Source organism: Lycorma delicatula, chromosome 1 (genome assembly GCF_047948215.1).
Source record: "Lycorma delicatula isolate Av1 chromosome 1, ASM4794821v1, whole genome shotgun sequence".
Taxonomy (NCBI): domain Eukaryota; kingdom Metazoa; phylum Arthropoda; class Insecta; order Hemiptera; family Fulgoridae; genus Lycorma; species Lycorma delicatula.
The window spans coordinates 41,887,785-42,031,963 of record NC_134455.1 but is presented as its reverse complement, the minus strand read 5'-3'; the positions used below and the strand labels follow the sequence as shown (position 1 = coordinate 42,031,963).

The window sequence follows — 144,179 nt, the reverse complement described above, 5'->3', positions numbered from 1 at the left end:
AGCGATCGGTCGGCCGGTTTTTCGGAAATTCAAGTACGAAATCCGATTTCACGTTGTCTCAGGCGAAATCCAAACTTACAGCGTTTCCGTATACCCGACATATGCATTATGACGGAGAGAAACCGTTCACGACTAAAAACGAGATTCGCCCAAGATAGGGTCAGGAATGATGAACTAAAAAAGAATTCTCAGCCGGCAAGACAAACAGCCTCGCTCTATCCCTGTCTCTCGCTCTCTCAGAGAGAGAGAGAGAGAGCAAGTGTGTGTGTGTGTGTGTGTGTGTGTGTTGTGTCGTGTGTGTGTTGTGTATGTACACTATATATATATATATATATATACATATATATAGTGTACATATGTACTCTGTTGTCATATTCACTCACTCTCTCTCTCTCTCTCTCTCTCTGTGTTTGTGTGCGCGCGTATTTCTATTGTAAATATGCTTACTGTAAACTTAGTAATCGGGAGTGTGTGCGTTGGTGTGAGGTTGATGGATGTTGCCGGGCTAGACGCACATTCTTACTCTGTTATTATTGGCGCGGAGGGGATAACGTGATGCGCACTGCTGATCTGCGCACCTCGCTGCAGACCGCTTAGCAACAACCGCCTCACCTTGTAATCTCCAGCTGTTCCATTGAAACGGCTTTTCTATAATTACCACCCTTTTCTGTTAATGTAATAAGATTAAATAATATTTAAATTAAATTATCATAATTCCCTATACGTAATCTACAGTATCTTATTATAATAAATAAATAAAAATATACATATAATCCTCATTCATCCTCTGAAGTATTATCTGAACGGTAATTACCGGAGGCTAAAAGACGAAAAAGAAAGTATACATAATAACATATGTTTTGCATCAAAAATTACCGTTTATTATATATAAACTAGGACATCATTAGTCGTAATAAAATATATATGTAAAAGTAATCCGTAAATAAAAAATAGCATTATTTTATGTGAAATTGCAAAACCGGCAAGGAGTTAAGTGTAATCTAAGATACTGAAGAGCGAATGTCTGTTATCATCGGCTTAATTTTTATCGAATTTCCTATTCTGATTAGAAAGGTACTGAAGGAATTTGTGAGGGCGGTGTATAGTAACGCTTTACCGGACTATGACGGATGATAATTAGAGAAAACAAATTTAATTCACACACACACACACACACACACACACACACACACACACACACACACACACACGCACGCACAGTGTTAAGATAGTCGAATTATACTAATAAATTTCATTTTTCTCCCGCGCAACTTATATACAACATTTTTCACCAAGTACAATGTGTAGTTGTTGTAGCCAAATGGTCTAAGGGGTCAGTCAACCCTGTCTCACCGTAACACAGTTCGATTCTTGGTGAACTCTATTTTTTTTCACTTTAAAATCATTTATTTTTTTAATTCAAACCAGCAGCTGCTCATCAGCGGTAACAAACTTTGAATTAATTATTATAAATAATATTTAAAACGAAAATATTACCCAAGTTGACGCCCCTGCGGAATTACAAACTCCCGCCAAGGGAATAGGGAATTTCCAACTGGGATTTCCTAATAAATTACATATTTACATTTTTACGTTTTTAAAAGTACATAAAATTTTTTTTTTTAATTTTATTATTGACTTATTATTTATTGTTATTTTTTTTACAATCAGAGGTTAATAATTATTAATAAATCAATATATTTAAATTGAAAAAAAAGGATGTTTGGCTTTATTTTATAATATTTTATTTTTCTAACGATGATTTGAATCATGAGACCTTGCCGTTGGTGAGGGGGCTTGAGTGCTCAGTGATACAGAGTAGCTGGACCGAAGGTGCAACCATATCGGAGAGGTATCTGTTGAGAGCCAGACTAAGGAATGATTCCTGAAAGAGGGCAGCAGCTCTTTCAGTAGTTGTTAGGGGCGTGAGTCAGGACGACTTAAACGTCCATATCAACATCACTCAGTCCTCTTGAGTACTGCGCAGCTGAAAGCAATGGGAAACTACAGCCGCTTTTTTTCCAAGAAAATGTAACTTTCTGCATTTTCATATGCAATGATGGAGGCGCCTTCCTTAATAAAATATTCCGGAGGTAAACTAGTCCCCCGTTCGGATCTCCGGGTGGGGACTACTAAGGAAGGGGTCACCAGAAAATTAAAAAATAACATTCTACGAGTCGGAGCGTGGAATGTTAGAAGTTTAAAAAAGGTTGGTAGGCTAGAGAATTTAAAAAGGGAAATGGATAGGGTAAACGTGGATATAGTAGGAATTAGTGAGGTTCGGTGGGAAGAGGAAGGCGACTTTTGGTCAGGTGATTTTGGAATAATTAACTCAAAACTTAAAAAGGATAAAATCAAAACTTAAACCGACAACGATTGTTAACGTCTATATGCCTACAAGCGCCCATGATGATAATGAGGTACAGTGTGTATACGAAGAGATTGATGAAGCAATTAAACACGTAAAAGGAGATGAAAATTTAATAATAGTTGGAGATTGGAATGCAAGCATTGGAAAAAGCAAGGAAGGAAATATAGTGGGTGAATACGGGCTGGGCAAAAGGAATGAAAGAGGGGACCGACTAATAGAGTTTTGCACAAAGTATAATTAGCAATTGCCAACACCCGATTTAAAAATCATAATAGAAGAATACACACATGGAAAAAGCAAGGTGATACCGGAAGGTATCAGATAGATTATATCACGGTTAAACAAAGATTTAGAAATCGACTCGTCGATTGCAAAACTTACCCTGGAACAGACATTGATAGCGACCGTAAATTAGTTAAAATGAAATGTAGATTGGGGGTTTAAAAACCTGAAGAAAAGGTGTCAGATGATCAGTGGAATTTAGAGAAGCTTGATGAAGACGGCGGTAAAGATTTTTGAGGAGAATATCGCAAGAGGTCTGAGCAAAAAATTTCGGGTAGAAAATGTAGAAGAAGAATGGAAGAATGTTACAAAGGAAATTCTTAAATCGGCAGAAGCGAACTTAGGCGGAACAAAGAGAACCGGTAGAAAACCTTGGATTTCAGACGATATATTGCAGCTGATGGATGAACGTACAAAATATAAGAACGCTAGTGATGATGAAATTAAAAGGAACTATCGACAATTAACAAATACTATAAACAGGAAGTGCAAACTAGCAAAAGAAGAGTGAATTAAAGAAAAGTGTTCAAAAGTGGAAAGAAAAATGAAAATTCATAAAATAGACAGAGCATACAGGAAAGTTTTGGGGTACATCAATTAAAATCTAATAATGTGTTAAACAAAGATGGTACACCGATATATAATACGAAAGGCATAGTCGATAGGTGGGTGTAATATATTGAAGAGTTATATGGAGGAAATGAATTATATAGGGAGAAGAAGAAGTCGGGAGAAACAATACTGAGATCTGAATTTAAGAGAGCATTAAAAGATTTGAATGGCAGAAAGACTCCTAAAACAGATGGAATTGTGAATTACTGCGCAGTGCAGGCGAGGAAGCGAGTGATAGATTATAAAAACTGGTGTGTAATATTATCGAAAAAAGGGAAATTCCGTCAGACTTCAAAAAGAGTGTTATAGTTATGATACCAAAGAAAGCAGGAGCAGATAAATTTTAAGAATACAGAACAATTAGTTTAACTAGTCACGCATCAAAAATCTTAACTAGAAATCTATACAGAATTGAGTGGAGAGTGGAAGAAGTGTTAGGAGAAGAGCAATTTGGTTTCAGGAAAAGTACAGGGACAAGGGAAGCAATTTTAGCGCTCAGATTAATAGTGGAAGGAAGATTAAAGAAAAAAATCCAAAATACTTGGCATTTATAGACAAGAAAATGCATTCGATAACGTAGACTGGAATAAAATCTTCAGCATTTTAAAAAAAATTAGGGTTCAAATACAGAGATAGAAGAATGATTGCAAACACTTACAGGAACCAAACAGCAACAGTAATAATGGACAGAAGAAAGAAGCCGTAGTAAGAAAGGGAGTCCGACAAAGATGTTCGCTATCCCCGTTACTTTGTAATCTTTACGTGGGACTAGCAGTTAATGATGTTAAAGAACAATTTAGATCCGGAGTAACAGTATAAGGTGAAAAGATAAAGATGCTACAATCTGCTGATGATATACTAATTCTAGCCGAGAGTAAAAAGAATTTATAAGGAACGATGAACGGCATGGATGAAGTCCTACGCAAAAGTCCTGACGATTTAGATGTGATAGCGCGGTGATTCGTGTGTCTGCGTTTAGAGTTTTTCGAGATAGATCGATTTATGTAATAATAAGTGTATTTTGGACAATATTAACGTGTAAAAAAGTACAAAAATTCAATATGTCAGCCTCAGCCCGCGCAAAAGCCAGTCGGAAATATAAATTACGCATATCGTCGGAAAGGTACCGCGCACAGGTACCCCAGTGTCCGGTACTGAGAAAGCTAAACTGTTTCGGGAACGTCGCAAAGCTGACACGGCGCGCTCAGTGAACGACGCCGACGGCGCGAGCACCTCTACCGCTGCTTATTATACGTTATGCTTCTTACTTCTCATATCACACACCGATGTTGAACAAAATTGTCGTCGAATATTAATCGAAATAAATATCGTGTAACATTTAGCGTCTGTTTCATGTTAAAATTCAATTTAGTACGCAATCGATGTCTCCTCGTTTTTGTTTCGATCCGATACACTAAAAGCGACTCGCTGACATACAGACCGACTAATTTATCTGTAGAGTCGGCCAAACGAAGGGACTAAAATTTTCCATCGGAGTCTTTCAGTTTTATTCAAAAGATACGACGGCGGCTCTCCTATCGGTCGGTCTGTAACTCGGAGGAACTTCATCCAAGGTCTGTAATGTTTCACATTAAACCAACAGCCGTACGCCCCGACTCAGCTCCACCCGATTTTTTTTAAAGACTTTATATCTAGGGGTGAGTTTATCCCCTTCCTAAAAAAAAAATATAAAAAATTAGATTTTTTTTTCAAAATCTTTCTTTGGATATTTGACGTACATTACGATGATGATAAAATCTAGCATAACTGACGTAACCGGTGAAATTCGTCGCGTCTCACCGCACTTAAAACATTTTTCACGATTTTCAGCTTAGGAATACATCTTATAAGATATTTTTTATAATAATAATTAAATTACATTATAAATATAACTTTAATTTTTGTACTTTTTTACGCGGTACCGTTACGAGAAAATTAAAATGTAAAAAAGAGAAAAAGTATTTAATAAATAAATAATTTACATTTTATGCCAAACTATAAACTCGGCGTTTGGCAAAGTACAAACTTGTTGCAAACTTTCTCGCGACATTTTTATCGGAATAAAAAACATCATATCGCATATATATATCAGGGAAATTACGAGGGAGCTGGGGAGAAAAAAGTGAATCTGTTAAAATAACGTAGTCCATTATGTCCAAAACAAAAACAAAGAGGTACAATGAAATGTAACGATTGATATTCACATTAATAAATATCATATACATCTTACAATCTTGTTTAATCGGCTGTTATTTAATCCCTCTCAGCTTTCTTGTAAGAATACACTTTTATTACAGTATATTAAAATGATTATACGGCTGTTATAAAAATACTAATAAAAAGAAATTAACTATGAATAATCGTATTAAAAAATTTCTAAAATATTAATCTAAATAAAAAAATTGTTTAATGGAAAACCGAATAGTTAAATCGATTTTTAACGTTTATAACTTATTTTAAGATTATTTCTTATTACAGGTATAAAAAAGTACCCACCGGGTCGGTCTAGTGGTGAACGCGTCTTCCCAAATCAGCTGATTTGGAAGTCGAGAGTTCCAGCGTTCAAGTCCTAGTAAAGCCAGTTATTTTTACACGGATTTGAATACTAGATCGTGGATACCGGTGTTCTTTGGCGGTCGGGTTTCAAAATTAACCACACATCTCAGGAATAGTCGAACTGAGAATGTACAAGACTTACACTTCCTTTACACTCGTACATATCATCCTCATTCATCCTCTGAAGAATTATCTAAACGGTAGTTACCGGAGGCTAAACAGGAAAAAGAAAGAAAGGTAAGAAAAAAGTACGTAAGACCGGTTTAAAACTTATATATTACAGGTAATAAGTTTTCTTATTAAAGGTTTTTAACATTCGTAATTTATTTTAGTTTTATCGTATAATTACTACAAAATTTAGTTTCATTTTCTCTCTTTTTATAGATCGATTGCTACAAAAATATTGTTACAGTACTAAAATTTTGGTCAACGAAGCAAAGAAGTCGGCTTTAAATGTATCATCAGATGTTATGCGACAAGTATACCGTAATTTCTGACTCGTCAGACACAAAATGTACAGAAAACGTTTTACAACTTTAATCGGCGTGATTATACATTTACGCCGATTAAATGTACTTTGCCGCGATTATTAATTACTACTTCTTTGGTTATTATACAGTAATATTTTACAATAAAATTAAAATAAATTACAAACGTTAAAAACTCTTTAACAACTGTAAAAATTAATTTTCTAATTTTATTTAATTTACTCGACCGGTTGTATAAAAAAAAAAAAAAAAAAACTGTAACCGGAAGAGAGACATTAAAGCAATGTATCTATCTCTTTTTATAGTAGACAAAACAATGACAGTTGTCCAGTGTAATATTAAAAACGCCAAGGTTAAAAGTTTCGTATATCACGTACATGTGTATTACGTTTTAATAAATATATCTGTAGAGAGAAAGAGAGTAGGAGTGAGAGCGCTGTTTCTCGACATAAAGGATTTATTACATATAACTAAGAAATTTGTTCTCTTATTTTATTCTTCCCTTTCGGTTTTGTCTATGCGATCTAATTGTGTGTCATTCTGCTTCAATACAAACACACGCACGCGCGTAAGCAAAGCAAATAAAATGTTTAGACAGCAGAGTTTAAAGGAAAGGACTATTATAATAATTTTAATACTATACGAATATAATTTTATAAATGTGTCTTGATTAAATGTTTTTAAAAATTTCGCATTTCCAAGCGTACAACGTAGAAGGGATAAAATATTAAAAACCGCTAATTTTAATTAATTTACTCTTATTATTTTTTATTAACAATATTTATTACGTTTAATTGAGGAAACAAAAACAAGCAAAAGTTATCACCTTGCATTACGGTGCAAATGTGTACGTATATCGGGTTACTTGTTTGCAATAACTCGATTGTTTGTCAACGGAGTTTTAAAAATGGGGTATCATTTTGTTCAAAATAAAATCCTTAATAAATCTTTTAATAATTAAACATTTTATCAAAGAAATAATTACAGACATTGAAGAATAAATAATTAAAATAGCCTCCGTTTTGGAATTTTTGACGTGACGTTTTCAGAATATTTTATTTTTTAGAATAAAAAATTAAGTTTTCTAAATTTAATTAACGCAGGTTTACCGCTCCTGAAAAATAAATTTTTTGTTGAAAATCACAGAATGGCGACCAGAAGGCAAACAAGGCAATATAGGACTTGTGTCGACATGAACGTTTTTGCTCCTTTTGGCTCCACTGAATCGGTTCTGGAGTTGGGCGAATACGTCCCGCAGCACCGTACGTATGATCTAATTATAAATATAATAGAGAGCTGTATATTTGTTATTTCAGTAGCCGATAAAAAATGAACTGACCTGTGCTCATAATTAATTTACGAATTTTTATATTCCACTGAATATTTTACATTCAATTTATACCGACGTGAATACATTTTTCAAATAAAATACATTTAACTAATTATAAAATCGAATTTAAAACTAAAAAAAAATAATAATAATAATTAAAAAACCGGTAAAATAATTAATAATGAATCTTAATTCTAATATATTTAAATTATATGTAATGTTTATAAAATATAATTTGAAGACAAAAATTATAAAAAAAAAACGATATAACAAATAAACCGTTTTTAGAATCATTTACAGAATTGTTGAAAATGAAATAATATATATATATATATATATATATATATATATATATATATTCCGACACATTAGGAAAAAAATAATTACCTACTTTGAAGTAAAATATCAAGGAAATTTTTAAATAAATAGCAAAAAATTAAAATTCTTTACTGTTGCAAAATATAAATAAAAGAAAAAAAAACTAACCACAATTCTATTATATTGACGGCATTTTTTTCGTTAGTTCCCGATAACCGCAAAATTACTGAACCGGAATAAAAAAATTTTACCTTAACTTTCTTATGACACCTGGAAAGTTAACCGCAGTTAAAATCTCATCTATCTCACTACTATGTAAATCGTATAATAAAAAAGCTTATAAATAAAAATGTCGTTGTCTATGTTAATATCGACTTCGTCAGAAAACAATTATGTTTTTTACTAAATTTAATTCATCGTCTATAAAATATTATTTTATATCGATATCATAATATAGGTAAAAATAAATTAATTTAAAATAAAATTATAGGAAATGACGACTGTGACCGTTTACAAATTTACGACTGTACAGAGTAAGACTGAATATTTTTAGTTCCTGAACTAAAAATTTATATCAGGGTAAGCCATACCCGTAATCGGCATAGATTCGACTTTCAATAACGCCTACGTCACAAATAGAAAAAAACTTGTAGGGCTACTAAAATTTAAAATCGCAGGCAACGTAAAATCTACGCAAGAACGTTCTCAAAGACATGAAATGCAACGCGTACGCTCGGCTCAAAATCAAATGCAAGCTTTGAGAAATATATTAAGTTTAAATCGGTTTTTGAGTTCTTGAATAACTTCAACGTCGTTCAGAACGCATTAAAAATTTGAATTCGGGAATCTGAATCTTACCTAACATTTTACTTTATCAGGAAATTTGAACGGCGATAAATCTTGAGATCAACAGCCCACACATAATTACTAAGAAACTATTCCAAATTTTTCAAGTTCTCTACGCATACAAATAAAATTTGAACATGATGAATCTTTTAAAGAAACAGTAATACTTATAAAATATTCTGACGAAGCAGATACGTCCGTGAAAATACTAACACCGAAGAAAAAAAAGTAAATTTGAATACCTTTAACTTCGGAGTCAAGAAATACGAGAAAAAAGTACGGGATGGTGGCTAGCTACTAAAATAATATTACATTTCAGATATATATTTGAATATTTGAGTCGAGCCGATATTTTTCTTTAATATATATATCTCGGTTCAGTTAAACGTATCGCTAATTTTAAAGTTATTTTTGCTGTTGATTTGCAGAAATGGAATTCAGTAACTTTTACAGGCACTTAAATTATGAATTTCTTTTTTCTTTTTCCCTGTTTAGCCTCCGGTAACTACCGTTTAGATAATTCTTCAGATTATGAATGAGGATGATATGCATGAGTGTAAATGAAGTGTAATCTTGTACATTCTCAGTTCGACCGTTCCTGAGATGTGTGGTTAATTGAAACCCAACCGTCAAAGAACACCGGTATCCACGATCTAGTATTCAAATCCGTATATAAGTAACCGCCTTTACCAAGACTTGAACGCTGGAACTCTCGACTTCCACGCCGGTAAGAGTCCGCAGACGACGAAGTCGACGAACTACGTTTACGGTTCTAAACGTGACCTGACCTAAAAGCGAAGTAAAAACGGGGGGGAAAAATTAAAAAATAAGCACGAAAACATTATATTTCAGTTCAATTAGATTTATAACAAAGAATACTTTCAAAATGTACCTCGAATTTTGTCAGACAATTTATTTTTTCATTTGACAACCGCCGCGGGACTCGATATGTCATTTTTTTCATTTTTTAAGGTGACTTTACAATCGCGCCGTTATATAGCAGTACTTGATAGTACTAGATAGCGTACAAAAACTTGACAATGTACTGGAAAAAATAAAATTTAAAAGAAAATATACTACAGCTTGTTTTAATAGTAAATGCTGTTACTTTAATGAAAGTACTGAAGGTGAAACAATTTTTATAATTCTTTAAAAAAAAAGTATAAGTTTACGAGAGATTATACAAATTTTATTAAAAAAGGAAAAATACGGTATGAAGTGTCAAAAAAAAAAATTGGCCGAGAAAATCAATAAATGTATATTGTTCTAGAAAGGCGATCAATTTTAATAATGAACCCGTTAGATAATAATAGTAATTCGTAAAAATAATAAAAGAATAATCTTAACAAAACGCAGTGATATCCCCAAAAAATTACAATTTTATTTGTAAACCGTACGGTAAGAGTCTCGCAGATACCATTTATTCCGCTCAAAAAAGAAAAATTTCTTTAATATAAATAAAACTGTTTTTAACAAAACAATAGCGATATCAAAAAAGGTAAGACGCTACATTTCTATTATCAAAATCTGTTATTAATTTAGAATTTTGTTTTAAAAAAAGTTAAATATTTGTAATAGACGACAGATATACACAATAGATAACAAACAATGTTTAAGCGTTCTATATAATAAGCAAAAAATAGAACAATTTGTTAGAAAACTCTTACCGGCCCGATTTTATTTATTAAACAACGAATAATACATATCACATTTAGAGAAATTATACAATCAATATCGGTATCGTTTTGTTAAAAACAATTTTATTTATATTTCAGAAATTTTTGTTTTTTTAGGCGGAAGAAATGGTATCTGGGAGACTCTTACCGTACGGTTTATAATTTAATTGTTTTTTTTTCGTATTTTGCTTTTACTCAGGTTTCATTAAAACTATTTATTTTTGTATTTTGTTGTACAATTTAATATTTTTATTTTGTACTTTTGTAGGCCTACAAAGCTCAATAGAATATTAGGTTTTTGGAATAGGAAATTAAAAAAAAAAACACTTAACCTATATAAACGAGAAAAAAAATCGTACACACCTCTAATATGAACAGAAATAAACATTTCGTCATAAAAATATTTACTTTAAAACAACAGAAATTTCATTGTCATATGACATTAAAACTCTTACGTAAAATTAATTACGATTAAAATCCTTTACTATCACGAGAACTATGGCTGTCATTTCATCTACATTCGGTATAAAAGGTTGTACGTCACTCAGTTACGACATATTCGTCAAGTGCTGCTCGTGGAGTTTTTCGGCACGATTAATATACTTTTTCCAGCCTCAAACGGTAATATTTTTTTAACGCGTTTAATACCGATTCTTTTACGTCTTTAACCGTAAACCTTTTTACGTTTGATGCCACCTTATCTCTTTCTTTATTTTTCCTGTTTAGCCTCCGGTAACTATTAGATAATACTTCAGAGGGTGATATGTATCAGTGTGAATGAAGTGTAGTCTTGTACATTCTCAGTTCGACTGTTCCTGAGATGTGTGGTTAATTGAAACCCGACCGCCAAAGAACACCGGTATCCACGATCTAGTATTCAAATCCGTGTAAAAATAACTGGCTTTACTAGGACTTGAACGCTGGAACTATCGACTTCGAATTTTGTAATCTTGCCGGTTTTTTCCTAGGTCGATAATAAAAACAACTCGTTAACTAGAAAGCTTGTTTGTAAATCTGAATAAAAAACGGAAAACTCTATAGCATGTGAAATATACTGTATTTAATCAGGATTTGAATCAGGGACGTCCCAGGGTCCTGCCGTGAATATCATCGGTTTGGTATTTGCTTCATGTATTCTGGTCGTGCGATCGTCTAAGGTTTTTACCTTCGATATTTACTTACAATATAAATTACCGATTCTGGGAACCTTAAACGGAAAGTCGACCGTTTTTGCTCAAAAATTACTATCGGCTTCTTTCATCTTCGATTTATTTTATATCGCTTTCTTTCGCATTTAGTCGAACCGGTTAATTTTCAATTCATTTTCTAACACAATTTAAAAACGATATTTTTGGCTTACTTGCTTTCTTATTGTCAATGTTTGTGCCCAGGCCACCTTACATCCTTTCACCGGTTGAAATTTTACTGTCCAAATAATATATATATATATAAAATGAGTGTTTTATTTATTTTTTTATAAAAGTACTGGAGATGGACACTGCATTCTCGTCTCGCTTCTTAACTGTTTTGCAGATTTTCTTTTCGGTCTTTTATTTTAAACCCAAGCTACCTGAGTTTTGTTCAGATTATAAATAATTTTAAATTCTCTATATTTTAACTTTATATTCTTTACAAGTTTTTCAGTCTTCTTCCAAGGGATATTTCCAAATACCTACTTAACAAATTCCATGTACGTTGCTTTACTTATATTTATCCTTCTTTACTAGATAGATTTCAATAATTAAAATCGTCTTTCTCTTTTTTCAAACTAAATAAATTTTCATCAAACATCGCATCGATTGTAAATATTTGACGTCTGCTTTAAGTAAATATAAAGTATAAAATAATAAATATTATCAGAAATGTATACGCGATTTTACGTGAAATAAAAATCATCGCTGAAACAATCATTATCAAGATAATAAGGTGTGAAGTAGTTTCCGGTTGCTTTATCGAATAGAAAAAAAAGCCTTTACCTGCAGTCCTCAGACTCAGACTTTTCGTGTTGTGGCACTTACCACGCTACATGTTCCCCCTTCCGTTATAACTTATCCGAATCGACCTCTAGTAGAGGGAAAAGTCGGTTTTCAAGCGTATCGAGACACGTTGTTCCCACAAAAGTGTTCTCTAAGAAAAAAATATTGACCGTATACCTTTTCCCCCGAAACCGCACAAAAAATATAACTTTGGAAGAGTCTCTCTCATGCTGTCCAAATTCACGCGGCATCTCTCCGTACCCCGTCATTCTAATATCGATCGTAGCGGTTCACCTTCCCGCTTAAATGAAAAGTAGCATCGTCATTAAACACTAAGCGCGTTACAAAATAGTCATCTTCTTCCTCCGCCTTATTAAGGACGAATTCACAAAATTCGGTGTTTTTGGTGTCACCTCCATAAAGAGATTGCGCTAACCGAATCCTGTACGGTTTCGTAAGCAAACGACACACAAAACAAACCGTATAGACTTTCTGAGAACGTTTACTTTTCTACCGGCACGGCGAGTTTATTTTCGGGGGCTGCTTGAGAAAGTCAGACGGATTCGTTCCATATATTGGTCTGACACACGGGTTAGTCCGCTTGATTTCCCTTACGTAGACAACCCGTGTCTTTAAATCGTCTATACGAGCCTAATTCTCTTAGCGGAAGGACGTTCAGCGCCGTACTCGCTATGGAAATCACACCGAACAGTAAATACGAACTCACGCTGTGCGAGAACAAGCGTGATTTCTGTCGTGAAGTCGCCATTTTTTCTAACGTTGAAGCGAACGAAGTTCTGGAGCTACCCGGCGGCAACCTCGTGAAATTCGAGAGTTCCCGCTTTTTGTAACGGTACTTTGCTCGATCAAAACGGACTAAAAGCTAAATAGTTATGAAATTTCAAAATCGGATGATCTTTTAGAAACACGCATATTATTTAACAGAAACTGTACTTACGTAAGAAGATATTAGAGTTATAGAAGCATATTATGTAAAGTTATGTTTGGAGTATGCGTAAGTACGGATGAAACACCGAGACTAAAAAAAAAAAAAAAGCCGCTTAGGAGATTTCAAATGTGAAATTGAAGAAAAAGACAAATTAATAACGAATCTGAAATCTTTAGATCTGCTGTCTGATGAAATAAGATAACAAAATGCGTCTCAAACTTGACTTCCGTAACAGAAAGATAATGAATATCTCAGCTTTTCGTTTGGAAAGTACTGAATTCAAATTCCGGTCAGGATCGATTTTTTTTTCGTATAAAATTTCAATCGTTTATTTTCACGCTTATATAGCTAATTAATTTATCGACTAAAAAAATAATAAAATCTTGAAAGTAGAATCGAGAGTAGTATCGACGTGGTAAATTCACCAGAATAATAAGTACAAAACAAATAGCGCAATAATCTTCTTATCGACATAGGTAACAAATTTTTCAAAATTTGGGAGATATAGGAGACGGGTCTTTTAGTTTAATGAAATATAATCGAAAAAATAATCGGTCACGATTTATTTAATGTAGAAATGAATTTACAAATAATCTACATAGATAATCTATATTATTTAATCTATAGTATTTAATTTCCGATGAAATATAGCATCTTTCATCAGAAATTCCAGTACCTCTGTTTTGACGCGCTTCATTTCATACAGAAGAAATTTATAAATTGAAATCGCTAGAAATTAACTTGAAGTTTTCAATTAGTTATCATTTTTTATTTTAGCTAGTATTTAACGAAGAATTCGCTAATTAACTAAATTACATTAAAGCGGTTGTTTTTGAGAAAAAAATTACAGCATATATTTAGCATAACACCGATTATGTAAAATCAAAGAGTGCGCCTAAGAAGTTCTGTTCCTATCCCGATGTAATTAAGTATAAAGTTGTTTTCGTCTAGACGGTAAAATTATTTCAGACGGTGACAGGACAACAGACCTGTATTAAATCTACAAATATTTTGCACTGATAATGCATTATACAATTAATATCAAGAAAGGTTAAGGATGGAAATACATCGATAAAAAAATAACTCTTATAATACCGGATAAATCAAAGAAAATAGAGGTAAAACTTTAATTAGAGCGACATATAAAATAAAATCGGATGCGGTGAGTCTATATTAGTTCTTAGAAATATTAAATATCTGCATAGATGATCGGTAGATTAAATAAAATTCAAAAAAATAAACAGCTAAAAGGCATTGAGCGCATATTACACAGCTATGAAAAAAACGAATTAAAAAATCATTGAAAACGGAATATTATTTTTTTCTGTAAAAGAGAATATTTTAATTAAATTAACGGGGAAAAAGATTTAACTAGATCTTATTAAGAACAACAGCAGAAAAATAATTAACTCCTTTCTTGTACTCCAAAGAACAAGTAAACTGTTCTATAGCCCGATTCGATAAAATACAGGTAATTTTGTTTTTTTTTCTCTTTAGAATAAGTGACTACCGAATAGTGTGATGTTAAATAAAAATACAAGGATAAATTAGAATTGATCGTACAACGGTAAAGATGTTTGTTACTTACGAGCGCAAAATAAAGAGCACACAGGATACATTTGTTTCTTGAAAGCCTTTCATTTTGATGAAAAAGGAATGAAATAAATTTTAATCGATACATTTAGGTGATTTTTCTTACTCGTCACATTATTTTTTTTACAGAAAATTCTGCGAAGAGGGTTAAAATTAACGATAACATTTGAGGCAGATTATCAATAGGCGGTTAAGAAAAGCAAAAGAACTAAGGGGGTCTCCTACGTTCTATAATTTGGAGTAGGGACTACATTTCTATGGATGTTATAACAGAGAAATAAAGAATATCTGATGTCAGTAATGTGTGACCGTAATCGGTTTTAAGTAATTCCTTTATTATCGTAATAGCTATGACGATTTAACAATAAGTCATAAATCTGCGGTAGAGGGACGGCCGAGAAGGTTAATCTTAACACAAATTTTGAGTTAGGAGATTACCTCCTTTATAACTAATTACCTAAAAGGAGGAGAAAATACACCTCGTATTGTTTGCTTTCATAAGACTATATTTACATTAAATATATTTCCTAGATAGGCTTGACGTTAAGATTAATTATAATTTTTACGTTCGAAGAACCAGACATGGACACTAACATCACAACGCAGTGATGTTTACTAACCCACCGAATCGGTCTAGTGGTGAACGCGTCTTCCTAAATCAGCCGATTTGGAAGTCGAGAGTTCCAGCGTTCAAGTCCTAGTAAAATCAGTTACTTTTATACGGATTTGAATACTAGATCGTGGATACCGGTGTTCTTTTGCGGTTGAATTTCAATTAACCACGCATCTCAGGAACGGTCGAATTGAGACTGTACAAATACCTCATTTACAGATACATATCTCTCTGAAGTAATACCTGGACGGTAATTCCCGGAGGCTAAACAGGAAAAAGAAAGAAAAAGATGGGTTACCCGAAAATGTTCGGTATTTATAACGAATCCTACGATTAGCCGGAGGATGTTGAAATTTTAGATTAGGGCTGTTGTAACATTAATTGTGGACCACACTTTTCGATTGCGATCGAAATTAAAATAATATTTTAATTTATGAAATGTTTGGATCTTAAAGGAAAGGCTCATCGATTCCAATCAAACTTCATACGTTTTTTTTATTTTAATTTTTTATTTATTTTTTTAACTTTCATTTTTTTTAGGTTAAATATATTGCTTTAATATATTAACCCATTATTTAAAAAAAAAAAATTACAATAATAAATACAATAAATTACAATTCAATAATAATATATATATATATATATATATATATGGAAAAAAAAATCAGAAGTTATTAGTGAAATAAAATTTTATGGAATTTTAAAAACGTGTATATCTAATAGATTTGGTGAAGTGTCTGATTATTTAATATTAATTGAAAATTATAATTTATAATCGTATTATTTTTGGATTTTCTACTTTAATTTCTGTTTAATTTTATTTACATTAATTAAAGTTAATTACAGACTGACTGAAAAATAGACCCTCATAAGAACAACAACATATACACTGAGACATGCATGCCCGATCTTTAATAAGGTGCAAAAAATTTGTATCTTTTAGTTCATTACTCTTCTGATATTGTCGCACAATATTCTTGCCAAGTCGGAGCTGATCGTCATTTCGTTTATTTGTTTTTTGTTGGCGATCGTTTAATCGCTCTTTGATTTCATATAATTCGTTATATTATACTTAAAAATTTACGGGCGATGTACTGTATATAGATATTTTGAAATAAAATTAATAGAAAAATGAAGAACGGCAAAGTTAAGATCGTCCAAGGTGAAACGATAATCGACAGAAAAATATCATTATCGGCCATAATGATGTACCGCAACGAAAACTAACAGAAAATTTTGAAGAAATGAAGCTTCAGTACATCGGTAACAAACACGCGGATGAAAAATCGCTCGATCAGGAGAGAGAGTTAATAGATACTAGGTCGATAAGGGGAAAAGCACAGATCAGGAATATTCTAACATCAGGGTATGGAGTAGGGAAAATTAGTAATCTCAGTTAATTTTTAAAATTTCAAAATACGATTTTGAGTTCTAAAAATTCAAAAAATAAACGATATATGGGATGTATCATTGCGCTAAGCTCTTTACAAGATTTACGTTATATAAATATTTTATTTAATTCTTACTTACGGTTCGCGGCTGTTTCTGGATTGCCGGAATATAATAAAAAAAGGTAAAATTAGATTTTATTATTTTTGTATTTGCGAATGTAATTGTATTCGATGCAGAGTGTAATATTTTCTGTTTAGTCTTCTGTTCTTGTAGCGTAAATGTTACTTTTTCTAAATAAGTAGGGCTAAGAGAGTAGGATTATCGACTGTATGAATAATATGTAACTGATATTTTATGCGACTGGAATAGTATCAACAAAAATTAGAATAAGGAAAAACAAGTTTTTTTTGTCTTCAGTCATTTGACTGGTTTGATGCAGTTCTCCAAGATTCCCTATCTAGTCTAGTGCTAACAAAAAGTAATGGAAATATTTATGCTCATTTGAAATAATATCGATCGAGAAATAAATTGTGAAGATTTTATTATTTAATCTAGCGATACAATTAAGAATTGTAAATATGTTTCTTTAGATGTTAATGAAAATTTAATTAAACGGATATAACAGAGATGCAGTATTTTTTGTCAAGTGTGCCGCAAAAGGAAAAAATAAAAATTATTAGATTTTGTGGTCAAGGACACACGTCGCAGACAGCAGTTTTGTCGATTTCGCAATACCGGCTAGAATTTGTCAACAAATGTGAACTTACCAACGAATTACACACGCAAGATTATTGTTAATAATAATATGGGCGGGGAAGACGATGTTACCAATCTATCGAGCATTTGTGTTCGTGAGTACGTAAGCGTCGGTTGTGCAGTGTAAATGTTTTGTTATCGATAAATCATTGCGCTAAGCTCTTTACAAGATTTACGTTATATAAATATTTTATTTAATTCTTACTTACGGTTCGCGGCTGTTTCTGGATTGCCGGAATATAATAAAAAAAGGTAAAATTAGATTTTATTATTTTTGTATTTGCGAATGTAATTGTATTCGATGCAGAGTGTAATATTTTCTGTTTAGTCTTCTGTTCTTGTAGCGTAAATGTTATTTACCGTATTGTTTTCCTTTATTATAGTTGACGCGTAAACTCTTCTTGCGATTCTGGTATATAATTATAAATTTAACAAACTTTAAATAGCGTTTAAGCGATTTATTATGTTTTTCTTTTATCTTACGTAACCGCTACCCGATCAGACCATCAGGAAACGATAACGAAAAGACTTTAAGGAATAGGAACCTATCTCATCGACCCCAATAATAGTAAAATTTTATATAGAAATAACCCACTACTTTACGCAAGAAAGAGTTGCAGGAATCCAGATTTTTAGACGTTAGCGAATTAAATTTTTATAAGGCTCGTATTTATGTATTGTATTGTAATCAGCAGCTCCCGGGTATTTTTGGGTGAAGGAGGAGTTAGTATTTAGCATATGCAAGCGTATTCCTGGAATAGTAGTAATTCTAACAGATATTACGTTAAAGTCTAGGTTTTTTATTTTTATATAATTCTTGCACTAACTACATAGCAGTGACTGAGATGCGCAGAGCAGCATGGCGCATCACGTGTCCCCTCTGCGCCAATAGCAACAGAGTAGGGAAGCGCAGCTGGCCTGGCAGCACACACACACACACACACTTAACGAGAAAGATGGCGTCATCGAAGTAGCTATACGTCATTTATTATAAACATTTAAATGGCTATTAAAAATTAATATTAAAATTAAAAACCGTAAAATTCTACAATAAATCACAGAATCGTCCTAAAATTGATCAAATCACTTGAAAATGTTCACAGAAATATACTCTATGTCCTAATACTAATCGAGTAAATATTTAATTAATAAATATTTAATAAAAACAGAAAACTGAGGGACGCGAAAACACGTGGTTTTAATACGGCCCTCTTACCTAAAATATATCCTTCTTTACACGTGAAAAAGATATTGTTTTAAACGGTTAATTACTTAAGAGTTAAAAACTACATGAAGTTAATAAACGAACCCGTAATTTAAATGTAAATCGGAAAAACAAATAAAATAAATTCGCGTGATGTACACATTATTAAATATATAATCAACTTTTTAATTTAACCCTTAACTGGGCCCGCAAAGGGTAATCTTACCCACGAGTGCGTGGGGTCGCTTTCTTTCATTAATTAAAATTTTATTGGGGGCTATAACTCTGGAACCGATGAAAACAAGTACCGCTTACGATATATCGTAGAAGGCTCTCGATCAGAGCTTATTACTGCAGTTAAGAAAAAGTCCAAAATCCAATTTTTTTAAATATTGGCTTTTTTTTGGACGCTTTTGGTTCATCCGATTGTAATCAAAAGGGGAGGTGCACAACTAGATGTTTTACAACAGTTTTAAATCCAAAATTCCAACATTCTACGGCCAATCGTTTTTGAGCTACGCGAGGTAATTACGTACGCACATACATATGTGCAGACGTCACGCAAAAACAAGTGAAAATGGATATTTCCGTTGAAATCTGAAAACCGAAATTATTCGCGATTACAATACTTCCTTTTACGTAAAAATAAAAGTTGTAAATTATAAGTAAAAAATAACTAAAACACTTTAAGGAATATATCTTATCGATCCTAATAACGGTAAAATTATATAAATAAATAACCCACAGTATGCGATAAAAATCGCGGGCATCCAAAATTATATAATGAACTAAGTTTTGATTAGTCTCGACGCACAGAATTTTATATAAGTTTAAAAACATTAGATTTAGATAAAATTAATTTGTCACCTGTTAAAAAGAAAAAAAAAATTATTACTACTGAAATATCTATTAGAATTTTGTTATCGCTTGTAATTTTAGTAATCGTTAATTGTGTAATGTAATGTAGAATATTTAAATAAAGATCACTCGCTACCAGAAGAACGTTTATATTATTTTTAAAAAAATGTATTTTCAACGGAAAATGTTAATACACTTAAAAAGCGCGTAACATTTTTTAATAATAAATAATAGAATCCGTATTTATAATTTTTCAGATTTTTCTTTCAGCGGTAAATCTATTGGTTCTCTGATGTGTGTAATTTTCACGCGAATAAATAACAACAGACTTCGATTTTTCAAAAGGGGTGAAGAAAGGTAAAAAAAAAAAAAATTGCCCCTGCCTCCGGTTAATTTACTAAAAAAACATAAATAAAAATAATAAATTTAATGAGATACGATGTACTGCCATTTCCAAGATTAAAAGAACCGAGCTAAGTTGAAACATAAAGTTCGATTGTTTTATAAATATTTCCGTTTGATATGCAGATTTCTTTAATTTCTAAGGCGCTATAAACATTTTATAAAAACTCGGAATTCGCAAGCAAAGAAATCTACTTTTTTGCACCGCTCAAATTTATTCGTTATTACGGGCAATTTTTCTTGAAATAGATAAAAAGAAATTACGCCTTCCAAAAATTTACTAAGCATTTTTCAAAAAATAACATTTCAACGGATATAACATTTATTTTATTACGCAAAAATAACAAAAAAACTTAAAATATGAATCCGATTTACCTATCTTAAAATAATAATCGCAATCTTGACGGGTAATTTACAAATAATATCTCATTTTTCATCAAAACTATTACTTACAACCAGCTCGAACAATATTTATCGTTAAAATTACGGCTTGTAAACATTACAATTACTTTGTATTTTAACTTTAACTTCATTGTAATTACGGCAGCTATCCTATTACTTTTGTCCGTAATTCAAACCTAATTTTTTTTTCCGAATTTAGAAATAATTGCAAATAAAATTACTGTTTACTCGCAGACGATAATAAACCGATGAAAACATTACTAATATGACACGATGGTTGATAAATTGAGAAAATGAAGACGGAAATGATCATAATTTTATAAGGAATACGTTACCGTTCGTAATTTCAAAGAAAAATCTGTTGTTTAATTGAAATCCATCCAAATCGTTTTCGGTAAACCGACCGGGTGTTGCGTGCTGAACGGATTTTGATGTCGGTTTTGCTTGCATTGTTTTATAAAGGTGTGATATTTGTTTGATACGTTTACGACCGTCGCCTATCAGTTTTACGTACCTGTAGTTTACAGAAATAAAAACGCCACTAACTCAAAGATGGAAATCTTCTTTTAATTTACGGTTATTATCAAAACGATATCCACCTTTCCTTTTCCTGATTGGAATGAGTTAATCGATCTATGGATGTATTATGGGTTTATTCTACCGAATGTTTTTTAAATCCCGTTAAAAAACGTAATAAATCTTTTAAAATGTTTAAAATTTCTACATCCGTTTATTGAATATAACGGAATAAGTAACGAAACGTTAATTATGTTTTAAGCACGATCTGAAGCAGAGTTCCAAAAATTTTAAGAAACTACGTTAACTGAATAAATTATCGTAAAATACGGTAAAAAATAAGAAATTATGTATTACTCGTATTTTAAAAGTTATTATGCATATAATTTCTTAAAAATATTGTTGCCTTTCTAGTATTATTATGGGGATTAAAAATTCCACAGTAGGAATAAATGTACATTTTTAACGTGGATAACCTATATATATATATATATATATATATATATATATATATATATATATATATATGTCTGATACGAGATAGTAATAGCGTATATAAGTAATTTAAGTGTTTATTGTGGCAATTTTGAAACCGGGATAAACTTGTACATATTTATTATGCAGCATTTATATGCTTTTTATATTTACCAAATGTATAAAAAATATTTTGTTCTTGTGAAATAGTTTTCTCATTTTCGAGGTTTATTTATTAAATCGCTCGCTAATTTACGTAACTTATATTGGATTTTACTATAAGTTTCATTAATTTTTTATACTGTATTCACTTCTCTGTACAGCGTTTAAAAACAGCTGTCAAAAATGGGAAAATAGAATACGGGTAGAGTTGAAATTTAATAAAAATAAAATGTTGATACCAGTATTTTTAATAATATTCATTTTTTTTTCTCTTTCCGCAGGGGGAGGAAAAAGCTCTGCCAGCCGCCGTCAGGCCAGCACTAATGGCAGTGCGGGGTTCTCCCCCGCTAAAAATCCTGCCCCCCTATCCACCAGGGCCCGGATCTAAGCCATATGATATGTACAGTCCCTGCATGATCACACAGGCACTCTACTATCCGAATCCGTATGACCGGAAGGCGTCCCCAGGGGGCGATCGAGGAGCGACGACTCCCGAAAACATCTATGTCCAGACAGGAGCCGGGTAAATTCGTAGCCTGTGTTACCGTGCTTTCGCTCCCCCCAGTTCCTGACGTTGCTTAATAATATTCTCCGTATGTACTGTTTTGATATGGCGTAAACAGTTTAACAAATATGTAACGTTAGAATTATAAGTAAATATGAAAAATTAAGTAATTTCAGCGATTAACATTTCTAGACCGATAACGGAAAAGTCTATTTCGTCGAAATATAGTTCAAATATAATTTAGGCAGACCAACAGGTCCTTTCGCCAACCGCGCGAGAAACCGAAAAAAGGATATTTTTATCCCTTTATAGGGGATTGAATAATACCGGAAAATATGTTCGCTAGGAAACATTTCTGCCCTTTGAATAAAATTTTGAGATATAGGACCTTAAGGTCCACATCTCCTTGCCTCCTACACCTATCGTGACAAATTAATCGCCGTCACGTACAAAAAATCATCGTGCCGATTTCATCCAAATCGGTCCATCCGATCGAGAGATACCCGGTTTCTGGAATTCTTCATCGCTGAAATCGTGTCGTTTGGTTAGAAACAGACATGAACGGTAGCGGTTCGTAGCTAAATTTAACGAAGTTGATTTTCTTAGCCTTTTCAAGGCCGCGGTTAAAGTTTTCTGTAAAATAAAAGAACCGAAAACAAGAATGAATCGATAGCAGAAAGCAGGATAATAATCTAATTCTACACTTTATTACATTCAAGAATACGGCCCACCGTTTCTAAGCATATTACGCTTAAAAGGCCTATTCGGTTTAATCGAATAAATAATAAAATGTCAACAGATAATATTTTTTTAGTAATATTAGGCGATAAAATCTCCGCTTAAAAACACTTTACTCCAACGGCGGTTAATTTCAATTTCTATGTACGCAGAAACAAATTCGTTATTAGTTTTTACTAATTATCTTCTCTTTAGCCCTTCTGATTTGGCGATCAAAGTGCCCTTGCTTTCAGCAGTCTTCTGATCGCTACTGAAAAGACAAATAAACACTTTCGCATTCCTTCCGCAGATGATCGAATTAGAGAAGCGAACGAAAAAGGAAGTTTCCGTAAACACGTGGCGTAAAAGAAAACTATTTTCCGCCGGCACGCCAGGGTGGGCTCTGCGGGAGCGACTGTGTTTTCTCTTCCTGGCAGTTTCCTATGTGCGCATGCGCACAACAGCTAAACACAACGCCGCTGGAACTGTGAAGCGCACAATTCCGTACAAAGATTTTCGTATCTTTTTCATAAACTGGGGGATGGCTACTGACATTAAGCTTAAGGATTATTATATATTGTACAAGTATAAAGAAAGAATTTAAGAAAAAAGGACTCGTTATATTAAATGTTATCGATAATATTAAGCGAAAACAGGTAATGCTGCAGTCCACAGTGCCTATACGCGAGCCGCCGCTGGTCATAAAACACAAAGATTTTCAAAAATCCAGACACGCAAAATTTGAGCCGTATTATTAAGTTTTTATATTTAAAAAAAAAGCCATAAGGAAATTATATTCATTATTTATGAATATTTTCTTAAAAAATAAATCGCAATAGACGTAAGATTTAAATCGTAATGCGTTTCTGAAATACGATAATCACAAGGACAAGAATTTTTTTGTCTTGAAATATCAATTCCCGGGCGTTTAACTTTAATATGACGAGATAGATTACTAGTCGTCGCACCGGCATAAGGTATTGATATACGGCAAAGATTACACAAAGCTTTTCCAGGGCTTGCTTCAGAAATTCAAGTCCAGATGCGACTTCTTTTTCTGCAGCTATAACGTTTATACCTTTAAAAACAAATTATTCTTTTATAAAAATACTTATAAAATATCTACTTATGTACGATTTAAAAAATAGAATACCGATAAATCATTTAGAAAAAATCGGTTTCTGAATATATAAACTGAAAAAAAAAAAAAATAGTTAAGTTTCAGTACGTCGATGAAACATTTTGTTTCCATGTTAAACTATAAAGCCTTTTTTTCTTAATATTTGTACTTCATTAAAAATAATACTTCATTTTTCGAATCAAGTTACGAGAATATATCCGATAAATAGATATATAAACACATAAAAACAAGTTGTAATATTAAACGTATTTCCATCTGTCCTTAAATAAGAAAAATAAATTTGTTGAAATTTTTTCTCTCAGGATGAAAGCTTTTTAATACACAAACAAAAAAAAAATCTTAATCTTTTACTAAATATATTGTAATGTAAATCGAAACTAATAATTTTTATTTTCCATAGCTGTACGTAGAACAATCCAAAAATTCAGTTTAAATATCTCTTTTAACCGTTATCTTTTATTTATTTAACTTATAGCCTTTTTAAATCGAATAAATAGCAAGCTCGTTTTCATTTTCACAAGGGTTGTTATTTAATTGATACGACGTAAAGTAGCAGCAAACGAAAAATCTGTCATAATAGAATGAAGTTAACATTAAAACTATTCTAATGAGATATTTATTAAGGGGCTGATTGAGGTCGCTGAAGGAAAAATATTTAACGATTATAATCGACTACGTATAATATAATCTTTTCTTTTTCTTCTTTACAATCTTTTATAATCTTTGCTGATGATATAATTAACGGTAACTCCGGTAAAGATTCCTTGGTACTAATTATAATATCGTTACGTGTAACAAATTTCAAACTTAATTGACCCACCGGGTTGGTCTAGCGGTGAACGCGTCTTCCCAAATCAGCTGATTTGGAAGTCCAGAGTTCCAGCGTTCAAGTCCTAGTAAAGCCAGCTATTTTTACACGGATTTGAATACTAGATCGTGGATACCGGTGTTCTTTGGCGGTTGGATTTTCAATTAAACAACACATCTCAGAGTGGTCGAACTGAGACTGTACAATACACACTTCATTTACACTCATACATATCATCCTCTGAAGAATTATCTAAACGATAGTTACCGGAGGCTAAACAGGAAAAAGAAAACTTTTATTCAAACTTAATTAAACGGTCAGTAAGCGAAGTGATATTCGGGGCGATAGAATGATAAAGATGTATACTCGTGGAAAAATTTGCTAAATTTGTATATCTTAACTGCAACAACATATGTGTTAATAAACCGGGAATCTTTGGCAGAAATTAAAATTTGAACCGAACAATCTCGAGCGATTTTCCTAAGGATGAAAACAGTTATGCGGTCATTATCTCGAACCGTTACCGTCGAATGCGAACGGTTCGTCTTCTTGGTTTTCAGTGCTGTTATGTCACAGAGACATGGACGGTCAAAACGCTTAAATATTGAACAATTTTAAATGTAGGTCGGCAAACGATTATGATATGATAATTGCAAAATTTTACATCTCATATTACACGACAAAATCTTTGATAAATATGGTCTTGATGAAGAATTTTTATCACTTAAAAATTCGAGAAAATTTTCGTCTTGTTGAGAGGTTCCATGACACGTCTTGTTGAGAGGTATCGATGACAGCCATTGTATGATTTTTAATTATCATAAGAAAAAAGTAATTTAAAAGAAATAATGTGTATAAATGCACTCCATTTAGAATTACGTTTAAAACGATATGTTTAATGATGGATAAACGTAATAAAATATTTTTTTATAGTAAGAAATGTTTTAATAAATAAAAAAATTGTTCAATAGAACCCTAAAAAAGTAAATAAAATTTACGCGTCATAATGTTTCAAACAAATACATAAAATTAAACGAAGTAATAATAATACTTATAATAATAATAATAATAATAATAATATTTTAATTATTTATATAATTTAAAAATATATATTTACCCGTCGATTTCCGTGGTGGAGTGGTAGCATCTCGGTTTTTTATCCGGAGATCCCGGGTTCGAATTCCCGTCAGGCATGGCATTTTTTATACGCTACTAAATTCCATTTCCATATTCCTATACATAAGCTTCTCTATAAATCGTCGTAGTAAATTAATTCATGAAATAAAAAAATAAGTAATTTAAATAAATAAAAATAAAAAAAGAAAGAAATTTTATCTGTAATAGTAATGCATATATCTTAAAAAAATCCGTTTTATAATGTTATTTTATAAAAAGGTAGTCAGTCGGTAAATATATCTCGAGTAACCGACCCAGAGTTAAACACATGATGTAAAAACAGATGTATGTAGACAGCTACGGGCTTGAACGAATGTACGCGGAAATTAACGAACGCCGGTTTGAAGAATTTAACCTTCCTAAACGCTTGTTGGTCTGTCAAAACATTACTGTACGTTTTATTAAATCTTGCTTTCGTTTGAAACATTATAAATTGGTATTATTATATTTATTATAATGTGAAATATTATTCAGGTATTCAGGAATATGTTTAAGAGTAGTATTACTATTAATTTGTGATTAAAACTAATAATTAAAACCAAACTTGTATGTAAGGTAAGTACAAAATCAATTGGGTTTTGACAAAAGTTCAATGCAGCAAATTACCTAGTTTATATATATATATATATATATATATATGTGTGTGTGTGTGTTTTATATATAAATAACCTTTATTTATCCACATGTTGATTACAATTAGTAATACTAGATGAAATGTTTCTTACAAATAAATATTAGTACATAAAATAACTTTTTCTATACTGTCATCCACATTTCATTTTAGTTATATTTGTAAATCTTGTAAAATATTTTAGTGTAACTGTTCATTTTAAAAAAATCTTGTACTAAGCTTTTAATATTTTCTTAACTTACACTTTAAGTATAAATATAGTCTATGTAACGTACATTTCCTATTATAATGCAATTCTTAAATATATTCTAATGTATAATTTACTCTTTTCTCTTAAAGTGTACATTACAGTATGTTCAACGAGTAAATAATAAGCAACCCTCCATGACCCAGTGATATGTATGAAATGTAAATGAGGTGACTTAGGCTGACAATTCCCGAGACCTGTGGTTAATTGAATTTCAACCGTCAAGTATTCTGGTATTTACTATCTACATAGCACATTTCAGTCAGTCGGTATCAGATTTCAATAATACTTGTTATATATATATATATATATATATATACACACACACATAAAAACATGATGTAAGTCATCCATAATGAACGCCCATTAAAAACTACTGAAGATCGTGATGGGAAACACAAGTAAACCAAACAACACGAACGAAGATGCGATCTTCGTTCGTGTTGTTTGGTTATATATATATATATATATATATGTGTGTGTGTGTGTGTGTGTGTGTGTGTGTGTGCGCGTGTGTTATGCTACCATTTGTTCCTGATGCGTTCATACTGTTATATGTTTTATAAGTCCGATTCTTTGAGAGAATAAACACGTATAAAATTCACTGGAGCGAATATTTGTCAGATAAATGTATTTCTCTTATTTCATATATATATTACATACACACAAATACACACTCATACTCACAGTGCAAAAAAAATAATCCTTATTCCATGAAATTAAAAGGAAATTTTAAATAATAATGCTCTTTAAACATTAATAATCAATTTTTTTATTTGGGCTGAACATAAACCACAAGATAAAATTAATCTTGTTTTAATGAATGAGTATAAAAATTGTAATAAATTTACAAATTAATACCATTAAATGATTAAAAAAAAAAAAAAATTAAAAATTTATGATTAATGTAAAAATATTATTAATTTTTAACTACATAGATTCTGATGTTGACAACACATGATTTTTTGTACGCCTATTAAATTACACTTACACTTTTTTTAAATGTAAATACGTAAAATTTTATCTCATTAATAATTGTAGATATTTTATCTTTTTTTTTTTGCTATTGATTTATTATTCATCGTAATTTTTTTTTTATAATGAAAGGTTAATAATTATTAATAAATTTTAAAAAAAATAAAAAAATGTAGATGAAAAAGGAAATTTTAACCGATGTCCTTTCCTCTTTCAAATATTTCATTAATTAAAATTTTTTTTGGCTATAACTGGAACAAATGAAAATAAATACCATTTATGATATATCGTTGAAATCCTTTCAATGTGGGCTTATTACTGCAGTTAGAAACTAGATTTTGGTCTTTTTTGGACACTTTTGGTACAGTGGATTGCAATCAAAAGGGGAGGTGCACAACGAGATGTTATAACAGTCCTAAACACAAAATTTTAACGTCCTACGGCTAATCTTTTTTGACTTATGCCAAATACTTAAGTACATACGTACGTACAGACGTCACGCCCAAAGTAGTCAAATTGGATTCAGGGATGGTCAAAATGGATATTTCAGTTGAAATCTGAATATCGTAATTTTTCGCGATCACAATACTTTCTTACTTCATACAAGGAAGTAAAAATGAACTAAAATTAAAACGTGAATTAAGAAACTATTTTTTTATGCATTTTGAATTATTTATTTATTAACAAAATGGATCACTTTTTACGTTTTTTTTTATTTTTTAAGATAAATTCTCTCTAATGATCATCTTATAAGTTTTTTCGGAAATTTTTATTAAATGACTTTTTATTATATTTTTTTTAATTTAAAAATACACAGAATATATGTATAAACCGATCGAATATATTTTTCATTCTATTTTCCTGGCATAGATCTAAAGGTATACTGCAAGAAGGAAAAGTATGATAATCAGTCAAAAAGGGGTATGGTCTTTTTTTTAATTTCTCGAAGTTTTACGTCTGAGGAATCCCAAAAAAGAAAAGATAAAGTGTTTTGAGGGTGGGGGGGAAGTAAATTTCGTACTTATGAACGTATGAAAAAATCATACTATTCCATTGATAGTTGCTTTTCAAAAAAGAAAAAAGTTTTGAACCCGGATGCCGGTTCAAAATTTGGATGATTTGTTTGCGCTTTAATATGAGGTACATAGTAGCAGATCGTTTGGTTTCGCTATTACAAAGAGACGGTTCACTATTGTTTACTAATTTAACTTACTGAATTTGAACCGCAGTTCTGCTATGTCAAACATTAGACGTAATAACAACTTCCTGATACGCGTGCATGATGACTCAATCCGCCACTGTTACCATCTATCTATAAAATGTTTATATTTCATTTATTTATTTATTTTTTTCGATCGATGAAATAATTCACCGCAAAATCTTACAAAGAAACTTCTAAAGCGGGAACGTGAAAATGGAAATTTGTAGCGTATGAAATATACCGTATCTGGCCGGGATTAGAACCCGGTACTCTGAATGAAAGGCCGAGACGCTACCGCTCAGCTACGGAAATCGAGTAATTAATTTTATTTTTCACTTTTAAGTCGGTTCAGCTATTAATTACGTTTTGATTGTTTTGTTATACATTTACCATAACTAGGCGGGAATTCAACCCACGTCTTTCAGCGTAACAGGGGGAGAAGTTCTTTTCCCGTTGTTGCAATTTTCATTCGTTTTACTTATTTAATTTTAAATATTTAGTGATATGCGATATCAAATTTCTATTCGCGCGCGTGCGATTGTTTTAACGTGCACTTTTGTATTAATAAAAAGTCACCTGATTTGAGGTTTGTCCGAAATGGAACGTTAAATAAACGGTAACTATCAGTTCTATTTTATTTATCGTAAATACAGGGTGATTTAGGAAGAAAGGGAAATAATTTGGGAACCGATTCTAGATCTTGAAATAAAGGAAAAAGTTCACGTACAAACATATGTCCGAAAACGCTTCTTTGTAAAGTTACGGCTAGCGTAAATTTCGCTCGGATTTCAGTTCCCCTGTGAAATAAGTCATACTGAAATTTTTAAGGCGTTATATAAGGGCTAAAATTGATGGTTTCTTATGTTTGTTGACCTGTAAAATAGAATTTAAAAAAAACAGTACTATCATCCCTTATTTTCACGATATCCAGCGTAGAACAGAAAAGTTCAGTGACGAAAAACACGTTTTTTTAGGTTTGAAGTAGAATAACTCTGTTAAACAAACTTGTAGAGTTTAACTTAAATTCTATTATACCGTATTTAAAAATCTAGTAGTTTCTGAGAGTCTGTTTTTCACGCAAAAAACTACTAAACCGACTTTTCTGAAATGTTACGTAACCTGGAAGGACCATATGATTACTGTCATCACGAATGTTTCACCGTTTCAAAATTGTGGGGGATTAACTAACTTACGGTAACAACCGGATTAGGTCCTTTTCGTTTCTTGCCCTTCCGTCCATAAGTTTGCAAGTTTCTTGCATGGAAATATCTCAAATAGTAGGAAATATTTTTTTACCCGTACGGAGGACAGGTAACCGACTATAACTACCATTTTTAAAATGGAAACCGACTTTTTTGAAACCCGTATACTTCAAATTATTAAAAGTTTCGAATCCTGTACTAAGTATTCGGTGTAGTGACCGGTTAGTATTGTAGATGAAAAAAGCCAGTAGCGTAATATTCGTTGAAATAATTACATAATGATTAAAAGAGATCATATAAAAAGAAAATAGAGAAAAAAACTTTTAGAGGAAATTATTATTTATTAAAAATTTTTGGAGGTAGCTTTGAGATGAATCGCTGGAAAACATTTGTCGTTGGGGATATATACTATATTTTTGTAATATATGTTTTATATTTGTAAAAAATGTTCCAAGCGATGATACTGACTGTCTCACCTGAATTTGCGTCAGGTGTCGCAAGAACTTTGACAGCAACGTTTTGCACATTGTTGTCAAGGGCATTGATTTCTGTCGAACGTTCGCCTTCAGTTCATCGATACTGAGGGTTGTAACATTTGATAAGAAGTTTATTAAGTAAGTAATTATATATATATATATATATATAATTGAATGTTTGTCTGTCTGTATGTCTCTTAAGCCTTTCTAAACCGTTCATCCGATAGCATGAAAATTTAGGGAACGGTTGGACGCATGCCAGGGAAGGTTTCTGAATTAGTTTGGACCCGCTAGGTAGCGCTTTGGTCGAGATATTTTGAAAAAATTGTATTTATGGTCCGATTTGCCTCGTATTCAGAATACGTGTTACTTAAATGGAAAGAATTATCTCCGCAAAAAATGGTCCCGCTAGTTGGCGCCGGGGTTGAGATATTTAGAAAAATTATATTTATGGACCGATTTGGTTCGTATTCAGAATATGAATATTAGTTACGTGAAAATAAATATTTTTGCAAAAACTGTACCCGCTAGGTGGGGCCGGTGTCGACATATTTACGAAACAAACAAATATTCAAATAGACTTTTTTATTCTATATATATATATATAAAACGCATGTTCGTATGTGTGTCCGCTAAAGATAAAAAAACTAATGGACTGATTTACGCGCGGGAAAACGGGGAAAAGGTGGAAAGAGAAAAGGGGAAAACGGGAAAGGCTAAAAAGGAAACTGGGTGAGCGATGATGGAGAAGAGCGAAAGGGAGAAGTTGGAAAGGGAAAAGGGGAAGGAGAATAAGTGAAAGGTAAAATTTGTGAAGTTCAGATTTTTAATTTTTTTATCAAATTTTCAATTGTGTATCAAATCTATCAAATTCTCTCTCTCTCTCTCTCTCTCTCTCTCTCTCTCTCTCTATATATATATATATATATATATATATATATATATATAGCAATAGCGAAGCATTGCCGGGTCTACTGGTATTTTAATAAAAATTAAAAAGCAAAAATTGTAATTATGGAGTAACAGATTTCATTTGCTCGCGGTGTGTGTGTGCGTGCGAAATCTTGCATTACTGATAAAGACATTACACAAGATTGAACATTAGATTTGATTAAATAATAGAAAGCTTCATCAACCCCATCTGTATCACCGTATCTAGTTTTGAAGGTATATTTATTTATTGTAATACTTCATTTGTGCTAGATTTAAAAAAAAATAAATAAATGAAAAATAAATATTTCAAGAGTTAATGATAAAATAATACCATAACATAATTTATAAAATTGTATAGTTTATACGTTGACAGAGGACTTTTGATAAGAGGAATTTTAGAGGTAAATCTTTTTTTATTTAATTTTTTTGGGATGAGGCATAAGTAAAAACTTCTGTCAGTCTAACTAATGCGACGAGTGGTAGAGAGGGACGGGGTTTTTAACACACGCAAGTGGCTTCCTTCGCTCTGATTAGCTACCGTCAGACAGTACTGGTCAAGCGTTGTACAATTCAAATACAACCGTAAACATGTGTACATGTGTGTGTGCGTACGTATGAGTATTGCTGTGCGAGTAACACGTTAATATAGACGTTTTCTTATAAAGACATTTCTTATATAGACGTTCGATATAATTAAATTAAATCAAGATTTGTCGATTATTTTATATTTATTACATTTTATTTAAAATAATAATTAATCTCCCTTAATATTTATAATTTTTTTTTTTAAATATTACAATAAAGTTTATCTGTTTTGAAAAGTAATTAAAAAAAAAAAAGATTCTTATTTAACTTATTAAAAATAAATCCATTAAAATAAAAAAAAAAATAGATTGTAATAAAATCTTTACGGGAAGGAAACGAAGCTATATAAATATATTACTAGGATGAAAAATTATGATGCAAGTGTTATCGCACATAAAAAAATATAACAAGACGGTCAGGAACCGCTTTGCTGGCCGTTCCGGTGTTACTAGAGAGCCTCCTAAAATTTTTAAATTTACCATCTGTTAAAAACAATAATTACAATTACTGTTTTTAAGATGCTTTTTTTCTAAACGGCAATTGCAATTATTATTTTTAAACATTGCATATCTTAGGTTAAGCTGAGAGCGGATGATACTCGGTCCGGTCACAGTCTTTCAATAGATTTCAATGCCTCGGCACAAAATGAAGAAAAGCCAAAAACTGTGACGCTACATTAAAGACTTCACAATTTATCATTAAAGCTAAATCGTCTAGATGAAAACCCTTTTTTTATTTATTTTATCGCTACGTTGCTTAGATAGGGAGATATGCAGCGTTAAAGACAAAAGTGGCCTTTTACCTTTAAAATGGAACATTTCCGTTTAGCAAAATCGAAAAAAAGAAATTAAATGTAAAATTTTAAGATTTAAACTATTTTATTGCAGTTCACTTCTTTCTTTTTCCTGTTTAGCCTCCGGTAACTACTTTTCAGATAATACTTCAGAGGATGAATGAGGATGATATGTATGAGTGTACATCAAGTGTATGTAGTCTTTTACAGTCTCAGTTCGACCGTTCCTGAGATGTGTTAATTGAAACCCGACCACCAAAGAACACCGGTATCTACGATCCGGTATCCAAATCCGTGTAAAAATAACTTACTTTAGTAGGATTTGAACGCTAGAACTCTCGATTTCCAAATCAGCTGATTTGGAAGACGCGTTCACCGCTAGACCAACCCGGTGGGTTATTGCAGTCGCTGATAAACTTTATTTCCCCTATGGGCTCGATCAAACGCGGAGAAATACTTTAAAATTTTTTTAAATGTTTTTTCTCGCCGATCTTTTTTTTAATTTGATTATTTTTTTAAATCTGAAGTATACGGTCAAGAAGATTATTCAAGCTTTAATTTTTTATTTATTCGCCTTTTTAGACCTGTCGGTTGCAAAATTAAAGTAGTTTGATCAGAATCATTTTTTATCGTGACACATAGGTGTCCTTCTAATTTTTACTCCTTGTACGAAGTAAAGGAAGTATAACGATCAGAACAATTTTCGGTTTTCATATTTCAACGGAAATATTCATTTTGACTAGTTTCGGCGTGACGTCTGTACGTACGTATGTATCTCGAATAACTCAAAAACGATTAGCTGTAGGATGTTGAAGTTTTGGATTTAGGACTGTTGTAACGTCTAGTTGTCTATACCTCCTCTTTTGATTGCAATCGACTGGACCAAAAGCGTTCAAAAAACGCAAGATCAATAAAATTTGGATTTTGGACTTTTTCTTAACTGCAGTAAAAAGTCCTCATCGATAGCTTTTCGATGATATATGATAAGTGGTACTTATTTTCATCGGTTCCAGAGTTATAGAAAAATTAAATTTTAATTAATGAAATAATTAAATTCGGTACGAATCCGACTTCGTCTCCTTTTTTTTATCATTTTTTTTTAATTGATGTTAATAATTATTAACATCTGATTGTAAATAAAATTACGATAAATAATAATTCAGTAATAACAATAAAATAAAAAAAAAGAAAACCTTTCAAAAGTTATTAATGAAATAAAATTTTACGTACTTTTCATTTAAATAACTGTGTATATGTAATTCAATAGGCGAACAAGGAAGTCATGTAGTGTCCGCATCAGATTTTTTATGATTAATTCACCATATAAGATAGAAACTTCTGCGTGGGAATATAAAACGGAAATTTTGTAGACTATCTGGCCGGGATTCAAACCCGGGACCTCCAAATAAATGGCTGAGACGCACTATTACTCCGACATGTGACCGAAGGAGTGGTATAATTTAAATTTTATATAGATCCGCACTTCTGTATTCCCTCTAATATCCCTCAATTTAATATATGAAACCGATTTTACTTTTAATATTTTATATTTTATACTTTATTTATTTATTATTTTATATTTTATATTTTTACTTTTAATATCTTTTTTTTGTCTTTAGTCATTTGACTGGTTCGATGCAGCTCTCCAAGATTCTCTATTTATTGCCAGTCGTTTCAATTTCTTTTACATATTCCAAACGTCGCCTGCCTGCACAATTTTTCCCATCTACCTTTCCTTCCAATTTTAAAACGACTATTCCAGCAAGCCTTAATGTGGCCTATAAGTCTATCTCTTCTTTTAACTATATTTTCCAAGTATGTCGGTTTGTTTTACTTTAATCTTCCTTCTACTATTAATCTGAGGCCTAAAATCGCTTCCCTTGTCCCTATAATTTTTCTGAAACCAAATTGATCTTCTCCTAACACTTCTTCCATTCTCTTCTGAATTCTTCTGTACAGAATTCTAGTTAAGATTTTTGACGCGCGGCTAGTTAAGCTAATTGTTCTGTGTTCTTCACATTTATCTGCTCCTCCTTTCTTCGGTATCGTGACTACAACACTCTTTTTGAAGTCTGACGTAACTTACCCTTTTTCCTAAATATTACCCACCGGTTTAATATTAACCTATTAAAATGTGCTATTTGAGGAATGTTCAAATTGTACAATTTTAACATAGGTGTGGAACAGAAAAGTCTATTGAAAAAAAAATTGTTTAAAATTTTAATAACAAATCATTTTTATTTGTCTTTTTTTTATCCGGTATTGATTTACATGTTATTTAAAACCCTCCAACTAGTAAAAAGATAGACATCGACGACAAAATGTTGTCAATTATATTTTTTCATCGTCAAATGAAAACGCGTAATGAAAATTAATAGATTTCATTTTATATTTAATTATTTTACGCCATTAACATTACATAATTACAATAGCAATGTTATATCTTTGCAAACGGTGATTAATTAAAAATAAAACCCCATATTAAAAAGCGAATTGAATTATCTTTTTCATCGTGGTACTTTCTTTTCGTTTTACTGGCCTACTGATTCTGAACTAAACTAGTACTTACGGTAATTAATTATGAATGTAATATTAATATTGTAATTTAAATGAACGAATTAAACGCTTTACTTTCTGAATATTTTCGTATTTTTTTTATCATCTATTGCACTTTAAAATACCGGTATGTACTCGATTTTTTTTTTTAGCTTTTCGGTCCGGAAAATCGTGGCGCGGGGTACTCGAATAAATACGGTATATATTTTTATATTATAATAAAATTAAAAGATAAATACTGTGAATAATAACAAATAAACAGGAAGAGGAAGGTCCGATAAGGTATGACATCAAATAATGGGAGGGGCATTGACTTAACGTTATACAAGGAAACTGGGAGAGGGGTGAGGGAAAACGGTCAAAGGAAAAAGTTGGAAAGGGAAAAGGGGAAGGAGAATAAGTGAAAGGTAAAATTTGTCAAGTTCAGTTTTTTAATTTGTTTTATCAAATTTTCAATTGCGTTCATTTAAACTCTCTCTCTATCAATATCTCTCTCTCTCTCTCTCTCTCTCTCTCTCTCTATAAAAGCATTGCCGCTTCTGCTAGTATCAAATAAGTATGAACAGTGGTCACGTACAAGTAATTTGTTATATAGTTTTTTTTATATGCTATTGACCTTGAAAACATTACATATAATAGCGTCTGTATTTTTGTTTTGACTACACTGCCAGTTTTAACTGAAATTTCTTTTTTGTTTAGCAAGCGGCAGTGTAATTATATAGAGTTTTACTTTACAGTACGTATTATCTTATATACATAACTCTTGTACGAACAAATACAAAAAAAATTCAATAAGAAATCCTTTTTTCAGGCTTACTAGGAATTATAGAATGAGAAATGAAATATTTTCCTGTCTTCACAAAAGACGAATATATATTTTATATATCGATATACCGATTCAAAATGTTTATTACGATCGCCAAATGGATTGTCTAATTATTAAACATCATTACATTCGTAAATATTACTCTTAATAAGTAATATTAGTTTATAAGATATTTTGCGTACAGTCATTAGAAGAAATAGAAATGATATGTAAAACAAATTAATAAACGAGTTTTGCGCAAAATCCTTTAAATAAAAGAATCACATTAAATCACTCTACAACCCTTCAAATCGTTTATTTAGACTAAATAATTTTCCGTTCACATAAGTTATAAAAAAAACTTTTCTCAGGATTACCAGAGGAATTTCCTCTACAAAATAGATGAATCTATCTATCTATGGATAGGAGGTAATATCTATGGACAGCAGTAGCCCCACTACTTCCTATCTTATCAAATCTATTTAGATTATAAGTAACTCAACTCGTTCGTATAAGACAGAACAGTGGAAATATTGCTGAAGTATGAGTACGATTTCCATTTGTCAACTCAAAAAATATAATCAAAATAACAAATTCATTTCTTTATGATAAATTAAACTATCCTTTTTAAATGAATACGATTCATCGTAGAATTGAAGAATTCTGCGATAAAAATTAATTTCAATTTGCTCCTTCGAACGAAGGAGACACTTTCTCCTTCGTTCTCGCTCCTGTCCACCGTTTTGTTATTCTTATATCAAAAATTTATCTCAGGTTCGGATAGGCGAATCGCATTAACATTTGTTAAGCATCTTTGTAATGGAGGTTTTACAATATTTCGAAGCGCCCCTATGAAGAGGCCGCAGCATACCGTTTGGGAATCACTGGTCGATAAGGTTTCGGTTATTATCAGTAATACGAAATTGGGAAATTATCTTCGATTAGTTTTCCTTATCGAGAAACAATTATTTCCATTTAGAAAGATTTTCTAGCAGTTTTAGCATTAGTTGCCCTTACATTCGATGCGTATAAAAGAAACTTCTTCTACTAAAATAACAGTTTGTTCAAAATATTATCGTGCTTTATTTTTTCAACCGTGTTTAAATTTCCGTCTGTATTTTGTCCGAACTTGATTCAAAACAGTTCGGTCAATTCTGTATTATTTTAAAAATAGTTTTAAAAAAAATATTTTTTAATAAATCGGACAAAAATTTCAAATCTTAGCCTCACGTAATTATTTCTATCTGTAGCGATATCATTTCTGCTTCTATTTTTATCTTATTTTTATTTTGTCTGAAACAAATAAATTAGACGATTGAATCAATTTTATTAGAATTCCTTTTTTTCATTATAAGAAGACCGTATCGCTGAATCGTAAAATTAGACTGCATGATATAAGATCGGTTACAGTTTATTTTAAATTTTATAGATTAATTTAAATGTGTTAAAGTAGCTTTTTTTGTTTTAAATGGAAGAGTAGCCTCGGATAAAATATCAGAACGTTTTACTCTTAGAAAAAAAAACCATTAATATAACATTGAGGTATATTATTTAAACAGGAGGTATTTTCTTTACCGGTTTCCCACATTGTGGAGGTAATGACAAACACACACACACACACACACACACACACACACACACACACACACACACACACACACACACACACACACACACACACACACACACACACACACACACACACACACACACACACACACACACACACACACACACACACACACACACACACACACACACACACACACACACACTTTAGGAAAAATTGTTTAAACACTTTAGAAAAGTTGTACGGAAGATAGTGATTAAATTTTTTAACCTAGAAAAACAAAACCAAGTTTGTTTTTATTAAGATTTTTTTAACGGCAATTTAATGAGTGAAATTCAAAAATTTATTAAACCTCATGATTAATAAATCAAAAAATTTACAGATTCTTACTTTTACTGTGCTAGTAAATAATTGTTATAATTATGCCCAAGCTAAATTCAACGATATTTTTAATTAGCTGACAACTAATACATTATTACTTATCGATCTTGTTTTTGTTTGATATTAAACATTTTAAGCTGACTTAAAATAATCTTAATTCGAGGAATAATTTGTTGTAAACACATCATAATTAAAAATGTATATAAATTTTTCAATCTCTTAATAAGATTTAGAAACAATTTTATTCTGTTTATTTATTAATTGATCATAAATATTTTTTGAACAAACAGTGGCAAAACGTTTGTGTTTCAAGCTATATAATTTTTGTTATTATTATTAAATTTCTTATATGTAAAATTGTTAATAATTTTTTTAAAAGAATTTATGATGCCATCCCATCTCAATTTCACTTTCGTCGTTAACGTTTTGGTGTATGTACGTGGGTTTATAATGATGAACTTTTTTTATAGAATATTCTAGAAAAATAACTGTTGAACACAATTTAGGACGTTATTTAAAGTAAGTAATAACTTTATTACTCTTTATTTAGTAAAAAAATAATGCATTTTACATTAGCTTGATTAACCAATATGGCGGCGTTATTTTTATAAAATTAGATTTTATATAGGAACTGCAATGCATTTTAGATCCATGAGAATATAGCGGATGCATTAATTTCATATAACTCCCTTTAAATAATTTAAGTGAAGCTGTTAAAATTAAGTTATACAGTTTTTAATGTATTAAATATATTCATATCTGTCCTATTTTATTGTTGTGCAAAAAATATTGCTCCTATTTTATGTTTTGTATTCCAAAAATACGAAGATAAGATCACCATCGGTGTAGTTTTCTCAAAGTGTAATGTAATGAGATAAACAGATTAAAGGTATCACTTGTATGATTGAATGTCACACATATTTCAGTGGATTCCAGTATTTCGATGTTAAACAAAGCAAAGGTAAATCCTTCCTAAATTTCTATACTGTGTCTTGTACAGAAAACTCATTACTTCTTTGAGACTGGTTGTGTCAGTTACCTCATATCAGGTACTAGTTATGGTGCACATTTAGCTATTTCATGGTAACTTAAACTGAAAGAAACCTGATGTATAATTAAAATTCTCATTTTCACCAACATGTAAAATTTTACTTAGATTTTGTAACCGGTCTATAATTGTCATAAGTTAATAATCGAATACAAAAATATTTATTGTATCGCTTCTAATGTATTCATTAGTTTTATTTAAAATTACAGGTTTTGGACGCTAAGAGCACTAATGTTGATATGAAATTGAGAGACAACAGAGATGGTACATATACATGCAGTTACACACCAAAATCTGGAGGAAGACATGCTGTACAGGTAATACAGTTATGATTTTTTTTTTGTTTAGATATCGACTAAGACATTCCAAAAAAAAATAGTATCATAGTATACAGTTACCCGATCAAAAAGAACTGCAATTTACATTACTACATTTTTTAAGATTATTGAAGTGGAACTTTGCTATATTCTTGCCTAGGACAGTCAGTGATGATAAGTTTTTAAAAAAAAATTGTTATAGAATTTGATTCGGTGTGTCGTTACAGCAGATTGAACAGGAACTGGTTTATTAAGCACGGCTTCAGTCATTTTCGTTTAAATTAGTTCACATACTTTTATTTTGAAAATGTTGCTCCTTCAGATGTTATAGGTGTTGCAAAATGATTATAACAGGATTCAATTCCATGATTTGGTTTCAGGTTTGCATTAAAGAATTCATAGTACATTTTAATAAATAATTTCTGAGCACTTACCCTACTGCTATACTAGTATTTTTTTATGTTTTATTGGTGAATATGAAATTGTTTTCATATTATAAATTAAAGTGAATTAGTGCAATTCAATGAAATTAAAATATTTTAATTGATCGTGACAGAAATCATATTTGGTGTGTATAGTTTTTAACCGATAAATGTTAACTTTTATTATTTAAAAAATGTATTGCCATTATTTGAGTAAGTGGTGCCCACCAAAGTTCTTGCAATAATAATAATAATAATTTATTTATTTGTTTGTTTGTATTTTTTGTGTAATAGGACAGCTAACTATAGTCTTTGTGTGTTACACAATAGTACATAAAAAAATAAAAAAAATCAATATACATTAAATATAAATTAAAAATTTCAATATAAATTAAAAATACAAAATTTAATCATTAGTTCATAATAATTATTAGTCATTGGTTCATAATCATAGCTCATATAATTATTAGTTCATAAAAATAAGAGTAATACTGGTGTTTTAATTATGTTACACAATTATATTATTATCTTTGTCTTATTAGTGTCTTTGCATAAATACAAGATTACAGATAAACATGTACACATAATTAAAAATACACATAATTCAGGAAACAAAATTAAATAATATAGTTTAATAACAATAATAACATTAGTTATAAATTCAAAAATTTACATCTTAACTCCTTCATCCAATTACATTTAATTAGAATTTCAGTTACTTATACAGCACTGTCAATAAATACATATATATACATACACATATACACACACACACACACACACACACACACACACACACACACACACACACACACACACACACACAAAATTGAAGAGGATATTACAGCTTTATTGACCAGGGAAAGTAGATAGCTGCATCCCTTACTTATTAAGAATAGTAATAGTATAGTAGCTATTTTATGGCTCATACGAGGATCCAGGATGTCTTGTAAATTAGAATTGAAGTACTAACCAAGGCAGGTAATAGAAATAAGCAATTGATGGTGTTAAAATAGCTTGTACAGTTTAGCCTTGATCTTTCAAATATCACATGAAAAGGGAAGCAATCAATAACTCAGTTGTAACTCTTAACCCAGAAATAACTTACAGAAAATTACATTAAAAGATTTTAGATAAGGTAATAAATTACATCCATTTACAACTAATGGTTGTATAAATCCTGGACTGTCTCAAGGAGTAGCATCCTCAAAATTGAAGGATGTGAAATAAGAATAAAATTTCAATAGCTGAAGCCTCATTTAATAATCTAGTTCCCATAGTTAAACAGACTTAAACAATGTTGAGTACAGTTTCACTGCATGTTACTGGAATCTATAATTGACAAAAAACTGCTGAAATAATTAAACTGAGGATATATAAATGTAATAAAATTTAATTATTATAATCAGTGAGTTAAACTATGAGAAAGTCATAATTATTCCAATTTAATCTAAATTTTTTTTCAAGAAGTGAAAAACACCTGAAGGTAGTATGATCTCTGATAATTTTGATTATCAGAATTTGCTGTTACAGAAAAAATACTATTTTACTGTAGGAGGTAATTTTGGTTCTAGTCTAAAATAATATAATCAAATGAAATAAAATAAATAAAATAGTTAATTTTTTATGTGTAATACATTATTAAGTTCTTCTGTTACAGGTGTCTGGTGGATTCTGGTGCAATTGGAAAAGTAGAAGTGACATGTACTATAACCAATCCATCTCGGTCTCTCACAGAAAACCATATTACTTCACTTGCTGATGGAACATACCGAATCGGTTGTTATACACCATTTGAAGAAGGTATTGGTTCTACTATATTAAGTGAATTTTTTAACAGTTATAAAAATTAGTTAATGTTCAAGGTTTTCTAAAAGGGTGAAGTTAACTGAATAATATAACCAGTCTATTGTTAGGTTTGTCTACATTTAAATAATAGAATGAAATAGATAAAAAAGAGTAAATTAATGAAATTAGGCATTTAAAAAAAAACTTGAGAACCGTTTCCATTAATTGGCAGTATTTTCTGTAAATGTAAGTGTTAGATTAACTTTTCGTTGGATTTCTTAGAATATATTAGTACAAGTTCAGGAATGCATTTGTTAGCATGAATTATTGTTTACTGTTTTTACTTTACTTTTGATTTCATTATCTCTTCTTTTTTTTTAAATCAAAATTTCAAATTTATTTCAATCGCCTTTCTCTTTTTGGTTTTAATTTTTATTGTTTTATTGTTTACATAATGCATTTAATTAGAGTAATATTCACAATATTATTTATTTAATTAACTGCATATTCTGATGTACATAATAAACATTTCTGATTGAAGCATAGGTGTGTAAAAAGGTATGCTTACATTATTTATATAATTTTAAAAATGCTGCCTGTTAATAGAAAAGATTCAAAGTTGTCATTACAACTTTTCAAAACCACCATTAAATGAGTAAAAAATTGTTTCTGAAATTTCTACTGTCATCATAAGGGTTCAAGAGAAACCATAAAAATATGTAACTTTGTATACATGACAATTTTTATTTGCAAAGATTTATTTGTGTGATTGTTGAATAAGTTCCTTTCTGAAGTGTTTTTATTGCTAATTTTTATAAAATCATATTTATTCTGTCATTCATTGTAGAGGAACATAACTGTGTTTTTAAAGAGAAAAAAAAACATCCATTAATTTTGTGTTTTAGTAACACTTTTCTTTACATGGAGAGAAAAGTCAAATTTTCTGTTGTTTTAAGTTTGTTATTTTTGAATATTTTACTTATGTTAGATAAGGCGTGCAAGGTGATTTTTATTTGTTGTGGCCATACAATTTACACATGCACAGGGACATGAGGAAGTGATCTGTGTATTTGTTACAATAATTTGATAAATTCATTTTGTTATGTGTGCTAAATCAATTTATTATATTTGTCAACTTCTTGATGTCCTTGGAAGGTCAGAAGAGTTTCTGAAAGTGTTATGATGAAAGTGTCCATTCAGTGTAAATTTGTCTTGGTTTGCCATTAAAATTGTTTTGTTTGGAACTACCATATTTAAAGTTATCAACTGTTTAAAATTTATCTCCTTCAAGAAAAACAATGAAAAATTTGTTGTTCTTTCAACGGATTATCTAATAAAAATAAATCTGTGGTGACTGAGCTCTTTTATAATCTAAATTCGTATGAAAAATTATGTTAGAATCTCTTTTTTTTTTTAGTTACTCTCACTTACCCTCCTTTGTTACTCTTTTTACTCAACTCATGTCAAAAATTTTAGATTTCCTAACTCTCATATTTAAGTAATAACATTGGGGAATAAAAAGTATTTTTTTTTTGTCCCTAGGAAGAAAAATATGTATTTCTAATAGTATTTTTTCTATTGAATTTAAATCTGATATCGGTTTTTTCCCATTACACAAGGTTTCTGAGAGACAGTCATCTATAATTTCAAACATTTTAATACTTTTTGCATTCTTAATTACACAATATTCAAATATTTAACTCATCTAGAAAGTAAGAAATGATGATTTTCTGCTATATTTTGATTGTGCAGCATTCCTCTTGATGGTCCAACAATAATCGGCCAGCATATTAGGATTCCATTTTCCTTGATACATCTTTTCCATAGCTGAAATCTGATGAAAGTGTGCCTCATTCTCATTGCTCACTGTGCCAAGATTTTCTGGGAAGAAATCTAGGTGTAAGTGCAGGAAGTGTGCCTTTACGAACATATTATAACCCAAATTTTTAAAAGATCATTGACAGTATCACGGTAATTTTCACCCTTTCGATTTCCCAAAAAACTCTTGAGTAACATTTTTGAATGTTTGCCAATCTGTTTTCTCTGGTGGATTCAATATTTCCTCAAACTTTTCATCATGCATTAGTGGTCATATTTGTGGACCCACAAATATTCCTCCTTTAATTTTTACATCACTAATTTTAGGAAACTTTGTTTTAAGTACATGAAACCACGAACGAGTATTGTCCATGTCCTTGACAAAATTCTTCATTAATCTTAGTTTGATGTGTAACGTAGGTAGATGCACATTTTTAAGATTACACAATGGGTCATGTTTCACATCTTTCTGTTCAGGAATGAGTGATTCGCGTTTAGGCCACTTTTTTCTAAGGAAATGGTTTTGTCTGTCCCTACTATCCCATTTACACAAAAAAACAGCAGTACTTTGTGTAACCGAGCTGCAAACCAAGAATAAGTGCAATTACCTTCAAATCACCACAAATATTCCATTCATACTCTGAATATTGAAGCTTTTCCAATATAAATTTAAAGTTTTCATATGTTTCTTTCATACTAGCAGAGTTAGCCGCAGATACTATGGGAATTTGTTGCCGTTATGCAGAAACAACTTTTAAACTAACTCTAGAGTATTCGGTGAACAAGTGCCATTCTGTTTGTTTATGTTCATTACAAAGTGTCTCCATAAGAAAAGAAATTTCATTATAAAACACTAAGCCATTTTCTTCAGAAAAATAGTCTTTAAATTCAGAATAACGATTACGATAAGTACATATCTTTGTATTCTTTTGAAGAAGATTCCGTCCTTTTAGCTGGGAAACAAGCATTTCAGACTGTTTTTTTGGATAATTTTAAATCTCGTATGAGATCGTTAAGATTCTCTTGAGTCAGCAAATGAGGCTCGGATGAACTGCTTTGTTCAAAAATTGTATCACCAGAATCTGTTTTTTTTCTTCCTTACTTCCATCAGACTTTGAGCTCACTTCATCTAATGTCACATGCTCTGGAGGCTTTAGTACGGGCAATTCTTTCCAGTGTGGAACTGGTCTTATTGCAGATTGCAAGTTAGGGTAAACCACTGTATGTTTTGATTTTGACGTAATCCCTTTAATATTTATTAAGCAGAAATAACAGTCCGAAGAGTGATCTTTGGGTTCTCCAAGAAACAGGGGTAAAAATTTGGTTGTAATTAATTTATTGATGAAGTACAAAGAATAGCTATATCCAGGTCCTTTGCAAAATTTTGCCACTTGAACTCAACAAAATATGAATGGAATAGATAATAAGTCGGGATCTTTCCTTTTAACACAAAATGCTTAATTTTAGTAATTTAATGTTGATGCTAATGTATTTTTTATTTTAATGTAAATTACAGTCTTACATATACCTCTGCTTGCTTTGCTTGCTCCGAGGCTTATCTTTTTGTAATCTATTTGGAAGTATAATATCGTGCCCGAATCGCTTTGTTTTCAGTCATTTGACTGGTTTTATGCGGCTCTCCAAGATTCCCTATCTAGTGCTAGTCGTTTCATTTCAGTATACCCCCTACATCCTACATCCCTAACAATTTGTTTTACATATTCCAAACGTGGCCTGCCTACACAATTTTTTCCTTCTACCTGTCCTTCCAATATTAAAGCAACTATTCCAGGATGCATTAGTATGTGGCCTATAAGTCTGTCTCTTTTTTTAACTATATTTTTCCAAATGCTTCTTTCTTGATCTATTTGCCGCAATACCACTTCCTTTGTCACTTTATCCACCCATCTGATTTTTAACATTCTCCTATAGCACCGCATTTCAAAAGCTTCTAATCTTTTCTTCTCAGATACTCCGATTGTCCAAGTTTCACTTCCATATAAAGCGACACTCCAAACATAGACTTTCAAAAATCTTTTCCTGATGTTTAAATTAATTTTTTATGTAAACAAATTATATTTCTTACTGAAGGCTCGTTTAGCTTGTGCTATTCGGCATTTTATATCGCTCCTGCTTCGTCCATCTTTAGTAATTCTACTTCCCAAATAACAAAATTCTTCTACCTCCATAATCCTTTCTCCTCCTATTTTCACATTCAGTGGTCCATCTTTGTTATTTCTACTACATTTCATTACTTTTGTTTTGTTCTTGTTTATTTTCATGCGATAGTTCTTGCGTAGGACTTCATCTATGCCGTTCATTGTTTCTTCGAAATCCTTTTTACTCTCGGCTAGAATTACTATATCATCAGCAAATCGTAGCATCTTTATCTGTTCACCTTGTACTGTTACTCCAAATCTAAATTGTTCTTTTACATCATTAACTGCTAGTTCCATGTAAAGATTAAAAAGTAACGGGGATTAGAAACATCCTTGTCGGACTCCCTTTCTTATTACGGCTTCTTTCTTATGTTCTTCAATCGTTACTGTTGTTGTTTGGTTCCTGTAAATGTTAGCAATTGTTCTTCTATCTCTGTATTTGAACCCTAATTTTTTTAAAATGCCGAACATTTTATTCCAGTCTACGTTATCAAATGCCTTTTCTAGATCTATAAACGCAAAGTATGTCGGTTTGTTTTACTTTAATCTTCCTTCCACTATTAATCTGAGGCCTAAAATTGCTTCTCTTGTCCATATACTTTTACTTTTTCTGAAACCAAATTGGTCTTCTCCTAACACTTCCTCCACTCTCCTCTCAATTCTTCTGTATAGAATTCTAGTTAAGTTTTTTGTTGCGTGACTAAGTTAAACTAATTGTTCTGTATTCTTCACATTTATCTGCCTCTGCTTTCTTTGGTATCATAACTTTGATACCAAAGTCTTTTTGAAGTCTTACGGAACTTTCCTTTTTTATAAATATTACACACCAGTTTGTACAATCTATCAATCGCTTCTTCACCTGCACTGCGCAGTAATTCTACAGGTATTCCGTATCAGTAATTGTCTACTTATATCCTACATGAAGAAGCCCTAATCTAATGGATTACTAGTAAAATTGATACGCACTGTGTAGAAAAGATGTAGATACATTCTTTCGAGTGGAATCGTTTGCAGTCCTCTTTAGATATTCCTTTTCTAACTTCTACTCTTTTCCTTTATTCTTCATTCCTTTCTTCCTGCTAGTGATCTCTAGGTTTTGGCTGAATGCCTGCTTGGTCCGGCTTAAGATTATGGTAATCTTTAGAAATATTATGTCCTTGAATTTGAGTGATTTTCTCCCAAGTGTCTGCATAAAAAGCTAACCTACAGCTGAAGAATGGTAATGAGTACTATCAGACCTCGTATTTCATAATAAAAATATGAATACAATATTTACGTTACGAATGTATTAATTCCTAGCATAACCAAAACATAGTAAGTTGAAAAAAGGATTTATTATCATCGTCATATATAGTACTGTTTTTTTCTTTTGTTGCAGGTAACACAACGTTCATTTAATTATTAAAAAAAAGAAGAACTACAATGGAAGTGTCCTTCCATATATTGTGGTAAAACCTTTATTTTTTTATTATTTTATAAAATTTTTCATCAAAGCAAGTTTTATATGTAATGGTGGAAGGTAGACGTTCTTTAGATTTACAAAATTCACAAATAATATTTTTCTGCTCAGCCCTTGGGCCGGTTTTTTAGTTTTAATGTAATAGTTTTTCTGTTTCTATTGTCCTGCTTGTGTAATAAACCAAAGTACTTTGTATAACTGATAGATGCAGCCTTAAGAAAAAATTGCTATCACCCTTAGGTCTCTACATATACGCCGATGAATAACTTTCATCTGTATCAACACAAGTAAAAATTTCATACTGTCATATGTCTTCTTCATTTGTGCTAAAGAGGAAAGGAGAATTGATGTTTTCTTATTTCCAATGTGAAGGAGGATGGTTTTCAAACATTTTCAGAGGGATCTATATGCAGTATGAATTCTGAAGGATTGTGACGCTGCTATAGTAAATCCAGTGAGGAATTTAAATCATTGGAGAACACTTTTATCGTGTAAGGAGAACAGGTGCCGAAATTCTTGCTGCTTAGTAAAGGAAAACATATTTGAGTGCCACTGTATTAAAGGTTAAAGCTTTCTGATTTTGAAGTCAGGAACTCTGAGATTACATTTAAAACAAATTAACATGACGAAACAGATCATTAAGGTTCTGGTTCAGTAATTTGTGAGATTCAGTGCTCTCATCTTGGGAATTTGGATCCTGTTCTTTTTCGTTAATTTCTAAGTCACTATGTCTTCATCACCAACATTTTCTTCTAAACTGCACGTTTCTGGTAGAATTGGAAAAGTTAACGCCTCTTCATTTGGAATAGGCTCTCATAACTGAAGGAAGAGTATAATATGAAACAGATTTCTTAAATTTACTTGTAATGCCTTTGCATTATGCAACAGTAAACAGTGTGCGAGTGGTCCTAAACGATCTTTTCATACCCACAACAAAAGGCGTATATTGTGGCTTCCCACTTATTCAGCTATTTAGTAAAGTTACACAAAAACTATAGCAAATAAGAGGTCCGAGAAGCCCCACGCCCCACCAAAATGCGTTAATGACTCCCGGCCCCTCCAGCGGCAAAATAAATATAACCGCACTCCCGAAGGAGAGTTCCGGTACGGATTTCTTGTCACAAGTGACAATTAAGGATGTCCTACTGGAAATTCTAGCAATATTCCCCGCCTGTGCCAAGCAAATTCTCTGAAGGACGTGGTATTCAGTCCATCATAGAGTGTGACATGCTATCTAGGTACGGTTAGGCAAACTCTCAGACTGCTACAGTCGAACGCCAATTCAGTAGTAGGCAAGACGGCAGAACGTTGCCGCCAGGCCGAGTGTCTACTAATAGACGTGATACTGTTGTCCGGGTCGTTACTGTACGCGAACAAACAACTGACTATTCTAAATTACTTTACGTATAGTACGGATAGGCCAGTACGACCCGGACCCTTTCACAGACAGCAGCGCATCTCCAAACAGAGCCGCACGGTTAGACAAATAGTCTCGCACTACGGCCTGCAGGGCACAGGACCGTTGCGGTCCTCCGACCAACAGAGGATAGAACTCCAATACAAAGAAAGAAATGACCCCAACATGCCAAAAAAAAATTGCCAAACACATCCACAGTCGGCGCCTTCCACTTCGGCAAGTGCATTCAAGATGGAATCCTCAGTGAATCCCCCTTCATGAAGCCATACTGGCCTCAACTAAAAAGACATCTAACATCGATGCATTCCCGGAGCCGTTCCACGGATAGCCTCTCGGGGGGCTTGCCGATGGCCATCTCGAGACTGATGACTGTCGACCTAACTAGAGTCGTTTCCTGGTTTTGGGAGCACCGTCACCAAAGCCATCTTCCTGCAAGTCGGATAGCCGCTCCGACTGGGGCGCCTTGAGAGCTGCCTGCCGGGCGGCTCTCTTGTGACGGGCGGCGGGTGGTGGAGGGTGTCCGGGGCTCGTTGGTCAGTGCCCGGTCCTTTCTCGGTGCCATTCGGGAGGGCACTCGGTCTGTGGTCACAAGATCTGCGGCTTGCTCGCTCGTGATGGGGTCTCGCCCGCTCTGGCCCCGACTACTGCTTCATCTTCCGGAGCGCCTGGAGGCAGATTGTCCGGGTTCTCCTGGTGAGTCGCCACGAATGTTGGCGTGTGGTCACGACCGCCTGGCCCGCGCCGAGGGCTGGACGGTGCGCGCAATTGCATGGGCTTGGCGGCTGCCTTACAGGGGTTGTAATGTCGCATGGAACACAGTGAGCAGATGGAATTGATGGCTGAAAAATTCAGCTGGGCTATCAAGACTGGCTGCGATAGGGTCCTACGGCGGCCAAGGCTAATGGACGGTCCCATCATCGTAGTCAGTCCGCTGATTAGAGAGTGCCTGTAGCTGTAGCCGTCATGACCTTCGCTTTTGGGAGGCCGTCTGTTGATCGCAGACGGCGGCCCGGAAAAAGATGGTTGTCCTCTGACCTAAGCGTGCTGGGCGCAAGGGTAGATCGTAGGTAGGCCCAAGCGTAGCCCCCTAACGGGGATTATCGTTGATGACGTGCGCGCTGAGGTCCTACGTATCTATCGGCGCGTCCGCAGTGAAGACGTAGCGTGCTGGGTGCAAGGGTAGATCGTAGGTAGGCCCAAGCGTAGCCCCCTAACGGGGATTATCGTTGATGACGTGCGCGCTGAGGTCCTACGTATCTACCGGCGCGTCCGCAGTGAAGACCTACGAGCCATCAAGGAAATCACACTCGTGGAGAGATTCCATGCGCGAGTTGCAGCGCAACCCCTGGCAGCTCGCGAAATCGTGTTATGGGCCCAAGCCATTGCACGTGCAATCCGGTTTTCGCTCGAGTTTGGTGGTCGGGACGATACGTTGACATCTGAGGCGACTTACCGGGCGTTCCTGGATGCTCTGTTTCCGGATGCTCGGAAAGATGGTGTGGTGGTCGGCGTCGGGGAGGGTGGGACGCCGTCCCTGGCGTGCGGGTTGTGGGTCCCGTGATTGTGGACCGTCTGTTTTCGCGAATGGCGCTGGGGGTGGCCGGGTGTTGGCTGGCTTGACCCGGATGTCTTCTGTCGCCTTTTGCTTGTCATGGGGAGCTCTTGGCGGGCGGTTCTCTGGGTACCTTGGTTTGGGCTTCTTTCCGCTTGTCGGGAAGTGGCTTTGGTGAGGGTGCTTTTGGAGCCGGGAAGGGGTTCTGGTTCGGTCGGCGGTTGTCGGCTTCTTGATGGTTTTCGGCGGGTTGCTTCGGGGGGCTGGTTGTTGGGCGGCTCTGGGGATGCATCGATGTGAGATGTCTTTTTAGTCGAAGCCAGTATGGCTTCATGAAGGTGGATTCACCGAGGATTGCATCTTGAATGCACATGCCGAAGTGGAAGGCGCCGACTGTGGATGTGTTTGGCAATTTTTTTGACATTGAGGCTCATTTCCTTCTTTGTATTGGAGTTGTATCCTCTATCGGTAGGAGGACCGCAATGGTACTGTGCCCTGCAGGCTGTAGTTTGAGACTATTTGTCTAACTATTTGTCACACTCTGTTTGGAGATGCGCTGCTCTCTGTGGAAGGTCCTCATCGTGGGAATCCCGCAAGGTTTCGTTCTCGGTTCTCTGCTCTGTAGTTTGGTATTTGACGGATTTCTTTGGCTGACATTCCCGAAAAGGTTCGCGGCTCGTGCTTTCGCCGATGACTGTCTCCTGTTGGTTCGTGGTGGTTTGCGGCCGCGGCTTGCGGAACGGGAGCGGGCTGCTTTGACGACCGGTTAGGGCTGGATGGGTGTGTAGAATTTTGGGATTTCTGTGCCCAAAACGAAGTTTTTGGTACAGAAATCCCAAAATCTTGTAGACTGTGGTGAACCATCACTTCGGGATAGACGAAACCAGCTTTTATTATCTTATTTTGCTCGTCTCAAAGGACAGCAAAATCACCCGGCTTTTGACTCGTTCTTTAGAAATCCTAATTTAAGAAAGTACGAGGACCATCCACATTGTACTGCATCAGTAGGTGTTCGTACCCGACGTCTACTGCAGCATATAAATGTTGACACACCGTCATTCTTTCCAACGTATCGTTGCTCATATCCACCGCGGGGAATAAACCTTATAAATTTTACTTTTGACCTTACGACATACAATAAACAATCAACACTACCTATTGTCTTCCAGCAAATATTTCAGTGTGTTCTCTCCAAGATGAACCCAGACGCGGTGGTATACATTGATGGATGGAAACAAAACGATACAGTTGATTGTGCATTTGTTGTCAATGAAAGAACTTATATGTGTTGGTTCTGTGTTCTGTATTTGTTATCCGAGTAGGTAGTCTTTTACACTCCCTATCGGAATTTCTCAAATTTTGTTTTTTTTTTTTTTAAGTTGTAAGATTTTAGTGATATTAGTAGTAAGTAATTCTGTAAATATAATAGTTTTAAGTTTTATTTCACCGTTTTAATTTTTGCTTTTAACTCGGTTTTAATTTTTTATTATATAATTTTATATTAGTTTTAAGTTTTATTTAATTTTACTATTTTAGTTTTTAACCTAGTTCTAAGTTTTATGTTAGCGGTTTTATATTTTTTTATTTTTGTCTTTTTGTTATCCGAGAATGGGCGTTTTGCACCCATCTCGGACCTTGTTAAATTATATTTACTTTTGTGTTTACCCGTGATATTAGTTTTAAGTTTTACTACCTCCGTTAGATTAGTTTTTAATTTATTTTATTTTTTTCATAAAAAAATGATAACACATAGACGTTTTTTGCCCTCAAAAAACAAAAAAAAATTAATGCCTCTTTGAGAGGACGAAACAAGTGGTAATCAGAAGGGGCAAGATCAGGACTGTACGTAGGATGAGCCGGTACTTCAAAGTTGAGTTTCTGGAGCGTTTCATCAGTGCACGCAGCAGTATGTGGACGGGCATTGTCGTGCAACAACACAAAAACTTTCGACAGCAGTCCTCGGCGTTTGCTTCGAATCGCAGGCTTCAGCTTGACAGTAAGCATCTCACTGTAACGCGCACTGTTTATTGTCGTGCCCCTTTCCTCATAATGTTCCAGTACTGGGGTCTTGTGAGTCTCAAAAAACCGTAAGCATCAGTTTTACTGAGGGCGGTTGGGTCTTGAACTTTTTTTTTGCGGGGCGAATTTGGATGTTTCCATTCCATACTCTGCCGTTTACTCTCCGCCTCGTAACGATGTTTCCGCGTTTCGTCACCGGTGACGATTCTGTCTAAGAAGATCGTTCGTTACCGAACGAAATGTTTTTGGCAGATGTACAAGCGCGTTTGTTTATGCGACTGTGCGAGTTATTTTGGGGCCCGTCTTGCACAGACTTCATGAAACCCAAGTCTGCTGTGGACGATTTCATAGGCAGAACCGTGACTGATTTGCAGACGACGTGTCACTTCATCGATAGTTACTCGTCCGTCTAAGAAAACCGTGTCGCGTGCACGCTCAATGTTTTCCTCATTTGTGGCGGTAAACGGTCGTCCGCTCCTTTGTCGTGCGTACCACTTGTGCGACCGTTTCACAAATTGCCCTGATGTTTGCTATGTTAGTGAACAAGATGAGGATAAAGGTTAAAGGTAGGCAAAACAAAATTAATCTTTTCTAATAACTGTTATTTAATTTGAGAGCTAGAAAATTTTGCAAATACATCTACGTAGCGATATCCCGTGTCATACTTTATAAAAGATTTGCATTCGGTAGTGTAAACGTTAATCGTGGAAAGGTGAGTTAAAAAAAGAATAACTTAAAAAAATTGTTTATTACTTTCTTAAATTATCGTATTTTAAATTACAGGTACAAACTATTGAAGCATATCTCTAAGCGAGGATGTAGAAAGTAATTTAATACAATTAATTGATCGGAATCTCTTCCTCGTGTTATTTATTTTAAAAACCTGACAATGTAAAGTACTTCAATGAGATTTCCTGATTGCGGAAGACAATGATAATTAAGTCGTATATAATATCCGATTTCAAAATTTGTTATTCTTTTGAAGATATTACGGAATATGAAATAAGAAGACTTTTGTTTACGATTAAATAATTTAATTTGTAACAAAACCTTTTTTACTTAAAAAAATGTTGATATACAATGTAAAAAAATCATTATTACAAAATGATTTGTCTGTTGGCGGAGGCTGCATTAAATTTTCATATTGATTCTCTCTGCTCAGTAATTTTTTACCGGATAATTAAATAAATCTATTACACTACGCTAGTTGTGTTGTTAGTTTATCGCCCCGAGTGTTTTACCAGAATAGTTCCTTTTGATTTGTTCGCTTCGTTCAAGCTCTTCTAACTAAATCGCTGACTTCTGACGTTCTCTTCAGTCTGCACGAATAAGTCAGCCGCTTAGTCGGTTTAAGTCGTACTTGTATTAGGATTCCTCCACATACCGCACCGTACCGGGTCTGATTTTAGTACGTTCTAGTTGGAGTATTAATGTTTATGTGTATGCGTATAATTACTCTTACGTTATAAGAAAGTTCTTTATACACGAGTAAGTATATTCCAAACGGAAAATATTACTACCGATCAAAAATTCACCTTCTCCTGGAGTTTCGTATCGGCTATCCTCAATTATCCACCTCCCAGTCTGTCCAACCTCATCAGCCCACCATTTGTATTACATTTATTGCCGCACGTATTAACAAAATTTGTAACTGAAGTTCACGTTGATTCTTGTCTCGAGTTTAGGATATTTCTAGCCAACAAGTCGGTGCAGTTATGATTATTACGTTAGACTTTAGCAAGCGCGCTCGTACTTGTTCGATTACATCGTCGTTCTTCAGGTACTGTTATTTGGATCGTTTGGTATTTAATCTATAAATTACATCGGCACATCGTAGTTAATAGGGCAGTGTTGTGCTATAATTGTCACCGTTGTAGTAATTACAATTCGGCTTCGTTATTAATCTTCTTGCGAACGCGTTAGAATTATTTGTTTTATCAAAAGATAAAATGAATCGTGCTTCTATGTTTCGACCGTTTTAGTATTTTACCGTAACGTAAACTTTGTAATCGGCGGCAAGACGTGCGTTAAATATTTCTAATGACAGAAACGGTAGCAGTGTAAGAGCAGGCGGTGCCGAACCTATATACAAATGCGGCCCGATACACGGTTGTAGGACTCTAACTAAGCTTTCATAAAATTTTACTATTTGTTCGTGGATCTACTGAATTCTACGAGGCATTCTGGGAACACGAATTAAGTATTCATAACAACCCAGCTGTCAAATGGAGAAATTACAAGAAGTGTGCGCCGAAAAATGAAAAAAATCAATTCGTGTAATCGGTGGCCCGGGTCTGACAGTAGAAATTGACGAGTCTAAATTCGTAAGGAGGAAGAATAACGTCGGCAGAGTCCTTCAGAAGCAACGGGGTTTGAAGGGCTGTCCCGTGTGGCTGGGGTATATTACATTTCGCACTAGATAATCGTTCTGGAGATAGGTTATTGCAGAGTGTAGTGTACCAGATCGAATAATAATTTGTGATCGGTGGGTAGCATACAACGGGATATATATTTTGAACACGGTTAATGTGCAACCCACCTGGTCGGTCTAGCGGTTAACGCGTCTTCCCAAATCAGCTGATTTGGAAGTCGAGAGTTACAGCGTTCAAGTCCTAGTAAAGCCAGTTATTTTTACACGGATTTGAATACTAGAACGTGGATACCGGGGTTCTTTGGTGGTCGGGTTTAAATTAACCACACATCTCAGGTACGGTCGAACTGAGAATGTTCAAGACTACACTTCATTCACACTCATACATATCATCCTCATTCATCCTCTGAAGTATTATCTAAACGGTAGTTACCGGAGGCTAAACAGGAAAAGAAAGAAAGAAAGAAAGGTGAAAAATCCGCAGACCACCATCGATAAACCCGGTGTCACAAGTGTTGTATACACTCGTTCGTTGTGAATCGGCTTGTCGGTTTGCTTAGCATTTCTCCCGCCACCTCCTCATTCGGTCACCCTAAAGCATAAGACCGATTGTCTGTGCCACAAACTGCTATTGAGCCGCGAAACAGTTTAGCGACCGGTGTCATAACTAGCTCGCAGAGCTAACCTAAAAGCGTGAGCGGAATAAGCGTGGTACTATACACCACTCGCTTGCGTTTCCCACCGCCCACTTGTCATACATCACTGTAGTGGGTAGGCGCACCCCGTCAACTACTAAAACATATATGACTATCAGTAATTGATTTATCTTGTTAAAGGCAGCGATTCGCTGCCACGCCTAGGTCGTTGAATGTCAGCAAGTACCTGTCCACCATTAAAGCGCATGGAGCCTTATTCCGGCTGGTAGCCAGCCATATCTCTCGGTTAGCTTCCTACAGCAGCGCGATAGGAGTCTTTTCGTTTAGGTAAACTGCTGATGTCGGTTGAATAAAGCTACCGCATCAAGGAACTCCCACACGGTCCGACAATGCGGCTCTCGCCACATTGACTTGCCGCTTGTGAGTGACCGATTTTCCCCTTGACCTCTAAGTTCCATGGTGGCCTGAGTTCTGGCCCTCCCCAAGAGCTGGGCGATCGAATATCATGTGTTCGTTCGATCGGACCTCCCCGCAGTTGCACAGTTCATCAGCTGCCAGGTGGAGCCGAAACAAATATCGGTTTAAATTTACATTGTTGGAAAGCACACGGGCTCCCGTCGCCCTTAAAAATGAAGGAGAGGCAAACCATCCCCCCAGATCCTGTATAAATCTATACAAGGACCTTCCTTTAGTCGTGGCGTGCCATTCTTGTTTCTATCGTGAGGCTGTAAAGCCTCCTCCGCAGGCGGGAGACGGGCAACTATTCGAAATTTAGAACCGGTGTATTGAGATCGATCCGCTCAGGTACAGGCCCGGCTCGAAACCGCATCTCGGATACCTTAGCCTCACTGCCTCTTCGCAATTTTCACGTGGCCGCCCGAACTTTCACCACTAAATCGGTTGGGAGAGCCTTTCCCGATGCAATGGTAGCCTCGTAGGAGGTTGTTTTAAAAACACCAGTGCGTACAATTAAGGCTCTGCGCTGGGCACTCCTTAAATTTTGAATAAGTGCTCGACTTCTTTCCACCTACGCGCCCAAACGGACGCGGCGTAAGAGGTCAAACCTTTGAAGACAGATCGGTACGCTATGTACAAATGACGGCCCGATAGTCCGTAATCCTTCCGAGCAATCCTCCTAAGCTTGTGCATCACAGAGACGGCGTCCGCTGCTACTTGCCTAATGTGATCGCTAAAACAGCAACTTCTCATCGAACAAAACACGTAGGTACTTATCGACTGGAACTCGACTGAGTACAAGCCTTTATACTTATACGGGGGTTACGATTGTATGATAATTTGTCTGCACCCTTGTAAGCATAAACTTCGTCTCGGGCACAGAAATCCTTAAATTTTGAATGTACATTCAGCCCTCTGCGAGTGACAAAGCCGCCTGCGCTCGGTTTTCTAGCTGCGGTCGTGAATTACCAGGAACTAATAGGAGGCAGTCATCGGCGAGAGCCTGGGCCGTGACTCCTTCCGGGAATGTCGTCCCAAAAATCGGTCGAATACCAGGTTCTACACCAAGGGACCGAAAACGGAACCCTGATGGCTTCCCCTGGTGACGGACTTTTCCACAACTAGGTGCGCATCTTTAAACAGAGCCGTACGGTTAGACAAATAGTCTGTTACCACGGCTTGCAGGGATTCGGATACATTGCGGCGTTCCAAAGCATAGAGGACAGAACGCCAACACAAGGAAGGAAATGCCGCCTCTATATAAATAAAAATAGCCAAAACATATTTGCAGTCGGCGCTTTCCACCTCGGCAAGAGCATTTAAGATGCAGTCCTCGGTGCCAACCCCTTTAATGAAACCGTATCGGCCTCGATTTAGAAAACAGCTTATATCGATGCTTTCCTCGAGCCGTTCCACAACCGGCCTTTCAAGCAACTCGCCGAGAACCGGCAAGAGGCTGATGGGTCGATAACTGCCGACCTCACCAGGATCCTTTCCAGGTTTCAGGAGTACCCTTACCAAGGCCACCTTTCAAGCAGCTTAGGCATCCCGTGAACAGTCTGCCAAGCGGTTCTCTTATGACAGGCAGTAGATGGTAAAAAATACCCGGGTCAAGTCGGTAAATAAGTACTGCATAGTACTTATTTAATTTTTTTTACGGTTACTGTTTAGCAACCAAAAAATGTAGTTTTAGATTTTAATTAATTTTTTCTTTCCCGTCTGTATAGCAGCTATAGCTATATAGAAGCGAAAGTATAATAATCGGTCAACACCGGGCATATCCGGTTCTCACCGAGTCTTGACGAACTGACCCCTAAGGATACCAGAAAACCGAAAGATGGCATCGAAACTTCCGCAAAACCGAAATTTCTGCGATAAAATGTGCGCATATATGTATGCATGTTGGTGTGTAAATCGCCTTATATCTCCAGAAATACTTGACCGATTTTCACTAAACTTGACTATAATATTATTATAGAAGGGACATCGGCGCTATTAAATTTTCAGTTAAGAAGGTCAGCGGATGGGGGATACAGGGGGAAAAACGAAATCGTCTCCCGATTTTGCATAATTAAAGTTATATATTTTTTTTTATAATTTTGTGAATATCAATAAACAATTTTGTAAAAAAAGTTTTTGCTAAATTACCACCACCTCTAAAAATAGTTTTCGGTGCGGCCTATAAATCAGCTTATACTCGTAACTCCAGAACGGATTTTTTTTTTTATTCTGAAGTTATTGAAAGCAGTACAAGGGGTGATTTTCATTGCAGGTTTTTGTCGATAATTTTGTGAATATAAATAAACAAACGACTCTTGTAAAAAAATTTCAAAATTTCACCCCCACCCGTAAAAATGATTTTAATTTTGAAGAGTTATAGACGGTATTATAAGGGGTGATTTTCGTTGCATTCTTTTAAGTTAATTTGTGAACGATTATAAAAGAAACATCTTTCGTGTAAAACCTTTTTCTAAATTGCACACTTCACTCCAAAAAATATTAATAATTTTGAAACGTTGTAGAAGGCAAAGCAGCGAGTCTTTTTCGTCGTAGTTATTTCCGTTTGAATCTCGTCGGATCCACAAATTTGTTCCCCATCAAAGTGCGGTTCTTGCCCTGCCGACTTCCAGCCTTAGACACTGTACATCCCGCTTACGGCCGGACTACTGCTGTAGTCGTTAATGTGTTGTGACGTCACAGGCGAGCGGTGGAATTAAATAAACGAGTAACGTTTAAGGAGTAAAAATTTATTTAAAGTGGCCGCTAGTACGGTCACACCTGCGCGAATGAAATACGGTATGCGCGCGCGCTTTAATTGGAGTAATTGAATTAAATAAAGAAATAATACTGTATTTAAATAAAACGATAAATAGTTTCAATTAAGTTGCGTGTGTATATGTGTGCGTAAACTGTGCGTCAGAAAAAATCGCGTAACGGAAAAATCCTACAACTGTGTCGTCAGCTTTTTTCTTTTTGTAAACTGTTCTTATTAATTTTCTTGTTTTAAAGTTTATTTAATAACGGTTTAACGTAAATATTTTTTGCAATAATTTTTTGCGCGGTTTAATTTTTCTCCAGATATTTTTTTTATCGTATAACATTTATTTTTTAAACCGAATTAAAAAGAATATTAGAGGCAATCTTTTCAGAGGGAAGCCTCTTTTAATTTTTTTTTTCCTTAGGCGTAAATTAAGTTTAGAAAGGAATAGATATTTATGTTGTAAGTTTCGTTTAAGTAAGTTTTTTTCATCGATTCGACTTCAAGATTACCGGCTGTATTTTTAAAAAATCTAAATCGTAAATATTTAAGGTAAGAAGATTTGTTATTCTAAATAATTTAAACTTAGGATTTCTCGGGTGCAGAATATTATTATAGATAAATAATTTATCTGTTGTATTAATATACAAAAATACCGATGTTAATTTACCGGTTTCCGTTAGAGGATCGATTAAAGTCGTCAAGTAAAACCGGATACGATTAATTAAACGCTTAAACTTTGAAGATCATGGCTGTTGCCATTTTTAGGTCGATTAATATAAGGTTTAGGTCGACCTTCTAATATAACCGTAAGGGGTGAGTACTGTAAAAGGCTTTTTAATTGTCTAAGCTAAGTAAACTTTCAAAAATTTGGAGCTAAAATGCTTTACGCAACCGAAGTACTTATTACGTAAAAAATTAATATTAATTTTTAAAGTAATTATTGGATAAGTAGGTTTCTTCTAGTATTAAAATAATAACGATAATGATAAAATATTTATTATTTTTGTTTTTATAGTTAATAATTCACCGAACTAAATTAATGATTTTAATTTAATCTTTCTCTCTCACGCTCTCTCTGTTTATATATATATAAAGCTAGGAATTGACTTTTTCCGGGGGGGCAAAGGGGGTTGATGATAATTTTAAAATACTAATTATAATGAAAATCATTTTATATCAAAACCGTTTTTTATACTTTATTCCTTTTGAAAAATACAAAACATACGCTTAGATTTAATACATCATTTTCTACGCGTATAAGAATCGTAACGTTGTATTTAATTTTTTTCATAATCCGCATTTATCCTTCGCACTCCCGCATTTACACTCCAACAAAAGTTATGAATTATTAGAAAGCTAGTCTTCGATTTTTCTTTCTCGTCGTAATATCTAAAACTTCATCAGGATTAACAGTAATATCTCGACGCACCGACAAAAAAACTAACGAAATTAATCTTCCATCCCCCTACTTGTTACTCGCAGGCGTTTTGACTTTCTTCAATGTGGGGAACGAACGTTCATTAGTACACGTTTTGACCGGAAGAGTCGCTAAAACTTGTAAGAGATAACGGATATTCAGCAAATATTCTTTATTGCACCGATCCTATACTTCAATCGCTTCTAGATCGCATTTTAAATCTAACGACTATCTCATCGCACCAAATAAGATACTCCGCTTGGAGGATAAATTCAGAACGTTTATTATTACAAACGTCGCTAAAAGTTTTAATTCATCCGCTTTTCCAGGACTAGCTGAACCCGACAAAATAAGTCGTAAACTTTTTCGAGATTCTTGGAACCCCGTCCAGCCGCCTACACAGTGTTGTTGCATTTTTATCTTGCCCGAAATCCCCGGTGAATTACTTTTATTAGTATTACGTCAGAGCCATCGCGGCGCTCACAGTCGAGTAACGGCGTTATTCTTCTAGAGTTGACTAACAGCGGGTTGAAGTACGTAGGGGGCCGGCCTCCGTGGCGCGAGTGGTAACGTCTCGGCCTTTCATCCGGAGGTCCCGGGTTTGAATCCCGGTCAGGCATGGCATTTTCACACGCTACAAAGATTTCATCTCGTTCTCTGAAGCAATACCTAACGTTGGTCCCGGCGGTTAAAAAAAATAAATAAATAAAAAACAGAAAGTACATAGGAGGGGATTAACGAGTACGCAGATAATTACGTACCGGAGTCGAGTATGGATACTCAGCCTGAGTGGACGTGTATTTCTTGCTCTGCGTTTTATGCGGCTTTTTTATTGGACAAGTAGTGAATCATTTCGAGGTAAGGATAACGGACAATTGTGTAAGATTTTGTGAATTTTGGTGACCGGACTGTGCTGTAATTACGTTTTTTTTTTCTGTCGTAACGTTTTTCTCCATAAGAGCCGATGTTAAATTGGCTGTTGAGGCTAGTGAAAATAAGTTAAGACAATAGACAAGTAATCTTATCTATAATTACTTTATATTATTAATAACAATAGCTTACAGTGATAAGCTATTGTGGCTTGAACAGAGTTAAATTTATTTCTTTTGTTTGCGTTATCTCTTGATAAGAGACCTATAAATATAATATTAAGCTTTTTTATTATATTAAGACTGTGCGTGTAAGACTATACACAAGTAAGTATACTTGTGTATAGTAGTGAGTAAACTATTTACATTTAACTGCATTTGTGTGTGTGTTATTAACATGCAGTGTGTTAGTATATAAATATTTAATTTATAAGTTACTGAAATAGAAGTCAAGTTTAATCTTGTTATATATAGACGTAGTTTTATTGAATTTGCTTCTAGTAAGTGACCCCCTGACCCCCGTATTGGACCCCCTCCGATTATAGTGAGTGGGGTATCAAGTTAATTGGGATTGAGTTGAGAGTTAGATTTTTAACATTTTATAATTTTATCTGCTTTTGCTGAATTGTAAGACGGCTGACAAATGTTTTAAACCTAAAAAAACACTGGCTCGTTCCCCTGTTAGGATGGAAGTATCGCAGCAGGAACAGTCTGTGAGCCGATTGGAGAGCGTGTCTCCGCAGACTACACCTAGTGTACGGACAGTCCCACTTCCACAAAGAGACAAGAGAAGGGGGGCCCCTGGCGATAAGCCTCAAAAACGTAAACTAGAGGAGATTGAAGCTAGCACAGATAGTGATTCTATCGAGGGCACAGACTTTGATCAGTCGATGAAAGAAGTTGGAAATTTAGTGAAATTAGTGCATGGAAGCACTAATACTAAGAAAGAAATTAAAGAATGCGCTTTTAAGATTCTTGAATTAGCTAAAGACTTAGGAACCTCGGTGAGGGCTCTTTATGAGCTCTCACATCCGAAGCGATGTAATGAGATTCCGACTCAGACTGAATTGCCACACCAAAGTCAAGTAGTGGACATAATGGCGGATATAACATCGGACGATGATCTGATACGCCTCCTACATAGGAAATGGCCTATTGATTTATTGCAGCGTCTTGTACAACTAGAGGAATATCCACAGGAGGGTGACACGTGTCATTTTCATGACATTGTGGAAAATAAAAGCGTTCAAGAATCTAGGAGGTACCAAGCGAAACCAGGTGAAATAAAGCAAGATATCTCTACTATAATGTGTAGTGATGCTTCTACGATTCAATTTACGCGATATACAATATTTTATGACTCATCGGAGCATGAGGAGCCATTACTCAAGACGATATTAGCTGCCTTGAAAAGAGTTGTAAGTAGTTCTGCAGTGCCGACTTTCGTTCTTCCTGGAGGCAAATTCGGGACAAGGTTACGCAATATTATATTGTACTTGCTTCGTCAACAGGAGGGAAACATTAAGATTTATGTCCGACCAGGAGAAGGACGTGAAGAAGTAAAACAGGTCTTAAGAACTACACCCGCGGTAACTGATAGCGGTACTGTTATTGTTAAAGCGCAGGGAAGATCCTACGCGGATTTATTACGGACTGTCAAGTCTTCGGTGTCACAAGAAGAAGCGGGTGATATTTTGTCACTAAAGAAATGTGTAAATGATGATTTATATATTCGGGTCCAAGGTTCAAAGAAAGCTGCCGAGCTGAAAACGTTATTGAAAACCAAGGCGGCTGATCTTAAAATTGATCTCAGGTCACGTGAAAGCAGGCGGACGGTGGTACATGTTAAGGGCATAGCCATGGATACAACAGAAGAAGAAATAACCGCTGCGTTATCGCGAGTACTCGGTGAGGACGAAGACTTTAAATTATCGTCAATAAGACAAGCTTACGGTGAAACTAAAAACGTCACCGTAATCACGAACTTCCGGGCCGCAAAAAAATTAACGGAAAGACGGGTTCGCATCGGCCGGGTTCATTGTGGAGCGTACATAAGAGAACCGGAAGAAAGATGTTTTAGATGTTGGTCTTTCGGCCACGTCTCAGCGACCTGCAAGGGTGTGGACCGTTCGCAACTGTGCTACGGGTGTGAAAAAGCGGGTCATCACAGAGCACAATGTAAAGACCTGACAACGTGCATGCTATGTGGTAAGGAGGGCCACAGGACCGGTCGGTGTACTGTTGCAAAATAAGATTTCTACAAATCAATTGCAATAGGAGCCGACAGTCATTGGCTTTATCGTGGGACACCGCTTTGACGGAGCGCTCAGACATCATTTTTGTGTCGGAACCTCCTTATGATCTTACTTCTGGAACAGGATGGCTAGTGGATGCGACGACAGCAGCTATTGGTTTTCCGGTGTCTGGGATCCCTATAATTAGCAGTGGCAGCAGTGACGGTTTTATATGGGCCGACCTCGGTGAAATCGTAGTATTTTCTTGCTACAATTCTCCAAATGCGGGAATAGATAATTTTGTAGTATTCCTAGAAAATCTTGCAGGAGAGGTTATGAGGCATAGAGGTTGTAAAGTCTTAATCGCTGGAGACTTTAACGCCAAAAGTCCCGAATTTGCGGGAACTGTAAACAGTCTAAGAGGGCGTCACCTGAGTGAGTATGTTAATACACTAGGGCTGACTTGTATAAACGGTGAAGATAAGACGTTCCGTAGACGAATGTCGTGTTCGGCAATAGATTTAGCCTTTACAACGAGTACTGATATTAACGACTTCTTTGATTGGAGGATTATTAATAAAGAGAGTTTATCGCACCATCTATTTATAGCATTTGAGTCCCGATCCAGGGAAATTTGTGTAATGTCGGGAAGGTTGATCGTCTCCAAAAAAGGATGCTTACGGTTTAGGGACAGAATAATCCTAAGACTTGCTGGCGATATGTCCCCCGAAGACTTTGTGGAACAAGTTCAAAAGGAATGCGGAAAAGCGGGGGTCTTAGTTTATCCCCGGAGGCAGCAACATGCTTACTGGTGGTCGCCTGATTTGGAACAACTACGGAAGGCGGCATGGAAAGCAAGAAGAGCCTACCAAAGATCGGGTAGGCAGAATGCTAGATTAAGGGATGCTGCGCGTGAGGTATACGTGGAAGCAAGGAATGCATATAATGCATCAATTAAAAGGGCTAAAGCCAGTTGCTGGAAGCGACTGTGTCAAGATATAGATGCTGATCCATGGGGCAGGGGTTTTAAAATTGTTACCAACAAGTTAGGGAAGAGATTACCTGTCTTAACAGACGATAAGATCCATCGTGTCGTTAAGGAATTATTTCCTCAGCAAGCGGATCCTATTCGGGAAGAGATTGTGGATAATAGCTTTGAACTTCTTGACGCTAGTGAGCTATTAATGGCGGTGAAAAGACTGAAGCTACATAAGGGACTCGGGCCAGATGGCATTCCAGCCGAGATAATCAGAATATTAGCAGAGAGGATGCCTGCAGAGCTTCTTAATATCATGAATAAGATCCTGAGAGATGGTTGTACTCCAATGCAATGGAAAGAGTCCAGGTTGGCCCTTAGCAAGAAACCGGGGACCGATGACTTACAAGTAGCATATAGACCTATATGCATGATCAATAACATCTGCAAACTCCTAGAGAGATTGTTGGAATTGCGGCTGAAAAATGCGATTGAAGAACACGGTGGCCTTTCTAACGCACAATTTGGTTTCCGTACGGGGCGTTCTACGGTGGGTGCTGTTAAGACAGTTATGCGTATGGTGGACGAAGCGGCATCGGGTACTTGGCGCACCAGGAAGATACCAATTGTGATATTGCTTGATGTGAGAAATGCTTTTAATTCGCTGAAATGGGATGCGATCCTACAAGCGTTGAGAGATAAGGATATTCCTGGATACCTAAGAAGAATTATCCAGAATTACCTGCAGGATAGGTTTGTTGTTTGTCACCAGGGTAGATCCTGCTTCCGCTTCAAAGTGACGTGTGGAGTGCCTCAAGGCTCTGTCTTGGGGCCACTCCTTTGGAATCTGGTCTATGACGGAATTCTCGGGCTGAGTTATCCTCTGGGTGTTTTCCCAGTGGCTTTTGCTGACGACCTGGCCTTGGTTGTTACTGGAAAAACTGAAGTAGAGGTATCGGAGAAGGCAAACGCAGCGATACGAATGGCAGAAGTCTGGATGTCTAATAAAGGCTTAAAACTTTCGCACGGTAAAACAAAATACGTAGTCACGACAGGTCGTAGGAGAATATCTGACATTCTAATTCGAGTAGGGGGTAATCTTGTCCAGCAACAGACTTCAGCCAAATATTTAGGGATCTGGCTTGACAAGAGGAGGAGTTTTACGGCACACGTGAATGAAATACGTAAACGAGCTGAATGCACGGTCAAAAATCTTAGCAGATTACTCGGTAATATGACAGGATCCAGAACTGCGAAGCGTAAGATTTACGCTCGCGTAGTTAATTCCATCTTACTTTACGGTATACAAGTCTGGGAAAGAGCTCTGCGTGCCGACAAGAACAGAAGAGCCCTTGAAGGAATTCAACGGCGCACGGGCTAAAGAGTGATATGCGCATATTCTTCAGTCTCCACCGAGGCAGTACTCGTAATCGCAGGAGTTCCTCCGCTTAAACAACTGGCGGAGATGCGAGTGAGTATAGCACGCGGACAACCTTCTAAAGAAGCATATGAAGAGATGCTGCGTAATCGGCAACATCGTTGGGATGTAGCCGACACGGGACGATGGACACATCGTTTGATACCTTTGATCCGACCGTGGATAGAAAGGAAGTTCGGGGACATAAATTACTGGATAACGCAATTTTTTACAGGGCATGGGTCGTTCAGGTCCTATTTATGTGCGAGACTAAGGGTAGATAACAACAACTGTCCTTACTGTGGGGCTTACGATTCCCCTGAACGTGTAGTATTTGAATGTAACCGTTGGACTGAAAGCAGGCAATCCTGTGTAAGACGTATAGGGCCATTATCTACGGAGAATGTGGTGGATAAAATGATACTTAACGAGGATAACTTTAATGTGATCTCGTCGTTTATAACCGCAGTTATAAAGAAGAAAGATGAGGAAGCTCGTCAAGAAGAAACCGCTCGCTGATGACGGCTTGTCGTAGGTGGAATTTCCACCTACGAAATAAAAGAGCTAACCGGTGAACTGACCTGCCGTGCCGGACATACAGCCGGCGGGCGGGGAGGCGAGCTAGAGTAAAGGACACTCCTCTGGCGCGAGTCAAACTTGATTGTAGATTTTGAGATGATATACATTACGAAAATGTAAAACGCTAAAAATAAATTTTTTGAACACGACTTACTAGATTTTAACTCCCGATCGATAAAGGCTAATAATTGTCGAGCGATGATAATTTCGGCGGGGTCTATATCCGCCTTAGCCCCCCGCTCGCTAAGCGGGTGATATATATATTGGACTACATCGTGGAAAATATCTTTATAATTCTTTTATGCGTTTATTAAAATATTCAGAATATTGAATTTTCCTACGGATGGTTTTTTTCTAAGAAAAACTGAATTTATATTTTGCACGTATAACCTAAGACGATTTGTGGATAAAATGTAAATATTTTATATAAATTTATTACTCGTTGTCTCATTATTACTTATGTTTTGTCTCATTGCTCTTTTTTATTATATAAAGAGAAATTCACGTGCCGATCAAAGTGTGTTTTATTTGTTTTGTAAAATTTATTTAGTTTTAGAATTTTAATTCCCAACTGTTGTAGTATATGAAAACGAAACTATTTCTCCTGGTAAAAAGTGACCCCTTTCGGTTTATGTAACCCTATACTTTTTGAGGTCGTGGAGATCAAAAATACTAAAATTATTGTTAAGAAAAACTTTGGGCGTGGATTTACGTATGTGTTTGGCCACTATTTGACTTAAGTATCAGGTGATGGTTTACCGCGCTCTCATTGAATTTTATGTGCTTGGCATATGGCATTAAAGGGGTTCATTCAAGTAAATTTTTGAAAAAAATTACGGTTAGGGAAATGGTGCAATTCAAAGAGGGTTGAACCTATTGAGAAAATTCTCCAATTTTTTTTCACGTAATTAAATGTTCTTTTTCTTACACTTACGTCCTATTTTAATAACTATTTGTATGTTATGATTAGTTTATTAATCATATAAAACCACAAAATAATTAGGTTAGTAATTATACGATATGTTGTACTTAATTAATTGTTCTTAAATTACCCTACGATTTATTAACAGAAAATTAATTAAATCGGCATTCTAAATCTAAAGTGTTTTTTTAAATCGGTAGTTTTAAAGTAAGTATTAAGTTTATTAGGTGTAACAAATATCACTCTCTTTTTGTGGAAATTTTTTTTTTGAAAAAATACATACATACACACACACACACATATATATATTCGTTATTTTTTAATTTTGTTCTTGCTTTACTGATTTCTAAAACAAACATCTAAAATTTATAAGTTAATAAAGGAGCTGTTACTTTATTGTAACTATTTCATCTCTGTTGTTTGTATTTGTTTTTCTGTGTGCTCAATATATATATATATATATATATATTTTATCATCATCCATGTACAATTTATATTACGTTTTCTTCTTTTTTTTTAATTTCTTATTTATTATTTATCTATATTCTACTACTTCATTTTGATTAAGTTTTTATTTTAACTTGTTTTCTAGTTAAACTACAATTGTTATCTTTTTTAAATACTCCATGTTCTCTGTGATTATACTTTTAAGAAGATATTATACGTTATTATCTAATAACAGTTTTTATCATCGGTTTGATATTAAAATTTTACTATATTCTCTTCGTATTTTAAATTATGAAATTAATAGTATGAATTGAACATTCTTGGCAGTGATGATCTGTTTAATACTTTTTCTAATTTTTCATAATTATTTAGCTCATCGCTTGTAATTATACGATTCGATGTCGTTTAAAATAAGGGATTTAACTGTATATCAGACTACGAAACTACTCCGTTCGGTATGATTCCTTGTTCAGTCGTTTCACGAAAATTAAAAAAATAAAATAAAATCGTACTTAGCTATGAAAGAAAGTCGGATGAATTTCTTTGGCGTTCGACTGACCTTCCATTTCATACAGAAATGGAAATTAAATTTTAAGATGATTAAGTTTTTCAAATTATCAATCGATCCTTTCCAGTTTTACGTTATATTTAAATGCGCCCTTCGTTCCTGTGAATTTTGTGTTTTGGAGGTGGAGCTTATTTTGTGTTTAGGAGGGATTTGGGGCGTCCGCATTTATTCTATAGGCGTTTCAGCCGTTTGCCTTATCGGACGGCTACCGGTTTGAAAACAGAGTTCTCGAGCAGGGCCCCGGGCGGATTTCTCGCAGCAGATGATAACTAGATCGCTGCGGAGCCGTAGGTGTCAGCAGCCTCGGTCTAGACCTATCGGTGTTCGACTTCTGACCGCGTAACCCAAAACGGATTGAAGATCTGTCCACAAAGGAGTCGCAAAGGAGTAATACGAGTGTCCTTGTCCCTAGATAAATTAATCCGAGAGCGTTAAGCTCTCTGCAGGTATTTCAAGTTCTTTTACCGACAGCCAGCCCATATCCCCTTGAGAAAATTCCCTCGTGAAATCGAAATATTTTTACCCGGGATGGAAGCAGGATAAGTGAATTTTTTTTGGATCGGTTTAAATAAATATCGTCTCGCCGAAACGTTTTTCTGTAGACCTGGAATAGTCGCCCCGGATAAACTTCCTAAAGGAGAACCGATGTCATTCACGAATTTGTACACGGCTTGTGGATGTAGACCGCCCGGTTTAAGTAAAAACCATGTAATCGGACTCCGGCTAATATTAAGTTTTAATAATTTTTTCTTATTTATTCCCGATTTTAATTCATTAAAATATCGAATTCAGGATTTTCGTACGGCGGTGGGGGACCGGGCCGTGAACCCTCACGACCAGAATAAGTGACGCTTTAAATACGGTATAAATTAAAATTATTTGTAATTTTTTGTCGATAATTCCGTAGTCGACGATTCGATTCGGTTCTAATGTAGATATCGTATTTTTATTTATTAAAAAATTTCAAGTTTAAAACTGATATTTGCTCGTTACATTAAAATACCTTTTCTTTTTTTAGGTCGCCTACTTGTGATTTTTAAAAACCGTTTCGGATTCGTTTAATGCTCTTCAAACAGACATTAAACATTTATATTTTTTGTATTTTAGAAAATTCCAAAACGGGTTCTGATTGTCGGACAAATCTCAGTCTGTATATTTTCTTTAATATTTCGTAAAATTATATTTAAAAACTCGCGATCGGGTATATTTATTAGAACAATCGTTTATTAGAATTATAGAAAGTAAGTTCAATTTGTTTCGATTTCCTATCGTTAAAATACATCGTAGAAATAAATTTAGGTTTACTCCTGAAAAAAAAATCAATTTAGTATTGAATTTTCTAATTTCTTTTCGCGAGTAATGGGAGCGTCTCCTGCGCATCCGTATTTGCTATCGATAGGCGCGCTTCAGTAGCGCTGAAACGACCTGTTTACATTCGCCGACGTGCGTGTGGTGTTTTCGGGATGTTCATTAGAACATTTTTTTTTTCTACGGACTTAATTCATTATTATAATGAATTTTTTGGTCGCAAATAAATGTCTATAATGATGATTTTAAAATTATTTTTCTGTGTTTATACTGTATTGTACGTATTTACTTAAAGTATACTAAAATAACTTTAAATTATCGAAGTACAATACAAGATAAATTTTAAGCGGCTCCGTTTTTTATATTTTAAGTTTGTCAATAAGAGATAGATGATAGATCGTTCATCGGTCGGTGGTATTAACGTGTTTTTATTTTACAGTTTTGACAACGGTGAAGGTCGGTTTTAAAAATTTGTCCGTCTAACTCGAACGTTAAATTTTTTAAAGTATTAATAGCGATTATATTATTTTCAGTTTTTTTTTAACGCGCGTCTTTGTACGAAAATAGCAAATTTATATTTCAGGTGGGCATGCGCTTGTGTGCGAGATAAGCTAAAGTTGAGTGTACCTTTTCTACATTTTTTGAAACAATATTTATAATTTTTTTTTCTGGTCGTTCAAATATTTGTACCTTTAGTGTTTCGTCTTAATTTGGAACACAGCCAGATTGTCGGTTGCTAATTACGTAATATATACGAGTATACGTATGCGCAGCGTTCACGTTAATGTCGGGAAGTAATAGTACCTCGTTCTCGTAATAGTACTCTTTTCCAATTTGTGCTCATCTTCCGACGAGGAATTTTAATAACCCATCAGAAATAGTGTATTCCGAAATAGATTTTCGACTCGAGATTGCTACAGGTTGTATTTACGGAATATCCACTCCAAATATTCGACTCCTTCGTTTATTAATTAATTAATTTATTTTTATTAGTGAAAACTCAGTCGATTAAAATTTAATCTAAATTGTTGTATCGATTATAATTTAATGCCGTTTTTCATTATAAAAAAAAAAAATCTTGTGTCTGTAGGATATCTTTTCTAATCTTCTGTAACATTTTGATGTAGTTTCCATCTAATAGCCGGTATGTTTATTTCGGTAAATGTTATTGTAATAAACGGTACAGACGTTAACCGGTGAAGAATATCTAATTATGTCTTATGGAATTTGTAATCGGTCATAACATCTCTAAAAAAAAAGATACGTAGTCGAAGCGAAATTAAAATTACCTACCTTGCGGTAGGTAATTTTAGGTAGATTTCATAAGAAAGCTACCTGTTGTAATGGGTACCGTGATTCGACTTCCGGAAAATGTTGACATATCTTCACGTTTCACATTCCCCAGACCCCAAAACCACAGTCAGTTCAAAAGTTTAAATACACACACACACACACACACACACACACACACACACACACACACACACACCCATATATATATATATTTCACTTTCTTGTGGCTATATGATAACTGCAGTAATTTTGCGCCAATCGATTTCAAATTGACTCATAAAATATAACGATCCAAAATCTCGCTCGACTTCGTTAATGGGAAAAATCGGGCCATGGGGGTGGAATTGGGGGGACTTTTCGAAAAAACACAATATTACTATAAATTTCTTATTAAGTAAAATATCGAATTCTTTTAAAATTACTACTATTCTTTGAATAAGGGCTAATACTTACCTAAGTAAAGATTTTTTATATCACCAACCATCGGCCCAGGGGGTGGAAAAAATGGGGTTTCTATGACCAAAAAATCATATCTTCCTTAATAGGCGCAGTACCGAATCGGTTTAAAGCGGTTGTAAGTCCTCTAGACATTATCTAAAACGTTTATCTGAAACAATTTTTTGATATGACCAACCCTTACGGCAAGGGATGTCCAAAATGTTGCTGAAATTGTAAGATGGGTCTTGTCGTTTACTAAACGCGTGAAACGTTTGTTCACTTGCAACTATTGTCGTATCGAGTAAATTTGAAGTTTTTCTTAACTTTAAGGTGGAAATCTTTTTTATCTTCTACTTAGCACCGGTGGAATCTAGATTCTAGATAGATAGAGATTTTTTTGCTACTTTTCTGTAAACTGATTTAAGCGATTTCAAGAAAAGCGACTAAAGTTAACAATAATAAAATTTTTTGTACTCCTCCTTTTGATGTTCGCGCCAAATCGGAAGAGTGAGATGTTAGTGTAGTAATTATATTAAATTTGAACGAGTTCAACTAGTGAAATTTAACGAATAATTGAGGTAGGTATTATTTAATTTTTTTTTACTACGTGATTTCGAAGCCAGGATTTCTTATTTCAATTTCAAAATTTTTATTTATATTAACGGTTAAGGTTGTCGGATAACTACAAAATACGCTTCCTGCATAAAAGAAAACGATACCGTTCGCCGGTAAAGTAAAAACTATGAAACCTATGTATGTTATTAGGAATGTGAAAAGTATTTCACAGAAACTACGTAAAATGGAGTTGTACAGAACTTGAGGTGAAGTTCCCGGCGATGCGTGAATATTTATTATTACTTGTCACGTACGTTTTTATAAAGGATAAGTCGATAGTTTTCTTTGTCGATTATTTTTAAAACGTAGTTTATTCGTTTCGGGTACAGGGTATACTAAATATTTTTACAAATATTCTTAAAGTTTGGCTTGAAACTATTTTGAACGGGAAAATTACTTAGGAATACAATAATGCTGTGCAACAACGGTAATGAGCGACATTAAAATATATTTTCAGATCATCTGTGTAGAATATGTTGTATATAATTTCAAAATTGTTTTCTTTCATTAAAAAAAAAATACTAACGACAACCAAATTATCAAAACGGGTGAATCAGGTGATGCGCAAAGGTCGACCGAAGGTTGTTTATTAAATTTATATTCCTAAAGTCAAGAAATATATACTTTTAGTAAAATTGAATAAAATAGCTTAAAAGAGATGAACCTCTGACGGCGCCCTCTACAGTTGCATTTTAATTTACAAACATACCGACACCTAAATTTACATTAAGGGAAATAATAATAATAGTAAATTAAATGTAACCGGTACAACGTCTTTGTTTTTGATATTTATTATTAATAAAATTTAATTTTATTTCCTGTCACACAAATCTGAAACCCGGTGACGCCATTCTGCCCGCTTCATCGCTATTGTCTAGTAGTTTTAATGCCTAATGATTTGTCAAATTTCCCTATGTAATGAACGTTGTAACCGCAGCAGCCTCCGCGAGTATTAGGATATTTCACCGTCTTTCAGACCGTTCAACGTTAGAGATGCGTTCCAGAACTTTGTTTTGATACCGTTATGACGTATTTAGTTTATCGTTGCTGGTAGTTGCCCAAAACCGAATGCTAATCGACTAAATATAAATATAAAATATTAGTTGTATAAAACGCGAACCTTATACCGAGTGATATGTAAGTATGGAAAGAGCTTTATACAGCGCATCTGAGAGGTATTTGGAAGCAGAAAGAATCGGTGTACTACATAGTTAAAAAAAAATTCATTACATTGGGTTTTTAATCTTTGTCCGCCATCTTGGATCCGCTGTATTGAATCAAACTTAATTTATTTTTAAATAGGAAGGTGGACGGACATATGACACGTGATATCGATTTAAAATTTGACAAGAAAAACAACGGTGAAACCCATTTTTCTGTTAATGCCTTCCGTTATCGAGTTATAACTATTCAAAGTTGCAACGACGGAAAAATCATGCTAACAATAAAACGAGGTAAAACGCGCTGCATGAACAATTTTATTGTATATTTATAACGCATACAGTAACGATTTTAAACATCGCTATAATAATGAAAATAATAAACGACGATTAATAATTAACAACACGACAAATTAAACCGATTTACTTTAAATATTACAGTATTTATATTGAAATTTTAAATAAATGTTTCCGATCATTACTCGCTAATGAAATACATTTTGAAAGCGTACCGTTCTACAATAAATGTTCAATACGTTTCCCCCTCTGCTGCTTGGCAGTGTGCTAGCCTCGAGTAATATTTCCGTTTATAACTTCTATCGTGTCTAGCGGTTCGCGAGCAGATTTGTTAATTATTTTTCTTTTCGATTCGTGAATGTCTGCAGGTGTTGTTTTGTAAACGTTATGTTTCAGGTACCCCTTAAAAAAATAATCCGAGTAGACAGGTCTGGAGAGCCACTCTGCGGCTCGTCTAGTACCTATCCAGCAATTTGGAAATTGCTTATTTAAAATTTACTGTGCCCTTAGATAATAACGAGGTGGTGCCGCGTCTGAAACCGTACGTTATTATTTAATTCTTGTCTGACGTTTTCCGGATATTTGGCAAACTCCTATCGGCTAATAAATTGCAGTTAGCATCTCTTGAAAGATTGTCATCTAAAATAAAAGGTCCTACAATACAATGGCCGACGATTCCCGTCCAAACGTTCACTTTCTGAGGGCGGTATGTATGAAGTACCAACATCCATCTGGGATATTATCGCTCTAATATCGACAGTTTTCCTTATTCATATGGCCGTTTAACATAAAAGTCGCTTTATCAATAAATATTATTTAATATTTTAGATTTTAGATTTGGAGTAACAGCACAAGGTGAAAAGATAAAGATGCTATAGTAAGATGATATAGTAATTCTTTTTTTTTTTTTTTTTATTTTTTTTTTTTTATTTTTTTTTTTTTTAGGGCGAAAAACACTTGCGCGTTATCATCGCCTGGAATCTTTTTTTATATAAAAAATAAAAGGATTTAAAACTATTCTAAAAGATGAATAAAACTTACGACTAATATCAGAGGTAAAAACTAATATAAAATCAAGAGTAAATAGAATTTTACAAAGTCCAAGATGGGTGTAAAGGGCCCATTCTTGGATAACTAAAAACCATAAAGGGTCTAATATAAAACTTAAAACTAGGTTAAAAACTAAAATAACAAAATTAAGTAAAACTTAAAACTAACACTAATTATATAATTAAAAAGGAGAAATAAAGCATAAAACTAACATTACTGAAATCTTACGACTAATATCACAGAGAGTCTTTAAAATATAAAAAAAATAACTATATAAAATTTAACAAATTCCGATAAGGAGTGTAAAAGGCTCCTAATCGGATAAAAAAATCAAAAACTCAGAAAAAAAGAAACTTATTAAAAACTCTTACCGCATTAAAAAATATACGCAACGATATTAAATTTTTTGCATTAACCCAGCACTACCAAGAAATAAAAACAACCGGGTTAAAATTTCATTATCATTGCACAAGACACCACGGATGTTTCTGGGTAGATTAAATTTACGACGCAACGCCGCATAACATATGCAATCCACGAGTATATGGTGCACAGTCATGGGGCAGTTGCATCGTGCGCATAGGGGTGCTTGTCCTCTTATCATCAGGTAATCGTGTGTGATCCCCGTGTGTCCTATCCGCAATCGACAAAGGACTACTTCCTCACGCCGAGTTTTTCTGTATGAGGAGTCCCATGGTAACACAGAATCTTTAATCTGTCGGAGTTTATTATCAACGGTAGCCGTCCAGTCACCTTGCCACCACGCTCTCATTGATTGTTTTACACAATTAATAAAATCAGAGGTAGCAATTCGGTTGGTGAAAGGAGGCTGATTACATGCTTCTTTGGCAGCAGAATCTGCATGTTCATTACCTGGAATCCCTACGTGGCTAGGGACCCGGCAAAAACTTAATTCTGTGTTGCGATTATTCAACTCGGCGATTGCGTTATAAATTTCAATGACGATAGGATGTTTAGAATAAAAATTTTTTAAGGCGTGGAGAGCGCTACACGAGTCACTGCAAATAAGAATTTTTCTATATTTAGGGTTAATGATGTTTAGAGCCTTATTTATAGCGTATAGTTCAGCGGTAAACACACTCGTAATAGCGGGTAGACCAAACATATAAGTTCTCTCATTAACAACAAAAGCACACCCAACTGTATCGTTTTGTTTAGAACCATTAGTGTATACAACCGCGTCTGGTTTCATCTTGGAGAGAACACACTGAAACATCTGCTGAAAGACAATAGATGGTGTTGATTGTTTATTGTATTTAGTCAGGTCAAAATTAAAATTTATGAGGTTTATTCTCCATGGAGGATATGAGCAAGGGTACAAGTCAGGTCAAAATTAAAATTTATGAGGTTTATTCTCCATGGAGGATATGAGCAAGGGTACATAGGAAAGAATGATGGTGTGTCAACATTTATATGCTGCAGCAGACGCCAGGTACGGACACCTACAGGTGCAGTACGACGTGGATGATCCTCATATTTTCCTAGATTAGGATTTCTAAAGACCGACTCAAGAACCGGGTGATTTGGCTGTCCTCTGAGACGAGCAAAATAAGATAATAAAAGCTGGTCTCGTCTATCCCAAAGTGATGGTTCACCACAGTCTACAAGTAAGCTTGCGACAGGACTTGATCTAAACGCGCCTGTGGCAAGCCGAAGGAAAGCATGATGTACACTATCCAGCATTTTAAGCACGGTTTGACGAGCTGAAGAGTAGGCGACACAACCGTAATCTAAACGGGAGCGAACAAAGGAATAGTAAAAACGTATCGTACATGATCTATCGGCTCCCCGGTTGGTGTTAGTAAGGACTCGCATCATATCTAGAAGTTTGGAACATTTTGTTTTCAATTCTTTTAAATGTTTGACCCAAGTAAGACGGCTATCAAAAAATAAACCTAAAAACTTGACGTAAGTAGAGATAGTAATAGTCTCTCCGTTCAGAAAAATTTGCGGAATAGAAGGGTTTCGTAGCCGAGAAAAAACTACACATTTTGTTTTTTCGGATGAAAATGTGAAACCAGTAATCCTGGACCAAGCTTCAAGGTGAGATATAGTGTTCTGCAGTAGTCTCTCTGCTGTAGGTGCCGAACGGCTTGCAATGTAGATAGCAAAGTCGTCAGCAAATAGAGAGCATGAGACAGGAGCCTGCACACATTTGTAATATCGTTTATGGCTACAGAAAATAAGGTGGCACTTAATACACTACCTTGGGGCACTCCATTCTCCAAGATGACACTATCTGAGAGCGAATCATCCACACGAACACGAGCCGTTCGGTGATTTAAGAATCCCCGGATAAAAGCAAGCATATTGCCCTTGATTCCCCATTCTTTGAGAGTGTTAAGAATACCACGTCGTCAGGCTGTGTCATACGCCTTTTTTATATCGAAGAAGATAGCGACGAGGTGCTGCCGATTTAGGAAAGCGTTTTGTATGGCTGTTTCTAGTGACAGTAAATGGTCAATAGAAGATCGTCCTTGTCGAAAACCACACTGTTCTGGAGATAGAAAGCCATGTTTCTCCAAGTACCATGTAAGTCTGCGGTTTACCATTCTTTCCATTATTTTACACAAAACGCTTGTTAATGAAATAAGGCGATAGCTTGAGGGGTTCGTCTGGTCTTTACCAGGTTTTAGTACTGGTATAATAAATGCTTCTGACCAGCCGGGTGGGAAGACTTGTTCGGAGAATAAACCGTTGAAAATATTCAAAAGTTGTTGTAGTGCCGAATTAGGAAGGTGTGAAAGCATGGAAAGGCGAATGTTGTCCGGTCCAGGGGAAGTGTCCCGTGAATTTTTAAGTGCATGTAACAATTCTTTAAATACGAATGGAGTGTTTAATTCACCAACCGAATCACCAATGTTTAACGATAATACTTCTACTTGTATCTTGTACCGTTGAAAATCGTTATTATATGATGAGGTGAGAGACACCGAGCGGAAAGATTTTGCTAGACTATTTGCCACTTCCGAGGATGATGAAAGGAGTTCTCCTTCATCAATAAGACCGAGAATAGATTGTTTCGGTGATCCGAAAATTGCACGAATTTTCTTCCATACAGTAGACGTGGAAGTCCATGAATTCCTCTTAGCGTCCAAGAATACTCGACGGCACACCGCTCTAGCCCTGCGGTATAAATTTAGATGTTCTGTTGTAGGCCTACGATTAAATTTACGTAGTGCCTGCCGTCGATTCCTAATAGCATTTTTGCAATCATCGTTCCACCATGGAACGGAAGGACGTCTAGGATTACCCGATGTTTGTGGGATATATCTGTTGGCATTCTCAAGTATCATGGACGTAAAAGAAGAATACTGGTCGAGGATGTTCGCTCCATCGTCATACTGAGATTGGAATGCTTTATGGTATCCGTTCCAATCTGCCTTTTCAACAATCCATCTCCGTGGCCTTCTTTTAATCTCGCAGTCTACACCGAAACTAATAATAATTGGTCTATGATCACTGCCGTGAAAGTCATCACAAACAGACCAATTAAAATGAGGGAGTACATTCGGTGAGCATATGGAAAGATCAAGGTTAGATACAGTACCAGTTGATAAGGACATGAATGTGTGTGATCCATTATTCAGTAGGCAAAGGTCAAAATCTTGTCTCAATCTGTTTATCATATTTCCTCGAGTGGAGCAGAAGGTTGAGCCCCAGGAAATATGATGGGCATTGAAGTCTCCTATTATTAACGATGGAGATGGTATTTGTGTGAGGAGATTTGAGACATCTAAAGCACTGAACTCAGTGTTCGGTGAGAGATACAGATTGCAGATATGCAATTTGAAGGGAATAGTGACCTTTACTGCAATAGCAGGAATGACAGTGGTTAGTTGAATTCTTGTAGCTGACACCCCATTCTTCATGAAAATCGCTACTCCACCACTCTCCCTACTGTCTACTAGGCAGTCGTATCTCTCGCAGAAGTATCCTCTAAGTGTAATTCGGTCATGTTGTAGAAGGTGAGTTTCTTGGAAACACATGATTAGTGGATCATGTGTGTGCGCTAGTACTCTAATATCTTCAATGCGGGACCGAATACCTCTAACATTCCACTGAATAATGTTCATAAGTGTAAAAAATAAATTTCGGGAATTATATAAAAATTAGTTGTACGTGATTCGGTTTTTCTTTTTTGTATTTTTTATTTTAAAGAACTCCGATGCCCTAGGGTCGGGTGGTTCTTCAACCATATCCTCCAGTATATGAGGTGATGGTGGAGGAGATTTATTTGAATGGGATGCTGTAGTTGACATCCCAGAAGAGATAGTTATGTGGGTTCCCTTTATGGGGAGCTTATTAGGTAGGTGGCTTACTGCCAGCTGTGATAGTCGCTATTCGTGGCGGTACGACTTTGGGAATAGGAACTTTCGTGTGTATCATACTGTTTGATTCACTAGCTGCGACGGAGGACTTTTTATTCATTTTTGTCAGCTCTGAGATAGTGGCTGTAAGTGAAGCTACTTGATCAGATAGCATCTGAACAAGTTTTTTAAGCTCATTGCAGGATCCGCACTGCTGATTATTAGCATTTGTAGGAATTTGTTTAGATGTAGCGGTGGTAAAAGATACGTCTGGTTTAACCAGGTTCCGTGAATTGTTTATCTTTTTATATTCTCTACGTGCAGCCGGAAAAGATAGTTTTTGCTCCGTACAGATTTTGAGAATTGCCTTTTCTTCTTTAAAAGTTGGGCAATCTCGGGAGCGGGCTGTATGTGGACCACTGCAGTTTGCGCATTTTTCACTTTCTTCACAGTTAGTGTCATTGTGACCTTCTTTAGAACATCGAGCACAGATCTCCGTTTTTGTACAAGATGTTGTAGTATGACCAAAACCTTGGCATCTGAAACATCGCCGTGGGTTGGGTATGAATGGTCGTACCCGAACCGAGAGGTAACCCACTTTAATCTTCTCTGGTGGAACATGGAGATTGAATGTTAATATAAGAGACGGTGTCGGTTCTTCTGTTCCGTTCTGCCGTTTCATTATACGTTTCACTTCAACAACATCTTGGTGGCAAAGCTCATCGACTATTTCCGAGATATCTATATCTAGAAGGTCTCTACAAAAAATTACACCTCGGCTCGTATTTAACGTTTTGTGGCATTCTGCACTGATATTTATACCACCCATATTACGGAGACGTAAGATAGATCGACTCTGTTCGTCGTTGAATGTTTCAACCAGAATCGATCCGTCGCGTAATTTCCTGATATTCTTCGGGGAGCCACTTGCACCTGTTATGGTTTTCTTAATTAAGAAAGGTGAAACCGTTTGAAGGGAGCCACCTTCCTGACTATTTCTGAGAACAACGAATCTAATATTTTTATATTTCGATTCTAAGAAATTCTCTTCAGTAGGACTTTTATCCTCGTCAGACGAAGCTGATCGAGGTCTCTTCGCAAGACTTAATTTGGTGGTTTTTTCAGATGGACCACCAACCATCATTGTGTTTGTTGTTGGAACTGAAATTTTGGTCCCACGAGTACCGGCGAAAAATGGACCACTCCAGCAGAGCGCACGCGTACTGGAGCTAGAGCTAAGTACAACTGGGTTCGCCCTGGTGCCCAGAGGACATCGTTCGAGACTCACTACGTAGAGCCATTCACCCATCGGCACGATTTGTTCCCACCTTGGGTTACGGTTGCGTTTCGTAAGATGTCGCAACACCACCTAGTGTAAATGTAAGAAATATCAGTGTAGGTTGTTGTTGTGTAATTGTGTATGTGTGTATGTTGTAATTTATGTAGTGTTCTTGGTATAGTATATGTGTAAAATGTAAAGTGTTCCGCAGCTCATTGTATAGCGGGAAGGAAAGCTGCGGAGGCTAGGCCCGTGGGGACGCCAACCCCCAAAGTCCTAAAGAATAAGACTCCCCGTCGGGGATATAGTAATTCTAGCCGACAGTAAAAAGGATCTAGAAGAAACAATGAACGGCATAGATGAAGTCCTACGCAAGAACGATCGCGTGAAAATAAACAAGAACAAAACAAAAGTAATGAAATGTAGTAGAAATAACAAAGATGGACCGCTGAATGTGAAAATAGGAGGAGAAAAGATTATGGAGGTAGAAGAATTTTGTTATTTGGGAAGTAGAATTACTAAAGATGGACGAAGCAGGAGCGATATAAAATGCCGAATAGCACAAGCGAAACGAGCCTTCAGTAAGAAATATAATTTGTTAACATCAAAAATTAATTTAAATGTCAGGAAAAGATTTTTGAAAGTATATGTTTGGAGCGTTGCTTTATATGGAAGTGAAGGTTGGACGATCGGAGTATCTGAGAAGAAAAGATTAGAAGCTTTTGAAATGCGGTGCTATAGGAGAATGTTAAAAATCAGACGGGTGGATAAAGCGACAAATGAAGAGGTATTGCGGCAAATAGATGAAGAAAGAAGCATTTGGAATAATATAGTTAAAAGAAGAGACAGACTTATAGGCCACATACTAAGGCATCCTGGAGTAGTCGCTTTAATATTGGAAGGACAGGTAGAAGGGAAAAATTGTGTAGGCAGGCCACGTTTGGAGTATGTAAAACAAATTGTTAGGGATGTAGGATGTAGAGGGTATACTGAAATGAAACGACTAGCACTAGATAGGGAATCTTGGAGAGCTGCATCAAACCAGTCAAATGACTGAAGACAAAAAAAAAAATATTATTGAATTAGAAAAATTTGTGCCTACGTTTAATTTTTGCATTTTAAAATCGAAATACTCAACTCGGGGATCAAAATCATCTTTCGAAAATTCTCACACCAAGTGTAGCTTTTAAGGGTGAAATTTATTTGTTTTAAGCATTTTTTGAACCGAAAAATAACTGATGTCATGTCTGGCAACAGCTTTCCGAATCGATGAATGAGGGTCTTCAACAAAGGTCTGCGATACATCTAATGACTTTGCATCATTTGTGACAGTTATTGTTCTACCGGTGCGAGGACGATTCCTTACAGTACCGATTTCTTCAAATCGCTGTACTGTCTTGATCACAATCGATTTACTTACCCTTACCGGTTCTCTGGTTGAGGACATCTATTATTAAATAAAACACATACTCTTGTAAAGGCCGAATTCTGTCACCGTACCCGTACATCATCAACAGCGTTATTCTTTCGGTTTCACTTAAAAAAGAAGGCGTTGTTATTTGAACATTTAATACTTAAGAAAACTAAATAAATGAACGAGGAAACTAATAATAAAACTTTCACCGAAAAATAAATATGAACCGTTAGGCCTTCAACTTAATTTTTACTAGCGCTATCAAGTTTTACCATTACAGGTACGTTAATTTAAAAAGATGAAACTACGAGTTAATAAGTCGCATTGTTTCAACGTAACGCATTATTGTAAATTAACAGTCGATCGACTCGACTAAATTTTTTATACATCTTTTAATTAAGTATTTACAGTCGATGTATTTCATTTACGATAAGTAACAAATATCAGCCGATATTAACAGCGGAAGTTAATTTTTATTTAGAAAATAATATCGGATTACACAGCAGTTTAGTTTGTTATCAAGTTTTCAAGTCCGTTATCGTATCCATTATGAATGTAAAATGCAATTTCATTGCATTTTACATGCGGTTCATGCAGCGCGTTTTACCTCGTTTTATTAACACTATTTTTCCGTCATTACTTCTTTTAATGGTTATAACTCGATTATGAAGGCAGAAAAACGGGTTTCACCGTTGTTTTTCTCGTTCAAATTTTAAATCGAAATCACTCGTCAAAAAAAATTAAGTTTGATTCAATACGACCGATCGAAGATGGCGGACAAAAATTAAAAACCCACCAAACTGTAGATTTTTTTTAACTATGTAGAACCCCATTTCTTTCTACCTCCAAATACCTCTCAGATGTGCAGTATTAAGCTGTTTCCATACTTAAATATTACTCCGTGTGTGTATACCTGGCGTTGTTCGGGGTCATAATTTCTTCGTTGGCCTACCCGGTTTTTTTTGTAGTTTTTTTATTTTTTACAAAAATTGTGACAAACTTTCCACAAAGTAAATCTCCTTTTCATTCCTTCTTGTTGAATTTAACCGTTCAAATCAGCCTAATCTCATTGAATTGAAGAAAAGTAGTTAGAAAACCGATTAAAAAGTGAAAACGTTTTATAAAAATTAAAGATAACACATTTTCTCATTCCTAAAAGTTTTAGTTTCTACTTTGTAATTATCTTTTTCCTTATTTTTTAAGATGGTTAAAAAAATACTACCCATTCTCACATCTCAGCAAGGTTTGTGCGTGGTAGTTCTTTTTACGTTATTTCTTGGCTGTCTTTTTCTTATTTTTATCATGATTGAAGTTTCTCACCACTTTCTTTTAAATGCCTTTTATTCATTCTGAAATTGCTGATAAACCAGACTAAAAAATAATACCTTTTGAATTCCCTTTAGATTTTCCTTTTTTTGAATTCATTGCCAGATTAATTATTTATAAGTTGGTTGGGAGTATTTTTCATTTGTTGCTATTTGTAACAAATTGAAAATTAATTGGTCATGTTGTATTTATGATTTCATTTTTATAAAACAGTATTTATGTTTTCATAATGTAAACACATTACTGTATTAATTAGTGCTGCAGTCTATTGTTACAAAAATAGATGTATGCTTCAAAATTTATAATTGTTAGGATTGAATAACATTAGAGACAATAGACTGTTTTGTCCAGACCATCATCTGCATCAACTTCGAGTGGTTATTTACATATGCATTTAAATTTGTTTTATCTTATTATGACATCTTATCAGAATGTTTATAGCGATGAAATCTGTGAGTATATAAAAATTATGAATATTATTTCAATCTGTAGTAGTTTTTGAGAAATTGGGTTAAAAAAACCCCAAATTACTCAACAAGGGTGTGAGATAAATAAAGAAAAGTTAGAAAAATTCAAATTTTATTTACTACATGTGTCAGAAAAGTACTTATTTGATGTAAACAAAAACCAAATTCTTTTTTGGTGATGTGAAAAAATTTGTAAAACAATTTGCTGTTAAAAAATTAAAAAAAACTGGAAATTACACAATTGTAAAATAAAAATAAATAAGTAAAGATTACATAGAATATAATATTTTAATTAATGACAGAAATACAATAAATTATTTGAAAAATTATTATTTCTAAATTGGCAATAAAATAACAGCTGATCAACAATGCACAATACTGTATTACTGTTTAAATCATTCTGTAAGGTATATTAAGTATATTGGGTACTGTGAACGTGCTTTGTTAGCAAAAGTTTTGATTGGTTTGCCATTGAAGTAATGACATTCCTATTTACAACAGAGGAGTACGCTGATATAGTATTCATTTTGGTTGTGTGTAATAGTAATGCTACAGGTACTGCAGTAGAATATGAAATATGGTTTCCAGATCACAGGATTTCAGATCCCAAAACAGTTAGTGCAACTTTGAATCTTCAGGAAACAGGTTCACTATCTAGCAATTGTACCAGCTATGAATGATCTGTCCAACACGATGCTGTTATTGATGAAATTATTAGCGATTCAGTTCAGCGCAATCCAGGTGTCATTACATGACGTCTTTCTAAATATTTATTTTCCATTCGAAGGTTTGGAGGACACTTAAACAAAACATGTTTTATTCTTATCATAAACAGCTAATTCAACATCTACATCCAGGAGACGGTTCACTTCGCTTGGAGTTCTGCAACTGGTGGAATACAAATCGACAACTCTACAATCACGTTTTGTTTACCAACGAGGCAAATTTCAAGATTATATCAACAACTTAGCAATGAACATACATGGGCAGAAATAAATTCTCATGAAAGAGTGGAAGACAATTTTCAACAGCGATTTAGTGTCAATGAATGGTGCAGCCTTCTTCACAATTAGCTGTTTGTACTGTTCACATGGTCAATTAAATGCTGAGGTCTACTTGTACTTTCTTCAAGAAGAATTGCTGCAGCTGCTTGAAGATGTTCCTCTAGTCTCCGCTCTTCTGTTGTGCCATTTCCACTCACTAAAATCATTTCCCTGAGAAATGGATCGATCATGGAGGTTCACATGCCCAGCCACCAATTATGGATGAAAAATATTATACATAAAACAAAAATTTATTCTCGTGAGGAATTAGTTGTCTACATTACGGATGCACATTTGGAAGAACTAAAAACAGTACAGAAGCAGGCCAAGAAATGTGTGAAAATGGCGGTCTCATTTTTCAACTTTTATTATTAACTGGTATGTATAATGCAGTTTAGTTTAGTTCACTGTTTCTAAATAAAATTTTAATTTTTCTAACTTTTCTTTGTTTTATCTAACATTTCTTAAACCATTTTGTTCAAAATTAAATTGTCAAAAAATTTTGTTTAAAAGTTTTTCATTTATTACCCATTTAAACAAAGTTACTGTATGTCAAATATAAAAAAAAAGGAGTTTTTACTATAATTTATTGGTTTTCACCCCAGATTTCTCAAAATCAACTGCATATAAGGTACTGGAATCTATTTTATTTGATTTTCCATGTCAAAAACTATAAGAAATTACTGATTTGACTCCTTAATTAACATCCTAAAACTTCAATTCAATCTCATTTCACCATTATAGCTGAAATCCGAGCAAAGTTTTTCACTAGCATAACTCGCAAACAAAGCATTTAGGACATATATTTATCAGAAGTATTTACATTATTTTCATGAGTAGAATAGGTTATGAAAGTCCCAGCAGAACATTGTAATACAACCTATATATATATATATATATATATATATATATATATATATTTACATGCTGATTCCAAATTCCACGGCAATCTCTCTGAAGATAATTCTATAGTCAAAAAATAAGAAGAGAAGTTGATGTAAATGTAGGTCAGAAAACAGTTCGTTAGTGTGGCTCAAGAAACATTTAGCACAATTAGGTTTTAATTCATGTAATTCTTTTTTTGTCTATCTCTTCATTTTTTTTTCAATTCATCATGTATCCATCTTTACTAATTTGTAGTCAGCACAATGTCTCTTGCTGGTCCATAATAACAATAATTTTGGAATCTCTGGATAACCTTATGCAATTCATCTGATGTCTCTAAACATCTCTTGGTCTCACCCATTTTAATTTTATCCTACTATAATTTTACATATTTTTATTTATTTTTTATTTTTTGTTGAGTTTTTACAATTACTCATTTACATACAAATTTCTGCAAACTTAGTTTCTCTTTCAGTCTTTGGTCTAGTCAGTGATCGTTGATTTGTTTGCCTCACTTTACTATTATGGCATTCCAGCCCCCCCTCCATTGTTATTAGATTTTTATCACATTTTATATATTGACTATATCATCAATTTCTCATACATCTATTCAACTTCTTTTGGAGAAGTTATTTAGATCTATGTTAATATTCTATAATCTAATTAGTAATCAAAGATTCTATTTTCCTTGTTACCTTCTTTGTTTCTAAACTACCCAATTTTATGATTTTCATTTCCCATTTTTAATTATCTACCCTACTATTCGTTTTTAAACTTCTAAGATTTCAATCGCTAATTGAAAGTTCAATATAATGCTTAGGTTTTCCAAGAAAATGTTTTCTGAAGAAAATACTTATCTTATAGATATTAAAGAAAAGAAACTGAGAGAAATAGTTCCATAGAAAATACAGCTGTAGTTTTTGATTTTTTTTAACCTTGCAGTATTTGAAATACTATGTGTTTGTTATTGAGATTGTACAGTAACACTATCTGCTTCTGAAAGACTTGCAAGTTCCTGCACTAACAATGTTTCTTTAATTCGTACTACACCTTTATTTAACGTCTTAAATAAAGTTTTAAAATTATTTAAAAGTTTTGGAATTTTTTATTCATACTGGTGGTCAATGCTGTAGACCACTAGCATCATTATTTTCTTCTCTTTAGGTACTGTGCTTTGCTGTATGTTACACTTAACTTTCCTAAAGTACCTTTCCTAGAGAAATAGAAGATAAAAACTGCATCAGTCATGTACATTTTTATACACTAGCAGGGAATTAAAAAATCTTATTGACAGTGTTTTAGTGTATTTAGATTTTGTGCACTTTTGTCACTGTGTGATGGATCAGGAATTTTATTTATATGATATACACCTACTCTATTATCGATATATGAAACTAGTACCAAATCTATATTTTTTCCTTGATGTTGTTCAGTTTTTTTTTTATAGGTGATTTCTTTTTTCCAGGTTAATTGGAGATAATTAGCTGTAGGAATTATTAATAAAATGAAAAATGTGTTAAAATACAGTCATGAATACCAATGGTGGATTCTGTTTCCTATGTTATATTAATTTCATTTTTCTTTCTGTATTTATAAATCAATTATTTTTATTATATTGTAGTATTAATTATTTTATTTATATTTAAATCTCAATATTTTTTTGTTTTGTTAATTTAATGTATGGCAATATTTTTTTTTTTTTAGAAGTAATTGATTTTAATATTATTTTAACCATTAACTTTATTATAAAAAATCATTGTATTACTTCAATGTATGCAAATTTTATCCTATTTTAATTGATTACATTGCAGTTATGTATTTACAATATTTATTTGTTTACCCTTATTTTTAACATTAAAATACTTCATTTAGTATTATTAATTTTCCTAAGATGTCGCTAGATATCATTTTTTTATAGTCTTGAATTAATTTTTATTAAGAATAATCATTTATTTGTTATTTCAGGAAAAGTATTACTTTTATCAGTCTCATTTTTATAATTAGAACTAGTTTTTTATTCTTTTTATTTTTTCATATAGCTCATCCAAAGATTATTGTATGCGCACCAATAGGAGGTCATCCTTTACATAGCAGTTATGTTAACATTGTATTTGTAATACATCACCAAAGAGCATATGGTACAGATAAGGTAGCTGAAAAAGAAGGAATGTTTTTATGTAACTTTTTTCATAGTAAATGATAGAATTTTATCTACTTTATTTATTTTACTAGAGCACTGAAATTTATACATTTTTTTTTACATAAAAAATATGTATTTCGTATAAAATTTAAAAATATCTAAAGGTTTACTGTATTTAATTTACTGTAATTTAATTTTGTTATAGTATTTCAATACAATTTTATGTACGATACATTATTCATATACAATTTAAAGATCCCATATTTTCATTTAACTGATATATATAGAGCAGTTGAGTATTAAGAAATTCATTTTTAAGTGGAAAAGGAAATGGAATAATTATCTGAAAATTTAGCATGTATGTTATACAGGGTTGAGTTCATGGATGAGAATGAAAGTTTTTAAGTTAAAAGAATTTTATTTATTTGATTAAAACATTACTTAACTAGAATATTTTAGCGTGCGGTCAATAATTATCTCAATTAACTCATTAATATTTAATTAGCTTCTGGTTACATAGAATACTTTTTTTGCTATTTTGTCAAATGATCTTGGTTGTGAAGTTGTATTTAATGTAAAATTTTTCTTAGGTGAACTTCAAATTTTCTTTTTCAAGTTTCTACATTGATAACATCATATATTACAATGCAAAACAAATGAGTTAATTAAAATCGAGGTGATGGTATTTTATTGTGATTGCTACTGGTAAATGTTTAAATGATGCTATTGCATATAAATATTGATAATCACAATCAAATATGCTTTATTGTGTGGTTTTTGATCTTTTAATGATTGAACATTAAAGTTAAAATTTTTATTAATTTTTTTTTTCTACTAAGGTCATCATAATTTTTTTATATTAGTATCAATTAAATACTTTATTATTAATGTAATTATCTACCTTTCTTAGCTTTGTCATAATCAAATCACATGTTGAAAAGCTAAGAAAGGTAGATAGATAATTGTAATGAATATAAAAATTAAACATCAAAATTATTGTGATTTTTACTTGTAAATCAAATATCAAAACGTTGTAAATCTTGTTTGTGACAGCTGATCTCTTTGGAAGACTGGTAGAGTATTACCCTTTCATTTGAGAGGTGTGTATTTAAATTCCACAACTAGCATTTTTTAAAATGAAGAATTTTTATAAAATTTCTACACCATATTTTCCTGTACAAGTTTAAGCACAAATATGATTAAATCAATAATAAGAGATAAAGATGAATCAGATATTACATAAATTGATATCATAATTCTGATCTCAGTTTAACATTCTGCAGAATTAGGTGATGATGAAATCTGTGATACACTGTTCTTTTTTGTAACGAATCATTATTTGAATCTTTTTTGTTATTTGTTAACAAGTTATTTTTAATCAGTGTTAGTTTTTTTTTTTATTTAGAAATAATAAAAACATTTCAAATTCAATTTTTTTATTAAAAATAAAACAAAATTACACATTAAAAATACCTTACTGCAGTAGCATTATCAGCAGAATAATATGCAATATTTGTTCACTTTAGTTTGATTTTGGATATTTCTTATCCCACATATTCACAAAAATATCATTCAATCATGATGAAGTGTATTCCCCAGCACTTCTTATTTCAGTTCTTAACTGTGGTCCACATAATTTCAACCAACTGAATATGAGCAAGTTTAACAGGGTCAGCAGGCAGTGATTAACCACTGTTTGGTATACATAATGACTTCCTAATTTTTGATACGGTCTCCTCCACTTATCATTTATTATAATCGTTCCAGATGCAACATGTTCCATTATTAATGGCAGTAATGTAGACATCGATCAATTTACCTTCAAAAAGTACCAAAGAAGATTGGCTTGTTCCCTCCTACATATTCTACTGAATACCAATTAATTTGGTAATACATGACCTCGGTTTATTTACATCTTGAAAAACAAGATTCCTTGATCTTGATGTGGATATTGGATCCTCCAATTTCTTGTGGATTATGAATAATATGACATCTTCACAAACCTCATGTAAATATGAATTTGTCATCCATAGTGTTCTGGTTTATATTGAATTCATTCTCGCAGAATTTCATGGTAGTATTCTTTTTGTACCATAGATAAATAAAATTATCATATAATTTAAATTAAAATCTGCCAGAAACATATCCATTCAAAGTAATTTCTTAGTACAGAAATTTCATTTGGTGCACACCCATCTGTGTCAGTCAAGATGTCCAATAATTTCACTATAATTGAAATATTAATGATTTAATAGAGTATTTATTCATTCTAAAGGTAAGTGTTTATCATGTCTCTATAATCTTATTTTCTACGTCTTCAATTTTGGTATTTTTCTTTTCCGTGTCTCTCAACTTTGTTTTTGTTTTATTTTTTCAAAATAGCCCATATTTTTTTCACTATTCTATCTTTATTGATACTTCTTTTAATGTGAACTTCTTTTCTTGAGTGTAGTTAACCTTTCAATTTTATTGTTTATATTTTTATTCTTCATTTACTGTAATCGGTTCTAGAATCTTCCTTTCTTTCTTTTTAAATTTTCTTCACAGCCAACTACTCTTTTTTTTGTAAACATATCACATATATTGCTTCCTCTGAGCATTATTCATTGAAGAAAATGCCCAGTTTTATGTTCCCTGGGCATAATTACCTTGGACCAGAGCAACCTAGTAGATAATGAGAAACCTGTGGATATATTATGATGAAATTACGATGAAGCATGATCTCGTGTATGAGAATGCGGGATATAAGAAGGATGTGCAGAAGGCAGACAGAGGCGATTAGAGAATTTGCGTGGATGAGCTCAGGAGTGGCAACTGGCCTACGCCAGTTGCCCAGTGCTGTTGGAGCTGCTGGGCTCTCGACCAAGTATGCGGTGGAGTCTGTAGTTGGCGTGCAGTATCTGAGGATGAGTGGTGGATATAAGGTCAACTATGAGGACCTTGACTGAGAAGACAGGCCAAGAGCTCGGAGTGCGGTGTTAGAAGAGGTGAGAAAGGCTGAAGGTGGAAAAAGAAAGGCTAAGATAGACAAGCTGTTTACACACGACATTATTACTAGTGGGTTTATGAACATTTATTATAGTGTGGATTTATTCTTTTAGGATGAGTGTTGAGATTCTTGGGGATTGTAACTTGAATTTTTGTATGGAGTTTATTATCTTGGGGCTGACTAAAAAGGCTGTCCCAAACTGTGGGGCATTTTTCACCACTCACTTCCCAGGTATACCTTTGTTCATGTGTTTAGTGTTGGGGCATTCCAATGCTTCCAATCGCATGTTATCTTCTAAGTGGCACCCACTGCATCCAAATGCTGCCTTCTCTGATATCTGGACTGCATCCAAATGCTACCCCTTCTCTGAACTCTGGTGGTGCTTGGTTCAGCCGGTGGAGTATGCCTTAAAAGACTTTTCATGGTTGACTGCCAAGGTGTCACCTGTAGTGAGACTAGGTCCTGAGTTATAACTCTAGATGTGATCTACTGAGGTGTGATTTGATGACAAATGAAGCTGTGATGAATATGTTTAGTTTACATTTTAATAATTATAATTATAAAAGAAAGTACCTTTAGTTAATTAAATATATATTTGTTAACAAAAAGAATTTAATAAACTTTTTTTTTTAAATTTGTTAATACTTTTTTCAGTTAAAATAAAAAAATTGTTCTGTCTCTGTTAATTCATATGTAGGTCTAATGAAGAAAAGAACTCGTAATTCTAATTGAAAGGCTGTAGTGAATAATAGACTTGTTTAATATGAGTACGTGATAAAACAAATGTATAATAAAAAATGCCATAACTTCTAAAGCCCAATTACAATGTAATAAAGAAAAATCTATTTTTTGTAACATCATGAAGGTAATTCTTCATTAGAGTTTCACAACTGACATAAAAAAAAGCTTTTAGTTGTATCTGCTTTTATTACAAATATTTTATACCGATTGATCAAGTTTTGTCACATCATAATACTCTGATTGCCAAAAGGCAAAAACGAACACTTTTAACATTTTTTGAGACTACTCTGTTATTATACATGTGTAAAATAATTATTTTCTTATTGTCACATTTTCTAAGGTAGTTGATGTAGATTTGTAACAGAAAACTTGGCAATGGTGGTTTTTATATGTAGAATACAATAGTAAAGAATTCTCAATAACTGATGGTGATTTTCAACATACGATTTGGATAATTAGACAGTATAAAATGTTTATTTACATTCAGAAAAGCTAGAAAGAAACATAAATTATTTTTATATTTTTTTAGTACCTAAAAATAAGTGTAGGAATAAAAGCTATGATAATATGATATGTAAATAATAATGATATGCGTAGTAGTACTGACCACATTTTTGTGGACTACACCACCAAATGATGGATTACCATCGTTTTCAGTTCCCTTTAATCCAAGTTTCCACAGGTTGGGCCTTCTACAAAATTTCTCCATTACCGTATAAAACCATTTTGTTCTTGGTCTTCTAACTGTTCCCTCTGCATGCATCATCCTGTTTGGTAATCTTTCCTTATCCATCTTTTCAATATGTCCAAACAACCTGAGCTTTCTTTGATCTTCCAGTTGACTCAACAAGACTTCCCAATTTCAGTTCCTCTCTAATCATACTGTTCCTTACCCCTTTCCCTTCTTGTCTTCTCTAGCATGCCCATACTTGACGCTCTATCTTTCTGCCGCATAGGTAAGAATTGGTACAAATTATGCTTCATACATAATTCTCTTACAAAGGTACTCTTGCAAAGGTACTTCCTTGTTCCATATCAGTCTTCTTACTCTCTGATAAAATCCACTTTCCTTCAGAACTCTTTTACTTATTTCATTAACCTTTCTCCCACACTCAGAAAAAACTGTTCCCAGATAAGTAAACACTAACAATCATTGTCGGTTTAGGTTTTGATTTTATCCTTATTACAATAATTCTATCACTATGCATTTCGAAATACTCTACTTTCTTCACTATCTTCTTGTTCATTACGAAAACTGCTCCTGCCTACCCATTATTTGAAACTGAGTTAATTATTCTAAAATCACCTGACCAAAAGTCGTTTTCTTCTTCCCACCGAACCTCGCTAATTTCTAATACATCTAAATTTATTCTATCTATTTCACTCTTTAAATTTTCTAACCTACCAACCTTTTTCAGACTTCTAACATTCCACGCTCTGCTTCATAGAATGATATTTTTTAATTTTCTGGTGACTCCTTTCTTAGTAGTCGCCACCCAGACATCCAAACAGGGGACTAGTTTACCTCCGGAATATTTTATCAAGGGATAAAATTACCTTCATTTTTGTTATATAAAAATGCAGACAGCTACAATTAGAAAAAAATATATATATATTTTTTTCCCCTAAAGTCAATATTTATAAGACCCATCATATTCCTGTGTACCAATATATTGTACTTTTTTATATTTAAAAACCATTTTTTATGTAATTTATATACAACTGATGATGTGGGATACCACGAAAGTACTATTGGAATAAAGAAAAGAAAAAATAAGGTTAAGTGTCATTTTATTTACTTTGTAATTCTGTACTTGAGTTGTTCAAGTTTGTTTTTGATTATAAAAAAAAAAAATACAATATATATGATTAAATTCAATGAAAATAAAAACAAAATTGAAAAAGCTTACTAAATTTTTAGTTTACATTTTTAACATGTTTTTACTGGGCTTAAAATGAGTATAAAGCTGTAGGATTTTTGTCTTTGTATATTTATTCTGAATTTATAACACTTGTTACTAGTTTGTGAATTTTCAATAAGTCTTTCAATCTGTAAAATTTTAAGGTAAATTTTATTTCACTAATAACTATTGATTCTTTTTTTCATTTTTTTTTGTGTTGTTATTATTTATTGTTAAAATGTTTAAACAATCAGAGGTGTTAAACAATTAATATATTTAAAGTTAAAAAATATATATGTATGTAAAGTCTGATTCGAACCAATGTACTTTCCTCTTGAAAAAAACAAATATTTCATTAATTAAAATTTTATTTGGCTATAACTCAGGAACAAATTAAAATAAGTACCACTTATGATATATTATTGAAAAGCTCTCAACAAGGGCTTATTACTCCAGTTAAGAAAAAGTCCAAAATACAAATGTTTCAGAATTGAAAACCCGCTTCATTTGGAAGTCTGACTATACACATTTTTGGCCCAGTCAATTGCAATCACAAGGGGAGGTGCACAACTCGATGTTACAACAGTCCTAAATATAAAATTTCAACACTACGGCTAATCGTTTTTGAGTTACGCAAGATACATAGGTACGTACAGACATCACGCCAAAACTAGTAAAAATGGTTATTTCCGTTGAAATCTAAAAACCAAAACTTTTCGTGATCAATACTTTCTCCTTTACTTTGTACACGAAAGTAAAAATAAAAAAAATGTTTAAACCTCTAATTACAGTTGCAAACAGTTTTAAGAAAGACACAAGAAAAAATAAGAAAGTAAACCACACCAATTCAGCAGTAGAAGTGACGATAGCTTTGTCAGTGTGTGCTTCAATCTGAAGAACCTTTACACCACTGTCAAATTGTCTAAATCGTATTGGAAGTTTTAAATGATTGAGCAACTGGCAAGCAGCCAAAAGATCCTCAGGGCTCAACAACTCTAATCCTCTTGCTCTATTTACATGACAATATACATCAGTAAGAGACATTATGCCACCGACTTCCTAAGAAAATACAAAAACAAACTTAATAACATTTTTTCCATCAAGAAAGTAGGCACATAATTTTGTATTTTTTTACATGCATTCCTTGTCACTAGGTACTGAGTGAGCCTAAAGTTTAATGTAAATCTAATTTAAACCTAAAACTACATCCTTGTTAGGAAGAGTACAAAATTAATTCTTCAGTCCAGTAAGAATATTTTTCAATTAGAAAAACTTTAGCAATTTAATTTTAGTAATTAATTAAAGGTTGCGATTATTTTTAATTATGTAGAAAATACTACAGGTTCTAGCAAATCATTAATTAAATCTACTAATAATGGGGCTATTGTTTATATCCTATATTTTTAACTACCCATTTTTAGCACCTGATAACTAAATCTATTTCATTTGTGTCTAGTTCTGAGGCCATGTTAGAATAATTTGAGAGAATTTTTGTTGCATACTATTCCCTTATTTTACTTTACAACTTTAATTGATGTTATTTGAAAATATCAAATACTGTGAATTTCCCAACTAGATGATAATTTTCATTACAAATTCACCATTTTTTACAGCCACTGTTTACTGAATTCTCAGTATCTATTTCCTCATTTTTATTTTCCACACCGCTGAGTATGTTTTGATGACACTTAAAAATTAATTTATTTTTAGCCACTTTCCTCTTGTTGCTTACTTCGCATAATTTTGTTATATCTTTGTTTATCTAGAAAATGATGGTGACTTCTTCCTATTAAATATAGAAGTCCATAAATTATTCTGAAACACTGAATAAGTCATTAGATATCCAGTCATTTCTTGATATTTTTCTACTTCTGTTTCTTTTATGTAATGTAAGTAAACATTTTTAAGCTTATTAAACTTATTCTCTTTGATAATAGAGCAATTTACCTATTTCTGCCTAATTTCTACTTCCACTAGCTTGTTGGGATCCAGTTCTCAAAATTATGACATAACAATTCTGTTATTTCCTATAAGAATTCACAGAGTTAAATTTACTAAAATAAAATCTATTATTGTACTACATATGCTTGTAACTGTATTATAATTGTAAACTATAATTCTGAGGGAACAATATTGTAAAATTCTTTAAATATTCAAACATTTTTGTTAATTCCTACAATAAAATCTCCCTATTATATTAAATCTCTATTATATTTTTCAGTAAGCCTATCTAAACAATCTGAAAAGTTTTCAGCAAATATATCCCAGTCTCGATTTAGAGAATGATAAACCTCTAATGACACCAAACTATTTTTCCCTTTTCCTAATTGAATTCTAGCAAATCTAATGTTTTATTTCAGATGCATTTTTTAGGTCGCCTACTTGTGATTTTTAAAAACCGTTTCGGATTCGTTTAATGCTCTTCAAACAGACATTAAACATTTATATTTTTTGTATTTTAGAAAATTCCAAAACGGGTTCTGATTGTCGGACAAATCTCAGTCTGTATATTTTCTTTAATATTTCGTAAAATTATATTTAAAAACTCGCGATCGGGTATATTTATTAGAACAATCGTTTATTAGAATTATAGAAAGTAAGTTAAATTTGTTTCGATTTCCTATCGTTAAAATACATCGTAGAAATAAATTTAGGTTTACTCCTGAAAAAAAAATCAATTTAGTATTGAATTTTCTAATTTTTTTTCGCGAGTAATGGGAGCGTCTCCTGCGCATCCGTATTTGCTATCGATAGGCGCGCTTCAGTAGCGCTGAAACGACCTGTTTACATTCGCCGACGTGCGTGTGGTGTTTTCGGGAAGTTCATTAGAACATTTTTTTTTTCTACGGACTTAATTCATTATTATAATGAATTTTTTGGTCGCAAATAAATGTCTATAATGATGATTTTAAAATTATTTTTCTGTGTTTATACTGTATTGTACGTATTTACTTAAAGTATACTAAAATAACTTTAAATTATCGAAGTACAATACAAGATAAATTTTAAGCGGCTCCGTTTTTTATATTTTAAGTTTGTCAATAAGAGATAGATCGTTCATCGGTCGGTGGTATTAACGTGTTTTTATTTTACAGTTTTGACAACGGTGAAGGTCGGTTTTAAAAATTTGTCCGTCTAACTCGAACGTTAAATTTTTTAAAGTATTAATAGCGATTATATTATTTTCAGTTTATTTTTAACGCGCGTCTTTGTACGAAAATAGCAAATTTATATTTCAGGTGTGCATGCGCTTGTGTGCGAGATAAGCTAATGTTGAGTGTACCTTTTCTACATTTTTTGAAACAATATTTATAATTTTTTTTCTGGTCGTTCAAATATTTGTACCTTTAGTGTTTCGTCTTAATTTGGAACACAGCCAGATTGCCGGTTGCTAATTACGTAATATATACGAGTATACGTATTCGCAGCGTTTTGTTTCGCAGTGTTTAATGTTTTATTTCAGATGCATATTTTACCTACAAAATCACAACACTAGGTTTATATTGCATTTAACCTAAATGGTTTATGCCTCTTATTTTTATATAAATTCCTACAATAACAATCAACTATACAATAAATAATCTCTAATACTAAATTTATTTATTCTGATAATGTGCATCAGAATATTACAGTGATTTTTGTTAAAGTGACAAGAGTATCTAACGAGCTTGCTCCACATAGTTACATGTTTGCAAGCTTGATATTATATTACCATAGTACATGCTCATATAATTTTAATTATAACTAATTAATAAGTATTTCAGATATACAGTAAATGTGTTTCATATGGCAGGTACAGTAGATTTCAGAATGAAATTACATTAAATATTATTTACTTATTATTAGATATTTAATAAATAAATACTTATTTTTTATTTAACAAGATTATTAATTTTAAATTATACAAATGTCAGATTAAGAAACAGGTTTACCTTTCCTTTCAACATGCCAAAGAACCTTTTACACTACGTAATCCTTTTGAAAATTTTTTTTTTAACATAAATATGTCAAAATAAACAAAGGATTCTGAAAAATACAAAAGCAAGGGCTTGATATATCAATGACACTAGTACACATAGAAAGCTAATTCAGCAAGACAAAAATAATTAAAAATATATCTGTTCCAAGTGTATCAGATTCTGAGATTACTCTATTCTTAATAACAGTCTAAATACTATTTGTATAGTGTGGGAATAAGGAGAGAGCGGCCTCTTGAGAAAGAAAGGAAAACAGGAAAATATGAACACTATAAATTTTTTCAATAAAAACAAGCAGCTCCCTCATTTTAAGTGAATTATCTACTTATTTATACTTTTATTATTATTTTCTATAACTCTGCTTTTGCACATTACTATTGTAGCAGTAATAATGTTACTGAGGAAAACAAACAAGTTGTTCTAATTGAAAGTTTTGTCGATTTCAAATTTTATGAATGTTGATTTTAAGAATAGGTAAATGCATTATGACCTTGAGTTTTATTTGCCACAATAATAAAAATGTGGAAATAAAAGGGGGAGAAAGAAATCCCTAATAATTAATACTGGAATGCTCAAGGATTTTTAGAGTTGTTTATATATAGTACTAGAGCGGAAATAAATCTTAATATTACAAAAAAATTCCCTCTAATTAATAAATTCAAACAACTATCTAGTAGACATACACCAATTGGCTGTTCCATCATATCAGATATCTGTTATCTATTTGGCGAGACTCTGGTAGAACTCATTTTGATTGTTAAATGAATTGTGAGTCACTGGATCATCGATACCGAGGCTTAACAGATATGATTTAAATTTGACAGTTTCATCTTCAGTTATATCTCCCTGTCTCTCCTAGAACAAAGGAAAGAGACCATAATAATAATCTTCTAACAAAACCAGTGTCTTTAAAAATGAAAATTGTAAATATATTAAATAATAAATTACAGCAACTTTATATGAATAGAATGAGTTGTTAATCATGAAGATTGAAATCCAAGAGAAACAAACCATAAATGTAAAAAACTATCATTGCAATTTTCCCAGAGCTGTTCAACGTTTTAAATTTTTTGACAGTGAATTCGTGGGATGCTTTAAACCACGAATGGGGATTTGTTCTCAGGATAGTATCATACCATAAGGGAAATAGTTCTAGAATTTATGCAATGTTCTTGAATTGTGAGACAAGATCTACTGACAAATAAGTAACCACTCCTACATTCATACATCACACCTACTTGACCATTACAAAATGTATTTCATCAATATCACACGTGCTGCACGCACATATCTCACGTTGATATCACAGTCAAGAGTTTTGAGATAGAATCTTTGTAAAGGCAGTTGCGTTAATATGAATGTTAAACTGTGGATAACAGTGTTCTTCGGTGGTTGGGTTTCAATTAACCTCACATTTCAGGAGTGGTCGGCCTGAGTCTTTCAAGACCACATCATTTTCCGGTACATTTATACATACATGCCAGACTATGAACAGATTCCTTGGCATCTCTGCAGAGTGCTGTTGACATCATGTCACTATGCTGTTAATATGTAACCTGGTATTAAATAAATAAATAATATCAGGTACTGCTTCAATTTTATAATGAATTTCATTTGGTGTTTCCTGGTTGCACATAAATACCTAATAACAGATCACAACAATTTTTTTTTTTGTATCCAAATAGAATAGTAATGATTATTGAACCACTTTTATGACCTCCTCTCATATTCTTGTTAAGAATTCTCCATTGTCTTCGTGAGTCTGTTCAATGCAAAAGACCAGACTGGTAAAAGTAGCACAATTTCAAAACTCATGAAAATGCCCATGGCTATTCATCACACTTAACTGAGAACTTTTAAACAAAACATTTCCTACGTTTACCAAGTATTATGAAGCTTGAGTGTAAGCATTATAATTAAAACTTGTGGGAATCACAAGTTTTTTCAACTTGAATTATTACCAAAGTTTAAAATACTGCTTTATGGCGCACAACCACAAAAGCACTGCAAGCATTTATGAATATGAATATGATAGTGATTTAATAGCATTTAGATATTTTTCTTAGCATTACAATGAATACAATTTCAAGGAAAAGTTAATTGTAAGTAAATTGGGAGGGGAGAAATATACATACTTGAGAAAGTATTGTAAAGAGATAAAAATCAAAAAAGAGGTGGGATGGGAAAAACTGGAAAAAAAAAGGTAATGATTTCAGTTAAACACAACAATAAAAACGGGGTAAGTGAAGATAAGCGATATAAGAAAGAATCAGAGTTTTGAAATTAGGTAGATTGGCACAGTATGAAAAACATGAAAGAGAATGCAGACAACTTTAAATAAAATTTAAAAGAACTGAAGAGAAATTAGAATGTTCTAAAAGAAATAAGTGTACACTGTATAAAACATAATTTGTTCCAATTTAGATTTATGGAGCAGGTAAGTATGAGTTTATGATGCAGATTTGTTATGAGTTAGATGAGCTACACAATAAATGATATATTGGTGCACTATATTGTGGAATTGCTGTGTTAATAATCCAAATTTATTTGCCACTGTTTTTTGTGTAATTTGTTTCTGTTAATTTACTAAGATATCCAAGTATTTTCAAAATACGTAATTAATCGGTTTCGACATGTAACAAATTTTAATGCAGTAATTGTAAACAGTGCTGCCACCTCATGTACGTTAACATAACTAAGGAGGAGTTGGATTATATTTCTACTGAAAATCAAATCTGGCGCCATCCCTTTTACACTACATCGAGATGAAAAGAGTACACAAGCTACTAATGGTGTAAAGAAAGGAAGAGCCAATCTATCTCAGGTTATCCTAATGCTAAAAGAAACTAAAGAAAATAGAAGAATGGAGGAAGAAATGAACACATCCTTTGAATACTTGCAAGGTGTGGTAAATGATCAAAAGAAAAATTAAGCTGTTAAAAATAAGATGTTTACAACACTGATTGAAAATCTTAAGCAGGAAATTGTAGGTCTTAAAAATAAAATCAAAGTCAATGCAAACGATCAGTACTCAAGATCCAACACCACTGAGGTTCATGGGATGCCAGAAGCTGTCAAAAAAGATGAGGACAAAGTGGTAACACCCATCACTGCTGCTTTGGACATGGAAATCACAAGAAATTCAATCAACATTTGTCACAAACTGAGGAAGAAGGTCCAATGCTTTTGGGATCAACGTAAAACTTGTGAGACATGAGGATAAACAAAGCAAGAAACTTTAAGCTAAATGACTTCAGGATGACATAGGCAGAAAAGGCAATAAAAATTAAACAGTATGTTAAAAACCAAACTGTGTTGAAATCTTGGATGACAGACAACTTGTGTAGCAGGCAACAATACAGAAATAAATTAAACAAGGTAGGTAAAAAAAAGACTTGATAAAGATTTACAGAGTTATTTTAAAACTTATATGTAGTAAATGTCTAAAAAAAATAATATTTGAAGTAGAAAAAACAGTTACTACTCAAACTTACTAAAAAATAATACAAAGGAAAAATGGCAGACAATCTATAGTGTATTAGGGAAGGGGGTAAATAAATGAAGTTTTGATAGAATAAGCTTATTAGATGATTCCTTGATTATTACAGAAGAACCAAAGATGATAGCAGAAGAATTCAATAACTTCTTTGTAAATATCACAAAAGATTTAAAGAAACAATTAGACTCTTCTTTAGTAGCGATGAAAAGAGGTATAAACTACTTTTCCAAAAATTCATTTTTCTTCTACGTGTGCAGAAGTAGCTTTGATTATAAAAAGGTTGAAGTTTAATAAAGCCCCAGGAATTGATGGTATTTCTGCATTTACTATAAAAGAAGTTAAGGATAATTTAAGTACAATTTTGGTCTTTTTGATCAATCTGAGTTTTGAAAGTGGAAAATTTCCATCAACCTTAAAATCTGTAGTAGTCATACCTTTGTTCAAAAAGGAGAATTTTTTAGATTTAAATAATTATAGACCGATATCCTTGCTTTCAGTTTTCTAAATGATAGTAGAGAAAAAAACGTTTAAGCTTTTTCGAGCTTATAAATTTTTTTTTCAGTTTTAATGAAGGCAAATCAATAGATGATGCATTATTAAAATTTCTTTCTGACATATATAAAGATCAAAATGAGAAACATTCTGTAGGTGGTATATTCATAGATATCACTAAAGCATTTGATACTGTAGACCATAATATTTTACTGTCTTATTTGTCAGAAGCAGTTTTAAGAGGAATAACTTTGGAATGGCTTAGAAGTTACTTAACCAGGAGAGTTCAATGTATAAAATTCAAATATCAGTACAGTGCTTTTAGATCAGTAACTTATGGAGTTCCCCAAGCGTCTGTCCTTGCACCTATTCCTTTATTTACTATTTATTAATAACTTATGATCTGGTTCTTTCAAGGGTTGTTTTGCTGATAATAAGGCTCTGTGCTATAACTCTACAACTTCTGAACAATAAAAAAAAGACATGCAATATGATCTTGATTCATTAAAAATATGGTTTACCTTTAATAAATAAACTTTGAGCTTGAAAACTAAATACATATTAATTTTTCTTTGAGAGATAGATCTTTATATGACCACCTTGTGTGTTAAGAACTTTATACCTTTCATTGTTCACTTAAAACTTCAATACAGGATTTTCTGCTGGAAGCTACTTATTACTCCAAGTCAAATCAATTGTCATAGCTCAAAAAAAGTAGTGAGGCTAATAGTTAGGGTTAAAAGAGCTAAATATATATTCCCTTTCTTTTTATAATTCAATATTCTTCCTTTTAAGTATTTATATATGTATAAAGTACTGATAACGTTTTACATCAGGAGTGGGCATTTAGTGGGTAATTGAAATATATTGTAGATTAAAGTTACAAAACCATGTTCCTCAAATTCAAGCCAATAATGAAGTATTCAGGCATTTTTACTTGTTATGCACCCATAATTTTTAATCAACTGCCTACATATGTTACATTTTGTTCACAGTGAAAAAATTTTTGAAAGCTCCTAAACATTGGTTGTTCTAATTTGAAAGTATTAAGCTTCTTTTGATTAGTTTAAAATAATTTCTTCTGTTAGAGTAATTTAGAATAGACGCTTTAAAGACTACTTTAATGATGGCTATATATTGTATTAAACTGACGACATGCCGTAATATAATTGGTGTAATTTAGTTCAAATCATTAAGCCTAAGCACCGGCACAATGTCTGTTCCTTTCTTTCTTGTGATGGTATCCCAATGCAAAGAATTAAATTTTTAATGAGATACCTAACCACCTTTCCATTTATTGAATAAAAAAATGTAATTTTGCTTACTTTACACTTATTTACTATGTATATTACTACATCTGTACTTTATTATTTAAAATTTGTAACTTGTGTACTATTTCTTATTATAACATTGTACTTTACTAGTGTATACCTAAATATTTGTAATTTTTATGTGAAATTTGAAAATTTTATGTGGAAACTGAAGATGCATTTACAACAATGGGAAGAGGAAAAGACAAGCAACGGAAAGTTGAAAGTGGAGGCAACAAATATATGACCACGAAGTGGGAATCAACAAATAGATAAAGGATGATATGGGAAGGAAATTATAGAAGAGAATAAAGTGATAAGCTAAGATTCACTGTCCAAACTACTATCCTTGAATAAAAGGCACAGAATAATAACACCAAGAAATATGTGTTTACCCGGATCTTTGTGGATATAGCTTTTGATATATGCACCATATCATTTGCCATCATCATTAATCTATTTAAATCTTTAAAAGCAGCAGAAATGTTGTCATCAGTCGCTTTCTGTTTCTCTTGAATACCTCTTTCAATGCCAACTATTCCAGTTCGAAGTTTAACAGGCTACAGAAACAAAAATTAAACATCTTTTAAAAACAAAATGTATTAGAATTAATGTATACAAGAATGTATACAAAAATAAAATCTTTACTTAAACTAATAAAATACTTGAAAATGATATAAAAGGGATCAAAAGATTATCAATTACACAAAAACAAATAATTTTTAATTCTGATAATAAAATAACAAATATAGGTGAACCTCCATCCCCACACTTAACATGAAATTCATACAACATGGTTTGACACTATCATGTTTTAAGAATTGAGGAGAGCCCTAAAAACAAAAAGAAATGGCACCTGTTTTCAAGGTATCAAAAGACCAGGTAACTAATTATTTGCAGTAACCTTCAGGCAAGCATGAAATAAAATCATTACTAGTTTACAAATCCCTCAATTCTCATCTTATTTATATTTAAGTAAAAAAAATATAAGACAACTTTGCTCATTTATTACAAATAAAATGGCATAGGTAACCACTGATTTATTAAGAAAATGGTTTCAAAACTGTTTAATATCAAGTGTAGAGAATTACTTAAAGAAAAAAATTTAGATTATAAAATTCTATTAAAATTGAAGAATTCACAAAGTCGTCCTAAAGATTTAAATCACTAAAATGTTGAAACAACTTCACTTCTTCAACCAATAGATCAGGTAATAAATAGCTACATTTAAAATTCATTACATCAGACAATCAATGCAATAACAAATGATGAACAAATTGATTCTGATGAACAAATTGTTCATCAGACAATCAATGCAATAGATTTTAAGTCGATGAGTCTAATGAAATCATAGCAATGCTTTACAATTTTAGAGTGTATTAATATCATAACTTCATCTATCAAAGAAATAAGATCCTTAACATTAAATGCTTGGCAGAAAAAAATTATGGCCTGAGTAAATGCAAAGTGAGCAAATATAATAATCTATCTAGCAGAAAACAAAAATTTAATAGTAGAACTTGCTAAACCTATAAGAGGAGAAGGTTTTGAAAGTGTGAATGTAAAAAATATTCAGGAATTATTGATGGAAGAGGAGACTGATGAAGCTAACTTGGTGGAAGTGGCATCTGGTGTAAACCCAATTAATTCAAAAAGCAAAATACACATGAAGATAATAAAGTGGGACACTTTACCCTTAAAAGCATAAAAAAAAAATTATTTTTAACAGAATATTTAGTCATATTTTCTGAATGAAGATTCTTGCCCTGAAAGCACAAAATTTATAAGGCAACTCCACAATTGCTTAACACTATAATAAAAATATATAAAGAACTCTCAGCAAAAAGCAAACAATTAATGATAACATATTTTTTTTTGCAAAAAGTAGAGTTTAAAACTCAAAATGCTGCTGAAGATAGGATATTTTACTAAAGAGTAAATGCCCTCACTTAACAGTGCTTAGTAGTAATGATGAATAATATTTTTATTCAATTATTATTATAATAAACATGTTTGTTTTAATTAAAAAATAAATATAGTACTTTATTTTGAGTTTTTGGAACTTAATCTTGTGTTTTCTACTAGTTTCTTGTTTTGTATAACACAAATTTACATAACACATTTTTTAAGAACCTAACAACCATGTTATGCAGTGGTTATTTGTATCTTATTTCACAGAGTATCAAAAACTGCTATTGGCTTAAAAATCATACATATTATTAGGCCCTTCTCCTTACCTATTTGACATAGGCCTTTCCTTTTTTACTGTTCCTTGTTTAGGAATTTTTGACAAATGTTTCCATTTTGGTTAACTATGAAGATCTGGTGGCAGAAACGCTTTTATTTGTTTCAATTTTGTCCCCTAACTGTAATCTGCAATTTGTAAATAACAAAATCTTTCTCTTTACGATTAGGTTAGAAACTCCACTTTGAAATCTCTAAAAACATTCTATGAAAATAATTTCTAATTCTGATGGTTTTAATTTTCATCAGCACTTGAATGTTTTTGCTAATGCACAACCTGAGGATGTAGATTAAAATGTTTTGACAAAAGTGAAGCAGATTTAATTTTTTGTCATTATTTTTCTTTATAAATTAAATTCTGAGTAAGTGATCACCAAAAGCCTATCATTCACCTAGAAGGGTTGGATGGGCTATTAATAAAAACAGACCGATAATATAAATTAAAGAAACAACAGATATCATCAAGATTTTAATTATCTAAATTGCATGTCACATTCCACAAAAGTCTAAAAATAGGTTATATTATTCATGACTACTATAATGACAGTGACATAAGCCACTGAAATAATGACCATAAATTAAAACAGCCAAAGTCAATTTTGAAGTAAAACCTCTTTCTGTATAAAGTACTTAGATAACACGAAAAGTTGCATTTTAGCAATTATCTACATATGTAATTTCAATTACAAATACAGACAACAATAGATAGTGCTAACAATAAAAGACTTTCTGCAAAAAAAAGATTAAATTGAAAAAAATGATTAATTATTGTCAATACTTACCGATGAAAACTATAGTATAATAGAATTTTCTATTATCGGAGCTAATATCTCAAAACAGTTTATCTGACTGATAAATAGAAGTTAAAGATAAATCTCATCTTTTTTTATCAAATTTCAGTGGTATATGTCTGTTAACAGAATACGATTTACTCAGCTATTCAAAACACTACTGTTTAAAAATTAATTTGTAAAATATTGTCCACGCTCTGTTTCCAAGCTTTATTGCTCTTATAATAACGAAGCTATCTTTATCAATTTACACAAAAAAAAATTTTCAGATATAAAAAAAAAATCATCCAGTAGTTGGCTATACTTGGTTTTAAGCAAACACCACTATATACAACACAAAATCGATTTTTCATTTTTCAACAATCAATTGAAACTGTTTAATATGTTCATGAACATCACGAATACATTTTTTACCTTATGTAGTTCTAAGATAAAATTATGTGTGGTGAAGGCCACAATTTACAAGGACTATTAAAAAATTAACTTCTGGTCCTTGTATTGTGCAGAAAAGTGAGGATAGCATTCTATCTTTGCACAGTTGAATAGCCCAGTTTGGTGTGGTTCTAGTAGTATTTTTGGAAGTATCATTTGCTTACTTGTTCCTGTAAAACTCTCATTCATAATGGCTGATGTCATAGAAAATCCCGCAGACTGTGAAGTAAGTGCCATCATCCATTTCCTTCATGCAAAAAATTTGTCAGCTGCTGAAATTCTTTGTGAACTTTGTACAGTATATGGAGGAAATATCATGAGTATTTCCTCCACTTACTAATAACCAAAAAGACATAATCATTATGAAATATGACTGACATCCTCTTACGCCTTTCATTATTTTTGGGAAAAGTAAAATTTGAAATTTGGAAAAAGCAAAGTTGACAGTACAGTAAAACAACAGTGTCGTATGTTTTGGGAAGGTAGAACAAACATTCATGTCAATAAAAAAAATGAAGTGGTTGACCCTTGACCCTTCATGACAACATTCATCTACATACTGCAGTATGCATCTGTACTCAATCCCAAATCAACAGTTTCAAATGGGAGTTGTTTAACCATCCTCCATAGAGCCCTGATTTGGCTCCCAGTGATATCACCTTCTACCAAAAGTGAAGAAATGGTTAGTGAAACAGTGTTTTGAAAATGATGAGTTGAAAAACAGTTACTACCTGGCTTAATTCACAGGTACGAGGCCATTCAAAAACTTGTTTACAAATATGACAAGTGCCCTTATTTGGACAGCAATTATGTAGAAAAGCAGCTAAAAAAATGTAGCTATAAGATGTATATAATAATCAGTTTTTTATCAATAGGTGTTTTTTTAATAATGAATTGGAAGTTACTTTCTGAATAGCCCTCGTATGTTCAATGAAAAAAAAATTACAGCATCAATTTTTTAAATGCCTAATGGGCATTTAAAAAATTCTGCTTTTCCCAAAACTATTAATAATGAAAGGGATAAGAGAATGTCAGTCATCTTTCACAATAGATTCCCTGATTATTGAAGAAAGACGATTTTACTTTCTAGTCTAAAAGTCCTGATTAAAAAAAAAATCATAATATACATTAAAAAAATAACTTTATACAGAAAAGATTTATAATCTACAACGATTGAATGAGAGAATCTGTATTTCATTAATAACTGTAAATCCTAACATGATTAATCACATCTGGCAGGTAAAGTATTGTTTAGGATGTTCACATTGAAACATGCTAATAAGATTATAATATGCTACGTAATAATCTTGTAATATTTCTGTACACTTTGATAAGTAATTAAATGTGTCAAATTTAATTAAGTATTTTGTTATTCAGTCATTAAATCAAGGACACTTTCTTTTATTATTAGATAAAATAGTTTAAAAATACCCCATAAAAAGAACACATACATTTAAAAATTCTACTTTAATGAAGAATGTATTCTAACAAAATATCATCAACCCAAACATTCACTTATTCTGTAACTAAACCACACAAAGAAAGAATAATGAAACCATAATGTCATCATTACTTACATAAGGAGGAGTGATGTTATTATTGGGTTGCACATTCTGCAAAGGATTTGGTAGTGATGGAATTGTGGATAGAACCCATACTTTAGCAGCAACAGTATCATTTAAAAGTTTAATTATATTTGTGCTGTCATCTTTAAATTATAATTTAATAAAATTATTGGGGCTGTATGCAACTGGACCAAGATTTTTACCTGAAACAGACAATAATTAGATAACAGAAATTAAACTACATAAGCTGAGCTCCAAAGTCAACTACAGTTCAGTTGTTCACTGACCATCACAAACCAGCTTGCCACGACATTGCTAGTCTTAGTTCTTTAATTTTAAAACTACATTACGGTGTGATTCTTCCTCTCCTGAATTAAATTAGTTGTTTGTAAGAATAACCTCTATCTTTCCCTTGATCTTCTGCAGGATTAATGAGGTTACAAGAATGATTTTGATTAAGCCCTCATGCTATCTAAAGCGTCACTGTATTTGACTGCAGGAATGAAGAGGAGAATCGTACTGCTCATATTTAACTGGAAATATTTTCTTTGGCAGTAGTACAATAACACATTTTACATGATACTCTATTACAGGTATTTTTACATAATAGATAGTCTTTAAATTACAAAATTAGTAATTTATAAAAATTTATGCCACTTGATTTTGATTAAAAAACTGAATGTGCACTGTGTTGTGGCAAAATCTTGGTATGCTGCTAAACAAGTAACAAACATAAATACTTTTTATTAAAAAATTTATAGATTGATCAAACAAAGGCACAATTTTTTTGAATTACATAAAATTAGTCAACAAAGATCAGTAATGCAGCATTATGAAAGAGAAAGGTTAGCCAGAGTTTTCGACCAAGAAGTCTACATCTTATCAATGCATCCGTATTTATCAATTACTTACTGGCAAAACAAGCATGACTGTATTTCTTTAGTTTTCCTATGTTCCCTAGAAGTTACAATGAACAAAATAAAATTAAAGACTTTTTCATAGATAGAATTTTTAAATCTCTATCCAATCAAAGTTGGTGAAGAGAAATGTACTTTAGTGGAGATACCAGTATAAAATTTAAAATACATACAACATTTTTTTAAACAAATCGAATCATTATAGACAGTCCTCAAACCCTAATCATTTATAAAATATGCTTAATCAAGGTAAAAGAATTTATTAAGTAATATAATAATTTTACCTTTCAATGGTTCGGAGAGGTGAATAATTATTTTCCTAGACTTATTGAAGAATGATGTGGATTGTTCTTCTTCAACAAATATAATGCACTGCAATGGCAATGAAAGGCAGGTCCATCCCCTGCTTATGTCACCTACATGACCCCATAATAATCTATGTTTTGTTAACAGTAACTCACCACCTTCAAATTTTGTCTGCAACAAATACACAACACAAGTAGTTGAAGATTAATTCATTAATGCTGATAATTCAACCTTAAAATTATAACTATTCACTTCAAAAACTTCCTAGAAAGCAAAAAACTTGGATTTCACCAAACACCAATATTAGGGGGGGGGGGGGGTTAAAATTGATAATTTGCGATTTTTGAGCATATCCTATAAATTTGAATTTATTAAATATAAATTTAAAACATCCAAGTTAGAAATGGATTAGACAATGATTTAGATCACTATCCAACTAAGATTCACAAGAGTTTTATTTCATTTTTTATTGAATTTTATTACAAAGATTTTATTGCAACCTAAAATCAACAAACTCTTTTTAGAGAAGAAGAGTTAGTAATAAAACTTTAAAAGAAAAAGAATTCAACTTCCAAAAAATACTAAACAAGAAAAATATTACATCTAAAAATTTCTAAGACATAACCAAAATGAAACCTCTTCAAATAGCTCTAGAAAACAAACCATAGAACTACAAATGATGGAATAACAAATCTGAAGAAAATCATAAAAACAAGAAGAAAGCTTGGCATGACTGGTATAATCAACAAAACAAAAACTCCTTTAAACATATAAATCCATGAGAAAAGAGAATATAATAAGAAATCATAACATGGGCTCAAAACTTTCACAATTTCAGAAAAGATCAATTTTTTAAATGATAGAGGAAGATTTTTAAAACTATTAGAAACTATTACAGAATATTCAAAATCTATATCTATCTGGTTACACTCCTAAGTTTTTATGCTTCAAAAAATAAAACCTTAAGTTACTATTCAACAACAAAGAAATCTTAAATTATTAGCCAAATATTTTCAAAAATTTCTAAACAGCAAAAAAATAAACCAACCAACAAACTATATTTCAAGGACAGTACTACAAATGAAAACTTAAAATTTCCAAATTTAGACAAGAAATACCGTAGAACTAAATTATATAAGGCCTCTGGTGAGGATGATTTTACAATTGAGATGGTAAAATCTAGTGGAGGATGGGGTACTGAAATTATAAACGTTACAATAGTTAAGATATTAAAAACTGAAAAGATTCTCGAAAATTGGTAAACAGCAATAATTCATCCACTCTACAAAAATGGGAAAGCGGGATTTACATTAAACCTACAGTTAGAAAAATAAATAAGAGAATATCAAGCTGGTTTCAAAATAGGTAAAAACCAGTCCAAACCACTCTTTAAATCCTAAACAAACAAAGGTATTTAAAATTAGCAAATCTAATATTTGATGATTTAAAAAAGCATAGTATGCTTTTTAAAAGAAATTAATAGACAGATTCACTTTTCAAAATTTAAAAGAATTCAGATTGGATAACAAAACCTTAGAAATTACTAGATTTTAACAAAACAACAAAAGTTAAATTCCTTGTAAAAGTTTTTAAACCTTTCCAAATCATAAGTGTTATACAATGAGATTGCTTACTTCCACTTATGTTTAACTATGAGTACTTTTCAAGAAGATGCCCACAGCTGATCTGTAGTTAGTCAATTAGTCATTGTAGTTAGTTGTTAGATGGCACCACTGAAAGGAGAAAATACGTAAATTAAAATTATAATTTAACTTTGTGTAATAAATAAATATAATCTAACCAAACTTAACCTACGCTTGCTAGCGAAGGTTAGCGAGTAAATGCAGTTACTTTTATACAGATTTGAATACTAGATCATGGATACAGGTGTTCTTTGGTGGTTGAGTTTCAATTAACCAAACATCTCAGAAATGGTCGACCTGAGGCTGTACAAGACTACACTTCACTTACATTCATACATATCATCCTCTGAAGTAATACCTGTCGGTAATTCCCGGAGGCTAAACAGCAAAAAGGAAGGAAGGAAGATTACATTTATATTTTTAGATTTATTTATTATATAAATTTATACATAAATATATCTATTTAGTTATTTATATAAATTTATTATACAGTGCACCTTTAATTTACGCAGGTGTTACGTTCCAGAAAATTTCTGTGTATAATGAAATCGGCTAAATTTGAGACTCATATTTAATGCAGAAATACAGGTTCGGTTCTTGTTAAGTTATACAGTAAATTATATACGTAAATTACTCTACTCAAAAAATACTGTACTTTATTTTACTTTTTTATTATTACAGCATCATTGTATTATTTTAGTGATATTACAGTACAATATATGTATTTAAAAAGAAAAAATATGTACTGTTTATTTATTTTCTCCTTTCAGTGGCAACAACTATCTGACTAACTACAGTGATAAACTGACTAACTACAAATTAGCTGCGGGCATCTTTTTGAAAAGTTCCCAAATTACTTCAAATATCTAGGTGTAATATAAAAAAAAACGAAAAAGAAACAATTAAAATCAGAACTGAAAAAATGAATAAAGCATATTATGTTACAAATTGTACAACAAAAAGTGTTCATCTAAGAGTATTACAATAAGTTACTACATTTAGAGAAATAATGAAAATTAGATTACCAAAAGAGATACAAACTTCCTTTCAAAATAGAAAAATATATAGGGAAGAAAAGGCTGGGGAAGAAAAAAAACAGTAAAACAATTTTGAAGTAATGCAAATTGAGCAGGAGGCAATTCATAGGAAGATAAAACGAAGAGAATAACAACTGGAAGTAAAAGGTCAGAAGGGAGGAAAAAGTCTCATTCCAAGAAAATTAAATTATTTTGGAAAAAGGCTAAAGAGAATAGTACTGGTCCTGAGTTGGCAAAAAAATTACTTTTTCGATAAATTTTAAAATAATGTATTCTTATTAAATTAAACTGAATTATTTCCTGCTTATTTTTTTATTTTAACATATACTTAACAAGCAAATTAAAATAATTATTAAATTACATCCAACATCTCTGATTTTAATTGTTTATTATTCTTGGATAGTTGAATTTATTATTTATCAACTCCTAACAATTATATAATATTATTTTATATTAGTATTAGTAATACATTAAAACCCTTTCTCTTTTTTTATTAATTAATTCCATCCCTTAAATGCAACTCTGATCAAGTTTTCTTTGCTGATTTTTTTTGTCTATGACATTAATCTAAAAATATAAATCTCTCCGATGACAATCCAAAATTTTATACAAAAAAGAATGTTTTTAAGCCTAGAACCCTAATGCATAGTCTGGCACTTTACAACCCCAGTAAAAATAAGCTTTCACTGTGAAAGGGATGAGATTTATTACTCTAACTTTCTAGTAGCTTTTCTTCAAAACAATCCTTCAGTTTTAGCCTTGACACCAAAAGGACAACTATAACACTTTTTTGTCAGTGAGTTTACCAAAATCTCACAGACAAAATGATGTGATTTACATTAGTGTTTTCTATCCAACATGGAGTTGAAAATATACAGATTTTTAAACCAGTAGTGATAGTATCATTTTTTAAACAGGACTTAAGTGTATATAATATTGTTTTTCTTAATTTATAATATAAATATTTGTTCCATTTTTTATAAAATATGAGTGATTTACTAAATACTAGTTTTCAAATTAAGGATGTTTTATCAGAACTTGTCAGAGGTTGTCTGATAATGACAATATTCTAAGTGAAAATGACGATGAAATTGATGAAGGTGGTGATGTAGCTTTACATGAAAATAATTCAGAAGCAGATAATACAAATGCTGACCCAGACTACATTGAAAGTGATGAAACCATTGATGATCAATCTATTTTTCAACATGCTCCATCATAGCAATATTGTTTTTCCTTCAAAGACCAATATGAAAGAGAAAGATGGTCACAATTGATCATCAAAGGGTAAAGAAAATGTGCAAACAAGAACAGCCGCAAGAAACATCATTCACTTCACTCAGAAACTAATCAACAAAGCAGCATAAATAGAAACACCATTAGAAGCATTCTTATTTTTTATAACAGATTCAATGTTAGAAAAAAATCACAAAATTCACTAATGAAACAATTTTAATAAAATCTGCCGCATATCAAACAATGGATGTCACTATAAAAATAACTAATCGAAATAAAAGCACTTATTGGGTTATTAGTTTTTACACCATCTCACAAAGACAATCATCTAAATAGTGAAGAGTTGTTTGAAGCATCTTTCAGTGGTTCACACTAATACTTCAGTGAAGAGCAAAAAATTGTTTTTTATTGAATTGCTTTGTTTCCATTCAAAAGATAAGAGAAGAAAGAGAACAGAATGATAAATTCATCTATATGAGGGAGATATGGGATGAATTTATTATTTTATATAAAAATAATTATTAACCTGGAACATACTTAACACTTGAGCAACTGCTTGGGTTTAGAGGTCGTTTGTTAAAAATATATTTGCCTTTAAAAGCAAATGAATATGATATTAGATAATCATACTTTGTGATGTTAAAACAAAATACCTTATCTTAAGAAAGGTATGTATACTGAAAACCTACTACTGCTATGTATTTTGTCAAAGAACTAATGCAACCTGTACGTGGTAGCAATAGAAATATTACTTATGATAACTGGTTCACATCCATCCCCTTAGCAATCAAAAATCCATCCCCTTAGAAACAAATAAATTAACTACTGTGGGTACGTTAAAAAAGAATAAACCAGAAATCCCAATTGAAATGATGAAACGTAAAAGATTGGGAACATCAATTTTTTGTTATGACTGAATAAAAACAATGACAGGCCAATTCATCCAGGAGAGACAAAATCTAACCAATTTATCAAAAATGGTAAAACATCACATTGATGAAACTGCTGGATCTAGCAACGTTAATATAGAACAAATTCCAGGATCTTCATCAAGAAAAATCTGCGCTCACTGTCCTTCAAAAAAGCAAATGATGGCTCTTGTATGCACAAAATGCATACCTGTATAACACTGACCGATGCAATGTGTTGAATATACCAAAAAATAAAATTATTAGGCACTTATTTAACATTATTAGGTTACTTACTTAAAATTATTGGGGTAGGCCATTGACCATAACCATAATGATCCTGTAACTTTGAAGCATTTTCAAAGTTACAGGATCATTAACATATTTTACAAGTTAAAAATATAAGCATTATTGCTTATAATAGATATAAATTGATCAATCTTAACCTATGCTCGCAATAACTAATTGTAATAATTACTGAATTTATTTTTTAAATAATCAAAACATTACTGTCAATTAGTTGAGGTTAGTGAGCAAAGCGAGCATAGGTTAAGATTGATTAAGTTACAGGATCATTATGGTTATGGTCAATGGGCTACCCCAATAATTTTAAGTAAGTAACCTAATAATGTTAAAAAGTGCCTAATAATTTTATTTATGGCTTAAATATTCAAAACATTACTGTGTTAATTAGTCAAGATTAGAAAACAAAGATTAAGTTTAGTTAAATTATATTTATAAAATAAATAAATATAAATGGTTATATCGGGTGATTTTAACAATAATCCAAAAGTATGTAATTTATTGATTGTTGGGCTAATACGTAAGTACCAATTATTTTAAAAAAATAAAATTGTAATTAGAACACATTTTAAGTTTGCAAACGACTACTATTATATAATACTTTGACTGATTTTTATATATTTTCAATTTACTGACTTTTATACCTGTTACCCACAGAGTAGTCCTAGAGACTTCGTGCAATTATTAGTGTCAGTTTTTATGTCATTGTGATTCTAGGGTTAAAAATATTTTACAACCCTAAACTCATCTTTGCCACCTTCAATAATTGGTGCTGCTATTCTCACAGTCAAATCAGCTGACATTACTGCTGGCAAGCTTTTTTTTAATAAGGCAGACATTTAGAATGTGGCAGAAAAATCTAAGTTGTATCTATTTATTTAGTATATAATTATTATGTGTTTTATCAGATTTTTTTATTTTCCATAATGTTTAAGTATAAGATAAAAAAATGTGCTTGTTTACTGGGTTCATATTTTGCTGTAAATTTTAATTTGTATTGTATTTTTTTAAGTACGTTAATAGTTGTTCAAATTGTCTTGGGTTGCTTCCTCTGTCGGTATATTACTTTAAGCATGTTTGTTGCTGCTGAGTAAGTATATTTGTTTTACGTTTTGTTGAAAAATTTCAGTTAGGTTGCTGGAAATAGGGATTAATATAAACCTGAAAACAGTTATAAAACATGACACATCACATTAATGTTCATAAACACATTCAAACTGATCAAATTTTTGTTTAAATTTAATATATATGTAGCCCTCAAAATAAGTAAAATAACCATTACATACAGTCAGTCATCAAACACAGTAACCCTGAAATACACAAATTAAAATTCAACACTTACCAACCATGTCGTATGTATAAATCCACCAAGATATTCTATATACTCACAATAAACAACCATATCTTATCACACTTGAATGAATAAATATACAGAAACACTGATTCAATGATACACCAAATGAACAAATATATAAAACATGTCCAAACACTCTTTGACCACATTCTAGAAAAAGTATTATACTTAAAAAACGAAAGAAAAAGGGGAGCAGTTAGCAGTAAAATCAGTTGTCGCAACTGAAGATGATCACAATGATTACTGAAAGCCTTTTGAAGTAAATTATTAAGATAACGTTTTATCATAATGGGTTCAGTTTAGATTAATAAAAGTATTAAATTTTAACCTAAAACTAACCTTAACATAAAATCCTACCTACCGTAATTTCACCATCATATAATTTAACACCGTTCATGCGAACAATAGAACGTTCATTGACATCTAATTTCGAAGATGTAAATTCAAATCTATCCATTTTAACTCAGAATTAGCTTTAAGGATTAATATTTATATTATGGTAACTAAAAGTTATTAACATGACATAAAACGCGCTGAACATCAAATAAAGCACCGTATTCCGTACTCAAAAGTACATTTCTGTAACTGTAATCCTTAAGCATTAATATTATACACACTGAAAACGCATAACAAAAGTATTTGGCTTAATAAAGCACGTTAAACACACATGAACAAGTTTATAACCTAATCACAGCGCTCACGTTCGCCTTGCTTTCTGAACCAGCTGATATTTGAAAACAAACTCTCAACACATTATGGGAGGTAAATGACTTCAGTAATTGATGAAATAATGTCTAAAACGTGCTGGAGTACGAGATTTATATTCAAATCATGTACTAATTTTGTATATCTTATCACACGATGAACAAAATATAGTTCCAGGCTTATTTAAAATTTTAATAAAAAAGAAAAAAAGAAAATTCACATCCAGGTATCTATTCTATTAAATTTAAAACATGATTATCTGGTTAGTGTAATCTCATCTGACATTTCTACTATGAAAAGTAATTTCTTTAAATTCTATTCTGCAGTTTTTTTATTAAGATTTTTGATTTTCTGAAAATATATTTGTTTAGGTTTTGTCTGCTTGGATAGTCATAAGGTCAAATTTTGTGTATCATGTAACTATTTTATTAGTTATCATGTTTTACGTTTGTTGAAAACATGTTTAACTTCCTGTAAACAAATAAATATTCTCATAATATTTTAATGTATTTTATAATGAATATTTTTATGTAAAAAAGAGTTAAGTAATGAACTATAAATTTAAGTACTATCCATGTTTAAATTCTTGTTTCCTGAAATCTTTTATTAAAATTTCTTTCCAGAGAAAAGATTTATTTTATAGTAATTAATTTCCCACCACTTATTGAAGTTATAACCTACAGCAGGCTGATCCTACATCTGCTTTATTTTATAGTTTAGTTGTGTAAATTTATAGAAATAAAACTTTTGAGTGAAAGCAAAGTGACAGTATACAATTTGATAGACAATAATGTCATAATCCCGGACACTGTCAGTACCTATGTGAATGACTTAAATTCCTCTAAAACTTAATTCTGTACTTAAAATAAAAATAACAATATGTCAGATATTTAATCATTTTTATTTATTTTCAGGTCGTTGGAGAGATGAGTTTTTTCAGTATTTCATGGGTGGTGGACCTCAGTTAAAAATACCTGATTTAATATATTCTGGAAGTGATCGTTACAGGTTACAAACTATAGCAATGGGTGTTGTTCATATTGAAGTTGGTATCATATTGCGTAACTTTAAAAAATATGGAATTGAGATTTAAAAAGTGTAATTTTTAATTGCTTGATATTATTTATTATCTGGTTTAATTGAACTGTATAATAAATAGTGGGTATATATATTGTGCCTTTTAAAAGTGATACATTAAAGCACATTTTTATTTTCAAGTATGCAAAGTGAAATATTTTTTGTTGGCTTAAGTAATAATATGTTTAGTATCAGTACTTTTCTAGTTCTATTCTTATCACACTTTTTTGTTTCAAGTATTGAAGCTGATGTATTTACTGAAGTGACCACTCCAACTGTATACACAAATAATGCGACTTCAGTTGATACTGTTCCATTTAATGTGACAAGTAGTATTGATAGTAATCATTTTACTGATGATTGTGATAATCGTGATGGTGTCTGTGACAGCAGTAGACCGATTGATGCCACTGGCAATAATGGTGTCAATGGCACTTCATCTAAAGCTGTAACATCAACTAGTAATGATTCTTCCCCTTCTTCTATTATTGAAAGGACTACTAGTGCAGTAACTAACAAATTAAAAACTACAAATGCTCCGGATGTCATAAATGCTACTGGCACAATATTTACTAACATCACAACTAAAACCACCACCACTACTACTGAATTAGAAACTAAATATACTGCTCATGTTGAATATTGTGAATGTGATATTATGGTAAGTAAAAATGTAATTGATTAGTGTTACTATTTTTTTGATTTCAGATTTTAAATATTTTTGACAAACTAATTTTTTCATAAGTTGTTTATTTTTCTTTGTTGAGTATTTCCTTTGCCATTTTTTACAAGACACAAAATAATAGTTATTTTTTTTAAGAGCAGCTGTTAAAGAGTAGCACGTATGTGTAAAACAAAGTTGAATGAGTTAGAGGGCGGCTATGTCACAGAAACATTATTTTGAGATACTGAATGTTTTATTAAATTTGATAAAAAGCTTGGAAAAAATTGATTTACTTATGTAAATTCTTTGCTCCACTTCACTACCTTGTTATTAATTACTTCTTTTTATGAAGTAAAGGAAGTATTGTGATCACGAAAAGTTTCGGTTTTCAGATTTCAACAGAAATATCCATTTTGACTATTTCTGAATCCATTTTTATTAGTTTCAACACGACATCTGTATGACAAACATATGTATCTCGTATAACTCAAAAACAATTAGCTGTAGGATGTTGAAATTTTGGATTTAGGACTATTGTAACATCTAGTTGTGCACCTCCCCTTTTGATTGCAATGGCCTGGACCAAAAGTGTTCAGAAAAGTCCAAAATCCAAACAAATTTGGATTTTTTACTTTTTCTTAACTGCAGTTTGAGAGCATTGAAAAGCTCTCATTGAGAGCTTTTCAATGATATAAAGTGATACTTATTTTTATTGGTTCCAGAGTTATAGCCAAATTAAATTTTAATTAATGAAAAAATACTTGGATCTTATAAGGAGAAGGTGCATTGGTTCGAACCTAACTTCATCTTTTTTTTTAACTTTTTGTTTAATTTATTTTTTCTAACTTTTTTAAATTTTTTAATTTGAATATATTAATTTATTGATAATTATTAACCTGTGATTGTAAAAGAATTTTTGCAATAAATAATTCAATACAATAAAAAAAAGAAAAAATCAAAGTTATTAGGGAATTAAAATTTTATGTACTTTTAAAAATGTGTATATGTAATTTAATAGGCATTGTTGTTATATATGTGTATATATAGTAGATTTGGTGAGACATCTGATTATTTAATATTAATCAAAAATTATAATTTAGAATCATATTATTTTTGGATTTTTTAGTTTAATTTTATTTAATTATTCTGAAATTCTGTTTAATTTTATCTACATTAAAGTTAACCAGAGTGACTGAAAAATAGACCCTCACAAGAAGAACATATACAGTGAGGCACACATGCCCAATTTTTAATAAATTACAAAAAATTCTTATCTTTTAGTTCATTACTTATGTGATATTGTCAGACAATATTCTCATTAATACGGAGTTGATCATCATTTCATTTATTTGTTTTTTGTTGTCAATCATTTAATCACTCTTTGGTTTGATATAATTCTTCTGTTCTTAATTTGTGTTCACGTTCTCTAGCTTTCAAACTTTCTCTCTCTTTATATTCATCATCCTCTCTTAATCTTTTTATTCTTTCTTAGGTTTTAACATTTTCTTTCTCTTTATATTTATCATCTTCTCTTAATTTTTTTATTCTTCCCTTGTTCTTAACATTTTCTTTCTCTTTATATTTATCATCTTCTCTTAAGTTTTTTATTCTTCCCTTGTTCTTAACATTTTCTTTCTCTTCATATTCATCTTCTTGTTTTTTTGAGATATATTTCTTTGTTATCTTTCTTTTTCATTTTTGATTATTCACCAAGTAATCCAATAATAAAAACTGAATATTTTACATCATAAGGTCAAAATTAACATTTCTAACCAGTATACAGGAGTTCACTAAATGGAGTAGTTTAATTATTATTAACTTTTATTTATATGACACACCAAAAATCTGAAACTCTTGTTAATGAGCAACTCATGAAGATACAAATAATACTGATCTAGTAATACTAGTAATAAAGGTACTTTTACTCTATCCTAATACATGTAAGAATATTGGATTAATAATTGTATAAATATTTGATGTTAAAAACTGATTAAAAAATGTTAATGGTCCCATTTCAAAATTTTCAAAGGTAAATTTATCAAAATTATCAAACTTATTTATTCTATAGAAGATGTTGTTGGACACATATACACCAAATTTTATTAAATATTTCAATCCATTCTTAAGATATACATTTTTATTGAAAAAAATAAAATGGCGGACATAGGGAAAATCCTATGACAGAGCTTTTTTCCACATTTAATTTTTTAATTTAATTTGACGTCCTGAATTAGTCCCTTATGTTTGACCAATACCTTCTGAGACACTCTCTCTGTGTGTGTGTGTTTGTGCGCGCGCATATGCATGTATGTATGTATGTATATATGTATATACATACAGAAAGAGGATAATGGAATTCAATAGAATTCCATTATTCTTTAGAAACTGTTTTCTTCCTCCTTAGATTTTGCTGCCTTTATTCTACATCTAGACTAATTTTTTATAGAATGCTTATTTCCTCTTGACTGTTCTGTCAGTTGCTACATTATTTTACAACTTTGACAATTTTATACTTAAATGTTCCACTGCGGTTTTTTTTTGTTCAGTAAAATTATCTTATAATTGACCAATTATTTTTGTATTGTTTTTCAGAAAGATGAGTGTGATATAAATTGTTGTTGTGATGAGGATTGTTCTTCACAAGATAAGCAGATGTTCTCTTACTGTTCTTCAGCTTTGTTGGCAGATTCTTTGGCATTATCGATTGATTATAGGCATTGTTATACATCCCATTTTTTATATGATAATAATACTAAGCTGTTAAAAGTTGTTAAACAGAATTCACACAATCTGTTTTGCATTGCAATTGATAATCTTGAACCTGGATTAGTTTATAAAACTCTTCCGGTGAGTTTCTAATAATTTAAGTTACTGATCTGTCTGAATGAATATATTTTTGAAGTTATAATTAGTTTCTTGTTGTGATAGGATAACTTTATGCATGTGTTGACTAATGTATTATAAATTAAATTCTTAATTTGGAAATTAAGAAGCAGTGGTGGCGCGGTAGTATGTCTGATCTAACTATGGAATGATGTAGGTATAGAAATGGAGCAAATGCTTACAGGTAAGATAGAAAATAATTATTGTAAATTAACTCATTATAAAACAGTTGTAACTGACTAGCCTGATATTTTTTTAAAGTATCTTTAGCATTCCAGAATTTGAGAATAATTGCCTAAAGAATGTCTTTGCTGTAAACCAATATATATATTACATAAATATACTTGTATTACAAGGGTAATACTGAAAGTATTTGTTTTGGAATATGAAAGTTTAATGACTTTTTATTTTATTTGTACATATTTTTGGACATGTCCTACCCTTCAGTCTAAACCTAGTTAGAAAATACTCATTATAACTATCCACAGCCAGTTTATTAAAAAATGTAGTTACTGTTTCTTTCATCTCTTCATTACTCATGAGATTTACTCATCCGAAGGAGGTATTCAATTTAGTTGAAATTGGAATAAGAAGAGGTCAAATCCAGACTATGGGGTGGTTAACTGAAAATTTCCAATTTAAAACATTCATTAAGTCATGTTTGTTTGTTTTGTTGATTGGTAAGCATATGTGTAATCCATCTTGCACAAAAATTAATTACTTAAGATAAACATTTCGGGTGAAAATTTCATGGATTATTTTGTGAGAAATATGTCAAAATTTTTCATGGATATCATCTAGTGTGTGATGCCAATTTGCCTGAAAATTCAATAACATACAGAGTAAATCATCCATGACAACTGGATGCCCAGTTTATTTATTACCATGGACATTTTAACTTTCTCAGTGAGTTTTTGACCCCCATTATCACAACGCTGATTCATTCATAAATCTCCTTAACGATTGATAAATTTCATACGGTTGTTTTTTTTTAAGAAATTGAATAATAAATTTCTTTCCACAACTGTGGAATTTTTAATTTTTGTTTTTAATTTAAAAGTGCTATAGAAACCACAAAAAGGCTTCTAAATTTATGAAACTTGCATGGAGTGTGCAAAAAAAATTTCTGAGGCTAGTTTATCTGGAATTGGTTAGGATCATAAACCTGGACATCTCGATTCCCCCCTGAGGGGAGAAGATCCCGGCTTGTAGCACGTCTGGTCGCTATACCACCCCCTCTGTTCCTAGCTTAATTGGATGTCATCTTCTTGCCCTCAAACTGATCGTAACCCACAGTACTCAGTCCGGCCTCGTGAGATGACGCTGATGCAGATGCCCCGAGGGACATCTACATCAGTAATTCCTCCCTAGTAAATTTTGTCTTCAAAGAAGACATCAGACACCTAATACTACCACATAGCCCTCAGGAACTAAGCTAAAAGCCTACACACGGAAGATTGATGACCCCGCACCTGTCACCACTTTAAACTATAAGTACCCAGTACATACAATGCAACAAGTATGCCACGATAGCATATCAAAACCACCAGCAAATTCAGTCTAAATCACTGCAACGACATATTGTTAATTAAGTGATTGGAGTGCAGCCAGCATAAACTAAGTCCCAGAGGACCTCAGGTCTGGTCCGTTCGGGAGCTGAGTATAACCTCTAGTCTCCCACTTCAGCTCCATCTTTGAGGACTGCTCGGATTAGCACTAGGTTGATTGCAAACAACATTTAAACTTATTACCCCCTTAATAACATAAACCTGGACAGTAGTTATGCAGAAAAAGGTGTAATGTACTGCTTTTCATTCAAAAATCCTAATGTTTTGGAATTAAATAGGATTACCAAGCTCAACAGCTAATTCAGTGCCTCCTTTTATCAAAACAAATCATTTAATTTAAATGAGATATAAATACAACAAATTATTTCTAAATGTTTATGTAATGCGGGAACTTCGTAACCATTTTTAATAAGCTTGTTTAAAGAAGATTTTCTTAACTATTTGGTTAAATAGAACTTCTGGTTCTAAACCAAAAAATCATTTTTGGATTTAAAAATCTAAAAATATTATTCTGTTTCATTTCTTTTGAATTTAATTAAAAGTTTTGTTTGTAAAACAGCAATAAAAGCTGTTTGTTTTGCAAACAATCTCATCTGAGAAATAGTTTGTTGTTCTGGGAAAATTCACTGTCCTAAAGCCCTAAAAACAGTTTTATAATTCAAAGGCAAATTATACTGGACAAGAGTTTTCTCCACACTACCAAATGCTTTTTGGAGAGAAACTAAAACTATCCTACTGGACTCTTCCACCCTTATATGTTCAACGTAGTGGTGTGTATCTATGGAAATTAGGAGAGATATCAGAGATATGATACTGCCTTCTCATAGTTACAGTACATAATAAATGAGGAACAAGTGTTAAATCCTAAACACACCTTCTTGAGAAAGGCCTTAAGTACATCGGCTCTATGCTACATATTCAATTTGTTATTTGTAGTGAGAAAATGTTAGATGTCATTCAAATATTAAAGTTAAATTAAAATCTGTTATATATTATAACTACTTTACTATAAAAAAATTATTATTCTGTGAAAGAATGTTATAGTGAGTAATTCGTTCTTTTCTTTTGCTTTTGCTTTTGCAGTTTTATATATATGTGGATTTTACGCTAACTTGTAAATAAATCTATATTTGTAATAGAAATATGATTTAGTGAATATTTATGTAATTTTGATTTGATAATCTTCCAATATAGAATATCTGTAATAAATAGCAATAAAATTTTGTTAAGGAATAAAAATATTTTCCTTTAGTTACTGTTATTAAAATTTTAATTGTTTGTGGGTGACAAAGCATGAATTATGGCTAAACTCTATCATTAGCTTATAATCAAATGTACTGTTATGATTTATTTAAGATTGTAAATTAAGTAATTTATTAAATTAATTATTAGTGTTAAATTATTATTAATTATTAAATTAGTGGAATTGAGGTCCAACGTAATAAGTGACCCAGGTAGGAGAGAAACTAATAAAAGAATTAATTAACAAATAACAAAAATAAAGAAAAAAAATTAATTAAAAATTTTGGTATAATTTTGTTGCCAAAAGTTTTATTCATTATCATAATAGAAATGTGATGTGCTTTTGAAAAGCAAATGATTTTTCTTTTGTTATAATGTGCTTTTGGATTGGTCTGACTGGTTTTAATTTTGTAACTAATGATTTATGTGTACAATGTGGTGAAAAATAAAAAAAATTATAAACAATGATTGGAAATTATGTTAAAAATTTTTATGTTAATTTGTTAATAAAATGATTGATGACTTCTGCATCAGAGTGGTAGTGTCTGTTTTCATCTGCAAGGCTCTAGGTTCTAATTATGATCAGGCTTGGCTTTTTAATTTTTCAAGCGTTAAAAGATGCAGTTTTTTTAATAGTTATAAAAAAGAAATACCTAAACTTAGCTTCAGCCTATATTAAGAGTATAAATTAAGAAAAAAAATTGTAGTTCATTCAAGTTACAAAAAAAAAATTTAATTTTTTTTTACAAAAAAAAATTATTTACAAGTTGAAATGTATTAAGAATTCACAGTGTAAAAGTCTAATGGTCTTAATATATTTTTTTTTCTGTAATGAGAACACTTAGGGCAGTATAAAATTAAGAGAATTCCCAAGCTGATAGGTAAATATTGAATTTATTTTTTCTATCATTTCAGTTGGTGAAGTCGGAAGAGATTTTAATAAAATGTTGAAAAGGTTTAGAAAGGGAGTGTTCAGTTGGCCGGAATCACAACACATTGCTGAGAATGCAAAAATATCTACTTCACAAATAGCATTTAATTTAACTGAGTATAAAGCTGATGATTATATATGGATGTTTATGGAGAACACAACTTTCATTAAACCACTGTGTATGTATAGTAAAATATTTTATTCATTGTAATGTTAAATTAATTTGTGATTAACAAATTCAAGAATATGCCTATAAAAATACATTGCTTATTTTCATCTACCATTTACAGTGGCCCCTTAATGTAGTGATAACTGCTCCTTGCTTGTCTCCCACTGATGAAATTTGTACAGGATGGAGTTTTTACAGTGCCAAAATGTCATACCCTTCAGTTTGAGCTTCATCAGCGAGAAGAAAGAAGTCACAGGACATTAAATTTGACAGTTTCAGGGGCATGGAAATGACAGTCACATTGTTCCAGTGAAAATGTGTTTTGTAAGCTATGTCCTGTTACTTAATTGTACTCCAACAGTTTAGGTTGTTCATAACAAATTAAATAGAACTCTGTTTGGTAGCCTAATCCTGGAAGATTATGGGCTCTTCATTATGAAGAGTGGTCTCTAATCTCTGGATTGCAACTGTTGATCCAACACTGGTTGCTACTTTTGAATTTCAGTGTGAACTTTGGATTATCCTGTGCTTGTTTTCTATTTCACTTTCTGACAGGTTTTGACATTGTGCTGTTTAAAGCAAACATGAAGATTGCATGTGCTGTTCAAAATGATACATTGGCTGGCTGGATCATTCTAAAGGTCTCTGTTATGGATTTCCAGAGTTTGGTGCAGAATTCAAAACTCTCTGCTGATCTTATAATCTATAATGAAATTTTTGTTGTATCTCTACTTATAATCAGAAAAATAAGCATTAATACAGATCCCAACATATACATGGAACTCTGCATGAAGCTCATTGCTCACCTCAGCTGTATACTAAGCCGTGCTGAGTATATTTTTTTTAAAGGACTAATTTCAGAATTATTACATAATCATTATATTTAATCAATAGGACTAAGTATGTTCATGTTCAGGGAACATTTTAAACTTTCTGTAGTCACATCCTTTAGTTGTTTTCCACATGCTCAACTTCAGGTGTAGGTTCTTTCTTCATGTTGATAATACTCAACCAAAAATGAGAAATTATTTGTTTATATGGAACAAAAATAAAATTTTTCTACTCGGAAAATAAACTATCAGTCCTTTTGTACTTTCACCATAACCAAAAAAGATTCCCTTTGTACTTTTAAGATCAAGCTTCTTTCTTTTCTCTTTTGGTATATGCATCCACACTTCTGCACCAAACAGTGGTTTTATTATTTTTTTTTATCAAAACTGCTTATTATTTCAGAATTCATAAGGTGTTTTACCTTTTACTGTTCTTTTTCCAATTCTGTTAACCAGATACACAGCTGTATTTAAACAATTTACATTTTGTTTATTTGCCTCTGATAATTTCTTTTGACGAAACCAACAGTCTTTAAATATATGGCCCTTCTTATGACAGAATGACACACAATATTTTTATTTTTGATAGAATTTGAATAATTCTTGCACTGATTCTTTTTATGTCCAACCTTTCCACAAGAAAAATATTTGAGACTAAATTTATTTACATATTTAGAAGTTAACACCACAGCATCTTCACTAAATTTCAAACACTTTTCTTCAATCAATAATCTGCAGTTAAATTGCTTAGAGTTTGTTGATTTTCATCCACCAATTCCCAAGTAAACACAAATGTTTATACTAATGTGGCAACATAATTATTTTTGTAATAATCATGTTTTCAGATATTTCTTCCTTTTACCGCTTAATAGCAGCAGTTAAATTTTGAATTTTTAGTTGAAAGTCCATAAAACTGTTTTCAAACTTCAAATTAAAAATTTGTTGCTATAATAAATGAATACTTGAATACTCACTCTTATTGATGCTCATATATTGTTTTCAGTTTGGTTCGCATTTCATTTGCAGTCTTGCACATTAAAACATGTGACAAAGGCCCAAATTCCATGTATGTTACTAACACGTCCTGTGAGCTTGCATCATAAATTTCATACTCTTTTAATTTCGCAGATTTTGAAGCATCTGGTTTCTGTACGTCTATTGGTAATGTCGAAGAGATCTTTATCTATTACTACTACTTTCATCTGGAATTTCCAAACGTTCCAGTTATTTTCATTTAACTTCATAAACTGTTGTGATTCCATATTTATACATGTGGTTGCAACTCGACAAAATTTTCATGACCACCATACCTCCGTTCAGTTATTTTTCTGGGTTCATAACCTTTGCAGATTACTTTAAATATATTCACACATTGAAGACAGCAGTTTACTTCTTAAATGTAATTTTAATCACTGAAACAAGAACTTATAGCTCTTAACAAGAATTATTATTTACTGCATATATTTTTTTCATTAATTTTTTTTAAATTGTTACTATCAATATTCGCTCACTGTCAATCGACAAAAAACATCTCAATTGTATTACATTTTTATCAGTGAAATGTAATATTGTTGAAGATTAAGATTTACCAAATAAAATTTTAATTAATGAAAACAGTTGTTATAAACTAGGGATTACTGAAAATTTCTTTTAACTGAATACATATTATAAATTATGATTATTTTTTTGGTAGACTGTCTCTTAAATGAAGAACAATGAACTCTTTAAAATATCACATTCTGTGATTGAGAAATGATTTTACTAACAAAAAAGAAAGACTGACTGGAAAAGAAAAGTGTTTTCAGTTGTATATTTAATAAAAATGACATTTTAAGTTGTCCAAATAACTAACAAGTCCTTTTTTGAAAAATTTCTCTCATAAACTTCACCAAACAATTACAGTGATTACACTAATCAAGATTTTTATTAAAACATTATTTGCTCCATTATTTTCCTTTATCAAATTATATTAAATGTAACTTTAATTTTAGATTTGTTAGAAAATGTATTTTAATTTTACTCATTTTTGATTCTTTTATTAAAACTTAGAATAATCAAAATTGTTTCTGTATGTATTTATACATTTAAGAAATAACTATTATGTTGTGTTGTGAAATCCTTAGAAAACTGGAATTTCCTTATGAAAAAATCTTTTGTCAGTAACTTGCTGCCCTGATGGGGAGTCTTACTCTTTTAAGACCTTGGCATCCCTAGCCTATAAAACTTTCTTCCCATTACACACGAAGCTGCAGAACCTTACACCATACACATACACCACAAACAGTACATAAATTACAATATATATTCTTACACAACAACACAATATCTTATACAGTTTCTTCTTACACTTACACTCAGTAGTGTTGCAACACCTTACATAATACTACCATAACCCAAGTGGAAACTATCATGCCAATGGGTGGATGACTGTACGTAGTGAGTCTCAAACGGTGTCCTTTGAGCACCAGGATAAACTCAGTTGTATGCAGCCCTAGCTCCAGTACGTGCACACTCTACTAGAGTGGTCCATTAAATCGCTGTTACTCATGGGACCAAATGTCAATCCCAAATAGCAATTTTTTGCTGGTTGTTGGTCCATTTGAAAAATTCAACAAACCAGGGAGTTTGAAAAGGCTTCAATCGATGTTGTCAGCCAAAGATGTGTCAGGAGATAAAGGTAATATAACAGAGGGGGGTTCTAAAATGTCCAGAGTATGGTTTCTTATAGTGAAGTATAAAGAGGAAGGTAAATGCTTCTCTAAGGTTTCTCCATTGCTAATAAACAAGAGTTGCAGCTCTCCAAAGTCTATTAAAAAGATTAAGAGTGGTGCCCTGCTGATTGAGGTTGTTGATGATGAACAGAGTTGGAAGCTCCTAGTCCTAAGGTACATAGGGAAGGACGAAGTAATAATGGAGCCACTTTGTACCCTAAATTTCAATTTCAGTAAGGGAGTGATTTTTTGCCATGACTTGGCAAGTTTAAAAATATCAGAAACATTAGAACTAACACTGCAATCAATCACTTCTGCATAGAGGATAATGAGGAAGGAGAATAGTGTAGTTGTACCAACATCCTCACTTATTCTAACCTTTTCTACACTGTCTGTTTCTGAACGAATAAAGATTGGCTATCTCTCTGTCTACGTGCGACCATATGTGCCAAACCCAAGAAACTGTTTTCAGTGTCAGGGGTTTGGTCACAACAAATTTGATTGCACAAAGGAAAAAATTTGTGCACATTGCAGCCGTACAGGATGTAATGATAACACATGCCTTGAGATTGAAAATGTATTAATTGTAAAGGTCTACACTTGGAAAAGTCTCAGGAATGTCTTGTTTATAAGGAGGAAAAGGCCTATGCCGAAGATTTGTGCTGAGCAGAACGTGTCCTTTCTTGTGGGTCGTTGGGAATACAGAAAATCCTTCCACTTAAGGAATCCTGTACAGCCCAGTGTTATTTTGTCCAGGCTCTTTCTAACAATATGCAAAAAGAGAGAGAGTGTGCATTATCCAAAAAATTGACCAGATTGATGCAGATTTTGCCATACCAGGTAAAAGACCTCACTTCTACTATTGCAGCATTGGTACAGGCAAGAAGAAGAATATTTTTGGTGAAAAGACTAACAGTGGTTTACTGGAAACCAATCCTGAAGGAAATCATATTAGCCACGTGTACTTCACTAGCGAAAAACATCCCTGCAATCTCACTGAAGATATTAGTGCCATTTAAAATGAATATCTGCAACTTATACCTTCCCCCAAATTTTGATAACAGTGAGGATGATCTGTCCAATCTGTTTTCATAGATTTCTTTGCCCTGCCTAATAATTGGCAATTTCAAAGCCTATCACTTTTTGTGGGACTCATCATCATGTTCTTCCAGAGGCAGTGTAGTTGATCACAGTGGTGTATAGTTGACAGCTGAGAACTTGGAACTCTGCATTTTGAATGATGGGTCGTATATGTTTATATTGTCTTCAGGTACATCTTTGTGCATAGATCTGTCCTATGTTCAACATCCCTACTCCCATGTCTTAACTGGTGCATTTCCAAAAACCTCTTTGGAAGCAATCACAGTCTGGTTGTTATCTCAATCTGTAATAGTGATTTGCCTCAGAGTCAGCCATGCAAATGGATGGTTGGGAATGCATACTGGATCTGAGACAAAGATTCCTTTAGCCAGTACGACAAGAATGGTAGTGTGATTTACTAACTTTACAAGTTTGCACACTTGATACTCAATAATTCAAATAAAGGCTCTTGGCGGCCTTCTCTAGTGAATTATTGCTTTAGTCTTGGTCAATATAAAAAAAATGACATGAATCCGGTTATGTTACTAGAAAAATTTTTTCAATATTGTAAATAGCATGAATGCTGATGCTGTAGTTTATATAGAACATGATAATTCTGTTGATTATGCTTTTGTGGTTGGCAATCGAACATATGTGTTTGTCCTTCCCAGCATTGCCAGTGTTTTCGTCGCGGAGCTGTATGCTGTTAAAAAGGCCTTAAATATACTTAACCTAACATTCCAGCAGGTACTTATCTGTTCAGATTCCATGATTGTCTTGCAGGTGATTAATGAAATGTGTAACCCAGGCACCCTGTTGTCTGTGATATACAGTCTGTTATTTCTGATATGAACAGCATAACAAATGTGAGCTTTCAGGCAATTTTGCCATTGCCATTAATTGTACGGCAAAAAAGCTTGCTTGCAGTCTCCTTTCACTAATACCATCTTGTCTGTCTTCTGAAGAGGGTGGTTCTTGATGAGTGGCAGAGTGAATGGAATGTTACCATCAAAAATAAATTTTGTCCAGTTAAGGACATTGTGTCACCACGGAGCTCCTCATGCAGGAATAACCATTGAAAGGAGGTTATCATCCTTGTGAACTGTGTCTGTTATGTAGCATTGTGTCAGAAGTTTAAACTAGGGGTAAACATCCAAAATACCTAAGGCAACAATGTATCGATGTTATCAAATGTCTTACGATTTCTTAAGGCCTTGCATCTTGATTCAAACATTTAATGATAATTTTGTTCTTTTTAAGTTACATTTTTAATGTTATATTTCATTGTAGTTTTACATCACTTTTAGGATATGTCTTAGGTGTTTTCATCTATGCTGTGTTTTTATATTACTATTTTTTTAGTTTTTAAGTTAACTTTTAATACTTATTTGTTTATTATATAAATATCATATTTGGGTGCTTAAGATAATAGTTTATTGTGTACCAGGAAAAAAAGAAAAATAACTTTTCCCCCAGTCTCCATAGGAATTTGAGCAGGACGTAGTTACAATCTACAAAGCGCCATAAAGTATTTCTTTGGGTGGAGTTATTTATCTTGTTTCATTGCCTGTCTTCAGGTAAATCATCTCTTTCTCAGCGATATGTTTTTCCGTAACCCTTGATATAATATTATATTACATTAATTAGTCTGTTAATTCTTGTTTAACGCACTTTCCTTCTTGGTAGTGTTCTGTGAGTTTTAGTCAGTAATATTGTATGGAACGTATACTAAGTATACTACTGACGTATTGCTATTATGAAGGCTAGTCACCTGGGCCAGTTCAAGGTGACTGACCTTTTGACAAGCTATTCTGTACTCTGAATGAGTGTCATCACTTTAGTAGCCTTTTTTGTTGTTTCTTTGCTTCCTTAAAATTAACAAGAAAATTGAAAATCCCACAGCATGGAAAAATGAGATCTTATTAGAATATTGTTGGTTTGTTTTTTTATTATGTGAAATTAAGTTTCAAAGCAATTTCTGATGATATTATGAATGAACAACGCAGTGCAATGATGATGTCTGAAATTTAATCTGAGAAGGAAGAACATCGTGATCCGTGATGATGAAAAAATGAAAGCCATTAAATATTTCTGCACGTTTCTTACTAAATAATCAATGAAATTGTTACTGTTCATAGTCCACTGTGAACAGACATAGTCTTTCTCCATGACACAAAAAAATTATTGTTTGGATATTTTAGATTGGAAAATTTGACTGGCCACCCCATTGCTCAGATTTAATCCCCTAGTGATTTCTACCTTTGAAGATGAAGTGGAAAGTTAAGTTTAAATTGGTTTCTGCAAAGTATGCTTTGCGAGTGATGAAGAGCTGCAGGAAGAATTAGTTTTCTACATTTACAAAGTGTATATTAATGAAAATATTTTATTTTTTATTTTTATTGAATGCTTATTTAGAAATGAATATATTTTATTTTAATTTCAGTTTTACCTGCATCATCATCTTCTATTTTATTTGTTTGTAATGAAGAACGTCCTGTATTATATTTAAAAAAACTCTGCTCACAGTTGTTTAAGAAGAATACCTAAGAGTAAAACTGAATGTGAGAAAACATTAAAATATCTTGATATGTATCATTTTTATAAGGATTACAAGGTATTATCTGCTCCACAGTCATTAAATTCATCATTTCCTGATGTAAGAATCTTATTCTGATTACTTATCTTGATTTTTTTAATATTTTATTTTGTTATTTTAATGTAATAAAGTTTACAAAATTAAAATGGTTAGTTTAATTGACCATAGTTATAGTAGCATTAGAATCAAAAGGAAATTTTACTTCCTGTTGATAATATATATATATTTATATTAATCCGATCAACTCAAAAACTTGGGTTCATTAGATTAATATAATTTGTATAGTCCAGAGGAATATCATTCTCGAAAGGATTGATTTAAAAAAAATAATATATATATATATTATAAACCAAATTCATCCACCCAAGTACAGAAATATACATTAAATAAGATAACACTTACTTATTTCATATTTTTCAAAAATGTTTTTGTGGAAACCCACATCTTCAGTTGTACTTATTATTAAAATCGTACTTTAAACTGTTTGTATCAAATTACATTCCACATTTAATACACTAAATTCAACTGAAGATGTGGGTTTCCATGAAAACATTTTTCTAAATTATGAAATAAGGTAAGTGTCATCTTATTTAATGTATATTTCTGTACTTGGGTGGATCATTTTGGTTTATAATTTGTATATTAGTACAGAGGAATATGGGTACTGACTTTCGAAAAAAAAAAAAAATATATATATATATATTTTTTTCTAAAATCAATCCTTTCAAGACCAATATCACCTCTGTACTAATAATTGTATAATGTAAATCAACTTGATCCACCCAGGTACAGAATTAAGAAATATCTTATACTATTTTGTTGTTACTCAACAAAAGTACTTTCATGGGGTTCCGCATCATCAATATAAAAACTTTTTGTATAATTACATATTAAACATAAAAATATTATAAGATTAAAATTAAAAATTTAAAAGATTAAAAAGTTAAAAAATAAAAGATTAAAATACAAAAACATATGCACAAGGCATATGGAATCAGATGGGTATCTCTTAAATAAATATAAATAGAACAATACATTTTCTAGATGTCAGTATTGAAATTAACAAAAGTAATCAAATTATAGCTTTGGTGTACGGAAAACCTACAGCCAATAAAATAAAAATTCATAGAAAATCAAATCATCCTTGGTCTCAAAGAATATATACAAATATGATTAATAGGGCCACCCTTTACACACAAAATAATAAAGAAAAGTTATACACAGAAAAAAAACTATAAAACAAATTGCAATTATAAATGGTGTTGTTAATTGATAACATATATAAAAAAAAGTATCAAATCCTAATAGTACAATAACTTTAAAACCAATACATAATACACAAAAGGTTGATAACATTTACTTAAAATATTCATATACCAGTAGTATTGTTGAAAATATAACCAAAGTTTATGACAAGGATAAATTTAAACCTGCATACAAAATTAACAACCACATAATAAAATATTTAAAAAACAATAATAATATTTATTTATACAATTTATGTGATGTTTATTAGATAAAATGTAATGATTGTGAGGATATCTTTGTAGCTAAAACCGATAGATAATTGAAAGCCAGATTTTATGAACATTTTAGGCCTTATAAAAACAAAAAATTGGGCTTTTCTAATGTTGCAGATCGTCTTATAACAATAAACATTCTATCTCTGATGTTAATACCAATTTAGAAATTAGAAAAGGCAATATAAATAAAAACTAATATATTTTAGAAAAATATTATATATATAAATATAGGCAAAGATTTAACTTGATCAACCTACAGACAGATTTTGAGGTAGATCTGCTTATAAAAGCTGCAATAGATAGCAACACTTTCATAGATATTATATAGAATTTTCATTTACTTAAATAGTATCAGTATTGTATTTGCTGGTCAATGTTACCCAATTGACTCCATATGCCTTGCATATGTCTTCGTATTTTAATCTTTTAATTTTTTTTAATTTCAATCTTTTAATATTTTTATGTTTAATATGTAATTATACAAAAGTTTTTATACACAACTAATGATGCGGGATCCTGCGATAGTTCTTGTAGAAAAACAACAAAATAAGGTAACATTATTTCTTAATTTTGTACTTGGGTGAATCAAGTTGATTTACATTCTGTATATATATATATATATATGCACATGTGCACACACACATACACACCACTAAATAAATAAATAAAACATTAATTTAATGTTACAGATTTTATTTACAATCTAAAATATATTAAATAAATCAATAAATAATTAAAGAAGTTTTTTTACAATAGAGTAGTATTTATAACAAGTCTACAATGGTTGTGTTTTTTTTTTAGTTTTTGATAATTGATTCTTATGTATTTTTTAGTGATGAATCTGAAAATAACCTGCATTTTTTCCCTCACATCAGAATTTTTTGCAAATCGCAAATTTCAAAATCTGTAAAAAGTTGAAAAATTGTGAACAATAAAATAGATATAAAACTTTTTTTATAGTAAATTAATATAATCACTTTTTTTTTACTTAAACTATGCATTTGTATAGCTAAATGGTAGAGTGATCTGAAGAGAGTGACAGAGGAGTCATTGACCCCTTAATTTCTAAGGAAAATTGCCACAAAATAAGCCTAATTTCTATTATACTGTATTTTTAAATTAATTTATTTTTATTAATTTAATTAATTTTTATGAGGAATGTCATACCTTTGAAAACTACTCTCCTTCTTCACAAAGTATGTAAAATACTTAAAATTTTATTCCATGTGTTGAAGTTTCTACCTCCTTTCCATTTCTTTTCTGTCCTGATGAAATCTCTCAACCATCTGTTCGCTAACGGGACCTGATTTTCAGAAAAATAGTCCATGTGTGAATTTAGGAAATGAACCTTCAAGCTCATGGAACAGCCTAAATTTTTGTACTTCTGCAGCATGTTCTCAACAATTGATTTGAAATTCGGATCCTTCTTATTGCCCAGAAACTTAATTACTATATCTTTAAAAGCTTCCAGGTTTCTTTTTCTGCAGCTTCCATTTGTTTCTCTAATGTCAGTAAATTCTCTAATTATTTCTCTAATGTCAGTAAATTCTGTCAGTAATTCTCTAATGTCAGTAAAGACAACACCCTCTTTTAGTTTGGTGGTTCATAATACTGGAAATTTGTCACAGATATATTTAAAACATTACCTTCTTTTGGTAAGGTTTTGACAAATTGCTTCATCAAGCCTAACTTGATATGCAGAGATGGAAGGAGAACTTTATTCAGATCTACGAAAGCTTTATGGAGCACATTTTTGGTTCCAGATTCTAATGAAGCTTTTTTGGCTAATCTTTCCTTATCCAGCGATTTTCTCTATTTCTGCTATTCCATTCACACAAAAAACAAGGAAACTTTGTGTATCCTCCGTTCTGCCCAACAGGGCTAAGAGTGGCGGGGGTGGTATGGCAACAAGAACATCACCAGGTGGGTGTCTTCCCCTAAGGGATTGGGATGTATCTTCCTTGTTGTCCTAGGAGCATATCCCGTTAAAGCCCAACAGGACTAAGAACGAGGGTGGTTGTGGCAACCTTACAAGGTGGGTGTCTTCGCCTATGAAGTTAGGATATCCTAGGAGCATCGATATTATTTTGAGATTGCTGCACATAATCCACTTACAATTGTCATATTTAATTTTATCAAGAATGAATTCCAGATTATCGTAACGTTCTTTTAAATGGACAGAATGTCCAACGGGTATGTATTGGATACATATTCCCATTGTGAAGAAGGATAACTTTGAGGCTTCTTTTGGACAAATTTATGAACACTTTTCGAACAGTACTTTTATATGGAATTTAAATCAAGTTAAAAGTCCATGTATATCAGTGCAGAAGACTAATTCTCCTTCCAAAAAATATGAAGAAAATCCCTTTTCTCTGTACCTGAACCAGGAAAATGAGGTATCAGCAGCTAGCAAGTTCTTCTTTTTAAGCCTCGAACCAAGCAATTCTGAATTTTCTTAGGTCTTGAACCAAGTCTTTTAGTTCGACTGTGAATAAAGCTCTGATGCACAGCTATCTGCGAGTTAACTTCTCGAAGTTATCTTAATTTCAATCACGTGTGGAGCAATCTATTTCAGGTGAATTTTCTGGTGGAATTGGCATTGGTACATCTGGACCATGAGGAACTGGGCGTAAAGTGACATATTTGGAAGGACGATCGTTTTTTTATTCTTCAAACTGAAACTACGAACACCAGTCTAACAAAAGTAAATAATTATTGGTGTGATTTTGTGGCTCTTGACACTATTGAAATCTAAATCTGAATGCTTCTTGTTCACCCTTTGACCAGTATCTAAGACCTTCAACACATGTGTAGCAAATGTGGTGGAGTGCCCAAGTTTTGTCTTGATCTCCTATTTTCACTCAATACGTGAGGTACAGTTTTTGTTAAAACTTGTTATATTTCTTTTTTGCCTTTCCACCATTAACTGACTACAGATGTAACAAAAAGAATCTGCAGAATTTTTGCAGCCTTTTGATGCCATTTTGAAAACAGAAAGTTTGTGTTATGGCCTGAAAATATATTTTCCACTGACAAAAAAGGTTTGATCATGGAGGATGGAAAAAACTAAATTTATGCATGCTGATGGTTGAAACAGCACTGATAGTAGTTGCACTGTGCATGAGTGGTAAGTATAGCTGCCAATAAACATGTTACATCTGGTTAAGTCTTGTAAAAAACCTGTTGGCCAAGCTCTCCCACTGTCCCATCATCTTCAATACCCCCCTTCCATCCTCTTCAGTCCACTCAATTTTTAAGCTATAAGAATGCATAGTATAACCCAAAAAAGTTAATACGTTATACAAATTTATTATTAAAAAAAATTATATCTATTTGATTGTATCACATTTTTGCAAATATGTTATATATTATATATTCAACTTTTTACAAATTTTAAAATTTACGGTTTGTGAGAAATCCTGATGTGATGGGAAAAATGAAAGTTATTTTTGGATTCAGCACCATACAGGGATGAATTATCAAAAATTATTCCACAACCCAAATTTTACAAGCTTGTGTAATTGATGAAAATTTCCACCATCTGCTGCTAGATAAGCTTTTACACTCTTTAATTAGATTTGTGGATGTAATGTAGCTCCTACAATTTTTACAGTTTCATTCTTCATGATTAATCTTCAGTGATATGAGAAGGTAATTATTAATATATACAGTACAAACTTTCCATAGAAAAATATCTGATGATTAAAATATGGATACTTGAGGAACAGACTACTGCTTTTCAAAATGAATTTTTTCAGAAATATTAGGTTTCAGCTGCTGTATGTGCTGCAGTAGTTTCTTGTAGGTAGCAATATTTTATACCCTAAAAGGGTAGTAAATTAAGTTATATCTTGTTAAAAATGATAAATTAAATATATAATTCTTCTGTGAAATAGTATGTAAACCCAATTTTTCTCTGCATAAAGAGGTATTTGTTAAAACATAATATACATGTTGATTGACACTGCTCTAAATTAAGCTTCACTATTCTTTAATTTAATAACATAGTTGGAACCATGCATCTTTATTGAAATTAAAATTATACAAAAATATATTTGTACATTTTACATTTTTATTAACAGTTGAAACTGGTTGCAATAACTGTTTGAAACCATAGTAGTAAAGTCATTTAGATTTATTTTATTAAATTCTTTAAAAATACTAATTTTGTAAGATCATAATGCTAAGCATAATTTTATAATATTTTAATAATTTTTTAGCATAATTGTGCAGCTCTTAATGTGATACGAGGAGTTCAAACTTGAAAAAAGTGACTTCAGCAATTTGCTTTAAATACAATCAACAGCTTGATGAACTGAATGTACATTACTTCCTAATCATTTGCTCAAGTGATTGAGAAACACTTTAAATTTTATTTATTCAGCTCATAAATTTCATCTGTATAAGAATTCATTTGCAGATAATGTTCCAAAGTAAAAACTTGTTCTTGTCTGTATAGAAAACCCATTTTACATTTCTATATTCCTAACAATTTTAGAAACAAGTATGGCTGATTAACTAAAGGAACACATGAAAAGTGAAGAAAAATTCATTTTTCTTATATATTCCCCCTGCAAAGAGATACATCTTCAAAATCTAGGTTGTATGACTTTTGATCCGTGTTTATATCTATCTGGTCAGGTTATGTGTATGTTCACACTTGTGTATGATGTGTTTGTTGTGTATGATGAGTGTGCAATGTGCATTGCAATACTAGCATTCTATTGATTGATATTTGCAGTCTGCTACAGATATCTATGAATAAATAAAAAAATTAATTTATCAACAAGCAGTTCTTTCAAAATGTGCATAATTGATTTAAATAATATTAAATTTTGTTCATGAAATGTAATAACATTTGTTCATAAACAATACGAAATATGACCCAACCATGATCAGTGATTCTAATACTGTCAAAATGAAATTGATAAATATTAAACAGTCACAACACTTAAAGTTTTGATTCCTCTTAACGTTTTGAGAAACTAAAATGTAAATCTTCCAAAGAATCTAATGCTGAATTGTTCAGACTAATCATAAAACACCAATTTATACTAATCAAAATACCATGTTTATTTTATACATACTTGACCAAAAACAATGGCTCTATTTGACTTATTGTAAAACAACATATTTATCCCAATCACAGCAGTAATTGTGTTTATTACAACACGATAAATTTCAGCCAACCACAATTTCCCAATTTTTAACAAATCAGAAGAGTGACCAACTAGGATGCCTTAAATTTAAACCAAATGCAAGACATAATTCTTCAAATAAATATTAACAGTATATTCACACCAATAACTTTTTAATAGTTTAGACAACAGCAAATTATTTGATAAAGTTATCAAGATTTTAGTATGCTCATAGTTCAACATTGTAAAACCTTTCACAATTTCAGTTATTTTGTGAGATCTAATTTAATATATGAAATGCTGTAACTACGAATTTAGTATTTATAAATTACAAACAATAAAATAATAATATAGATGAGGTTATAAGTTAATGTTTCAGCAGAGCTTGATTTCTGTTTATGAAGAAAAACAGTTTCTTTTAATTATTAATATTTTTTTATTGGGATGATGCTTTAAGTTGAAGTAATTACCATCATTCTCTGGATCACGCACTGGTAAATGTTCTACTGTAATTGACTTTGAAGGGGAATAGTTAATTAATTATAAAATTGTTTGATATCACTTCAAAAAAAAAGGTTCTTCTGAATGAATACTTTTTTTAATGTTCCAGTTGTTTTTTACAGCTATGTGTATACAATTCTTCGATGTAATATGTAATTTCTCAAAAAAACTTTTTTATTAATTTTAATATTCTATTATAGTGCAATGTTGTGCATTTATTAAGTTATACAGTTTCTTCAGTTACAGGAAGGTATGTTCTAAAACAATTTCTTTTTAGTGGCATAAGGAATTTTTCATATCAACAAAGTTTGAGAAAGATTTCATTAAAAGAAATTAATTTTGAAATATTATGAATGAAAACTTAATAAGAGACTGATGTTCTACCTATATTAATCTGCATACATTTCATTAGTACAGATGTTTTAAATAGGATGCAAACCTAAATTTAATAATATCCCTTAAATATTTTTTTCACGCTGTAAGATGTGAAAGTTATAAAAATATTCAGATCCCATATATTACTTTCTTAATAGATGTTCAAAGCTATTTCCTCTAATCTATGCAGGTTTTTACCTGCTTTATGATATTTGTAGCCACTTTTCAAAATGTTTGTTCACTAATGTCTGTAATCTGATTTTTAATATTAGCTTCATTATACATATGAGGATTATTCTGAAAATTTACATTTTCTAAATACCCACAGATAATGTGATTTATGGAGATCTTGATGACTTTTGGGATCAAGCAATCATTTCATTAGGAGTATGACAGGTAACACTATGGGACCAAATTACACGTTTTTTTGACAGAAGGAACAAAATATGTGAACAAGTAGAATTTATCATGCTGAATTCAAATATGTAAATAGATTTTCTCCATTACCCACCATTTTTCTGTGATAAGACAGTAACTTTTAAATCACAACATATATACTACTTGTTGAAATGTATTTTTCTAAAAGGATTTTTATATTGTCATATCTTTCTTTCATGTTGGCATTTGTTGTCATTGTGCAAAAGGATAGCCTTTAAATTAGTTTTCAAAGAATCAATGAACAGTGTCATTCTGTAGAAGAAGTGAACCAATGATAGTGCATATATCATTTAAAGCATTATTCCATATACATAAGTTATCCCTTAAAAAATACATACATTTCTGCAAAAGCAATACTTCAAAAATGTTATCTCAACTGTGGGTAATGGAGAATTTTGATTGCATTTTTGAATTCATCATAAAAAGTTACATTAGGATTGTATCTGTTATGTGGCATTGTGTTGCAAATTAAAACTAGGGGCTGACAAGTGAAATATGTTAGGGAACAATGCAATGATGTTGTCGACTATCTTGTGATTTATAAAGGTCGAGCATTGTGATTCAAGATTTTAAATTCTGGTGTTAATTGCCAGTAATTTTTACAACCAATAAAAAATTTTTGCATTTACTAATGTGGTTGAATGTCTGTTTCTTTTTTATTAGGATTGTCTGGATGAATCATGTTTGACATTAATTTCATCAGTTTGTCTGGATGATGACTTTCAAGTTTGTTACGAAAATGTTATTTTAAGACCTTTATTCACTACTGATGTAAATATTTGTATGAATGTTGTCAATAGAGTTCAGTATGTAATTACTCACAATGGAACTCAAGGGATTATGCAAGTTAACATTAACTTTCAGTTAACAAATGTAACATTCTTTCATAACCAGAAATTTTATAGACAGCATTCTGAAGTGAAATTTTATCGATCTGCATATAATGGTAGTAGACAGCCTGCACCGTTCATTAGAAGCGGGAGACCTGGCTATGTTCCTGGTAGGCCAATAATATCTCGTAAAAAAGTGATTGGCAATGATGTTGATTTAGATCAACATATTTTACTGAGTGATGAACAGAAACTTTGGCTGACAATACCTATAGCAGGATTGCATTCTGGGGGTCATTGATGAAAATAAACGTCTTAATGTATTCTTTCTTCAAAACATGAAATCTGAATGCTTTTTACAGGTTTCATCGAGTTGTGAATCTGCTGAAAACAAGGTTAGTGAAAGATTGATTATAAAATGTTTTTCTATTGTTTTTAATTATTACTATGATTACTGCTTCTGAATGCAAAGGAATTTGGTCTTTGCACTTCCAACAGTTATTTGTATTTTTGTTCTGCTCTCATCATAATAATTGGTCCACTAACTTTATATCAATTTAGCAAGGTTACATAACAATTAACTAAAGTTAGAGTACAGTAATTGAAATATAACCTGTTTGAGAAATTAGCTGTTTCTTAACTGTAAATTAATTTTGTAATTTATTTTACTATTGTTTTTTTTATAAAAAAATGAATTTAATTTATTTAAAATTACTTCATGTTCGTTAATTATAACCGGTTCATGTATAACCAAAATATCATCCATGCATCTGACTCATAATAAAATTTTATGTACGTAATTTGTGCCATAGACTATTCTACTTTCAAATTCCTATAGATAAATTTCTGACAGCAGAAAGGGAAAATTTTTTTTCCATGGGATTTCCCTATCTACTGTAGTGCTAGAAATAATCTATTCTGTAAGTAGAATAATCTATGGCATAAACCACATATATAAAATTTTATTATGGGTCAGATATATGGATAATAATTTGATTATATATGAACCAGTTATGTATAAAAAACATGAAGTAATTTTAAATAAATTAAAATCATTTCATTAAACGTAAATATTGAAATAAAAGAAAACAATCAAATATTAACTGAAGTATATAAAAATTCTACCTCAAATGAAATCATTATAAATAAGAATTCTAATCATCCTTGGTTCCAAAAAATTAATATTTTTACATGATAAATAGAGCAATAAAATAATGAAATAAATAGTATAAAAAATATAGCTTTAAAAGATGGATACCATACGTCATTGATTGATAATATATATAAAAAATATAATTCAGAATTTTTCATTAACACAAACTCAATACTCATAAATAAAAATAAAAATAGTGAAAATATTTATATAAAATACTATTATACAAATAAAATTATAGACAACTTAATTGACTCATATAATGATAAAAAATATAAACCTGATAATAATATAATAAAACATTAAAATATTATAATAAAAAGATAAAAAATAAATATGATTCTTCCAGTATTTATAAAATAAAATGCAACAATTGCGAAAAGATATATATTGGAAAAACAAATACGTCCTTTAAAAATAGATTTAAGGAACATTTTAGATCATTTAAAAATAGAAAAATAGTTTTCTCAAATGTAGCTGACCATTTTATAAATAATCTAAAAAATAAATATTGAACATGAAAATAGTAATAAAAATCAGAAATTTTAAACATAAATTCAGCCTTATAAATCTGTAAACAGATTGGGTACATTTATTACAATTATTTAAGTTGACATTCAATGTTAAGATATTGATAAATTAATACTTATTGCAATACTTTTTCATTCTCTCGACTGAACAAATAATTATAAATTTTTAAAATGTTTTTAAAAATTATTAGGAAAATTTTTACAAGATAAAATGTAAAAAGCTAAAATTAAAGTGTAAATATAAACAAATCAATAATTTATAAAAAAAAATATCACTGAAGATAGGCTTAGGCCCGATGATGTTTTGATGAACATAAAAAAGTAAAGGTAAGAGTTTTTTCTAATTTTGTGTTTTGCAGAAGCTGAAAAAATATTATATATAGTTATTTAATGTATAAAGGAAAAAGAAAAAATGGACCATAAAAAATTTAATTTAAATAAATTAATAACTGACTATATCTATATGATAATATAAAATTATCTAAAAAACATATGATTTACATATTTCGGCCTTTTTCTCCTCTTTAGTCTTATTCTTCCTTGTATAATTAAATTAATTAATTCTAGTTGCTACAATATGGAACCTACTAAATTAATTGTTCTAGTAAGGGTTTATCAGGTTTCCTGTTTACAACAACGATTTTCTTTTCACGCTCTATCAGTGCAGTTAGTATGCTGCATTCACAATGAGAGTCAAAAAATGAATCTCCCCTTTAAGTTAACAGAAACATCTACAATAAAAAATCTCTATCATATAACACTAAACTAAAACATTAAGCCCTATATGCAGCCGATTGCCTGTAAACATTTTCAGATAAAGAAATTTTCACAGTGGAAAAAAGTTGTAAGAAACATTTACGGTTCAAACTTTAAAAATGGAATCCACAAACTCAAAAGCGAAAATGAAATTTAGAGAAACATAGATAAAATCTACAAGATAGTAAGAAAAAGAAGGTTACAGTTTTATGGCCACTTGTACAGAATGGATCCACAAAGATTTACAAAAAAAATTATTGATAGATTTAATGCAGTGAAAACTAAACTTGCGTGATTCTCAGAAGTTGATAAGACAATAAAAAATTAAACATAAACAAAAACACAGTACAAGATCGAGATCAATTTAGGAAACTTATAAAAAACTGTAGACTCTCAGCAAAAGCCAAAAGACCAGGCATAAAATGACTGAAAAAGAAAACCTTGTTCTCACAAAGTGAGAGAATACTGGAAGAAAAAAAAGAGTAATTCTGTTTGACTGTGTGTGTGGTCCCTAGAGGCCTACTTAAAAAAAATAAATAAAAGGCACAAGTGTTATATTTAAATATATATATATATATATATATATATATATATATATATATATATATTTATATATTTTATATTCTTTTTTTTTTGTTTAAATAATATAAAATATTGCAACTTGGGTGTTTTTAACTAAATTTTATGAACCTTTAGGTAGAGAATCTAAATGCAAGGTTGAATTTATAATTTTTTTTAACAATTAAAATTCATTGCAGAACAGCTTTAAAAGTATTTAACTTTTTGAAATAAAAGTATGTGATAAGTACATAAATAAGAAGGTAAAATGCTAATAATAATAATACTGTTCAACTTTAAATTTACCAAGTAACGGTTCAATTTTAAGCTCTATGCAAATGGTAGGAAAGTTCAACAACAATGTTGTAAGTTTGTAGGTTATTCTTAAATCGGAAAGTATTTAGTGATTATTAGTAATCTTTCTATAATCTATTAGTAATATTTAGTATATCTAACCTATTAGTTATCTCTTTATAAGCATAATAGGAAATTAATTTAATTTTTTTTACTAGTCTCAAATATGAATATTATTATCATTTTTAGTTTCTGTGATTTTTAATTATTTGACTTTTTATATTTTTTTCAGACTCGTGAAATTTTGTTCGGAGAGAATGCTGTAAATGTTACAGACATGCAACAAACCAATATTTATGTGTCTGCTTACGGTGACCCAAACACAACAGATATTAGCAACTGGGTTCCAGTGCTGGCAGAAACAAGTACTGACCACACACGTCAATGTAAAAATGTATATACAGATATGAACATCAAAATACTTTATACGTATTCTGGACCTATAAACAGACCACAAGCTAAAATTATTGGTGTATTTATGAATTTTAGTTTTAGTGATAACAGTATTCACACTGAAGTACTTTTCAGAACATTAAAAATAACAACCCCCGTTTCCTTTATTGATGTTACAAGACCTGATGATGCAATAATTAGATTTGCTGATCCTCCAGTGTATAAGATAAAGCTTCCTGCTGATTTTTTTTACCCATTTTTATCACGGTCTGTGAATAATTTGCCACCTTCATTAATAATGATCATATTTATTTTTTTCATTTCTGCTCC

The 144,179-nt window shown here is 32.2% G+C and overlaps 1 protein-coding gene and 1 pseudogene across 1 annotated transcript; one reads left to right on the top strand and one right to left on the bottom strand.

Annotated features, from left to right (window-relative positions):
• Positions 1-87,029: 87,029 nt before the first annotated feature.
• On the bottom strand, positions 87,030-115,531 carry LOC142317558 (vacuolar protein-sorting-associated protein 36-like; annotated as a pseudogene).
• A 40-nt stretch (positions 115,532-115,571) lies between these two features.
• Positions 115,572-143,799, top strand: LOC142317568 (uncharacterized). Its single transcript, XM_075354127.1, has 7 exons — positions 115,572-115,772; positions 116,461-117,284; positions 119,880-120,134; positions 123,896-124,090; positions 131,145-131,357; positions 139,939-140,500; positions 143,689-143,799. The coding sequence occupies exons 2-4, from the start codon at positions 116,766-116,768 to the stop codon at positions 123,929-123,931; spliced, it is 810 nt and encodes a 269-aa protein (XP_075210242.1). The 5' UTR covers positions 115,572-115,772; positions 116,461-116,765; the 3' UTR covers positions 123,932-124,090; positions 131,145-131,357; positions 139,939-140,500; positions 143,689-143,799.
• Positions 143,800-144,179: the final 380 nt, after the last annotated feature.

What these genes read in the sequence shown, in the direction of transcription:
- LOC142317568 (XM_075354127.1), top strand. Translation starts at nt 116,766, where the DNA reads ATGCAAAGTGAAATATTTTTTGTTGGCTTAAGTAATAATATGTTTAGT. An exon ending in ATTGTGAATGTGATATTATG is followed by an intron (nt 117,285 to 119,879) that starts GTAAGTAAAAAT and finishes ATTGTTTTTCAG; the next exon opens with AAAGATGAGTGTGATATAAA. An exon ending in TAGTTTATAAAACTCTTCCG is followed by an intron (nt 120,135 to 123,895) that starts GTGAGTTTCTAA and finishes CTATCATTTCAG; the next exon opens with TTGGTGAAGTCGGAAGAGAT.